Consider the following 136,709-nt stretch of genomic DNA (forward strand, 5'->3'; position numbering starts at 1 on the left):
TTGTGGCAAAAACAAAAACAAGAAAAATGTAGAAAGTAAGAAAGACAAACTATAAACTGGAAATGCATTCCTTATATCCCAAGGCCAGCCAAATGTTTGCCATCTCTGTGTCCCTGAAAACTCTCCAATATTTTATTTTATTTTTATTTATTTATTTTATTGGCTGTGTTGGGTCTTTTTTGCTGTGCGCGGGCTTTCTTTTTTTAGTTGTGGTGAGTGGGGGCTACTCTTGGTTGTGGTGCACGGGCTCCTCATTGCCGTGGCTTCTCTTGTTGTGGAGCATGGGCTCTAGGCGTGTGGGCTTCAGTATTTGCAGCACACGGGCTCAATAGTTGTGGCTCACGGGCTCTAAAGCGCAGGCTCAATAGTTGTGGCGCATGGGCTTAGTTGCCCCGCGGCATGTGGGATCTTCCTGGAGCAGGGGATTGAACCCCTGTCCCCTGCAATGGCAGGCGGACTCTCAACCACTGCGCCACCTAGGAAGCCCTCTCCAATATTTTAAAAGGAGACACAGAACAAATACATGCAGTTCCAACGAGAAGCAACACACATGGTCAGTACATGTCAGAGATGCTCGACCTCCCTAATGAGCACCGTTATGTGAGCTGATAAAGACTCTGAGCCCCACAGCAAAGAAATGGCTTTCTTTAAACCTACATTTCCCATACCAATTTGGCTACATACAGAACTTATTAATATTCAGCAGACGCAGCTTTAGGGCACGCCAATGTAAACACTGTGGAGATGGCATTGTCACCACCACGCTGGCAGGTTTCTAGTCAGGTGACGACCAGCCCTGGCGGCAGTGTGAGGAAGCAGAGGCCCAGCAGACCCCCTGGAGGGAAGCGTGGAAGGACACTCCTCTCTGGGAGAACAGGGTGCAGGACCCTGAAGCTCCACAGGTGCATCCCTTTACCTGCAGAGCTAATCCTAGGAGATTACCCACAGGAATTCCTGCACAATTTTTCAAAGATGCATTCTCAAGCATATCCATCACCACACTGGCCGAAATAGCAGGATTTGGAAACACTCATGTCCATGGAGAGGGGATGGGATCCACTAGTCCTGGTCCACGTGGACGCATGAATGCCGTGTCACTACTAAAATGGGTGCAGAGGTCGGTCTTCACATGCCAGAAGGGAGACCCCAGGGGTGGTCTTACATGAGACATGTGCGAGCAATCCTCTGCATCCAGGACCCTTGCTGTGAGACCACATACATGCGGTGTCAACAGGGAGACACACATAGATGTAAATGAGACTGCGTGTGAGAGAGACATGCAGAGATAGAAAGAGACACATGAGAGAGACAGAGCCTGAGAGATACATACCAAACCCTCATCACGGTCACCTCTGAGGGTGGTCAATCTCTTACCTTCTGCTTTAGGCGATGTTTCGATTTTCTATGATTTGTACATTATATTTATATTTCTAAAAAGATTAAAATCATTTTAAAGTTATTCATCTATCACTCATCTATGGGGTAATTATATTATTTAGTATTTTTTCTTTTTGTATTTGTTTTTGGAGAGAACAGCCAGAATCACGGTGGGACTGAGATTTACAGCTAAGGAATTCCAGTGTCATGGTCTTATTCTGTGGTATCGGTTGTCATTTCTCCTCTTTCATTTCTGATTTTATTATTTGCGTCTTCTCTCTTTTTTCCTTGGTGAGAGTAGTTAAATGTTTGTCAATTTTGTTTAACTTTTCCGAGAACCAGCTCTTAGTTTAGTTGATCTTTTCTATTCATTCTCTATTTTGTTTATTTCCGCTCTTTTTATTTCCTTCCTTTTACAAATTTTAGGGTTCCTTTATTCTTCTCTTTCTCGGTCCTTTAAGTGCAGTGTTTATTTGAGATTTTTCTTGTTTACCTATGCAGGCATTTATCACTATGAACTTCCTTCTTAGAACGGCTTTGGCTGCTTCCCTAGTTTTTCTTTTTAAAGGTTTTTACTACAAGGACAATAAATGTTTATCACAGTAAAATGATAAAGTATAAAAGGATTAAGAATCAAGTAAACAACAAAGTCCTTCCACCTGGAAGAGCCCTAACAAGCAGTGTCCAGTTCCAGCTCTTTCCTTTTGTGTGTGCGTCGGGGGTGGGGTGGGGGGTGGGGTACCCCTGTGGGTGTCACCGTCGCGGGAATTCTAGGGCATGTGCTCTTTCGGAACCTGATTTCCCCAGGGCTGGACCCTGGTCGATCAATCCTCTCTCCTTTGCATTTTCTGTGGCCCAGATCAGAATTTCCGAGGAGCCCCTGCTGTGAGACATGTGGCCATTTTCAATTTTTCACTCCCACCATCGTGCTGAAGGGAACACCCACGTCTGTAAATCTTTATTTAGGACAGATCCACGGAAGTGGAGTTTCTGTGTCATAATGGAAACGCGTTTAAGGTATCGGCCGCAGTTTCCAAATTAGAGATCTCTTCTCAGCTCTGAGCCTTGTGTGGGAAACCCGGGGGTGCAGGGACCCGGCGCTGAGACCTCCAGGAGGGAGGAGGAGCTGGGAGCCGAGGCGATGAAGGCGCTTCTGCTGGTCCGCCAGCTGGACCGCCCCTTCACCCACCAGACCCTCTCCAGCCTGCCTTAGGCTCCGCCCGGCGCTCCGCCCTGCCCTCCCCCCAACCCCACCCCCTGTCTCCGCCCCTGTCCTCGCCCGCAGCCCGCCCGCCCCGCGCTCCCAGGCTCCGCCCGCGATTCTCCTGTAAAGACTGGATCACCGCCCCGAAAATGATTCTGGGCCACCTAGTGCCCCTGGAAACCGAAATGCTGTCTACCTGCTGAACAAAGAGACAGGATGGGCAGGGCTGCGCGTCCCAGGGAGCACGGGGCAGGTCAGTTTGGCTTCTTTGGGAGGGAGGGAGGGAGCTCCACCATCCCTCCCTCCCTCCCACCTCACTCCCCCATCACAGGGAGAGGTAGAACTGTCTTGCCCATTTCACTGATGAGGAAACGAGGCTTAGAGAGACTTGCCCCCTCTGTGCCCTACAGAGTGGCAGAGCCAGGTTTGGAACCCAGTGCCTGTTGGACCCCACAGGGCCCGCATGACAAGGAGGCTGAGTCCAGAGGCCGCAGGAGGGACCTCTGGGCTCTGAGGTTCCCTGAACCTTTGGTCCTGGTGCCCAGAGAGAAACCTCGTCCTGCAGGGAAAGAAAACGGTCCAGGTACTGAGAGAGCCCACAGTGCCCAAGACAGGCCCTTCCCCAGCCACCAAGCCCAGCCCCGGACAAAGGGATTAGCTTTGCTCCACCCCCACTCAAGTTCAGAGAGGGCTGAGGCTGGGAGGCTGTGGTCCCCAGGGAAGCCAGGACCCCTGAGCTCCAAGAGGCTACAGCGTGGGACAGTGGTCAAGAAAGAGCACAGGGTCCAAAGCCAGGGAGGCAGAGATCCTAAACCCAGCTCAGCCTCTTTCTAGCTGGTGACCCCAGGTGAGGCTCTGAGCCTTGGTTTCCCCATCTGTGAAATGGGGAAATCACCGGGGCTGCCTGATGGGTTGTTGGGAGAATTACCTGAGAGATGACGTGTGGATCTATCGCCCGGTGCCTGGAATGTATTAAGAGCCACCTGCCAGGCTGTCCTCCAGGGCTCAGGGTCCAGGGAGTCCCTGCTCGGGTGCCCCTCCTGCTGCCCCGCCCCCAGGAATAGTCAGCATTATTTGAGGAAGATCCAGGAGGACAGCACAGCGCAGGGGAAGGAGGCTCAGCCCTGGGAGGACAGCTGGACAGACTCCGTGTCACCACCCAGGGCCTATGCTCTGACCCCTGTGACCTCTGCAGCACTTTGCCACACCACTTTCTTTTCTCAAAGAGACAAGTCCCATTGTCCTTCCCGCTGTTGCCTGCAGCCTGCTTTGCTCACTGATCTCATTCTGTCCCACCTGGGCCTGGGCGCAGGTACCACCACTGTGTGTAAACAAGGCTGTAAACAAGGAATCAGAAGCTCAGAGAGGGGAAGAGACAGCTCCAAAGTCGCTCTGGAAAGAGTGATGAGTGATGCTGCCCTGGTCCCTCCCCGCTTCTGCTGCCCCTGCAATGCAGATGCACCAGGAGCTTTGTAAGTAGGAAACCCCAGCACAACGAGTGTGTCCGCCAGCCCTCTGTCACACTGGATCCTCCAGACACCTCTCCCACTCCTGCCAGGCCCTGGGCATTGTGTACAGGAGACCAGGGATGAAGATCTGGTCAGCCTAGTAGACCCCAGCCTCCACAGTGGATGAGGGCTTGCCCAAGAGCCACGAGGAAGCTGCTGGAGCCAGGCTGCTAGGTGACCCTAGAGCCTGCCTGGCTCAGAGCAGCTGGCTGGTGAGGTCACTGCCTGATAAGGCCCCAGGACGAAGGCTCAGTCATCCTCCAGCTGCACTAATGTGGGCCCAGAGCTTGAGAGCAGACCTTGATCATCTGTACAAGAACCTCTGAGCTGGGGTCTATGGTTCCCCCATGTTCTAAGTGGGAAACTGAGATGCCAAGATCCGTCCTGGCCTGTAAGTAGCATCCCTGGGGTTAAAGCCAGATCCCTCCAGTGCAAAGGCACAAGGCTTCCCCTCTCCGGCGTCCCCTTTCCTTTGACTGGCTCCGCCTCCTCTTGGGAAACGGAGCCATAAGCAGGGATATCAGAGGCCCTCCTTCACATAGACAGACTGTGGCCTGTTCCCTGGCCTACCCCATCTGGAACACACTTCACCGCTTCACATCTGAAACAGTGTACACACACACATACACACACAGAGTCCATGAAACACTGGCTCTTCCTGGGAGGGCTACCCTCCAGTGTTTTCTATGTTACTTAAAATTCCCAGCTGGGACTTCCCTGGTGGCGCAGTGGCTAAGAAGCCATCTGCCAATGCAGGGGACACGGGTTCGATCCCTGGGCCGAGAAGATCCCACATGCCTCGGATCAAGTAAGCCCATGCGCCACAACTACTGAAGCCCAAGCACTCTAGGGCCCGCATACTGCAACTACTGAGGCTGCATGCCACAACTACTGAAGCCCGTGCACCTGGAGCCCGTGCTCCACTATAGGAGAAGCGACCACAATGAGAAGCCTGTGCTCTGCAACGAAGAGCAGCCCCCTCTCTCCGCAATTAGAGAAAGCCCACACACAGCAACAAAGACCCAATGCAGCCAAAAAATAATTTTAAAATAAAAATAAATATTTCAATTTATTTTTTTGATTAAATTTATTTCTTTTTATTGGCTGCATTGGGTCTTCATTGCTGCACACAGGCCTTCCGTAGTTGTGGAGAGCAGGGAAGCCCAATATTTCAATTTTAATAAAAAGGAAAGTAAAAATCTTCCTTTAAAAAAAAAAAAAGTCCCAGGTATCCTACTCAGTCATGGCCCACTAAGTGGTGGTGAGGGTAGTGGGGACCTGCGTCTGAGTGCTCCCACTGCCAGGACACCAGCTCCCCCTGACGGCCCCTGGGGGTGTCCTCTGCAGGACTCTCAGAGACAGGCAGAGGTGCCCATCGATGCATATGAGATGCCCATCTATACGTGTCTCTAGCCATTTCCTCTGGTTTCTAGAAGTAGATAAACTCAGTCGAAGGGGAGGGTATCAGGGTCCTATTGCTGAGTCACCCTCTAGGAGGAGAGTCCAGGGACCTTTTAACTTCCTTCACCCTTTCATCCAGCTCCTCCCAGACCAGCCTTGAGGCTGTCCTTAGGCTGAATTTGTCCTCCTCTGGGGGGGGGGGGGGGGGGTGCAGGGAAAACAGAGAATGCGGTTTGGCCAGGGGACAGCTGTTGCCTGTTGACCGAATGCCAGTGTGTCTGCCAGGGCCCCAGGGCTGGGTCTGCTCCATCTGCGTCACCTCTTTTTTGTTTTCTGGCGAGCACGTGAAGCATGTGGGATCTTAGTTCCCAGAACAGAGATCGAACCTGTGCCCTCTGCAGTGGAAGCACTGAGTCTTAGCCACTGGACCACCAGGGAAGTCCCTGGCTCACCTCTTTATTACCAGGGAGGGAACTTGGCAAAAACACAGACTGAGTGAGAAAAACCAATCAGTTGGTCTGAGACCAGGTCCCGGGGAACTGGGTGTTTGCAGCTAAAAATGGAAGCACGACCTTTCAGCCAGCAGTCACCAGCTCCCCAGGCCTGTGCCAGGCCCCTGCAGACTCTGGGGAAACAAACCCTGCCCTACAAGAACCCGAGGTCCTCAAGGGAAATCCCAAGGACTCAGGCAATGACATCCAAAGGATGCCCAGGCACCAGGCAGATCTACATTTGCAGCTTTAAGCTGCATCATTGTGACCTGGGACAAACCTATAACCTCTCTGAGCCTCGACTGTTGTTTTGTCTTCACGCTGTTTCTCTTCGCAGGTATCCCTCAACTTACAATGGGGTTACACCCTGATAAACCCTTCCATCCTAAGGTGAGAATATTATATGCCGAAAATGCATTTAATACACCTAACACACTGAAGATCATAGCTTAGCCTAACCTTCCTTAAACGTGCTCAGAATACGTACATTAGCCTGCACTTTATTTTACAATAAAGAGTTGAACTTCTCATGCCATTTATTGAATACTCTACTGAAAGTGAAAACCAGAATGGTTGTCAGGGTACAGAATGGTCTTACGCGTATCCTTGTTTACCCTGGTGACGGAGCGGCTGGTGGAGGTGCCAGCACGCTGCCCAGCACCACGAGAGAGAATCCCAACCGCATAACCAGCAGATGGAAATTCACAATTCGAACTGCGGTTTCTCCCGAAGGCCTAGAGGGTCTGTCTCCGGTTTCTGCACCCCCCACCCCTTGCCACTGCTCCCGTGTTTACCATCAGGGTGCCTTCCTTTGTGTCCCCCTGAGTGCCCCCTCCTCACCGCGCCTCTGCGCTTGGCCTACCCTTGGAGACGCTCCGGGAGTGCCCGGAATGAACTAGGGTCAAACCCGGACAGGCCTCGGGAGGAAAGTGTGGCCAACGCCTTTCCCAGAGGAGGAAACGGGGACTCCGAGAGATGCCGGGAGCCGCTCGCGGTCTCCCGGCCGGCGTGCCGGGCTCAGGGGCCCTGAGGGAGGACCCTCACCCGGAGAGGGAGTACGGCGTCCCGCGGACCTCCCTCCCGGTGATTGCTTCCACGCTCTTCTACGGAGAGTAACGTTTCTCCCCTTCCTCGTTTCCCTGGTTTCTCAAGCCCGCCCCCAGCCCGGAGGGGCCTGGAAGGAGGGGGCGGGGCTGCGGCCGGGGGGCGGGGCGCGCGGTAGGAGGAGCCGTGGCCGGGGGTGGGGCGCGCGGGCCCTGCCCCTCCCCCGAGCCCCGCGCGGCCTCGCCCCCGGCGAGCGCGGCGTCCGGCCCCGCCCAGCGCGCTGCGGGAGGCGTCGGGCCTCCGCGGGCCTCCGGGCGGCCGCCGGCGAGCCGAGTCGCCGGTGTCCGGGCCGGGCCGCGCGCCTCCGTCCGTGCCCTCTCCGGTCCGGCCGCGAGGGGTGAGTGTGCAGCCGGCGGGGACCGCCGCGCTCCCCGCTCCGCTGTCTGTCCGCGCCCCGCGCCCGGCCGGCGGAGCGGCGCCGCGAGCGCGTGCGGAGCCCGCAGGGACCCGCGGCAGTCAGCTGTCGGCCCCCCGCGCCGGGGTGCGGGTCCCCGGCGGGGCGGCCCGGGCGGAGGCAGAGGCTAGCGCAGCCGACGGTGCGAGCGGAGCTTTGGAGGACGCCAAGCCCCCAGCCGGGGTGGGGAAGCGGAGGACCGCAGGGGGAGGGAGGGAGCGCGAGCGGGCTTGCCGGAGGCCGCCGAGTGAGCGGGGCCAAAGCCCCCAGACGCCTGCCCGGGCACCTTTATCTGATCTCGGGCGGCCCCCCGCGGGGCTGCCGGGGGCCCCGGGCTCCCGGCGACGCGCGCCGGACCGAGCGCTGTAGAGCCCTTCCCGCACATCCGGAGCGGCGCGCGCTGCGTCCGCGCCTGCACCGAGCCCCTGTAGCTGAGGGGGATCCCGGGGCCGTGGCGGAACCGGGGGGAGAGTGCCTCGCCCGAGGTCACCGCCGAGCGGGCGGGAGCGGCAGCGCGTGCCCGCGGCCCCGGCGGAGCCCAGGCCCCGGCCCCTGGAGAGACCCCCTGCTGCCCCCCACCCCCGTCCCAGGGGATCGCCGCCGCCCCTCCCAGCGCAGCAACCCCCTCCCCAGGCTGCGTGTGTCCCCGCGGAGCGGGCTCTGGGCTTGATTTCCGGCGGCCTCGCCGTTTTCCCTGGAGCCCTCCAAGCCCGCCCCAAGCGCTCTCGCCCTAGTCCCTAGGACGGCCGCGCCTAGCTCATCACGGAAGGAGGTCGGCAGGGAGCCAGTCGCCTCGTCCGAGAACTGCCAAATCTGGGCCTGGGGTCCGGCAGGACGAGGAGACAGCTGGAATCCACATTCCCCTGCTGGGGCCGCCCAGGGGAGGGCAGGGCAGCACAGTGGGGGCCACTGTCCTGTGGATAAGGAGCATTCCTTTGCAGGTGTTTCTCGGACCCGGGAGACGCAGCCTCCGAGCCTGACACCCCTGAGAAGGGTGGGCTGATTCACCAAGGCGCACCCAGACTCTGCAGGTGCCCAGGCTCAGATGCTGCACCCAGCGATGCGCTGCCGCGGACTAGCCCTGGGCCTGGGGGTCTGCCTGCTGGTGGGCGTGGCCCTCGCCTCTCTGTGGTGAGCTTGCCCCGTGGAGCCCTCCCTCCCTGCCCTAAGCTCCTCCCTCCCTGCCCTAAGCTCCTCCCTCCCTGCCCTAAGCTCCTCCCTCTCTCCGCATCTCAGCCCCCAAACCTGGACCCCTTCACAGGATTCCCAGGTCGCACCCACCTCTCTTCCCAGGTCCCTCCGCCCCAGCCCCAGTGAGACTGAACTAGCCTGGCTTATGGATTTTGCTTTGCACTGGCCTCCTGGCCTTTGCACTTCCTCTTTCCTCTGCCCGGACTATTCTAGCCGTGTTAATGAGGAATGCCTGTTTATGCTCCAGAATTCACCCTATGTGTTCTTTCTGCAAAGCTCTGGGGGCTGCCCCCCCCCCAGCCCCCGCCCCTCGTGTGCAGGACCTGGCATCAAGAACATTCCTGCCCCAGGAATGAATGCAGAAGACTAGGAGGCTTTGTCCTCTGAGGTCAGCCAGACCCAAGGAGTGATGGGGGGATGGGTATCCCAGGTGCACCCCTGGGGGCCTGCATTCCCACTAACATGCAGCAAAGTGAGTTTTCAGCCTCAGGGTCGAAGTCAAGTCAACAGGTGTATTTCCTTCCCAGGGTGTATGTCGAGAAGTGGCTGCCGGTCTCCTATGTCCCCTATTATCTCCCCTGCCCAGAGATCTTGTAAGTATGGGGCAGGGAGAATTGGGGGCCCCTGGAGTGGAGGAGATGAGAGGGTTTTTCAGGTCACTTTGTAGGTTCTTAGGTCCTAAGCTCATGATTCTGAGTGGTGTGATAAACATGTAGGTAATTTATGAGCTGCCACAAATGTGGAGTAAAAGTCCCCTGTTTCAGTCCTTGGATGTCCTCGCAATGTCCCCTCCACAGTGTGACCTTGAGCATGTTGCATAGCTCTGAGCCTCACTTGCTGTATCTGTCAAATGGGATGATGGAGGTGCCCCTCCCGAGCCACCCAGAGGTGGGGTACTGAGATGATGCCGTAAACATCCTGGTGTCGCACCTGCCGCATAGGAGGTGCTCGGGAAAGAGTGCTTTTAGGACTTGACCTTTTTGCTCAATTTTGTGTTCTCTGTGGATTCAGAGAACAAATGGACATGTGACCAGTCTCCCCCACAGAACAAATCTGACATTTTGACAGTTAAGAGTGAAAAGGATGATTTAAGACAGTCTGGAGGGGGCATTTGGCCCCATGGTCTTTTGTTTTTCATGACAGCAGAAGGAAAGTTTAAAATCCAGATCCTAGACTGCTAATTAACAAGAAAGCCTGTTTCGCTATTATAAACATAGAATATAGTACATCAGGAGGCTGGACAACAGAAGAGACAAAAGAAAACGGGCCCGAGTCATACGCTGACTCCAAAGTTTATTGTCAGCTTGTTGGTTGCTACGCTTTCTATTTGAACAGATTGTTCTAAAAGCAGAAAGGCTGCTTGCTAAGAACTGTTGTGACCACAGTGTTTCTACGATTTTTATGCCGTCTCCCCAGAACTGGCTTTATTTTTCGGTGTCTGGTCACCATCATTTTATTCCACCCAGGGATTGGGCCCTAATTCTTGAACCCCTCTCCATTTCCCACCAACAGCTTTGGGGCAGTTAGGTCGTTTCCATTTTCCCGGCGCTCTAAATTAGTTTGTAATGAGCAACTCTGGACATACAGCTTTTTCCTTCTTAAAGAGCCTTTCGTTTGGTAAGTTTCTGCACCAAAGGGCACAGCTAGGGTGTTCGTCCATCTCGTCGGGTTGCTCGCTGGGGGGACCACAGTGTGTCACACACTCAGACTCACATGGATACACCACCCCAGCCCCACCCCCCACCTCTGCATTGGGCTGGTGCTGAAAGTATTAGGTGTCATGAAAAACAAAAACCAAACCACCTTGCTGATTTCAGACCAGGGAAATGCCATGTGGTTTAAATTTCATTTCTTTGATGCCTCCCAGGCCCTCACCTCCCCCACACCTTCCCATGCACTGAATTTCCTCTTTCGAGATGACTTGAGATCGCCTCCTCTAGCACCGTCTCTCCTTGGCCTGGTGGCGGGTCCTCTATCACCACCCTTGGCCAAAAGTACTCGCTACATTTTTTTTTCTTGGCAATTTGTCTATCTTTTGGTTCTACTGAGTTATTTTTTTTTAATAGATTGAAGTTGGAGATTTTCATTTGTTTTGAATGGTCACAGCTTCCCCTCTGTTCACTGGGCCTTCTTCTTTACTTTTAGTTTTCTGACCTTCAGAGGTTGGAAATGTGAAGTTCCTTTTTTTGGCTCCAACTCATCTGTGGCTTTGGTCTTCCTACGTCTGAGTCTTTAACGTGGCGGAGCGGAGTGTGTCGGGGCTGGTGGGGAGAGGGGAGATGCTGATGGCCAGGGACGTGTGGAACGAGGGTCCCGTTCCCCTTCTCCCTTCTGAACACCTTCTCAGGCCTATCACTTTCTGAGCAGGGACCTGAAATGTGCTTGTCTGTGTGAGACTAGGGCAGAGGGCCAATGGGATGGATCGACTTTAAAAAATCGTTGCTTCCAGAGTACCGACTGATCACAGAGGGAAAAATTGTAGGGTTTCACTTATAAGAGACCTCTAGAATCGTCAAATATATAGAGACAGAAGTAGGAATGATAGTTAGCAGAGGCTGGGAGAGGGGATGGGGAGTTAGTGTTTCAGGGGGCAGAGTCTCCGTCTGGGAAGACAAAAAAGTTCTGGAGACGGACAGTGGGGATGGTTGCCCAACAATGTGAACGTCCTTAATGCCGCTGAGTGTACACTTTGAAATGGTTAGAATGGTAAGTCTTTGTTATGTAGATCTTACCACACACACAAAGCACAGGCTGAAAAAACTAGGAGAGCCGCAGGAGGCTTAAGCCATCCCATCACAGGTGACTCCTGAAGAGACCCAAGTGAAGGGCAGGCACCTGCATCCTAAGGTGGCCTGAGCCTTCCAGGTGACCTCAGGCCTCTGCTGGAACCAGCTCTGACCTGCTCGCGGGCTGGCCTTGGGCGAGCCTTTCCCTTCTCCAGGCCTCACCTCCACCCTGGGGAGTGGCACTGTTGTCCCCATGTTAAGGGTGAGGGAACTAAACCCTGAGGGGTGAGATGTCCGGCCACTGGTTTCTCCAGCCAGCTGGCAGTGGAGCCAGCGGCGCGTCACCTGCAGCCTCCTGGGTCTGACCCTGTCACTGGCCACTTCCTTCCTTGGTCGCCCCTCCTTCCTAATCCCCCCCAGGTTGGCCGAAGCTAGTGGAGGCTGGCCACACAGCCTGCCGAGAAGGGGCCAGGGTGCTGCCCTTAGGATTCACTCCGTGCTGGGCACCAGCTGACCGCCCCTGACTCACACACATCCTTTCATTCTCACGGCAGCTCTCGGGGTTAAGGATGCGGCCTCATTTTACAGATGAGGGAAAAGGGGTGTATCGGTCCGGGTTCCACTAAAGAAACAGAACCAGGAGGAGGGAGGGAGACTGATTGATTCATTGATTGACTGATTGGAATTGGCTTCCATGACTGTGAGGGTGGCTAAGCCAGTCTGAAATCTACAGAGCGGGCCATCGGGAAGAGCGGGCTGGAACTCTTGGGCAGGAGCTGACACTGCTGTCTGCCCACAGAATTTCTTCTTCAGGGAAACCTCAGTTCTGTTCTTAAGGCTTTTCAGCTGACTGTATGAGGCCCGCCAGACTATAGAGGATCATCTTTACCCAGGGTCAGCTGGTGCAGATGTTAGTCACATCTACAAAATCAGTACCTTTGCAGCGAACCCAGGGTCAGCTGGTGCAGATGTTAGTCACATCTACAAAATCCGTACCTTTGCAGCGATGCCTTGATTGGTGGTTGTGTAACTGAGTCCTGTAGCTGACCATCACCACGGGCTCAGGTTAAGTAACTCACCCAAGGCTCCCAGGCTAGAAGGGGGCAGAACTGGGCTCACCGGTCCTTTGCAGCTTCTCAAACCTTCTACCCAGGGCCTGGGCTCTTCCAGGGCAACATGTTAGAAAGAGAGACAGAAAAAGACTTTGGAGACAAATGGCATCAGGCTGGAATCACTGCCCTGCCACGTGGTGACCCTGGACAGACCGCCTCTGTAGGAGCCCAGCCCCCGCAGAGTGGGCAGAGCAGTGGGGGAGGCTCAAGGGAGACGGGGGGATGGGGGGTGCCTGTCCCATGGGGGTGCTTCATCTCAGCTTCATCTTTCCCTGCTGAGTATCTCTGCCCGCCACCGGCACTAATGGCTCTGTCTCCCCTCTCCCGCCAGCAACATGAAGCTGCAGTACAGGGCAGAGAAGCCAGTCCAGCCCGTGGCACCGTAAGCAGACTGTCCCTTCCCCCTTTGTGGCCCCGGGGGTGGGGGCTGCCTCGCCTTAACCACTCGCCCTTCTTGGTTGCAGGTCACAGTACCCTCAGCCCAAGCTGCTGGAGCAAAAGTAGGTGTTGATTAGGGCCTGGGCGCAGAATGGAGAGACCTGGGGTGGAGGCGGGGGGACAGAGCTCTGATCTGGAAGTTGGGGTGCTGGAGGTGTCCGCTGGCCTCAGGGTCCGGGTAGTCCGAGACCTGGGCTCCAGTCCAGCTCTGTCACGAGCTGTGTGACCTCGGACAGGTTACCCAACCACTCTGAGCCTTTTCTGCACAGGTGGATGATATTAATGGCCACCTGATAGGAGGTTACAGGACCCGATGAGATGGCGTTTGCAAAACGAAAATCAGGGAATTCCCTGGCAGTCCAAGTGGTCGGGACTCGGCGCTTTCGCTGCCGAGGGCCTGGGTTCAATCTGTGGTTGGGGAGCTAAGATCCCGCAAGCTGCATGGTGTGGCAAAGAAAAAAAAAAAAGCAGAGCACTGCGCCTTCTGCATAGTTGTGCTCCGTCCATCATTCATGATGACATTGATGCCCCCAGAGCACTTCCTGCCTGAGGCACTTAGCGGGCACCGGAAATGCCAGGCTCCTCTAGACACTGGACGCGCATTAACTCCTGGTCCTCTCAACCACGCTGGGAAGTAGCTGTTCCTGTCCCCACTTTCCACATGAGGATGCTGTGGAGACAGGGATGAAGCTGCCCAGGGTCACACAGTGCGAGAGGCAGGGCCGAGATGAGACGGAGGCGTTCCCCAGGGGAGGGTGTCAGCCCCCACGGCCTCCTCTGCCTCCAGGCCCACAGAGCTCCTGTCGCTCACACCATGGTTGGCGCCCATCGTCTCCGAGGGAACCTTCAACCCTGAGCTTCTGCATCACATCTACCAGCCGCTGAACCTGACCATCGGGCTCACGGTGTTTGCCGTGGGAAAGTGAGTATGGGCTGGGCTGGGGGTGTGGAGGGGTACACATTCTGAGCCCCAAGGAATTTACAGTCTGAGGAGAGACAAGACCCCACCCGGGCACCAGGGAGGCCCTGAAGCAGGTGCTGTGCGGGTGGGAAGGTACAGAGTGGAGAATGATGGCGGGAGGGGGCCTTCCTGGAAGAAGGGGATCTAGCCCTAGCGTGGAAGGGGGAGGCAGCCCAGGTGAGGGAGCAGTGGGAGCCTTTGTCAGGAGACACCCGTCCCCCCTCCCCTCGTCTGCCTCCCCGAACTGTCCAGGCACGTGTGAAGGAATGGAAAGCCCCCAGACCACCTCACAGAAATGGGGGTCCATGGTCAGGCCTGTCACAGGCAGGTCAGGAGACCCAGGTAGGGACTTCCCTGGTGGTGTGCAGCGGTTGGGAACTGCCTGCCAATGCAGGGGACACAGGTTCGATCCCTGGTCCAGGAAGATCCCACATGCCGTGGAGCAACTAAGCCCGGGCACCACAACTGCTGAGCCCAAGCTCTAGAGCCCGAGAGCCGCAACTACTGAGCCCGACGACTGTGCTGCAACTACTGAAGCCTGCGTGCCTAGAGCCTGTGCTCTGCAACAAGAGAAGCTACTGCAGTGAGCAGCCCATGCACCGCAACGAGGAGTAGCCCTCACTCACCACATCTAGAGAAAGCCCGCGCACAGCAGCAAAGACCCAACGCAGCCAAAAAATAAATTTACAAAGAGAGAGAGAGAGACCCAGGCAGAGCTGGCCCCACCCTCGTCCCCTCCCTCCTCCAGCCTCCGGCCTGCTGGCTCTCTGGACACCCCTGTTCTCCCCTCTCCTCCCCCACCCTGCCCAGCCTTTCCTTTAGGAGCCATCACCTGGCAGCTTCCTTTGGGTCCCTCTCTGGGGCTCCTGAGAGAGGGGCCCTGATGGGGCTGCAACGACTAGAGCACTGGCCAGATGAAGAATGGCCCAGCAGGGATCGGGGCCCCCCACCCTGGGCCAGCACCCAGCACCCAGCACCTTCCCTTGATGCAGCCGCTTCCTGCCTCCTGGTTGCTTTCCTCTCTCTGAGCCTCAGTGTCTGTGCCGTGAAGTGGGGACCGTGGTCCCTGCCTTCCAGGGAGTTTGAGGCTAGAAGGAGACTAGAATCCCTTAGAACACTGCCTGGCACTTAGAAGTGTTCAATAAAAGTTAGCTCAGTCTGTGAATGTCAGAGTCATCAAGTATCATTATTAGGACAAGTCTTAAAGAGGTTGGGACTATGGTGGTGGGAATTTGACAGACGAGGACCCCAAGGGGCGGGCCTGAGTGACTTCTTGAGATGGGAAGCTGGGAGGTGGACCCCCGCCTGACCAAGCCCAGCCCTGTGCCCCACGTGGTGCCGGCACGTGGTGGGGACCCAGGCTGTGGCCCTGCCGAGGCCGTGGTGCATGCTGGGCTTCTCTCCACCAGGTACACACAGTTCGTCCAGCACTTCTTGGCGTCGGCCGAGCGGTTCTTCATGCCGGGGTTCCGGGTGCACTACTATATCTTCACGAACGACCCCGCGGCCATTCCTCAGGTCCCGCTGGGCCCCGGCCGCCGCCTCAGCACCATCCCCATCCAGAGGCACTCCCGCTGGGAGGAGATCTCCACGCGCCGGATGGAGACCGTCAGCAAGCACATTGCCGAGAGGGCACACCGGGAGGTCGACTACCTCTTCTGCCTCGACGTGGACATGGTGTTCCGGAACCCGTGGGGCCCCGAGACCTTGGGGGACCTGGTGGCTGCCATCCACCCGGGCTACTTCGCCGTCCCCCGCCAGCAGTTCCCCTACGAGCGTCGGCCTGTTTCCGCTGCCTTTGTGGCAGACGGCGAGGGGGACTTCTATTATGGTGGGGCGGTCTTTGGGGGGCGGGTGGCCAGGGTGTACGAGTTTACCAGGGGCTGCCACATGGGCATCCTGGCGGACAAGGCCAACGGCATCATGGCGGCCTGGCAGGAGGAGAGCCACCTGAACCGCCACTTCATCTCACACAAGCCCTCCAAAGTGCTGTCCCCCGAGTACCTCTGGGATGACAGGAAGCCCCAGCACCCCCGCCTGAAGCTGATCCGCTTTTCTACCCTGGACAAGGACACTGACTGGCTGAGGAGCTGATGGCAGAGCCGGGGTTCCCATGGATGGGGGGACCCCAGGGATGGCCCAGCTCACCAGAGCCTCTTTGGACCAGAGCCTCCCTTCTCAAGCCTTAAGTGAGACCAGCCCTGTGCTGTCTACCTCTCCATTTGCCAGCAGAATGCAACAAGAAAACGGGCGTGTAAAGGCCTTTGTAAACTGCAAAGGGCGGTGCCCACATGAGGAGAACGCCAAGATCACACCGCCTGTGGCCCAGTCAGACTGGAGGAGGGGAGACCGGAGGTGGAAGAAGACAGAGCCGGCAGGCCTCACCCCGCGTACGTGCCTTCTGGGCAGGCTCTTTAGTCTCAGCCCCTCCCAGTGCCTCACATCCCGCCTCTGCCCCCCTTCCATTGCCTGTTGCCCTTAAAGTTGCACTTCTAACACGCGTGTGAAGGGCATCTTGGACCCCTTTTCTCTGGCGGCAGGGGTCCCAGGTGTTGTGATGTCCCCCCAGCCACACAGAGCCAATTCCTCACTCAGGACCCCGAGTGAGCCTTTGAAATCGACCAGGTCTAAGCTCTCTCTGGTTTCAAGTCCCGCCTCCCTCGAGGGGGCGACCACACTCGCTGGCACCAGCCACCTCCTCTGTAAGAGGGTGTGGGCAAGATTTTAATGAAGGTGGCGTGTGCTTGGCCCTAACTGGGGTTTCTTCACCTGGCCATCCGAGTATCTCAGCCGCCAGCCCCCAGGGATGCAGGCAGCCTGCACTGCAAACACACTTAGCTCGGGTGGGTGCGGTGGGGTGGGGGCACAGTCTTCCAGAAAACCGGGGCTGATGCTGGCCGCCGCAGCACGCAGGGTTTCACCCCTGTTCTCCTGGGAGACGGGTGAAGTGGAAACGTCGCCAGATATGCTGCTCTCCTGAGTCGGGTAGGGCGTGGGGGAGCAGCGCCCACCAGCTGGATACCCTGTGGGTTCTGGTCCCTGAGCACATGTGTCTGCCTGGCTCCCGCACGTGCCGTCAGCCTCAGCCCCGGGAGGTCCCGGACGGGTGTGGGGCCCCAAAGCCATGGTGCAGGTCGAGGATTAAGAGGGCCTTAGAGCCCTGCGGTGGTTCCACCTGCCTGGCCGGACAGAGATGCGGTGGCGGGTGGCCCAGTGTCCACTCCCCTGGGGGCAGCAGCATGTTTGCCACGTAAGGCAGGGGTGGAGGGCAGGGGGGGTGCAGTCTGTGGCCCTATCGGGAGGGGCAGGGATGCACCCACCTGGCCACCCCTGGCAAAGCTGGGGCCAGCCCCCAGCCCACTCACCCTGCAGCCTGTGTTTTGGGCAGCAGGCGAGGACAGACTGCAAGAGTGTGGGCAGACTGAGTGACCCGTGTGAGGAGACAGCCTGGGCTGGAGAGGGTGAGTCAGGGAGAGGCCCTGGGGGGCTCCCTGGGCAGAGGGACAGGGGTGGACCCATGGCCCACGTGTCCCCGGTGGGGTGGCAGGACCTGCCCCGGAGTGTGTGTGAAGCTGGCCGTGTTGAAGGAACAGACCCTGCCTTCAAGGAGCTTCCATGTTGGAGCAGGGAGAGGGCCCTTGATGTGGAGGCCAGAGAAGACCTTAAGAGGAAGTGGCCCTGACGCCCTGAGGCCAGGGCAGCATCAGCCTTACAGGGGAGAAGTGAGCCCCCTCTCCCTCCCAGCCCAGCTCTGCACCCTTCTCAGCCATGGCCCAAGCCCCCTGGCACTATGGCTACCCTACCCTGGTCCCCATCCCAGGGCACGGGCTTCAGACACACTGCAGTGAGCGACAGTGCCCCACTCCTGGACCAAACCAGGGTCCAGGCTACTTTCCAAAAAGGAGCTGAGGGCTTGGGGCCAGAGCTGCTCCTGGGGTCAGAGCTGCTCCTGGGGTGGGAAGAAGTAAGGGGCCTGGTAGGAGTGGGAGGGGTGGCCGGGGGCAGGCCTGATCCAGCAGAGGGTGGGGGAGTGCTGGAAATAGAAATAGACAAAATTACAAATGCAAAATGTCTGCAGTACCCCCTGCAATGGACACCCCTGAAACTTAAGCTTCCTGTCCCCTCATGGCCAACCTCCTCCCCACTCCTTACAGTCTAGCATCACTGCTCTGCCACAGGGCCCAGCCCAGCACACCTTTGTTCACACTGCCTACTGGTCAGGCCCCCCTGTCCAATCACCTGGCTAATTCCTGGGGACATATGCCTGATATCACCTCCTCCAGGAAGCCTGCCTTGATTTGTTCCCCCCTCCAGAGTGGGTGCCTTTCCGTGTTCCCATAAATCCTCATCCCTATGTCATCATTTACAGTGTTCTGCCCATCTCCACCCCTTTCCCCAGTTGGTAAACCCCAAGAGGCCACAGATGGCGATCAGCCAGGTTTACTCTGGTACCTGAAACCCAGGAAGCATTCCATGAATGTTTGCTGAATGACTGCATGAATGTGAGGCAGCTGAGAGAACACAGGTTTTGGTCTGTCCTAGCACGTGAGGGATGCTGGGCAGGTCACTCCACGGCTCTGAGGTCCTGGGGTGACGATCAAATGGGATTATGGCTGGGAGACCTCTGGGCACTGACTTTTGGGCAGGTACTTGGAGAAGTAGCTAGGTCTGGGCTACCAGGCAACATGCCCAACCCTGGGAGGAGGCAAACGACCACCATAGTCCCCACTGTACGCAGGAGGAAACTGAGGCAGACCCCCCATCCCTGGCTGCATCTCAGGGATGCGTGCTTGGGTGGGGTGAATACCGCACCCACTAAGCTCCTTCCAGTTGAGATGCTGTGCTCTGATAAAACCACACGGGTCGTGTCCCCTGCTGCCCCCAACCTGCAGTGACCCGACTCCTTGCCCCACACTCAGAGCCCCATGTGGTCTGGTCGGGACACCCTCCCCAGTATGCACCCTTCACCCCCACTCCAGCCTCCCTACAGCCTTCCTCCCCCAGGGATCCCACCAAGCCCTCCCCCCTCAGAGCCCCCTGTCTGCAGTGCCCCTCCCCCCACAGCCCCCCATCCACCAGGGACTCACCTCCACCGCTGGGCTCAGAGGCCACCTCCTTGGGCTCCTGTGCAGACACAGCCTTGGAGTCAGAACGATCTGGGCTGAAATCCACAGCGGGGCCACGTCACAGCCCTGTGAAAGGCAGACTCGTGTGGTGACTCTCAGAGCTTCAGTTTCCTCCCCTGAAGATGGGGTCCGTGACTCCGAGCCTGGGAGGGTGTGTTGGGGATTAAAGCACAAAGTGCCCAAAGTGCCCGGACACAGGAGGTTGCCTGGCTGGGGGCGCCCAACACAGGACAAGGCCTCTGATGGTCAGTGCGGGGCTCCGTGAAGGTGAAGAGCAACGATTCTGAGTCCCCGTTCACGGCTGGACCTTGAGAGCTGAGGCCACGGTCCATGAATAAATAAGGGCAAAATCCCTGAACGCCCAGGGGGTGTTCTTAGTAACGCTAACTTCCCTGACACTCGTGTACCCAGTGATGGGGCCCCTCCTCCCTCGGCTCCTCCAGGCCCCCTTTCACCAGCCAGGGTTGCAGCTGCCGACAGGATGGGCCTTGTGTCCGGAAGTCCTGCCAGGAATACAAGGGGGGGAGGGGCGGCCTGACCTTCTCCTTTTCTGCGCTCCGTGTCCACTACTGCCTCCAGGACTGCCTGTCCCAACCGTGCACTGAGCTGGCCCCAGCAGGTGGTATATGGGGACCAGGGCAGAAGGACGGGGGTGTATCTCCAGGTCTACACGACCAGCTGGCCCAGCCCCTGCCCGGTTGGGTCTGGGGTGGCCTGAGGTCCTGAGGGCGCAGGAGGAACGGAGCAGGTGGCGAGGGCGCGAGACGCGAGGTGAGCCCTCGGTGCACGGCGCGCGAGCGCGCGACAAGGCGGGGCTCACGTGCACGCGCCGTCCGCGGGAGGGAGGCGGCTGCGCGTCCCCGAGCTCGCGCGGCGGGGCCCGCCCCTCACACCTGCGGCCGGCGGGGGCGGGGCGGGGCGGGGCGGGGCCGCGGCTGTCCCCGCCCACCCGGCCAGAGCCCGGGAGCCCGGGCGGAACCGAGAAGCGGGGCCCGAGCGGCCAGCGGCGCCGCGCGGCTCAGACAATGGGAGCGGCGCTGGCGGCGGCGGCGGCGCCGGCGGAGCCCCGGGCCCGGTGGGGACGGGAGGGCGCGCCATGAGCCCCGCAGCCGGGCGCCCCCCTGCGCCGCGCGCGGGCCGAGGCGAGCGGCCTCTGCGAGCCCCGGGCCCCGCCCTGGGGCCGGCGATGTGCTGCCAGGGCTGAGGATGATGGTAGATTGCCAGGTGAGTGCCCCGCCCGGCCGCGACCGCCCTCCCCGTCGTCGGGGGTGGAGGGAGGACCGCGTGCCTTCCCCCCCTCCACCCCCCGCCCTCACCCCATCCAGCCAGGAGGGAGCATCGCGCCGAGGCCACGCTGAGCGCGCGCTTACGCAGCTCCACGTCCAACCTCCTGGTACAATTGGGAAACCGAGAAAAGGAGAGAGACGGGGACTGGTCCGGAGCCCACGAGGTGGGCAGAGTCCAGAAGAGAAGGAAGGGTTCCAGCCTTCTAAGCCAGGGTTCAGCCACTCCCATGGGGTTTCCTTCGGGAATGAGAGCCCCTAAGATTCTGGGGGACCCCTGTTCACCCTCTCCCGTGAGGGGCCCTTTCCTCTCGGCATCCCGACTCGCCTATAGGTACATACACACACATTGACTTCACAGGTGGGGACCATGGTGTAGATTCAGAGGAGCAGTGGACACGGAGATGACAAGGGGGAAAGAAGAAAGCGGTTGGAGGCAGCTCTACCACAGGGCAGGACCATCTAGCCTCCGGGCAACATGCTCAGGGCCCAAAGCGTGAGGGACTGAGGTGCCAGGCAGATGGGCTGGGCGTCTCCAAGGTTCCCAGGGGTCCGCCTAGGCAGGGACCATCCCCAGGGCAGCCTGGAGAGGACAGTTTCTGGGGTCCTGCATCCACCACCCTGGGCACCTGAAGTAGGATGTCCCCCCTAGGGTTGAGGGAAGTACAGCAGAGCAGTCCTTGGTTTCCTTCGCTGTAATTTGGGGAGCATAGATGGGGTGATCCCAAGGCCCACCTTCTACAGCTTGTAGAAAAGTCTGTTGGCCTTGGTTCTCCATCCATGACCCACTGGGCTCCCAGTCCTTGGAAAACGCCTTCTACTCCTTCGAGGTCCTTCTGAGCAGGGGACAGCCTGGGGGATTGGGGGGCTGGGGACCTGGGTGGTGCAGAATGAGGCAGAGCACTAGACCACTCATCCAGAGGCAAAGTGCCATCTTTGTTGGCACCTGGGGGTCCTCCTTTGGAAGTGGGTGGAGTCACTGCCCTGCTAGGGGTGAGGAGGCCTTGTGAATGAACTGGACGCCAGGACAGTGGAGAGAAACGGGGACAACAAAGGCTTCCGAGGTCCCCCACATCACCCCTGGAGCCAGCAGGTCCTGCTCCTTTGCCCCGCAGCGGGAGGGAAAGCCGCTGCCTTGACTACACCCAAACAAAGGTGTGTGTTTTGTTTTCCGCTTTTCCTGCCTGGGGCTGCAGTGTTGGAGCTGACCACCAGGGGGCGGGCTGTACCCACAGTGCTCAATGGAGCAACTGGAGCAGGGCAGGGACACCCGGGAGTCATTTTGGGCGTCCCCCAGCCTGCGACCCAGCAGGCACCTTTTATTACTAGCCTCCAGGTCCACAGTGTGAGCAGCTCAGAGGCAGGAGGCGGCTCCGAGATCCTCTGTTGATTCACCTACTGTGCCCTGGGCACTCACCCCGCAGCTCACAGCTTAGAAGGGCAGATGGTCAACAGCAGGAAAGAAGAAGCAGGTGCTCTGGGGAAATGCGTCAGGGTCCTGGAGGGAGGGCTGGGAGCCCCTGGGGGTCTACAAGGCTCCACAGTGACATGGATGCTGTGACCAGACAGACAGGAGGCTCTGGCCCTGCACACTCTGTGAGCAGTGTGCCTGGCGGGAGCTCAAAGGTGCAGAGACTTGGAGACAGAATAGAATTTGGCCAGAAAGCAGGTGAGGCAGGAGCCAGTGTGGCTGGAGAGAGCTGGGGAGGAGAGGTGGGGGTGTGGGAGGGCAGGGCCACACCAGGGTCTGGAAGGACGTCCTGGTGTCTGTGCCCTGTGACAGCGTTCCCCTGACGTAGCGCTTACAACACACATTAACCATCTCAGTGTCTGTGACCAGGATGCAGGCTCGGCTCAGCTGGGAGCCTCTGCCCCGAGGTCGCCCAGGAGGCTGGGCTGTGGTCTCAGCTGAGGCTCAGTCAGGGTGGGGTCTGCCTCTGAGGTCTTTCTCGGGTTATTGGCGGGATTCATCTAGGCAGTGGGTGGGTGCAGAGAGATATTCGGAAAGGAAATGTCCTGTGGTGAGGGTTGATCTGAGGAGGGGAAGGAAGATGCTGAAGATGCGGGTGATGACTGGGTCTGGCCTCTATTGAGCGTGCCTGCCCTCCAGCCTCACTGCCCCAGGTCACCTGCACGGTCATCAGGTTCCTGGGCTCTGCCTGGAACACTGGCTTGGCTGTATTTGGCCAGGGTAGCAGAGGTGGGGCTTAGTCCACTGGCAGGGGGGTAGGTGTGGGGGGGGGGGGCGGTATTAGTTTCCTGTAGCTGCTGTAACAAAATACTATAAACTGTGTGACTCAAACCAACAGAAATTTATTCTCTCTCAGTTCTGGAGGCCAGAAGCCCAAAATCAGGTGTTGGCAGCACCATGGTCTCTGAAGGCTCTAGGAGGGCATCCTTCCTGCCTCTGCCAGCTTCTGGTGGTGGCCAGCAGTCCTTAATGCTGCTCATCTTGTAGATGCTCCAAACCCTGCTTCCGCCCTCACGCCGCCACCTCTGTGTGTCTTTGTTCAGTTTTCCCTCTTCTTATAAGGACACTGGTCATTTGATTAGGGCCCGCCCTACTCCAGTATGACCCCATCTTGATCACATCTGCAAAGAGCCTATTTCCAGAGAAAGACAAATATCATATGATATCACTCATATGTGGAATCTGAAAAAAATGGTACAAATGAACTTATTTACAAAACGGAAATAGAGTCACAGATGTAGAAAACAAACTTATGGTTACCAAGGCAGGGGCGGAGAGGATAAATTGGGAGATTGGGATTGATATATACACACTGCTATATATAAAACAGGTAACTAATAAGAACGTACTTAGAGCACAGGGAACTCTACTCAATACTCTGTAATGACCTGTATGGGAAAAGAATCTAAAGTAGAGTTGATGGGACTTCCCTGGCAGTCCAGCAGTTAAGACTCCACGCTTCCAATGCAGGGGATGCAGTTTCCATCCCTGGTGGAGGAGCTAAGATCCCACATGCCATGGGGCGTGGCCAAAAATAAATAAATAGATACAAATAAAAAAGAGTGGATGTATGTATAACTGATGCACTTTGCTGTACAGCAGAAACTAACATAACATTGTAAATCAACGGTACTCCAATAAAAATTAGTTTAAAAAAAGAGCACACCTGAAGAAAAGACCCTATTTCCAAATATGGTCTTATTCACAGATGCACAAGATTAGGATTTCAACATATCTTTCGTGGGGACACAGTTCAGTCCATGACAAGGGCATTGGAGTGATTCTACCCCCAAGGCCAGGTACCCAGGTGTCCACAGGGATGGGGGAGCAGTTGGGGTCTGATCGGGTCTCCGGGGCTTGGGCCCCAGCTCAGGGCTGTGGGGTGTGAATGGAGCCCGGGAGTGGGGGGCCCTGACCTGAGGCAGCCGGCTTCCCAGCCTGGCGCGTCCTAGCGCAGTGACAGCAGGTGGCGCTGTGCCCTCCTTGTGGCTGCCCCGAGCGGCTCTGAGCGACCGCACCGCGTAGACAAAGGTCTCACCTTCCAGTTGCGCAGAGACGACAGACACAAAATTGTAAACAGCCCAGGAGCACAGTCATCTCAGGGGTGGCACGCGGGGGAGGAAATCAAACAAGGCGGGGCCACGGGGTAGTGACTGGGTGGTGACCTGGGCAGACGGCCAGGGAGCCCGGCAGGGTCAGACTCACATGGGTTAGTTTTGCGTTTCCTGCTTCACCTGCAAGCTGAGCCAGCCCTTCTCAGCCACTTGCAGGGGCCCTGCAGCTATGATTACACAGGCGGGTTTCCAGACAGCTCTCCCCTTACTCCGGGCGATGACCGCGTGTCCCAGATGCTGGAGGCAGCACGGAGGGCAGCCATGGGGATGGGTGGGCTGGCCGTGCATGTCGAGGCTTGAGGGGACCAGAGACCCTGCCCAAAGAGGGGGCGATGCTGCCTGAGCTCCCCCACTGCCCGCCTCGGGGGGTTCTGCCCTGTTGTACAAAGCAGGGAGCACCATCTGGGGCTGAGAAGCAGGGGCCCTGGGCCCCCCGAGGCATCTGTGAGATGGAGCAAAGTGCCCGGTGTGGCCCTGGCCCGGGAAGTGGACGCCACTTCTTACTGTGGCCCTTGCGCACCTCTGAACCTCACAAGGCCAGCGCCAGTAGCCCTTGGTGGGGGTCACAGAGTGATTCACGCTACAGGTGTTCACCGAGGGCCTCAGGCTGAGCCCCTTGGCTTGCACCTTGGTTCCCACCTGAGGGCATAAGACCGTAGAAGAAGCGTGCAGGGATGGGGTGTAGGACAAGCAATGGATCCAATGGGGAAGGCACTGGGCTGGGAGCCTGGGCACCTGGATTTGGTGGCCACTCTGCCATTGGTGACACAGTAGCCACGGAGCCACACTCTGTAGAGTAACCTCCCAGGCCACCCCTGCACCTCCATCCATGCTGGGGTGGTGACTGGTCATGGCAGCCAGCCCATGGCACTTTCCCCGCGCCCAGCCTTGGGCTGCAGTGTCTTCTTGTATCTGCAAGGTCAGCACCGCTGCCATCCTCACTTGTGGGTGGGGAGACCGAGGACCTGGAAGGCAAGGGGACTCCCACAGCTAGATAGTGGCAGGGCTGGTGGGGGCACATCCCTGCATGCAGACAAGCCCGGGAGGAGCCCGGCATGGGCGCTGGTGCCAAATTCCTTCCAATTACAATGAGCTCTCAATGGTCCAGGCAGGGCCGGCCCCAAGGTGGTGGTTAACAGCAGGAGTGGAGACGTAGACAGAACTAATGAACCCCTTTCGTCCTCTCCCCGCTCTAATGAAGGCCTTGGACTCTGTTCTGTGCATTTTCTCAGGGTTCTGGGTTTTGGAGCCTCAGAGAGTCTTCTCTTAGGGTCACCGCTGGGTGGTTTCCCGGGGCGTGGGGGAATGAGCTCCTGGGACCTCAATGCCTCCTCCCAGGGCAGCGAAGCCAGGGTGAGGAGGTGGAGAGGATAGGGCATCCCCCTAAAAATGATAAGCCCCAGGAGAAAGGAGAGTTCCCATGGCAACCTGGAGCCGTTGCTTGGCAACTACAGGTCTCCAAAATACTTGCCTGCAGGAAGACTCAGGGCTGGGGCTTTCCCGTGGCCTGTGTGTCTGCCTTAGCCACTGTTTGTGGCTAACCCACCCCACTCTCCACTTCCACCCAGCAGCCTCACCCTCTGAGTCTTCCTGAGGGAAACCCTAGCCTGCTCCCCCCTCCCCATCGCCCCACCCTGCCAGCCAGCCACCTGACATCAGGCCAGTCCCCTAGCAACGGCTACTTCCTGGATACCTGAGTGACAGTTGATGGTAACAGAATGTCATAAACTGCAGGGTCAGAGGGCACAGCAGATGGACGCCGGTACCAGCCAGAGCGGGGGGGAGCATGGCATCTTGGGCTTTGCACCCCCTCCATCCTGAAGCCATGAGCAGCCTGGGCCTAGAGGAGGACGGCAAGGCAGAGCATGGCCAGAGGGGGCGCCGGGTAGAGCCCCTGGAATAGGGGATTTTGGTCTTGGGCCAGCTTTGAGACTGGCTGTGAGACCCTGGCACGCCCCTTCTTACCAGTCTCAGTTTCCCCATCTGTAACCCCATCTACCCTTGTACCTGGGTGTTCATCATTCAGTGCATAAAGTATGCCAGCTATGCGGCCTTGGGGTGGGAGGGAGAGGGGTCAGGGCCAGGCCAGCCACCACTTCTTCCTCTGCCCACCCGCGTCCATCTCCGTGGTCAAGGGGAGGCAGGCGGCCTCATGGTTAAGGCCACCGGCTTTGGAGATGGGCCCCTGTGTCTGTATCCCAGCTCAGTGCTTAGCCCTGAGTGTCCTGGAACAGGCACTAAACCCCTGGAGCCTCACCGATCCCCGGCGTCAGGAAATGGGGATGCTGTGGGGATGAAAGGCCGTGGGCACCTCGTCGGGGCTGCTTTAGGGTGTGGGCGCGGACCCTGTGCCCATCAGCACCGAGGACACGGTTGAGGGCTGTGGGTAGCCAAGAAGGAGCCCTGACCACAGGACGGGGAGGCGTGTGGGAATGGAGGAGAGGCTGGTGGGGGCCCGGCCGCCCAGGGGTTGGATTTTGGAGCCGGGCAGGGCGTGAGCCCCTCAGGTGTTCTCTCTGAGGACGGCAGTGAGGGACGGCGCTGCTGGTGACCCCCTCCCATCCACACGGGGGTTTCCGGGTGCCTTCAGGGAGCCAGGATTCTAGTCTGACCGTGCCCGTTAACTCTCTGAGTGACCTCAGGCCATCCCCTCACCCCTCTGTGCCTTCCTGGCCGCATCTGTCAAATCGGGCAGGGGCGTGCCCACCGCCGGAGTTGGGGGAGGCCCCGGCGGCACCCCGCAACCCGGCGGCGCCGGACCCCTGTGTTGGATGAGTGGAGGGCGCGGTGGGGGGGTGGGGGTTCCGGCTGATGCGGCCTTGCCCGGCCGCACCCCACCCATTCCGAGCGCAGCGGGAGGAGGGGGCGGGGCGAGGGCGGCGCAGACAATGGCCCGGGCCCGGGGCGCCGGCGGCAGTGCCCGGAGCGGGGCGCGGGGGCGCGGCCGGGCTGGGCGGGGAGCTGCGGGGCGGCGCGCCCCTGCGCGCGTTCATGCTGGTGGTCCCGCCGCCGAGCGCGCGGGCGGACGAGGTGAGCCCCAGCCCCGCGGGCGGCCGGGGAGGAGGGGCACGAGGCCGCCGGCGCGGGAGGGACCCAAGATGCGGGGGCGCTGCCCGCACCCACCCTGGGCTTTCCGCGGAATGGGGGGGGGGGGGGCGCCATGAACCGACTTGAGGCAGCTGGGCCCTTCCCCGCCCTCCCCCGCCCCGCTACCTCGCAGGGTGAGGGGGGCGGGTCCACCCAGGGCCCGGGGCGCCCCAGAGCCTCCCCGCTTTGCTTTCCCGGTCTGGACCCAGAACCGGTTCACTTGGGGAAGACACAGGGCCTCTTCTCTGCACGACCTGGGAGTCCAGGTGGGCCCACCTGACTGTTGGGAGCTGGGGTGGGGAGGGGGTGACCTTGGACAGAGGAGAGGAACGTCCCCTTGGCCAGTGAGTGGCCCTGAGCCCGAGAACGTCCCTGCCTCCCACCCAGTCCCCTCTTGGAACTCCACCCTGACCTCAGGCCTTTGTCGCAGGAGGCTCTTTCCCAGTAACTGTCCAGCTCAGAACTGGGTAGGTGAGAATGCGGGGGGAGGGGTGCAGGACAGAGTTTAAGCCCTCGGGGCTGCCACCACCTGAAACGAATCTGTTCCAACGAGATTCTTGCTCCCACCCACCCCCATCTGTCTGGGCTGTGGCCCAGGGAGGGGGAGCCCAGCCCCGACCATCTCCATCACCATCTATAAGGGAGGCCCTGGCCCCTGGGCATGTGGGAGATGAGCCTGTCTAGAGGTCAAAGGAGAGAGAGAAGTCTGGGGCCGGATGGGAGCCTGGCTAGGGCTTGTGGCATCCAGACAGGCAGGTTACTTCACTCCTCTCTGCCTTGGTTGCCTCACCTGTGGACTCCCTGAATGTCAAGGTGTGTGAAATGTTCCCGAAGCACCTGGCACGGGTACAGGCAAGCCCTCTGCAGGTGGCAGGAAATGCCTTGTCCCCTTCAAGGAAGGCAGGTGGCCACGTGGCCCACCAGCTGTGTAGACAAGCAGTGTTGACTGCCCTTGGGGAGCTGGGGGCAGGGCCCAAGTTGAATCCGCACATATTTCCAGGTGGGGAAACGGGGGCCCAGAGAAGTTGAGAAAATTGCCCATAGGGTGAACCTACCTGGACAGCCTTCCTCCCCAAGGCCAGCGTTCCAGGCCCCTGACCACCACCCTCCACCCCCATAGTGTGTGCTGACCAGGAGGTTACCCTTTGACCTTCTAGTTGCTCGGGGTTGAAGTTCAAGGGTGAGGCAGTCCACCTGGCCTGAGCCCCTGGGTGGCCAGGGAGGTGGCAGCTGTGGACTTTGGAAAGAGGGAGCTGGCAGGTGGGCAGCGCCGGCTGTGGAAGGGATGAGCTGGCGGCACCGTCCACCCACCCGGTCACGGCAGGCGATTGCAGTTCTTCAGGATTTCAATAGCAGTTTCTTTCACAGCCACTTGGGAGCGGGAAATCCCTGCACAAAGTATAGGCCTCCTTCCTCTCTTACCAGCCCTGCCAGGAGCAGGTGTGGGGCGTCCGTGAGGAAGCTGGGTCTGGGGACACGGGGTGGCCATCGTCTGGCAGTCGGGGGTACCTGCGAGGGTCCTGGGGATGGGTGCACAGTCCTGCACGTGGACAAGTGTGTGTCTTGGGAACAGCCCCCTGCCTTTGGGTGAATGTATGCGTGTTTGAGTGAATACGTGACCACGTGTGACATCATGTGGCACCGGTGTGCATGGCAGTCTGGCAGTGGCTGAGTGAGCACACGTGTGAAAGGACGTGTGCCCACATATAACTGGTGCCTGGGGAAGGGAGAGCGTGCTCATGAGAGCACACGTGTGTGTGTGCCTGTGTGTGTGCGCGCGTGCGTGCAGACACCTTGCCTTTTCAAAGCACCAAGCCTTGACCATGAGGAGGCCTGAGTGTTTGTGGCCCGACCCCTCAACCTCTCATCTTGACATCAGTTGCTAAGTGTGCCCAACTCACAAGACTCTAAAGTGCTTAGCACACGCCTGGCACACGTGGGCGCGCTTTTGCCGGGCCATCGCATGGAGATCTGTCCAGCTCTTGGAGGGTCCCTGGGCGGGGTGGCCCCCTGGTGCCTTATCACCCTTGTCCTGAGTCCCAGGTATGAGCAGGTGGAGGCAAAGAGGGGAGGCCTTGGAGTCTTACCTTCTGTGGGAGAAAGCAAGGAAGGAGCAAAGTCCAGGAGTTGGCAGAAGGACAGTGGGTGGCAGGAGGATGGGACAAAGGCCGTGAAACCGTTGCTCAGCCCCAGGGCCTGGACACCCAGGGCCTCGTCCCGCCCTCCCACCCCCCACCGGCCTGCAGGAACTTTGTTGCTGGGGAAGATCTGTGGGAAAGGGCAGTGGGCACCAGGGCCACCACCTCCCACAGCCAGCTGGAGCCCCAGGTCCTTTCCAGAGGCCCGGGCAGCTCAGGAAGTCCCCCTCTGAAAGGGCAGCCCCACTTCCCAGGCCCCGGGCCCCCGCAGGCGGGCGGCGGGTGGGTGGTGGCACCGGGCACGCAGTGTCCCTGGCACGGCAGGCAGCCTCCTCACCACAAGAGCCCGTTTGTCCTGACTCCCCTGGCCCCGAAGCCCCGAGGGACCAGGCCCCGCTGGGCACAGGGGCCTGACTGTGGGCTCCGCTCCCTCCCCCTAGCCTTCGTGGGCCTGGCTGCGCTTTGGGAAGGAGCTTCTTAGCCCAGGCCAAACCGCTCCAGAGCAAGCTCTGCTTACCCCATGAGCAGGGAGCCGTTCCCCAAGAATTGTTACCGAGCTAGGAATTCAGGAAGGAGAAAAAACCCCAGGATGAACCAGAGCTGAACTGACTGCCCGTCTCCCCTGACCGACACCCTCAGGCAAGCTGGTTTCTGGGAACCTCCAGGCTCCTGTTTTCCAGAAAACCTAGCTGCCCCGCTGCTCCAGCTGGGCTTGCCTCCCACCTCCGCTCCCAGCCTCACTCTCTGGAAAGCATCTTAATGGCAGGCTGGCAGACAGGGCCTTGCCCTTCCTCTTTGCCATCCCTCAGGCTCCTCTCCAGTCTTGCTGCCTCTTCCAGGAAGCTTTCCCGGTCATCTTCCCAGAAGGAAGTCATTGGCTCCAAACTCTGAGTATTTTTGAGTCCAGGAACCCTGAAGCTGGAGGAACCACGTGGACCATGGAGTGTTTGTGGAGAGTCCACAGCGTGCCAGGGACCGTTCTAGGCGCTGATGCGTCGGGGAGCAGCGTCCCTGCTCTCAGGAGCTTACACCCATTCCAATTTTAAAAAGAGGGAAGAACTGAAAAAATGCTTAGCGCACCGGTATCTCTGTGCTCCTGTGACGGTGTGTGTGCAAATGTGAGTGACGCAGTCACCCGCCTGCCCACCAACCGGGCCCAGCATCCTTCTAGGCACGTGGGTATGAGGGGCAGACAGGACAGATGGAGCCTAGAGCCCAATGGAGTGGGGAGACACAAACCAATTCCACAGTGGATGATTGTTTATTAACATTTTATTAATGGTACTTTCTCAGCGCATCCACCTTATTTAAGATTGCAGCTCTCCAATCCTATTACTCTATTCTACTGGTTTTTTTCTATAGCATGCTTGTCTTCAAACAAGAACTTTACTTATGATGCTGCAGGACCAGAAGCTGATTTTTATGTTTTATTCCCTGGCATGTTCCCGGCACTTGAGCGGGGCCTGGCATCTAGTACGTGCTCAGTTAAATCCGCTGTGGGCTGAGTGTGGTGCTGTAGTTGGGCCCCGGGGCCACTCTGGTCTGTGGATGGTGCAGGCTGCAAACCCTGTTACCGGTCCTCAGGGATAGAAGATAAATTGAAATTGTTCAGAGTTGTTTATGGCAATCGGATGTTGCCGTGACATTTCAGTTGCATTTTACGAAAGTGTCGGTGGGTCCCGATTTGGGGATTAAGAAGGAAAACCACTGATTCTTCCCCACAGTGTCCTAGGCTACTTGAGGATATAGTTTTTTGAACACGTGGCCTATGCCAGGTCCCGTCCTAAGTGCTTCCATCCGAAATTGCGTTTAACCCGTGCAAGCTTTTGGAAGTAGAGGTCATCTGCACGGCTGGCTCAGGACCAGGCACAGCAGGGGGTGAGGGGAAGGTCACTTGCCATCTTCCTCCAGCCAGCGAGTGGCAGGCTTGGGGTCTGAGCCCAGACCCCGTCTGCCCGGAGCCCTAGCCCATGGCCACCACTCTAATCCATACAGCTGGACATTGGGCTCCTTGCCGAGCTGGACGTGGGGGCAGGCCCCAGGGGACAGGGAGCTGTCCTCCACTGCCACGCGAGTGGGGCCACCAGCGCCCTTGGACCAGCTAGATCCTGTTGGGCATGATGCCAGGGAGAGCGGCTGGGACAGGGCCCTGGTTCTCAGATCCTCGGCTTCTTGGCAACCTGTGTGACTCAGTGGGGTGTAAAATGGGCCGGCTGGCGGGCAGCCCGAGCAGGGGAGCTCTGCAGCGGGTGAATCAGCAGTCAGAGCAGCTGACTGCAGGGTTAGCGTCCTGCCTGGGGCGGGGCCAAGCCTCAGCTGCCAAAATAACCCCCGCCCCCTCTGCCTTTCTCTCTCCTGGCTCCCACCAGCAGATGCTTCCTGTGCCTCTGCTGTTCCCAGAGGTCCCCACGTCTCCCCAGCCTGAAAGAGGGGCATGTGGCGTTCCACAAGTCACTCTGAGGCCCTGGCCCCTGACGGCCCTCCGATAAAGAGGGACCCCCTGCCCACGGACGGGCGCTTCTAGGATAGACTCTCCCTCGGCTCTTATAAAAAAGCTGGGAGAGGCTTGGGAACACCAGCCTCAAAGCCAGACTGCGGTGTGGTTTTGGGTGACTTTAGTGCCATCTCTGAGTTTCTGTCCCCAAGCTCACCTGCAAAACTGCCTGCCACATTGTGACGATTAAATGACACCCACACTGGCACAACAGTGAATCGTAGAACTACTTGAGGGGGTGGATCGTTGACTCCGGCTTGGGCACAGAGTTGGGGGTGGGGGAAGTGAACCGGGAAATGGATGTCAGAACCTCAAGCTGGGCCTCGTGTAGGGCACAGACCACCCCCTCTGCCAACAGGGACCCAGCAGCCCCAAACCTGCCTGTGCTGCTGGGAACGCGTCCACTTTAACCCAGTGCAGAGTGGAGGAAAGCGAGCTGCCCCAGGGACCAGACAGGCCCAGGCTTATACCTGGGCTTGGCACTGACCAGCTGTGCAGCCGCGGGCACGTCGTTTGCCCTCTCTGGGCCTCGATTTTCTGTTTTACAGCAGAGGTAATTACCGTGGCTTCATCTCTTTCACAAATGCTGGGTGGAAAGGTGCTTTGTCCCATCAAGGAGCACCAAAGGCAGGGCCGGGCTGGGTTCTAGGGGACTGGGGTGGGGGTGGGGGGACCTCAGTAGCTGCGTCTGCCCACAAGCCTTCTAAATGTGGGCAGATGAACCCCGCCCCCGGGGACCTAAGCCCCTTTCCTGGCTTGGGGGGCTGGGTCACTGGCGTGCAGGGCTGCGGCGTCACCTCTACCTAGCAGAGCCAGGCTGGTGGTGACTGTGTGTTGAGCGACTTGATGATGGGCCTCAGGTTCCCAGAAGTGAGAGGGAGGAGAAGTGGGCTGCCCCCCACCCCCCAGCAGGACCCCGAGGCAGGTCAGGAGGCTGCAGGAAAGAGGAGCAAAAGCCTGGCCCCAGGCCTCTCCTGTCTGCTTCCTGGACAGGATGTTGTGCTGAGTAAACAGCTTGAAGAGGAGTCACCGCTCTGGCTCTGAGTCACAGCTCCTAGCGACAGCCATGCGGTGTTTATAAACAGTGTGCTTCGCACCCATCAGGGCCTGCCACTCCCCCACCCCACCCCCAGAGCCTGGAGTGGGTTAGAGGACCCCAGATATGGGAGGCAGTAGGCTCCCAGGGCATCCCCCACCCGAAGGGCTTCATTCGGGGAGCACATCTGTGCGTACATGTGTGTCCATGCGTGGGGTTTTGCTGTGTCTGAGCTTGTGTGTGGCTGGCCAGGTGCCTCATCCCGGGGCCACCTGCATCGTGGGCAGAGGCTGCTTGCAGGTCACGTGACCTTGGTGTCCTGGGACGAGGTGGGGACCAGGGTAGCATCTCAGGGCTGGTGAGAATGTTCCCTGAGGCCGCGCGCACCCACAGCGCTGTGCACAGTAGGGGCACAGGAATGGAGGTGGAGAAGTGACGACGGGGGGCGGGGTGGACGTCGGTGGGGGTGGGGGGGTTTGAAGGTGTTGCAGGTGCAGCACCCCTAACCGGTCCCAGCCCCAGAGCTCTGGCTCTCCGTGGCCCGTCTCCGTTCCAGGCCGTGACAGTGATGGGGTGGGCCATGTGGTGACACAAGGCCGGCAGGGAACAAAGGCGCCTCTGGTCTCCTCTACACGGGTGGGAGGAGGGGTGGATGTGCCCCGCCCCTCCCCCCTCACCCCGCCTCCTCAGGGCTCCTGCCTTTCTTGCCTGCAGCTGGTCCTGCCCTGCCTCCTGGCTGTGACTCAGGCCCTCGGCCTTCCCAGCAGCTCAGGGCCCACTGCTCTGGGCCAGCCCTGCCTGGGCCTGGCCTGGCTCACCAAGGAAAGGCCCAAATGGCTCTGAGCCCAGGCTGACCTGTGCAGAAGGCTGGGGTTGTTGGAGAGGAGCCCAGGGAGCCTTGTCTGGTGCTCAGGAGCTGTGGGAGGGAGACATGTCACCCTGCACCCATCCTGGTACCTGGGAAGCGCTCAGTAAATGCCTCTCAAAGGCACTGACACACAGACACACCTAACTGGGCAGCCTGGTTCCCTACGGGTTCCTGTAACCCCACCCCTGCTTCCTCTAAGGGCCTCCTGAAGCTCTCCGCCACCCCCAAATATGTTCACACAGATGAAAGGCTTTCCCATCCCCTCGCCTGCCCGCCGGCCCGCTGATCCCTGCCGCAGTGCTGGGCTCAGGAACCTGGAGGCCATGGCTCAGAGAAGGCCCGCCCCCATTTCATGCAATGCCCCAAGGGCTGGGGAAGAGCAGGGCAGCCGAACAGCATCCAGGGATGCCTGAGGTCACACAGCCAGTCAGCTGGCAACACCGGGGAGAGAGGCCAAGGGTGAGGTCAGCCCTGGGCCCCCAGGGCTGTCTCCCTCCTTGGAGCTCTGCTGTCCCCTGCCTCACCCAGGTCCTGCTGGTGCCTGCACGGGGCTCCTCCCCAACAAGCCTGAGCACCTGGGGGAGCCCTGCCATGCCCGCCTGTCCTCAGGAAAGTGGACCAGAGCATGTCTGCCAGCCCTCTTGGCCTCCGCTCTGCCGGGACCAGGGTGACAACAAACATTTCCAGGTTATCCTCTGGGATCCGGTTGCAGGGCTGCATGCCGAGCACCCGACAGACCTCAAAGTGCCATCTGGAGCTTGCTCTTGGAGGTGGAGCCAGGCCACAGTACCCCGGGTGCGGGGGCAGTCTCCACCAACATTCACTGAGTGTGTATTACACGCCAGGCACGTGTCCATGGGAGACGATCAGAGTGCAGGTCCCCCCGGTGCTGACCATGAACCAGGCCTGTGTTGAGTTCTTGTCGAATCCTACAGTGTCCTTGTGCCCATTTTTCAGGTGAAGAAACGGAGGCCACTAAGTCACTGGCCCAGGGTCCCAGAGCTGCTAATAGAGAGCCCAGTCACATCTGCTGTTTCTCAAAGGTCCATATTAAGAGTCACCATGCGCAGAAGGGCTAAGATGGCTGGGGAGAAGGAACGGGGCAGGAGGTGGGGAGGGGTGTCTGAGTGGAGGTGGGCATGGGGCGGATGAGGGCCAAGTGAGTCAGAGGAGCCTGGGGGCTGGGGGCAGGGAGGACTTTGGATTCTTTTGTGTGTTGGACAGAAGCCTTTGGAGGGATTTTAGTGCAGGGGAGATGTGCCGCGGTGTTCTGGGTGTGGGCACAAGGTGGGCACCTGGAGGCAGGAAGGCGGCTGCCTCAGGGTGCACCAGAAACCCCCTCCCACCCAGCCCCCCACCTCCAGGTGCCCACCCACATCCCCTAGAGAACCTCCACCCCAGGGGCTCCTGTGCCCAGGGAATCCTTTCTTCCATGAAAGAAATTCTCCTGCCTGTGGGGTATTTTAATTTAAAAACCTCTGTACCCCACAGCCCCCTCCTGTAACGGATCAGGAAACTGAGGCTCAGAGAGAAGAGGAACCTGCAAGTCCCAAAAGGAGGCAGCACCAGGCGGGGGCAGGAACCAGGTCTCGGTCCTCCGGCTCTGAGCTGCCGGCTCTGTCAGGTCCCCTGCGCCCCACAAAGCCACCGGAAGAGGATGTGAAACGCTCAGAGAGGCAGAACGAGTGCTGGCGGGGCTTGGCGTCAGGGCGGCATGCTGGGCCCCGGCCACCCCGCCAGGGCCCTGGGGCCTGATGTGCCTGCGGGCTGGCTCCGGAACCCCTGTCCGCCCCCCTCTCCTCTCAGCCTCCGGGATCCTGCGCGCCCAGCCAGCTGCCCACCAGGGTCCGAGGAGGGTAAGGAAGCAGCCCAGCCTCTTGGCCTGTGGGTCACCCTGGCATCTCCCGGTTTGGGGATCTGGGCTCTTAACGCTGATGGAGGGAGGGTATGTGGGCCTTGCAGAGCTGCGCACAAACACAGGACCCGGATTCTCCCTGTGACATTTTGGGCAAGTCCCTGCTCCCCGGGGCCTCAGTTTTTCCATTCATCAAATGGGTGGGTTGGACTCATCCCATGGCTCTCAGTGTCTGGTTTGCCGCGAAATGAGAAAAATGGAGACAAGGTCATGAGTTTTCCTTAAAGCCAAATGTATTCGTTTAATGACTCCATTTTTCTGATCGTATGCCCTCCTCGTTACTTTTGGTGGGGTCTTTTCTGAAATGATGGTAGTGATGATGGTGACAGTGTTTTTTTTTTTTTTACTGCCCTACTTGGCAAAATAAAGTTCCCAACCCTAAGTTGGTCCCCGCAATTCAAAATTAAATCCCACGTCTGGGTGCCAGGGGTGGAGGAGCTCTGAGGGCTGAGTGGCGGGGAAGGCTTCTGGAATGAGACGGTGGCTTAGAATAAGTAGGGTCTCCCTGTGCCCCCCACAGTGCCTGGCGGGGCTCACACCTGCCTGGTGGCCCTCACACCTGCCTGGTGGCCCCACTGGCCGCACTGTTTTGATCTCTGCGACTTGCACCTGCCACCTCTTCTGACTCTGGGTGGTGATTTTCCCCCAGGCAGGGGGATTGGGGACCGAGCCTCAGGGTACTGGGGGACACAGCTGGGCCCACCCCAAGATAGTAGGTCTGAGCTGGAGCTACTGGCCCGGCTGGGGACAGAGCCCCGTCCGCCTGCCCTTGGCTGGCCTTCAGCCTGGTAAGAGCGGGAATTCCTGGCCCTGCTCGTCACAGGAGCAGGTATGACAGCCACGCGGGTGACACCAGGCCTAGACACTCGGGTACCCAACTCCACTGGGGCTGGCAGACAGGCAGACAGACTGGCAGAGGGCCTCCCTGGGAGCCCACCCCCTGGCCTGGCTCCCTCCCAGTGATGGTCCCGGAAGCCAGGCCCACCAAGCCCAGGGGCAGGAAGGGCTGGGTGTTCCTTGCTTGTGTCTCTGTGGTGACCGCCAGGCGGTGGGCCATCGCCCGCCGTGCTGCTCTCCAAAGCCCCACACCTTGGCCGAAGACACCTCTGCCGACACCGGCCACCGAGGTGAGTTTCCAGGGAACCTGGTGCCTCTGCTGAGAGGCTGGCTAGGTCGTGGCCGGGGCCCTTGACTTGCTCCCCTCCCATCAGAACTGGTTGAAGGAGTTTGGCTGGAAGCTGCCCAGGGAGGCTCCGTCTCCCATTCTGGGTGTAAGGGAGGAGGCGGGGGGGGGGCGGGGGGACATGCGCTGCCACTGGTACCCTGGTACCCATGTCTGCCCACTTGCCGGCCTGTCTACCTGCCCCCTGCCAGGCGGGATGGGCTGGCTGGGGCTTGTCCTAGTGGCTCCAGTTCATGGGATGCGTCTCAGATTACAAAGAGCTTTTGTGCAGTGTTTTATCATCTGCTCTCCTGAGAGCGAAGCGGTGGTGGCATTTCTATTGTGTTTTTTATGGTCCCCGGCTTACTGCTGGAGAAACTGAGGCTCAGGGTGATGGAACTGAGGCTGGGAAGGTGCACAGCAGGGACTTGAACACACACCTAGGCTCTACATTTTAAGTTTCCCAGACCTACAGGCCCCATCCTCAGCTGTATGTGCCCAGCGCCCCGCCAGCGTGGGCTCCGTGAGCGACGGGACCCTCCCTCTATGACCGTCCCCTCTGTTGTTCTCGTATTTCAGGCTCACGTTCCACCTGTCTGTGTGCCCTTCTGTTTCTCTTCCTCTCGCCTCTCCTGCCCCCCCACCTCGGGCTCGTCACATGTTGGATTGGTGGCCTTGGGGGGTGTCAGGGACCCCTCAGGGTGCTGGGCACTGAGTGCTCTGGGAGTGGAGGACGGTTGTCAGTGTGGCCCCCGGTCTCGCTCTGTGACCCTGGACTGCGAGTGTGCCGGGTGCCCCCCTCAGCATTCCAAGCGTTAGAGTCAGGGGCCATGTGCACCCCTCTCCAGGGGAGGACAGGGAGGCCCCACGGCAAGCTCACGGCTGGTCCGGAATGTCCGGCATCCTCGTCCTGAGCCACTTCCACGGCTCCAGGCATTGATTCATCCTGTTCTGGTCGCCCTGGGACAGCAACGCCCTGTGAGGTCAGAGATTTGGGGTGACGATGATGTCCAACCCCTCCACTCAGGATGGTATCCTGGCTGTTTGGAAGCTTCATTTCCCGCCTTCTGACAGTCTCGGAGCTTGGCCTCCAGCCCGTTGGGTCTCCCTGCTCCCCCGAGGAGGAGGCGGTGCCTGGAAGTTCCCAGGAACCAGCGGCAGAGGAGGCGGGGCTGAGCCGGCCCACTCGCTGTGCCAGCAGCTCCCACGCTCAGCCCAGGTGTGTCACCTCATGCCAAAGTGTGTGCTCACCCGCCCACAGAGGGCCACCCCAGGACCCAGGCAGCCAGGAATGGTGACATCAGGTCAGGGAAGTGAGTGAGGAGCCTGGCCAGGCCACAACCCCTCCGTGACCTCCCCAGGCTCTAAATATAGACCAGGAAAGACAGAGAGACCGGGTGACCTCCACCAACCCAGTGAGAGGTGAAAGGTTTTCCACCAAGGCCTGACCTGAGTCCCAGTACCTGTTCCCCACTGGGCCACCAGCTCCCTCCATCACCTTGGCCGAGCCCAGGTTGGAGGAGGTGATGGTCAAGGCCCTCTTCACCTGGACGTTGCCTTGAGTCAGTTCTCACTCTGAGCCACCGTGCGCCTGGCAGGCTTCCCAGAGTTGCACCCTGGGCCCAAACCCCATTCCCTGGGACTCTGTGCTGGTCAAAGGGGTGGCTGGAAAGTGGGAGGCATGGACCAGGCAGAGAGGGGCTGGCTCGAGGCTCTGGGGACAGAAGCCGTTCTGTGTGAGCCTCCCTGGGCATGGTGAGAGAGGACCCCAGCGATGCAAGGTGGGGTCGCCCCAAGCAGTTGGTCTTTGGTTTTAGGGCAGGGGGCTGGGGGGCTTTGAAGGGTCAAGACCCCCCTTGCTGCTATGCATCAGGGGGACCAACGATCGGATGACGGCGGGTAGGAAAAGGGGCTCAGGAGGTTTGACCTCAGCACACCTTTCCCTTAAACTGGAGGTGGCTGCCAGAGGCCTCTGACACAGGGAGTGATGCCAGGTCCAGCGGGGTCTGGGGCAGACCCATGAGCACAGGGTCCGGCCGAAGAGGACAGCTGCGCGTCAGCCTCCTTCCGGCCTCCTGTTGCGTGGGAATGCAGACCCAGTGTGGCTGGGTTGTCCGAAATTACAGGAGCAGCCGGAAATCATGGATTTTTATATGAAATCACCTGACCTTTTACTGTTGGCTCAAAAATTGGAAAACACTTTGCAAGCCAACCAAAACACACGTGGGCTCGATTTGGCCCCGTTCTCTTCCCGGCTGTCAGCTAGAAACCTGTCCTTTAAGCTTCCTGTGCAGGAGCATCCTGCCTGCAGGAGTGGTCTGTACAGCAGTGTTGTCTGGGGCTCCTTGTGACCCCCAGGGCAGGGGAGGTGCACTCTCCAGAGAGAGGTTGTAAGTGCTTTGCGCTCGCTCTTCCTCCCAGAACATCCTCCAAGGGCCCCGGGTGAGCAGAGCCCTGACGTCAGACTCCCCCGAGGTCCCCGGGGCTGCCCCTCGCCCCACCTGAGCTGCCCCCTGCCTGGGACCCTCGTGCTGTAAGAATGCTGCCGGTGCCCCCTGAGTGTGGAGCGAGGAACATGAGAAATGGGGAAGCTGGCCGCCGGTCACGGGATCGTTCCTTCCCTCCAGGGCTGCTGGGAGCCTCAGCAGCATTAAAGGGGGATTCTATACTGTGTCCTTTTTCTTTTCTAACTTCTATTCTGGAAAATTCCAAAAAGACACAACAGTAGAGAAAATGGCATCAAGGGAACGCAGCTTTCATGATCACCAGTGCGGGGCCACTCTTGCTTCTTCCCTTGATGGCCACACATCCTGCCCTCCTTCCCCACAGCAGACAACATTGCCGCAAATGCCAGGCACGTCGTTCTAGCCTTCAAGATTTCAATACGTTAGTCTAATAGTAACCGGAATCCCAAGATCACGCCCAAAAAATGATGTCGGCTACCAGCCGGTGCCCAGTAGTGTTCAAATAATCCCAGTTGTTCCTTAGGTTTTTGGTTTTTTTTTTAAACAGTTGTCCTGTTCAAATCACAATCTAGACTCCACACATTGCATTTCGTTGTAGGTCCTACCTTTTCTTTTTTTTTTTGCTGGGTATATTTTATTTTATTTTTTAAGAACTTTTATTGAGATACAGTTAACAGACAATAAACAGCATATATTTAGAGTGTACAATTTGGTGTCCCAATCTCCCAGTTCATTCCCCCCCAACCCTCCCCGCTTTCCCCACTTGGTGTCCATGTGTTTGTTCTCTACATCTGTGTCTCTATTTCTGCCTTGCATTTCCTCTTTCATAGTTGTTAGCATTTGCCTTATGTGTTGAGGTGCTCCTATATTGCGTGCATATATATTTATAATTGTTATCTCCTCTTCTTGGATGGATCCCTTGATCTTTATGTAATATCCTTTCTTGTCTCTTGTAACATTTTTTATTTTAAAGTCTATTTGATATGAGTATTGCTACTCCAGCTTTCTTTTGATTTTCACTTGCGTGGAATATCTTTTTCCATCCCCTCACTTTCAGTCTGTATGTGTGCCTAGGTCTGAAGTGGGTCTCTTTGAGACAACATATATATGGGTCTTGTTTTTGTATCCATTGAGCCAGTCTGTGTCTTCTGGTTGGTGCATTTAGTCCAATCTAGATTCCACACATTGCATTTCGTTGTATGTCCTACCTTTTCTATTCTATTCTATTCTATCCTATTCTTTTTGCTGCATTGGGTCTTTGTTGTGCTTTTTCTAGTTGTGGCGAGTGGGGCCTACTCTTTGTTTCAGTGCGCGGGCTTCTCATTGCCGTGGCTTCTCTTGTTATGGAGCACGGGCTCTAGGCGAGTGCGGGCTTCAGTAGTTGCGGCACACAGGGTCAGTATGTGGCGCACAGGCTTAGTTGCTCCACGGCATGTGGGCTCTTCCGAGACCAGGGGTCGAACCCGTGCCCACTAGGGAAGTCCCCCACCTTTATTTTAGTCTACAGTTTCCCCTTTGTGTTTTCCCCTGACATGTATTCATTGAAGAAACTGGGTGTTTTCTCCTGTGAAGATTCCCAGAGTCAGGAATTTGTGGGGTGAATCCTTGTGTGTGTTTGACATGTTCCTCTGTGCCCTGTCATCCCCCCCAGAGGTTGTTCCGTGCAGAGGCCTGGTTGGATTCAGGTTAGGTTTTTGGCAAGAGCACTTCGTGGGTAGCTCCGTGTTCTTCCATCAGGTGGCACCTGCTGTCCTGGTCCCCTCTCTTTGGGGCTGTCCCTGCCCTTGGGAAGAGATCTAGCCCCACAGCGTTGGGGGAGGATCATGAGGGGACGTATTTGAAGGCTGGGGAGAGGGCCTGGCCTGTGGGAGGTGCCCAGGGATTCGCAGCCCCTGTTGAGGTGCTTTACCTGTGCTGTCTTCCCTTTGCTAAAAAGGAGAAAACCGTGCCTTGGAGATAAGGTGACTTGCAGGGGGGCAGGGGCTGCGGGGCAGGTGGCATTGGCGGAGAGGGAGGGTCACACAGTAAGAAAGGGGCGGAGCTGGGCTTTAGAATCTGGCCTCTGTGCTACACTGCCCCCCTGCGAACTGGGGGGTGTGTGTGTGTGTGTGTGTGTATGCGCGCGTGTGCGCGCGCACGTGCACGCAGCTGGAGCAGCGAGCAAGCTTGCCAGGACCCAGAAGGGGAGCCCCAAAGCAGGGGTGAACAAGGCAGGGAGGCGGACAGACACCAACCAGACAGACATCAACCAGAGGCAGCCCCCCACCGCCCCCTCCATACAAATGAGGTCCAGGTAGTCGGATGGGAGGCAGCCCGGCCAACTGTATTGGTGTGTGGTGTCCTGATGGAACTCCCCAGGCCTCACCTCTCCAGCCGGCTTGGGTCCCCCTAACCTTCAGTGTCAGAGAGGTGGTGACCTTGATGCACTCAGGAGTCACTTGGCCTCCATGGACCCCTTTCCCGGCTATAAAATGGGCACGAGTTTGTTTGCCAAGCCCCTCCCTGAAAGAAAGCGATAAAGGGAGCAGAGGAAAGAGATAAAGGGAGTGCAGGCAGGTGCTGGGTCCCCAGGCACTGAGAGCTTGGCCCCAGGGGAAGGAGCGGGAGGAGAAGCTTCTAGCCCAAGGCAATGTCCAGTGTCCAGGTCACCCCTTGCTGGCTCTCTGAGGACCTCATTCCTCTAAATAGGCCCCACCCACCTCACCCTCCCCTGGGGCTTCCTAAACTGCCTCCTAAGGGTCTCCATCCCCAGCCAAATTTACCCATCTTGCTTTGAAAACAAAACCAACAAACAAGCAAAACCCAGTGTTTACTATTATGTGTGTGTGAGTACTAAAATATTTTAGAAAATTTAGCAAATTCTGAGAAGTAAAAAGAAAACAGTGGATACCACTGCCCAGAAGTAACCACCATTACTTTTGCAAAGTAGGTCCCTCTAGTCACATGCACACGTGCAATGTCAGGTTCTGAAAGCAGACTCTGCATTGTGGCTTTCTGACTTTGCCCTTATAGCCGACCATGTCCCTGTATCATGGTCCTCCTGTGGTGGGTAACTGCGCGGGGTCCTGTCAGTGAGTCTGCATAGGGTGTTTGAGTTGATTCCTTTGGCAGAGTTGTAACCGAGGTTGCCATAAACATCCTTGTATAGAAATGCACGTCCACACCTCTGAATGCTTCTTTAGGGTTAATTCCTGAAAGTGGGATTGTCGAATCAAAGGGCATGAGGGTTTTATTTTATCTTATTGAAGCAGAGTTGATTTACAGTGTTGTGTTAATTTCTGACGTACAGCAAAGTGACTCAGTTGTGTGTATATACATTCATTTTCATGGCGTGAGCGTTTTTAATGCCCTTAATAGAAATCACCAAGTTTTTCTCCATGCCTCTTTGTCAAGGCCTTGCCTTGTGCCCGACAGAGGACCACCCGGCAGGTGCTCAGGCTGCCCACATGGGCACACAAGTGGCTGGGAGCTGCCAGGGCCCCGCTGTCCATGGGTGTCTGAGGTCTGGCACACGGGGGGTGCCCAAGAAATGCTTATGGAATGAGTAGTCTGGACCTACCCTCTCATTCTGCAGATAGGAAACTGAGGCTGGTGGATTGGCGCCAGTGCTGGGAGGCTAGTGGCATTGCCGGGGCTGCTGACAGCGATGGCAGGCGTCTGTGAGGGCGGAGGGCTGAGGGCTGGACAGGCCTGGGCAGTGTGCTGGTGTGAGGGAGGGCCCTGTTCATTCATCGGTCTACTTGCCTCCTCACTGGCTTCTAGAAAGAGCAGTGCAGGCTCCCTAGCCCTGCTTCCTCCTCAGCACTCAGCATCTCACATCCACAGGAGGGCTGCCCTGAGACCTCGAGCACTCAAGCCACCAGTGAGTGGCCCCAGCTGACCAGGCCAATGGCAGGTGCTCGGCTGGCATCTGTCCCTCTTGAATGTAAGCCCCAACCTGGTGATGCCTGGTCTGGGTTCTCCCCCTTAGCCCCCGACTGCCCCTCCTCCGCTGCCTTCTGTCTGCCGGTACCTCCTCAGGGTGGCCTCAGAGCTGAGATAGTACAGGCGGAGGGCCCTCCCCCATCCCCTGCACCCCCGCACTAAACACACGCCCCAGCCCTCAGGCCTTGCAAGTGTACGCGTGCACGGAGGCCTCAGAAGCACACAGCCAGGCACAGGGTACCCACTGTGATCCTCCCGCAGGAAGAAAGTGAGGCTCAGAGAGGTCAGGCGACTTGACCGAGGCCACAGAGCTAGGGAGGGGCTTCACCGGAATCTGAGGGAGGTGGAGACCCACCGCTTGACCACACGTCCGCACGGCCACCAGTCACGCGCCTGCCCAGCCCGCGCGCGCGCGCCCGCACAGAGGGCCTGACCGCGGCGCCGCGGCCGCGCAGCACCCGCTACACGCGCTCTCGCGGGCGAGCGCGCGCGCAGGCGCACACACGCCCCGCCGGCGCCTCTGGCCCCGCCCCGCCGCGCCGCGCCCCGCCCCGCCCCCGGCGGCCGGCCCCGCCCCCGGCCTGACCTCCGCGGGGCCCGGCGGCGGGCGCACAGCGCTGGCAGCGCCGAGCCGCGCGGGGCCCCGCCGCCCGCGCCGCCCCGGGTCCCGCGGCCCGGCCGGCCGCCCGCGCCGCTGCGAGCCGCCCATGGTGCAGCGCATGCGGGCCGAGGCGGCCGGGCCTGCGGGCGGCGCCGAGCCGCTGTTCCCGGGCTCCCGGCGGAGCCGCAGCGTGTGGGACGCCGTGCGCCTGGAGGTGGGCGGCCCAGGCAGCTGCCCGGTGGTGCTGCACAGCTTCACGCAGCTCGACCCCGACCTGCCGCGCCTGGAGGTGGGTGAGCCAGGCCGGCGGGCGCTCGGCCGGGGGAGGGTGGGCACCGGCGTCCCGGCGGGTCGCCCGCCTCCCGCGGTGGCCGCCCCCACCCCCCCAAGGCCAGCCCGGGGGCTGCGGGGGAGGGGCCTTCCGCAGAAATCCCCCGCCCTGCGCCCACCCCGAGGCAGCCAGGTGGGCGCGGGGGCTGCCGCCCAGCCGGTCCAGCAGTTTCGGGCCCAGAACCGGGTCTTCGTGCCCCCCCGTCCGTCCCGGTGCCTGCCCTCGCCGAGCCCAGGTAGCCTGGTTCCCGCGGGCGGTGGCTGTCTCTTGCGTCTCTGCTTTCCCCGACAGCAGGGCTGGGCCTTATTTCATCCCCGTGGCCAGCCCGGCGCGGCTTAGGCAGTTTGGCTGCGACATGCAGGTGGGGAACTAGGGATCCAGGCGGCAACCCTAGAATCCTCAGAGGCTGTTGGGACCACAGGGGCCTTCCAGACAGCCCCCTTTCGGGGCAGAAGTGGACTCCGACGTTCAGAGAGGGGCGGAGGGGGGAGACAGGCCTCCAGCCTGTGGGGCCAGGTGTCCAGACGCGGAGGTTGGGACAAGGGCCTCTCAGGCGGAGGGGTGACTCACCTTTGCTTGATTAGAAAATGCACAGACACCCTGAATCTGTTAGGTTGGGAGCATTCAGGTGGGGGGGTTGGCTGTCACGGATGGGGTGGGGGGAACTAGGTGAGGGCTGGACTCCTGTTTCTAGTGTGCTCTGGGCAGCAGGGGGACCCCTGGGTCATGGAGTCACGCGGGGGTCCGTGCCCTCCTCCTCCCACCTGACTGTGCACCTGACTCTGAATTATGCGGCCAGGGTAGCCGATTCCAGGGTCGGGGACTGGACAGGGGCCATTCCTGGGCCTGAGGGCTCAGTGGGGTTGCAGAGCCCCCATGCTGGTTAGGGGCCCCTGGGTATCCCCCGCGTTGTCACTTCAGGCCCCGGGGAGCTGTAATTGCCAGCCTGGGTCTTGTGCCTCTGTGTGTCCCCCGTGCCTAGACAGGGCCCAGATGCCTATTTACCCGAGGATAAAGCGCATCTCCCTGAAGGCAAGGGGTGGAGGGAGCTCATGGTGGGAGAGCCGCTGGCCTGGGACACCCCTTCTTGCGGAGCTTGGCGGGTGGCCTGGCCGGGCATGCTCCCCGACCCTCATCCACCCGCAGCTCTGGTCTTCATCGGCGGCTGGAACGAGACCCCTGGGAGGGTGGGGGTGGGCTGCCTGACACCAGCCCGGCACGCATCTGACTTTCATTATGTCTGGCAGCTCCTCCGGCTTTGTGTGCTGCAGGGTCCGGCCTGCGTGCTCACAGGGGCGGCCGCTCTGCTGCTTCTCTCCCCCTCGCTCTCTCCGTCTGTCCATCTGTATCCCTGAGGAACCGAGAGAGAGGCAGATCTGAGCCCTGCCCTTGCCCAGAGGTCTGCCTTCTCTCCCTCTCTCTCCTTCTCCCCTTCTCTCCCTCTCCCTCTCTCTCGTTTCCCCCCTCTCCTTCCTCCTCTCGCTCCCTGGCCCCAGCACTGAGATCCAGGCCGTGACCGCTATTTAGAAATCAAAGGGGAAGCTTCTGGCTGGGGCAGGAAAACCAGGGTCCTGGCAGGAGAGGAGGCCACTGCCGGAAACCAAACACAATGACCATTTACCATGAGCTGGGGAGGGGGTGGGGAAGTCCCTGTCCCTCCTGCCAGCACCCGCCCCATCCTGGGGCTGATTTCCTGGTCGCTGTGGCCTGCCAGAGCTGAAGCAGCCGCTTGTGGTCCCTGTCCTGTCTGGAAACCACCAGGCAGTTTCTGTTTCCTTCCCCAGTCCCCCTTTCCTCACCAAACCTCCACCCCATCCTTCCCTCTCGGGGCTGCCAGATGTCCTCGCACATCTGGGTATCTGCTCGTCATCGTAATTCCAAGCCAAGCCACTGCTGACCTAGCACAGCCTGCGGGGCTCTGTGCTTTCTGGAGGTCACCCGGCCCATGCCCCCGCCTCCGTGCAGGCCACTGCCTCAGCCAGGCAGGAGGAGTCCCAGAGTCCGCAGCACCCACTGGCTGCAGACACCACCCCCTCATTCCAGCTGGTTTTGACCAACCTTCCCGAGGAGGTGCCGACCCCACTTTACAGGAGACTGGAGCTCAGAGACATGAAGTCCCTGATCTAAATGTACACACAGCGAGCGAGCATGCAGCCAGGATTTGAACCTGGGTTGTGTTCTCTGCTGGGCGCCTGCTGTGCGCGAGAGCCCACGGGGGTCGGAGAAGGATAGCCCACGGGGGCCGAGCTTCTCACAGTGAGGGTGTCTGGGAGGACAGTGGAGCTGTGGGGGGACGGAACCAGGCCCAGGCAGCCCAGAAGCCCCTATGGTGGGTGAAGGGTAGGGGTGCTTGTAGACCTGAGGAAGGTGAAAGTGCTTTGGGCCAAAAGACACTGGGGAGAGCTTCAAGGGAGAGACAAGCCCACAGCTGGACCCTAAAGGTTTGAAATAGTAGCTACTATGAGCTGGCACTCGGTGGGAGGCAGTGTGTCTTTTTGGGGTCAGAATTATCCGTCATCCATTTAACAGATGAGACAACCGAGGCGTGAGGTTGCACAAACTCAGTGAGCCAGTAAGTGGAAGGGGCGGGATTCCGACCCGGGGAGTGGGGGAGCCTGCGAGCCCTGAGCGCCGTGTCTGGGGGTGGAATGACGTGAGGAGGGCTTCTGGGATCCTCGGGCAGAGATGCGACGCCCTCCAGCCTCCCCGCCTCCTTCCCCGTTTTCTGGTCTCTTGATCGCATGGTGTGCAGGCCTCTAGTCTAACCCCCAGGGCTCCTTAGCCTTAGGCCAAGAGGCTTGGCCTGAGAGGCAGGGCTGCGTGTGTAAGTCTGAGTACTGCCATCTTCCAGGTGGGCTTCCTGGCAGACGCCAAGGGCGCAGCCTCCAGTAGCGGCAGAGCCTGTCCAGATCAAGAGGGGACGGACCAGCTGCCACCTGCTGGGCCCCCACGGACCCTTGGGTCCCCCTCCTGCGTTACTCCTCAGGGGCCCGGCGGGCTGGTACTGGGTCCTTGTTCCTTCTCTGCGGGGGAGGACTTCTCTGGGCTGGGCACGCCGGGCTGTTTCCCCGGAGGCTCAGAGATGGCCTTGGAGCAGGAGCGGGTGGTGGGGGGCGGTGCTGGAAGGTGTCGGACCGCTGGCGGGCAGGACTCGGGCCCCGTCCTCAGCCTGGAAGGAAGCCGTTCCCAGGCCCCACCTTCACTGCCGGCTCGGAGGGTTTGGAGGAGACTTGGCACTGGCCGCGCGCAGCCTCTGAGCACGCCAGTGGGGCGGTTTAGGGAGGCTGCAGCCAGGCAGTCGAGGACTGGCTGCCAGGACGCCCCCCACGGCGTGGCACCGCACTGGGTCCACCCGGCCTCAGGCTCGGCGTCCGGCCTCTCAGGCCCAGAAACACCGCCTTCCTGGACCCATGGCTCCGGCAAAGCCACTGTCCCCAAACCAGCTCTCGGGACGTGGGAGTTGAACCCTGCAGCCCAGCGCAGGAGAAGCAGAACTTTGGGCATCCCCGAGTCTGCACCCCCTGGCCAGCCTGTGGCCAGGGAGGGGTGGGGGGGAGCGGATGATCTCCAGAAGGGTGCTCGGGGAGCAGGGCGGGGGCACCCAGCACGGGGGCCTGCATTCGGGGAGCTCTTGGGAGCAGTATTGCCTGGCGTCTTCCTCTCCTCCCCAGGGAACCCTCCGGTGCTGGCACGGTCAGCTCTGCGGTGTGATGTCCTTTTGACCCGAAGGGCAGCGCCGCACGTGCTGGTCCAGAGCTTGGGCTCTGGAGGGAAGAGAGCTGGGCTGGAAGGGCAGCTTAGCCTCTTGCAGCCCTAGACCTGCTCTCGTTCCCTGAGCCTCAGTTTCCTTACCTGTAAAATGGGCTTGATGCCAATTCCTGTGCTTGGGGTTCTGGGGAGAACTGAACGAGACAGGCAGCCTGGCAAGCGGTCCCCACAGTGCTTGGTACCGTGTCAGGGCCGGACAGGTGGTGGCTGCCATGATTGTGTCTTCTGACAAGGGGAGTGCCCGTTCCCAGGGCTCCAGGAGGACGCTGGCCAGTCTGGTGCTTCCCAGGTCTCGTTCTTGTAGCTGACCTTGGGCCTGTGGGTGCCCTGGCCACCCCGTAGCAGGAGCCCTGACCAATCCCCTCTCGGTGGAGAGGTGCAGGTGCGCGGGAGCTGCCGCCGCCGGCCCGCCACCCACCCCCCCGCCAGCTGTGTGACCCGAGGAAGCCTGTCCCGTCTCTGGCCTCCCTCCAGCGTCTTTGTGACCAGGGTCTGGACTCCGCTTTGAGGCTGTCACCATGGCAGCCACCAGTGGAGCGAGGCTTGGTGTGTCACTACGGCACGTGAGTGTCACGGGCCAGGGTTCAAATCCCTGCCCAGCTGCCTCTTCCCGGCTCCTGACCGGGATGAACTCCCCGCCTGGCTCTCCTCGTCCATCACGGGAGGTGTCGGGAGGATTCAGTGTGGTGAGTGCGCCAAGGGCCCGACACCCAGGAAGTGCCCGCACGTGCTGGCTGCTGTGGCCGGCGATGCTGCTGTCAGCCAGCCCTGCCCTGCACCCCCTTGGGCCAGGCCACCCTCCTCCCCAGCTGTCACCAGCCACGCCCCCTCGCAGGCCCCTGGAGGCCGGACAGTCGGGAGCCGGTCCTGGATGGGCAGGAGGACGAGGCAGGCAAGGCCAGCCTGGGGTCTGGTCTCCGCCGTCCAGTGGAAGCACGTGTCTCTTCTAAATGCTGATGAGTCGCTGGGCTCGGGCTGGCTGGGAAGGTTCTTGGGGAGATGGGTCAGCCTCTGTGGCGGCTCAGCACAGGCTTGTCCCCAAACGGCAGTTTCTGGGGTCACTGACTCCCTGGGTGCCCTGCCACCCAGGCACCTCATGTGGTCCCCTGCCAAGGCCACCTCTGGGCCATGGTGCTTGGGCACCAGGAGTGTGGCCACCGCCATCCAGGGCTGACCTTGAGTCCTCACCGGGGTCGTATTCATGCCCTTGGGCTCAGGGTACAAGACACCCACCTGAGGTGGGGGCAGGCCCGAGGGCGGGCCATTTCGCCCACCAGGAGGGTCACACACATCTGATGTTTTCATTCTCCCTCCCTGGGCACACAGTCTGAGCAATGAAGCAGGGCTTGGACACTCTCTACTTGACCATCTCCCCTGGGCCTTGGTCTCCACCTCTGTAAAATGGGTGTGCAACTTTGTGTTCAACTGTCCTGGGAGCCTGGGACTCGGGGAGGCCGAGCAGCCCTCTCTGGTCCCTGATCCCTCTCAGTGTTTTGACTCCGACATTCAGACAAGAGGCTAAAAGGTCAGAAAGCTGCAGGCCTGGTTCCTGCAGTGTTAGGATGACCAGCCTCCCTTTCACCTGGCCCTCCTCCAGGTCCCCAGGGCATCTGGCAGGCCTCCCGGCAGCGTGTCCCACCTGGTGTCCATCGTCAGCTCTGCAGCGACAGCGTCCTGAGGGCCTGTTCCTGGGCGCTCTGTACACCTGGCATCAAGCTGGTTCTACTGCCCGTGTCCCCTCTTGCCGTGCCCTCTCCCCCCACCTCTCGTCCCATTGGAGAGCTGCTACCGTTTGCCTATCTCCCAGACAGGCTCACCGAGGCTGAGAGCTGCAGGGCTCAGCTGAGCTGGGAGCCAGAGCCCTGCAGGAGACATAGTACCCGGCGGTCCGATGGGCCCTGGAGAGGGGCTTTGTGTGCTCAGGGCTGCAGGTGCTGGCGGGTGGCCGGGTCAGGGCCTCAGGTGACCTCTGTGACTCACTGGATCAGAGCAGCAGCTCAGCGGGGTGCCATGAGGTCCCTAGGTGGTGGTCTCGTGCACGTGGAGGCCACCAACCCCCCACTCCCCTACCTGAGTGCGACCAGGTTTCTCCTTGTGCAGCCCCGGCGGGGAGACTGTGGGTGAGTTCAGGTCCTCCTCTTCCCGCTGCCTCAGCCCTGGGCCAGGTCTCCTGAAGAGGAGCTGGTCTGCAGCCGGAGGCGTCTGTGGGCCCGGAGGCCCCACGTGGCCTCTAGTTGTAGCTTCCACAGGAAATGTACGGCTGAGCGGGAGCAGGGGGGCCACCAGGATGGGAAAAGGTGCCTCCCCTGTGTGTGCGGGTGCGAGCCTTCTTCTGGGGGAGATGGCAGGGCTGGGAAAGGCCCAGTAGGTCCCTTCTGGTCTATCCAGAAGTAAGGGTGGGATCGGCCCCTGGTGACCTGTTATTCCATCTTTCGGGAACCAGGGCTTGGCCTGCCGTCAGTTAGGGATGCAGCCTCCTGCTGGCCCATCACCCTCTGAAGGCTGATCAGGTGACACGCTAACAGACGTCACCCAGGCCGTTTCCTTGTCCCTGGGGCTCCGAGCTGTGCTCCGAGGGACGGCGGGGTGTGGGGCACCCTGGTTACCGTTCTGCCAGCCTCTGCTCATCAGGGCCTGGGGGCATCCCACCACCCTCGCTCCAGACCCACGTGGCAGAGGGCTGGGCAGTGTGTACGAGGCCCAGCTGCAGACTGGGTCCCAGGGCTCAGGGACAGCTGCGGGACAGCTGCGGGCCTGCTTGCGGAGGGCCAGGAGGGTCTGTGCCCTGAGGACACAGCCGCCCACCTGGTGTTCTCTGCCCCTAGGAGCTCGGTGCTGACCTGTGGACGCCCCCCCGCCCCCCAGGGCATCGCTGTTTGCTCCGCCGCCCCCTCCCCAGGAGCTCCCTGCCCCTGCCAGGGCACCCCTGGGGGCTCGGCGCTGCCCACACGGGCCGCCTGTGTGCCCTCCGCTGGCAGGATGGGTCACCTGTGGGAGCCAGGGCCCTGCCCTTCCTGCCCCAGAGGGCCCGGGGCAGATGCCAGGGCCGTGGGCCGCTTTCCTCCTCTGTCCCTGGGAGAGTGGTGGGAGCGGGAAGCACGTCCCCACTGGGCCACTTGGTGCCCAGGACGCGGGCGACTCCGCCGTTGTCTCCTGGCAGATGGCTTAAATGGCGCCTGCTCTCTGCGCTGCTCGGACGATCTGGTTTTGTTCCGGCTGCTGTGCTGCTGTGAAGGGACCGGAGAGGACAGGGTTAGCTCCGCGGGGCTGGAGCGGCTCCCCATCTGTGCGACAGGGTGGTGACTCCCCCTGGCCCAGCGTGTGCGGCTCTCAGCGTCCCGCCCTGCCCCCCACCTGGCTGGCAGCAGGGGGCCCCTCGGGGTGGGGGGAAGGGCTCAGGATCACATGACTCCCGGGCAGGGCGGCCAGCTGCTCGGCTGCCAGCGAGGCCCATGGCTCACTGCAGAGCTGCTATGTAGACCCGCTCAGGGATGGCGCGGCCTCCCGTGGGTGGGCCGGCCAGGGGGCGCTTCTGTCCAGCAGGCCTCAGTGGAACCCCGCTGGGAGCCCGGTGCTCTGTGGGCTCCCACGGGGTCCACGTCCGGTGCCCACGGGCAGGCAGGTCCGGCATAGGACCTCCAAACTGCTGGCGGCAACGTGGGGGCTCAGGACACTGTCTGGCTCCTGGACCAGAAGTGGCTGGAATCCCCCGGAGAGGGACAGGCCTTCCCAAGGAGGGGCAGCAGGCTGTGCGGGAGGCAGTCTCCGACCCCTGAGGCCCCCTCAGGAGGTGCAGGGGTGGGTGGACAGAGCCCCGGTCTCACAGGTGGGCATCGCCCTGACGTCGCCCGTCCCTGTGGCCTCTTCCAGGCAGGGGAGGGAAGGGCGCATCTGTTTCAGTTTTTCTGCCACAGAAGGAGGAACGTCCCCGCCGTGACGGAGGGGCCGGACCTCCCTCCGCGTGGGCTGTTGGGGTGTGTCGTGTGGGAGGTGCCGCGTGGGCTGGGGGGGCCCTCTGCCTGTGGGTTCCCTGCTGACTTCCAAGAAATGCCTGGCTCTCTCTCCGGAGGAGGCAAAGGGTCAGGAGCCCCGGTGTGACTGCAGCGGCTTTCACGCCGGTACGATGCCCAGAGTGGGAGGGCGGCCTCGGGTCAGAGGGAGTGGAGGTCCAGAGGACGGCTCCCAGGCCTCCCGGAGCCCTGAGGCAGGCCGGAGGCCCAAGCCCCCCGCCCCCCAGCCCCGACCCCAAGGGTGCTGCTGTCCGGGGGGTAGCCCGCAGGACACTGGCACCTGGTTCCTACCCAGGGGCCCAGCTCAGGCCGAGGGCTTTAGGGAAGGGTTGTCGGTGGGGCCCAGGCTGAGTCAGCACTTTCCCTGGGCCTTGTCTGAGCTCCACGCCCACCCGGAGCTGGGGCAGTGACCCGTGGTCTAGCTACCGGCATTGACCATGTGATTGATGGCCCTGTGCCAGCGCGCGCCTGCCCCCTCCTCCCTGAGCTCTCAGAGGTCTGTCTCTCTACTCCTCGGCCCCTTCCCCACTGCAGACTCACCCCATCCCTGGACGGGGGTGGTGGGAGAGGGGGCAGGGAAGCCCAGGGCAGCAATGATGGTGGCCTTGGCCCAGCCTTGAAGCAGGCCCCAGGCTCGCCTGCCCAGCGGGAGGGGTCTCTGCCTGTTAAAACAAGGGCCTCTCTGCCCGGGACCAGGGAGCAGCCAGATGACCCCCGCTTCCCGGCCCAGCCAAAGTCCCGTGGTTCCGGAGTTCTGTGAAACCACAGGCGTCAGCCCGGACAGCAGCCCTGTCATCATTCTCACACTGTGCCCATGCACGCGATGACGTGGGAACTGGGAACTCCTCTGTTGCCCAAGAAGACACAGGAGCATGAATGAGCAGAAAGGGAAGGAAGTGGCCGTGGCTGTGGCCGTCGAGGATGCCCGCGCCTGCCCCAGACCCAGGAGGCTGGCTCCAGGGCTGGGGCAGCTGTCGGGGGAGGCAGGCTGGGCACGTGAGGGTAAGGGGCCAGGGGCCTCAGGCCCTGGGGGAGGCACCTTCCTGGGGGGCCAGAGCCCCCTAGGTGCAGTTGGCTGAGTCAGGGCCTTGGGGTCCCGCGTCTGCCGTTTGCCCGCGGCAGCGTGGCTTTGGATGGGTTGCTCTTCCCTCGGCTTCCGTGTGCTCACCTGCGAAATGACCACGTGACAGGACGCGTCTTGGGGCAGGGGCAGGCTGCCGTGGGGTTGGAACCCCGGTGGACACGTGTTGTTCACACCCGGCCGTGGCTGGCGGGGTGAGGAGGGGGGTGCTGGGGCAGGTGGTAATCCCTGGCCCCCCAGCTGTTGCCCGTGTCATTCCGGACTGGAGGTCTCTGTGGCCACCGACCTTTGCCTCATCTGGGGAACAGAAGGTGGCGTGGGGGCGTCCCGCTGCTGCACAGCCAGGCAGGCCCTGACACCCCCGCCCGGCGGCCGGGCGCTGTCTTTGCAGAGCTCCACGCAGGAGATCGGTGAGGAGCTGATCAACGGGGTCATCTATTCCATCTCCCTGCGCAAGGTACAGGTGCAGCACGGCGCCAGCAAGGGCCAGCGCTGGCTCGGGGTGAGTGTGGAGGGGGAGGCCCGGGATCCAGGGGCCACCCTGGCCACCCCGCCGGGCTCCCTCCCGGGGCTTTCCTGCCTGAGGGCCCCCAGTCCTGCCCCCAGAGGAATCCGGGCTCCCGCCCCTCCCCCACTGTCCAGCCCCGGGCTGGGCCAAGTGCACAGTTCACTGTTCACTTATTTGCATGAACATCGAAAAAGACACTTTCATACTGTTTTCACTTCATGTTAGGCTGGGATTATGTATGCATTTTGCCCCAGTATTTCTTGTTTTAACGACGGGCCCCCGCTGTCCCGGGTGGCCGTCACCCGGCTGTCCTTCCACACCTTCTCCAAGGTTTACATCACCTTACTTAGTAGGGCTTTTTTTACAAAAACAAAACAAAACAAAACAAAAAAGGGCTCAGGATACTATATACAGTTCTCTGCAACTTGCTCTCACCGAGCACAGCTCCATGACCCCCTCCAGGTCAGAGCAGAAGCGTGACAGATGCGTAACGTTTCAGAAGGGAGGCCGATTACCAGCCCTTCACTGCCGTGGACCTTGACGGGATTCCTTTCTGCAGCCAGTTCCACAGTGCTGCCCCGAACAGCCTCTGTGTCCTAACATACTGTGCCCTCCCATCCCGGGTTGAGCCTCTGTTTTCTCATCTCTAGAATGGGGCTGTTTGGCCAGGGCTCACGGGGATAATACTCTTGATACCGCGAGGTGCTGTCATTACTCAGCTAATAAAACGACCCCAAGGTGTTAGTAGTTTCCATCACCCACCACCTCCAGTTCAAAAGCGAAGACCCTGTTTCCGTTCGGGGCGCTCACATCCCATCTCCGTCCAGAGGTCCCCGAGCGCGTGGAACTTACTCAGCTCCAGGCTCCGCCCTCCCGGTGGGCCACGGTGCAGCTGCTGACCGTCCGTCCTTCTTTGTCGCACCCCAGTGTGAAAGTGAGTCGGCCCTGAACCTGTATGAGACCTGCAAGGTGCGGACCGTGAAGGCAGGCACCCTGGAGAAGCTGGTGGAGCACCTGGTGCCTGCCTTCCAGGGCAGCGACCTCTCCTATGTCACCATCTTCCTGTGCACCTACCGAACCTTCACCACCACCCAGCAGGTCCTGGACCTGCTGTTCAAAAGGTGAGCAGCCCACCCCTCCGCGGCACAGCAGCTCCCCACCCACCTCCCGGCTGGGTGTCTTGGCAATGTCGCTTCGCCTCTCTGAGCCTCCGCTTGGTCATGTGAAAGCCGGGCTGCCAAGAGGCCCGACCTCACAGGGTTGTGGATAAGCATGGACAGTGCGGCCCCGTGCCCAGCCCTGTGGAAAGGGCTGCCAAGGGATGGGGTGGTTTTAATTGAGGTTTTCCTCTCCCCAGTGGAGAAGCTTCCTGCCTCCAGCCCTTGGGCAGAGCTGTTTTCCCATTTGTAAAGGAGGTTCCAGATTCTATCTCGGGGTCCCCTCCTGGGAGTGGCCAGAGCCGGGCTGGCTGAGGGCCCAGGCCCACTCCGCCATCTGATTGGGGCGCATTCATTCAGGAAATACCTGTGAAGCACCTACTGGGTGCAGGCACTTTTCTAGGCATTTGGCTTAATTCAGTGAATGGGGCAGACAAAAATCCCTACCTTTCTGGGCTGCCATCCTAGTCGGGGGGTCAGCCAGTAACGCTAGACGTCATAGCAGGTACGGTAGATGTGACGCCCTCACGGCCTCCTCTAGATACGGATGCATCCTCCCTTATTCCAACGAGGACGGCGGACCCCAGGACCAACTGAAAAAGTGAGTAGACTTTGGGTCTGATAGGTGGGGCGGGGCAGAACTCTGCCTCCCACACATCCTTTGATCCCCGCTACAGGGCTGAGGTCTGGGGGCTTCTGCAAGAGGAAAGGAGTCACAGAGCTGTGGCTGGGGTCCCGGGTCCCCAGGGAGCAGAGGGGAGGCTGGGGGCTCAGAGCCGGCCCCTGAGAGCATCCATCCCCACCCAGGTCCAGGGCCCAGAACAGGAGGTGTGGGGGGCAAGCTGCTGACACTTGGGCCTCGCACCCCAGTGTGAGCGCTCAGCTGAGGTCACGAGAGCTCAGTCAGGGCTCGGGGCCAGCTGTGTCCCCACCCCCGAGAACAGTGTCACTGGGGGGACGAGACCCGCACTCGGGCACAGACTGAGGCAGCCGTCGTGCGTGAGCTGCAGGTTCAGGTGCACGAGGCCCGTGAAGGCCGGGCAGGGGGCACACTCTGCTTGTCCCCTCCTCCCGCCCGTGTTTAGGCAGCGCCTACTGTGTGCGGCCAGGCCAGTGCGATGAACAGAGCAGGCGCAGCCCTCCCTGCCCACCTGCAGTTTCCTTTCCAGTGGGGAGGACTTGGTGTGGGGGGGGGGCAGACAGGAGAGAGTCAGGCCCCCCCAAGGAAGGGAGAGGTGGTCACTGTGGATGGAGGGCTCCTTCCTACTGAGACTGCCCCCCTGTCTGGCAGCCCAGTGGAGGTGGGACAGAGGTGGGCCCAGAAGCCCAGCCCCCCCGGGGAGCCAGGGGAGGGCCACGAGGAAGGAAAGGCCAGGCCCCTGACTCTGCTGCCCACTGCCCGCCCCCAGTGCCATCTCCTCCATCCTGGGCACCTGGCTGGACCAGTACTCAGAGGACTTCTACCAGCCCCCGGACTTCCCCTGCCTCAAGCAGCTGGTGGCCTACGTGCAGCTCAACGTGCCCGGCTCCGACCTGGAGCGCCGGGCCCACCTTCTCCTGGCCCAGCTGGAGCACGCAGAGCTCACCACGGCAGAGCCGGAGGGTGAGGAGATGGGGGCGGGTGCTGGACACAGCGGGGAGCCCCCGAGGCAGCTCTTGGGCCCGGAGCAGAGACCGGCCTCAGACCGCCGTGGGGACCGCCGTCGGGGAAGACATCCTGGGGTGGTTCTTGAGCCGAGGCGTCTCTGGAAAGCGGTGGCGTGTTTTCTGGCTTAGAAAGGCAGGCCTGTTGCTGAACTTTTCTCCTCTTGCAGCTCTGTCTCCGGCTCCAGCTCCAACTTTGAAACCAACGCCAGAGCTAGAGCCAGTGCCAGTACCAGCTCTGGCACCCAGGCCGGTGCCAGGTCCAGACCTAGAGCCGGTGCCAGGTCCAGACCTAGAGTCAGCTGTGGCACCAGCCCCAGAGCCAGCACCAGCACCACCTCCAGCGCTGGAGCCGGCTCTCCCGCACACTCTCGAGCTCGAGCCACCTCCAGCCCCGGAGCCTTCCTGGCCTTCGCCTGTGGCTGCAGAGAACGGGCTGGGTGAGGAGAAGCCTCACCTCCTGGCATTCCCCGCCGACCTGGTGGCGGAGCAGTTCACGCTGATGGACGCGGTAGGCAGCTCGTCTCAGCGGGGCGGGCAGGGGGGCACCTTCCTCCTGGCGTTTGCGGCCCAGACCCGCCACGCCCTGTCCGGAGCTGATGTCCTGCCCCAAAGCCCATTACACCCTGTGTCGCCTGGGCGAGTTTCCTAACCCCGAGGCCTCGTTCCCCTCCAGGCCGTGGCCCTGGGACCCCGTCCCTCTGCACACAGTGACTGTGGATGAAGTGAGGTGGAACAGTAGAAAGCTGGGTGGGGGAGGGGAGCTCACTGAGGTGCCGCCAGCTCCACGTGCCGCCCCCACCCCCACCCCCCGCGTCTGCCGAGGAGGCCTCCCTGGCTTCAGCACTTAGGAGGCACCTGCTGCGTGCTGGAGGCCGTGGCGGGCAGCAGACACAGCCTCCAGTTGTAGTGCCCACTTGAATGGACGGGGGACAGGCCTGAGGTGTGATCAGGGGCGAAAAGTACCACCTGGTGTGGGCAGGCGTGCGCCTCCTCGGGTGCTGGGAGTTAGGGTGGGCCAGTGCAGAGGCCCGCCTCTCTCTCCTGCCCGTTTCACCCCGGCCACCCGTGTGCTGGGCACCCACTGTGGGCAGGGAACAGAACCCAGAGACACCGCCTCCCCCTCCCGCCCCCGCCAGGCTCCGGCTGCCTCCCCAGCTGCCAGAGCGCCAGCTCGGACCAGCGACCCCGCCTGGGCCGGCGTGGGGGACCGTGGGCGCTGAGCTGGGCTGCGGCAGAGCCAGGTGACCCTCCCCTGCCCCTCAGGAGCTGTTCAAGAAGGTGGTGCCCTACCACTGCCTGGGCTCCATCTGGTCCCAGCGGGACAAGAAGGGCAAGGAGCACCTGGCCCCCACCGTCCGCGCCACCGTCACCCAGTTCAACAGCGTGGCCAACTGCGTCATCACCACCTGCCTCGGCGACCGGAGCGCGACGGCCCGCGACAGGGCCAGGGTGGTGGAGCACTGGATCGAGGTGGCCAGGGTACGCCCCCGCTGAGGGCCCAGGGACCCCTTTTCACCCCTGGCTTGAGCTTAGACCCCCTCCTGGGAGCGTGACTCATCGGGCGCCGGGAGCACCTCCCGGGGTGTCTGTCTCATCCGGGAGGGGGTCCCCCCGGGAGGGGCTGAAGCCGGAGCAGGCGGGAGCTTGGCCCCCCCTCACGGCCTGCCCCCTCCCTCCCAGGAGTGCCGGGTCCTCAAGAACTTCTCATCCCTCCACGCCATCCTCTCTGCCCTGCAGAGCAACTCCATCCACCGGCTGAAGAAGACGTGGGAAGAGGTTTCCAGGTGGGCAGGCTTCCTCCTGGAGGAGCTCCAGAGCGGCGCCGGGGCCCCCTGCCGGGCTGGGTGCTGCCTCCCCGCCCTCCCGGGGAGCCTGGGACCTGCCGGGAGGCAGCGCCGTCCTGGGGGAGGGACCCGCTGGGGGGCGTGGTCTCTCAGGACCAGCGGTTCTGCCTCAGGACCCGGTTTCCTCCTCTGTCGGGACTGGGCCACGTTGGAGGGGTTCACGTGTTTACTTCACAGCCACACAACTCTGTCCACTTAAAATCAAAACTAGCCTGAACAGAGCCGCTCCGTCAAATGGGCACGGGGGCCCCAGGTGACCCCCCAGGAGACCCACCCCTCCAGGCCCACCGAGCCCTTCGGTCCAGCGGAACCCGGTTTGAAAACCACCCGCCCAGGCAGTTGGGGTCTCTGGGTCCTCAGGTGTTTTTGCCCCGCACCCCTCCCCACCGTTCCTCACCTTCCCCTTCCCTCCCCCAGGGACAGCCTGCGCGTCTTCCAGAAGCTGTCGGAGATCTTCTCAGACGAGAACAACTACTCCCTGAGCAGAGAGCTGCTCATCAAGGTGGGGTCGGGGGGCTCGGGGCGGGGTGGGGGCGGCGTGTGTTCCCATTGAAAGGTTCTTTGAAAAGTTCTCGCGGGACCTCTTTGGTCTGTGGGCGGGCGGGGGGCCGTTGGGGGGACCGGGGGCCCTGGTCCAGGGGCGGCGTGGGCAGCTGGGCTGTCACAGAGCTTCGGGCCGGTGACGGGCAGGATTAGAGTCACCTGGGTCCTCGCGGGTCCCTCACCTGGGCGCTCGGGGTGGATGAGGTCAAGGGTGAGGGTCTCTCCCTTCCCCAGACCAGACCGGCCTGTCCCCACAAAGCTGCTTCTCTGTCAGCACTCACCTCCGAGGGCCAGGCACCTGCCTGCTCAGGCACCGGGCTGTGGGGGCTGCCCAGCCGTGAGTCCGAATGCGCAGACCCAGGCGGTGGACCTGGGGGCCGGGGGCTCCTCGTTCTGCCCCCGGGCAGACACTGCAGGTGAACCCCAGGGACTCCTCTCGGGCTCTCACTGCAGGGCCTCTGTTGGCCGTGACAGGCGTCCTGCCAGGTGGCTTGTGGCAGGCGTGGGGGCTGATGCACTCACGGGGGTCCTTCCCCAGAAGCTTCCGTATAAAAGAGGAAGCAGAGTGTCCCCACCCGGTGCTCCCAGCAGCCCCAGCTCACCCTGTCAGAGGCGGCACCAAGGAGACCCCTCCCGAGAGGATGAAAGCAGAGTTCTGTGCGAGGGACGTCGAGGGCGCTCTGTGGGGACGTGCAGCCTTTGGCACAGTGGACCCTGTGCTCAGCCAGGCCCCCCGGAGTCCCTGTCCCTCTCGCCCGCTGGGGGCCGGCACACACCAGAGGCTCTGAGCCCGGGACCTGGTCCGTGGAGGGCGGGGGTCGGGGGGGGACCACAGAGCCTCCCGCTCTCCTCTTAGTCTTTCCGAGGCTCCGTCAGAGGCAAAGCACTGCCTGTCTCTGGGCCTTAATTTCCTCATCTGGAGAGTGGAGGAAGGATGACCAAGGGATGCCACCCTCACGGGAAGGCAGTGCGGTTCACGGAGGAGGGGAACACTGCATGGGTTTAGTGTAGGACCCTCCTGTGGAAACAGGTTGGGGGGGGGGGGCGGGCAGCACAGCCGCAGTGATGGAGGTGTGGCACTGAGTCCTCGGAGACCCCAAGGGGCGGTGGAGTCCTCGTCTGCACTGTCCAGGGAGGCCAGGCTGCTGGCGCAAGTCCCACAGCCATGAGCGCCGGACCAGGGGTGCAGATCTAGGAGCAGAGTGCGCGGGGGTGGCTGGAGCGTTCGCATTGGTGACCAAGGCCGAGGTGAGGTCTGCTGGTGAGTCACGGGGGGGAGAGGCAGAAGGCCTCACCAGCCCTGTCCTTGGCTCTGCAGGAGGGGACCTCCAAGTTTGCCACGCTGGAGATGAACCCCAAGAGAGCCCAGAGGCGGCCGAAGGAGGCGGTGAGTATGCCCAAGGCCGGGAGAAGAGGGGCCCCCCGAACCCGTGCTCCTGCAGCTGCGCGGCCTGACGTGTCTGTTAGACGGACCTCCTCCTCCCACCCTGACCAGCTGGTGTCCCAGGGAACTAGTAGCCACCAGAGTAGGGGCCTGGAAGAGCCAGGCTCGGGGATTTGGGAGGGGGAGGGGCCAGGGACCATATACTCTTGGGGACTTGCGCAGTACCACCCTGGACGGTGACCAGAGGGAGCGTGGGGTCCGTGGACGCTGGGAGGGGAGGCGGGGGAGATGGCTAGAGGTCCCCAGGCGGCGCCAAGGGGGAGGCCTGGGCGGGGCTGTGGGGGTTTCAGGCGAGGGGCCTTGGGCCTTGCTCATCCGCCTCCCCCCCCACCGCCACGTCGCAGGGTGTCATCCAGGGCACCGTTCCCTACCTGGGCACGTTCCTCACAGACCTGGTGATGTTGGACACCGCGATGAAGGACTATCTGTATGTGAGTGCGCCCGGGGCGGCGGGGCGGCGGGGCGGCGGGGGGCGTCCCGAGCCGTGCGCTCGCAGCAGAGGGTGCACTGCGTCTCTCGTGAGAGCGCCCCGGGGACACCTGCCCATCTTAGCAGCGCGCCAGCAGAGCCTGGTGCCCGGCGGGTGGGGCTCAGAGCTGCAGGGGTGCTGGCCCAGCAGGAAACAGCACTCCCCCCCCCCCCCCCCGGTGGTACCCGAGAGGGGCTGGGGCTTCCTGCCCAAGGCCGCGGTCTCCCCAGCTGTCCTCGGACCCCTGCGCCTCTGCCCCCTCCCACCCTGTCGTGGCGCCTGGTCCCACCCAGGTGCGGGTGTGAGCTGCGCTGCCCCCTGGGGTGTGCTCCGGGTAGTGCAGCCTGAGGGGGGGCGGGGGGTGGTCACGGGCAAGGAGCTGGGTTCTGATGGACGCTGGCATCTGCTCTGCAGGGGAGACTGATCAACTTCGAGAAGAGGAGGAAGGTGAGCAGCGGAAGGGGGCGGGGGTTGGGGTAGAGCCCCACCGGGCCAGAACACTTCCCCTCCCTGTTACACTTTTGGCGAGAGTTGGATACAGAGAGAGGGGGAGTCTCTCCCTCGGGAGGATGAGGCAGGAGGTCGAATCAGGGACAACTTCCTGGAGGGGCTGTTTGAACCCGGCTCTGAGGACAGGGTGGGAAGAGGGGACCCAGAGGCTGGCCCAGGCGCGGCCCGCCCAGGCCCGGCCCGCCCAGGCCGTCAGCATCCCGTCCTTCGCTCTGGTCCCAGGAATTCGAAGTGATTGCCCAGATCAAGCTGCTGCAGTCGGCCTGCAACAACTACAGCATCGCGCCCGAAGAGCACTTCGCGGCCTGGTTCCGGGCCATAGAGCGGCTCAGCGAGGCTGAGAGGTGAGTCCAGGCAGGAGCTGGGCGGCACGGGCGGGCTGTCCCTGGGCAGCTCCAGAGGGCCCGTGGCGGGGGTCCTGGTCCGCCTTGGACTCTGTCGCTGGTGACAGCTGGGCCCCTGGACGCTAGCTGCTGGGCAGGCTCGGGGAGGGAGACCCGCGTGTGGGTCCTGGTAGCCTCACGGCTGCTGCTCTGTCCTGTAGCTACACCTTGTCCTGTGAGCTGGAGCCCCCCTCCGAGTCGGCCAGCAACACCCTCAAGGTCAAGAAGGACACGGCCATCGTCAAGCGCTGGAGCGAGTGAGTGCCCGGGTGGGCGGGGGACGGCGCCCTCTGGCTCAGGGACGCTGCGGGCTGAGGAGTCAGACAGCGGGCACTGGGATCCCAGCCCCTCCTCTGACAGCCCTGTGACGGGGCCACTGGCTCCACCCCTCTGGGCCTCCGTTCTCCCCCTGTGAAATGGGGTGATGCTAAAGGCTCTGTCGGACGCTGCAGCCAATGGGGTGATTGCCTGAGCACTCGACCCAGCGTGCGGGGGACAGGGCTGGGGAGGGTCCCAGGAGAGGCCTCCCCCAAGTCAGCCAGCCCTTTCCTGCAGCCGCCAGGCCCCCAGCACGGAACTCAGTACCAGCAGCAGCTGTCACTCCAAGTCCTGTGACCAGCTCAGGTGCGGCCCCTACCTCAGCAGCGGGGACATTGCTGACGCACTCAGTGTCCACTCGGCCGGCTCCTCCAGCTCCGACGTGGAGGAGATCAACATGAGCTTTGTCCCAGAGTCCCCAGACGGCCAGGAGAAGAAGGTGACTGCCCCACCCCCTCCCCGACAGTCCTTCCCAGCCCCTCCAGTCCTGGGGCCCCTCCGTTCCTGGGGCCAGAGTTCCCGGCTTCCCTCCAGAAGCCCCCAGGGCTGGACAGTGGCCTGGGGCGCCCTGCAGGGCCTGGGGCTTCTGCTGATCGTGCTGTCCCCTGCAGTTCTGGGAGTCCGCCTCCCAGTCGTCCCCAGAGACCTCCGGCATCAGCTCGGCCTCCAGCAGCACCTCCTCCTCCTCAGCCTCCACCACGCCCGTGGCCACCACACGCACCCACAAGCGCTCCGTGTCAGGGGTCTGCAGCTACAGCTCCTCGCTGCCCCTCTACAACCAGCAGGTGGGCGACTGCTGCATTATCCGGGTGAGCCTGGACGTGGACAACGGCAACATGTACAAGAGCATCCTGGTGAGCCGGGCGGGCGTCCCCGCGGGCCCCTCCCTCTGCCGGGCGGCAGACCCACGCTGAACACCACGCATCCTCCCTGCCCTCCCTCCCGGAACTGGCCTCCTGGGGGGTCGGGAAGGGCAGAGGGTCCACCAGATGCAGGGAGGAAGCAGCTGGTGCATCGATGGTGATCCGTGCTGGGGTCGCTGGACTAGGGGTTTACACCAGCAGCGGGGCAGGGCCTCCCCGATAAAGGGCCTGAGTGCGGGGGGAGCTGGGAGCAGCGTGCAGTGTCCCAAGACAGTGTGCCTGGGGCTTGGAGGAGCAGCAGGAGGCCCGAGCTGAAGGAACAGGCGTCAGGGAAGAGCAGGGGTCAGGGCGTGTCGGGGGCTAGGATCTCAAGGAGACAGGAGCCGCTGTGAGTTGGAGTGGAGGTGGGGCAGCAGTGACCTTCAGCTGCTCCGCGGGGGATGGGCTGGTGCCGGGAGATGCAGGAGGCGGCTGCTGCAGTGCAGGGGGGACGTGTGCCCGCACCAGGCGGGTGGCCGTGGAGGTGGCCGGCAGTGTAGACACTGGGGATAATTTGAAGATTGAGATCTAGCCAACGGGAGTTGCCCAACATACACTGTGTAGGTTGGGGGTGCGGGGGTGGGGGCTGGGGGACTCTTCTCGTCCTCCAGCACTCAGGCTGCCCATGAGCCAGTTGCACCCCTCCCCACAAGCCCCCCATCCACCCGCACTGGGTCAGGTGCCCCTTTAACGCCGTCACCTGTGTGACCCTGTGTCTAAGGCCTGCCTGTGCTCTGGCCCTCGGGGTCGAGGCAGCGGGGGTCGGCCTGCACTGGCCACCACTGCAGCCTCCAGCCCGTGCAGGCCTGGCCCGGAGGCAGCCACGGGCGTCCAGCCAGCTCCTCCTCGCTCACCTCCAGGGCTGGGGCCAGATGCTGTCTGTACCCAGGCGCGTGGATACCATTGTCCCCGATGGGCAGAGTCAAGGGGTCAGTCAAGGGGAGCAGCCCTGGGCTCAGGCAGTTGCCCTAGGCGGTGCTGGGAGGAGGCGGCGGGCTTATAGGAGATGGGGGGTAAAAACGATTGGGGACGAGCCCTCATCGTTGCATAGAGGCCTCCCCAGAGGGGCAGGAGACGGTGGCGTGACCCCCCTAGACCCAGCCCTCGGCCAGAGGCTGTGAGCCCCTGTGCGCAGTGCCGGGGCAGCTCTAGGGCCCTTGGCTGCTACACCCTGGACCCTCAAGCTACTCCAGACCCTTGCCCTGACGGCCTGTCCCCGCCCCGCCCCGCCCCGTGCAGGTGACCAGCCAAGACAAGGCTCCGGCCGTGATCCGCAAGGCCATGGACAAACACAACCTGGACGAGGACGAGCCGGAGGACTACGAGCTGGTGCAGGTCATCGCGGATGACCGCAGTACGTCCGGGCCGCTCGCGTGGGCGAGGGTGTGGGGGAGCGGGAGCGCCGTGCCCCGGGCCCGCCACCCCAGCAAACCTGCCGTCGGGGTGGGGGTGGGCTTTGTCCACACACAGACCTGCCCGGGGCAGCTCTGGACGCCCCTAGCATCTCCTCACCGGCCCCAGGTGGCTGCTGGGCCCTGTCCCATGCCCTTCCCTGGCTGTGAACGGTCAGCTGGAGTCCTAGTTCGGTGCTAGCATCGCTGAGGAGGGGAGAGAGAAGGCTTTTCTCCTGGGGCCAGGCAGCCAGATGGCTGAGCCCACAGGCCATTCGTAGGGGCACTTCCTGGCTAAGATGGGAAATGTGTGCTTCAGAAAGAAATCGTGCCTGCCGTGGACTAAAGCATCGGACCTGTGAACATCCATGAGCATATTGTCTTAGTCTGTTCTGGCTGCTGTAACAAAATACCGCCACTGGTATTTTTTTTTTAATCACAGTTCTGGAGCTGGAAGTCCAAGATCAGGGTGCCAGCATGGTTAGGTTCTGGCGAAGGCCCTCTTCTGGGTTGCAGGCGGCTGTGTCCCCACACAGTGGAAGGGGGTGGGGAGCTCTCTGGGGTCCCTTCTGTAAGGGCACGAATCCCACTCATGGGGCTCCCCCCTGATGACCGAGTGGCCTCCCAAAGGCCTCACCTCCTAATCCCGTCATGACCTTGGGGGTTAGGATTTCAGTGAACTTAGAGAGGACACAGACGTTCAGCCCACAGCAGATGCTAAACGCAGAGGCTGCTAGGAAGCAGCTGGGTGTCCTGAAAACTGGGAGAGGGTCAAGAACAGACACAGACTTGCAGGCAGTGAGCTGCGGCTCGGAGACCTCGGGCGAATTCCTGCCGTCCTGTGTGCCTGCTTTCCGCACCGTGGTCCCCGCCATGGCCCCTGCCATAGAGATATAATAGGCAGTGAGTTAACCCGCATACACGTGGATTGTGTGCTCGGGCGTGTACCTGTGCCGGAGACGCGCCGTAACTGCAGAGATCCCTGTTGCTCTTTCCATGAGCTGATCGCCCACTCGCAGCCATTACCCAGGCAGTTAGCAGGGACCCCCCGCCACGATCCCTAGAAGTCGTTTCCTAAATCCTCTCTCACCTCGTTGCACCATTTCGGTGAGGGAAGCAGGGCAGGTGGGACCCCCATCTTACAGAAAAGGAAGACGGAGGCCTAGACAGGTTAAGGACCAGAGTAGGAGCCACGCGACGGAGGCCAGAGCGCACGTTTCAGCTCAGCAGTGGGGATTAGCAGGCTCAAGGCCAGAGGAGAGCGTGGGAAGTAGAGCAAGAACATGTACCTGCTGGGAGCCTGGCACCCTGGGGGTGTGCACGCCTCCCTGAAACCCTGCGCAGGGCCTGGGGCAAAGCCTGCTCTTCACTGGGCCCCAGAACCCTTGTCCTGAATTGGACAGGACTCAGGGGAGGTGGTCTGGGTTCTAGAAAGCTTACTCCAGCTGGCGATCCTTCAGTGGGCAGTAAAGGCAGCAGAGAGCAGGACCGGTTGACCCTTTGCTGGCTGCAGACAGAGGCGGGGCTCTCAGGAGTCAGAGTCCTTTTTCGACAAGAGTCGTTTGGCTTCATCAGTGTCTGAGCAGAGTCTGTCCCAGACAGGTGTTGTTAAGAGGGGCCCTTGGTGGTCCAGGAGTTGCCCTGGGGGGCCGGGGTGGGGTCTGAGGTCTCTGGATCAGGCCGGCCCTCATGGGGGCTCTCAAGTGGTGGGGTGTCCTATGGGGCCCCCCATAAGCACAGCTGATCCTCTGCCCCTCCCCGACCAGAGCTGAAGATCCCTGACAACGCCAATGTGTTCTACGCCATGAACTCTACCGCCAACTATGACTTTGTCCTAAAGAAACGGACCTTCACCAAGGGGGCAAAGGTCAGGCATGGAGCCAGCTCTACCCTCCCCCGCATGAAGCAGAAGGGACTCAAGATTGCCAAGGGCATCTTCTGACTGGTCCCTAGCTGGCCAGCTACAGAGCCACCCATTCCAGGGTCTGGCTGGCCGGGCAACTAAGCACTTATAGACTCCAGTGGCCCAGGCCAGGTGGGCACCTCTGCCCAACCTGCCAGCCCAGGCCACCTCCAGACTCCAGCTTCACCCTGAACCTCTCCTGCTGCCGGGATTGACGCCTGCCAGTCGATGGGCTGACCTGGCCTCCCGTGGACCACTCGCCGCCTTAGGTGCCTTCTGCTCTCTGGAACCAGAGGACTAGCTGACTTTTGCCAAGGAGCGCTGCCAATGGGCATGGAGCCCTGCACACCGCCGGGCACTGCCCTCCGTACGCTTCCCTCACACCTTCCCAGGTGTGGGCCACTGCCACCTGTGCCCATGGGCACCCCAGGGCCCCCACTCATCCACCGGGTCTGACCACTGCAGTTCTCTCCTCCCACCACTCTGGCCTTTCTCAGGCTGCACCAAAGAGTCCATCATCAGGGCCAACTGAAAGTGAGGGGGTCTCGCCCACTGCCCACTCCAGCCCGCCCCCGGGAGAGGAGAAAGAGACCCCCCTCATGGACCACACTCTCAACCAGTGAGTGAGGACCGTCTCAGCCGAGTCCCACTGATGTCGGATCTCATGACACTGCAAGTGCCGTTCACCACTGCATCCTGGGCTTTACGAGACCACTCGAGACGGGGGTTGGTGGGAAAGGAGGGTTTGGGGGGAGGGGAGGGGGGTGAATATTTGTATAAAAGGTGGAAAAAAATGTTTACCAGTTGGGGAGGGGCAATATTTATTTGTTGTAAATACCAAATGCTAGACTTGAATATTATATTAAAATCCTGTTTCTACTATAGCCCGGGAGTTGTGGTATTGTTCTTTCTTTTTCTTTCCTTTTTTTTAAAGCTCTTTATTTGAATATGATTGCTCTGCACTGTTGTGCCCATTTTTGAGGTACACCAATGAATCAGCTGTATTTATATGTATGTCCCCATATCCCCACCCTCCCGCAACTCCCTCCCACCCTCCCTACCCTAGCCCTCTAAGTCATCACCCATCATCGAGTTTATCTCCTTATAATAAGCAGGAACTTCCCACGAGCTATCTCTTTTACAGTTGGTAGTGTATGTAAGTTAGTGCTACTGTCTCACTTCGTCCCAGCTTCCCCTTTGCCCCCGCCCCCCACCCTGTGTCCTCAAGTCTGTTCTCTACATCTGCATCTTTTTTTGTTTGTTTGTTTTAAATTTATTTTTTATTTTTTTGACTGCATTGGGTTTTTGTTGCTTTGTGCAGGCTTTCTCTAGTTGCGGTGAGCTGGGGCTACTGTTCATTGCAGTGTATGGGCTTCTTGGTGTGGTGGCTTCTCTTGTTGTAGAACACAGGCTCTAGGCTTGCGGGCTTCAGTAGTTGCAGCACATGGGCTCAGTAGTTGTGGCACACGGGCTCTAGGGTGCACAGGCTTCAGTAGTTGTGATATGTGGGCTCAGTAGTTGTGGTGCACAGGCTTAGTTGCTCCACAGCATCTACCTCTGCATCTTTATTCTTGCTCTGTCACTGGGTTCATCCGTACCATTTTTTTTTTTAGATTCCATATATACAAGTTAGCATATGGTATTTGTGTTTCTCTTTCTGGCTTACTTCACTCTGTATGACAGACTCTAGGTCTGTCCACCTCATTACAAATTGCCTGTGCTCATTGAACGGAGATGCACACTCTCACATTCCGTGTTCAAACAGGAAATCTCGCAGGGTTATTGGTTTATTTACTGCAGGAAAAGCAAGAAGGGCTGGCCAGCCTTCTCTGACTCACTTAAGGAAACACGGAAGTCCACCTTTCACAGAGCGGATGTTCACTTCAGTGTCATGAAACTGGGCCACAAGCTGAGACAGCCCCTCAAACCCCTGGTATTTGAATTTGGAAGTGCTTTCATACGGCACAGCAGCAACCTAGGAAATGCCAGTGCTTTTAAAAATAATGTTTTTAACAGCAAATGGTGGAGTAAGGGTCTGTCTCTCCATGGAAACCATTAAGCTGGGGAAAAAACTATCAGAATCGACGGTTTGGGAACTCTGGAACCTCATCAGAGATAGCAACCAGGAGAGTGCTTGATGAAGGGTGACACTGCTGAACTTCAGCCGTGAAGGACGTCTCTGCCAGGTCGCACACTGACCCCTGAGACAACGGGACAGAAGGTGCAGTGACTGCACAACAAGGAATACTGGCCTGGCGAAAACAGCTGGGAAAAGTGACTACCGAAACGGAAGACGGCAGCCCTGAAAGCAAAAAAAGCAATCCCCGAGGAGGGAGGATCTGATCTCCAGGGTTACCGTATTACAGTCCTCAGCATCCAGTCCTCAGCAAATCGCAGAGCATATCAAAAACAGAAAGATAGGGCTCATTCACAGGAAAGAAAAATAGAGTTTGAAAGAAACTGTCCCTGAGGAGGCTCAGACATGAAAATAACTCGTCAGAGACATTAAGTCAGCTGTCTTAAATATGCTCAGTGACCTAAAAGGAACCATGGACAAAAAACTAAAGGAAATCAAGAAAGCAATGTAAGAACATACAGGGGATTTAGTAAAGAGATAGAAATTATAAAAAGAAACCAAATGGAAATTCTGGAGCTGAAAAGTACAATAGCTGAAGTGAAAAACTCACTAGACAGGTTCAGTGGCAGATTTGAGCAGGCAGAAGAAGGAATCTGTGAACTTGAAGTTAAGGCAGTTGAAATTATTCTGCCTGAGGAGCAGAAAGGAAAAAAGAGTGAAGAAGATTGAACAGACCCAGAGGGACTCTGAGGACACCATCAAATGTGACAACATGCATAATGAAAGTCCCAGAAGAAGAGCGATTATTGGAAGAAATAATGGCTGAAGGGACTTCCCTGGTGGTCCAGGTAGTCCAGGGAAGTCCCTGGCTAAGACTCCACGCTCCCAATGCAGGGAGCCAGGGTTCGACCCCTGGTCAGGGAACTAGATCCCATATGCAGCAATGAAGATCCTGTGTGCTACAGCTAAGACCTAGCACAGCCAAATAAATCAGTTGATAAATATTTTTTAAAAAGAAAGAAAGAATGGCTAAAAACATCTCAAATTTGATGAAAGACATAAATCTACACATTAAGAAGCTCAATGAACTCCAAGCAAGATAAACTCAAAGAGAGCCACACAAGACACATTATACCACAGTTGGAAGACAAAGAGGAAGTCTTGAAAGCATCAGATACATGGGTGGGGTGGAGGTCATGGGAGCTGCACGTTTGTATGCTACTGAAACTAATTTGGTATTATTCAAACTAGATTGTTATGAGTTTAAGATGTTAATTGTAACCCCAAAAATAATAATAAAAAATTTTAGACCTATACAGGAAAGAAAGGTATCAAAATGGTGCACTATTAAAAAAAAAAAAATCAGGGACTTCCCTGTGGCCTGGTGGTTAGGATTCCGGGCTTTCACTGCTGTGGTCCAGGTTCAGTCCCTGGTCAGAGAACTGAGATCCCAAAAGCCGCAAGGTGCAGCCAAACATAAAATTAAATTTTTTTAAAATCAACCAAATTCTCAAAAAGCAATAGTGGTAGAATTAAGGAACAAAAAGCATAGAAGACTTATGGCTGTAAGAACAAATAGCTAAACGGAAGAAGGAAACTCTTATCAATAAGTGCTATAAATATAAATGGGTTAAACGCTCCAATTAAAAGTCAGGGCTTGATAAAGTGGATATTTAAAAGACGTGATCTACCTATCTACAAAGATATGAAAAAGTTGAAATAAAGGATAGAAAAGGATATTCTATGAAAATAGTAAACAAAAGGTAGCTGAGTGGCTGTATTATTATCAGACAAAATAGACTAAATCAAAAAGGTAACAAGAGAAAAAAGTATATACTGATTAAAGGTTAAATCCATCAAGAATATAGAATAATTGTAAATATATACACATCTCCAAAACACATGAAGCAGAAATGGACCTAACCGAAGAGGGAAGTAGACAGTCAGAGACGTCAGACCCCACTTCCAATAATGACTAGAGCCAACAGACAGAAGACCAGTGGGGAAATGGGCTTGAACAGTGCCATAAATCTGATCCGACCTAGCTGACGTGTGCAGGACACACCAGAGAACACCCCTTCTCAAGAGCACATGGAGTGTTCTCCAGCAGAGACCATCTATTAAACCACAAAACAAGTCTTAATACATTTTGAAAGATTGAAATCATACAAAGCATCCTTTCTAATCACAATGGAACAAAACCAGAAATCAACAGGAGGAGGAAAGCTGGGATACGCATAAATGTGTGGAAATTAACCAGCACACTCTTTACCAACCAGCGGGTCAAAGAGGAAATCACAGAGATGTTAGAACAGGCCTTGAGAGGAATGGAAACAAAAACAATGCACCGAAACTTACAGGATGCAGCAGAAGTAGTGCAAGAGGAAATTTGACTTCTGCCAATGCCTACCTTAAAAAATAAGATTTCAGGGAAGTCCCTGGTGGTCCAGTGCTTGGGATGTCACGCTCTCACTGCCAAGGGCCTGGGTTCAATCCCTGGTCGGGGAACTAGGTTCCCACAAACTGGGAGGTGGGGCCAAAAAAAAAAAAGAGATTAAAAAAAAAAAGATTTCAAAGCAGTAACCTAACTATACACCATAAAAAACTAGAAAAACAGCAAACTAAATCCAAAGCTACCTGAAGGAAGGAAATAATAAAGATTATAGTGGAGAGAAACAAAACAGAGAGTAGAAAAATAGAGAAAATCGACAAAACCAAACGTTGGTTCTTTGAAAAAAAAAATCAACGAAATTGACAAATCTTTAGCTACACTTACTAAGGGGAAAAAAAGAGGGAAAAGATATTCAAATTACCAAAATCTGAAAGGAAAGTGGGACCATCATTACCAACTTTACAGAAATAAGGATTATAAGAGCATACCATGCTCGATTGTACGCCAGCAAAACGTACGGGAATGTTATTCAGCCGTAAAAAGGAATGTAGTTCTGATTCATGCTGCAACGTGGATGGACCTTGAAAACACCGATTCCACTTGTAAGAAATATCTGGAATAGGCAAATTGGTTGGAACAGAAAGTAGAATAGATTACCAGGCGGTTGGGTGGGAGGAATGCGGAGTTATTGCTTAATGGGTACAGAGTTTCTATTTGGGGTGATAGAGAGTTTTGGAAATAGTGGTGATGGCTGCACAACAGTGTGAATGGAATTAATGTCACTGAATCATTCTTTTAAAAATAAAATATTTGATATTTAATAATTTAATACTTAAATATTTGTTTATAAAATTAACATTTTTATGTTGTATATTTTTTATACCAATTTTTAAAAAAATAACTTCCTTGCAAGCTGCTTTTCTACAGCTTTTGAGGAAGAGACACCATTTTCTGCTTCTCCTGTTGGAGTGTCTTTTGACCACCAGTCTACCACTTGTAGATTTCAAGGTCAAACTCTGGAATTCCGTCCACACTAAGTGGGGAGAAATTGTAAACAGATCAAAAGGGGCAGCATAGGGACTTCCTTGGTGGTGCAGTGGTTAAGAATCCACCTACTAATGCGGGGGACACGGGTTCGATCCCTGGTGCAGGAAGATCCCACATGCCATGGAGCAACTAAGCCCATGCGCCACAACTACTGAAGCCCGTGCGCCTAGAGCCCGTGATCCTCAACAAGAGAAGCCACCGAAATGAGAAGCCCACGCACCGCAACGAAGAGTAGTCCCCATTCGCTACAACTAGAGAGAAAGCCGCCACTCTGCAACGAAGACCCAGCACAGCCAAAATAAATAAATAAAATACCTTTTAAGAAAAAAGAAAGAAACCTTGCACCCATAACAAAGCTATTCTGTCCCTTCTCCCAACAATTTCATACTTTCTATATAAGCAGCATGAAAAAAACAAAAAAGTGCAACGTGGGCAGGAACAGGCCAGGGGGCAGTTATTAGCCAGTGGGCTGTGGACAGCGGGGGCTCTGCATCCTCAGCCCCTCCAGGGTCCCGAGGTCAACGCTTGACCTCCTGGAATCCTTGTCTCTGACCTCAGAATTCCTTTTCCTGCTGGTTTCACGTCTGGGGGAAATATTTGTGACACAGCTTTTAAAGCTACAGATGGGCCTCGTTCCTTAAGCATTTCTGCTCCTTGTGAACGAAGAGTTCCAGCAACTCTAGGATTTTCTGCAGCTCTTCATAGGATTGATTTCACCCTGAAACTCGCTAGAAGGCCTCCTGCCTCTCTGTCAGGCACGTGGTGGCCACTCACCCGGATGAGTGCTGGCTTGCCAGGGTAAGGAGGCTGACTTTTGCCAGTGAAGGACCCTACACTGTCCCTCTCTGGCCAAGATAAAGTCAGAGGCCGTGTGGTTCTGCGGTCCACCGTCTTACGCAATCACCACTTTACAAATGCAGTTGCGTTGGTACTGACTTTGTCCTAGAGGGTGTCTGGGCTGGAGCCCTCAGAGCTTGCAGCCCCCTAGGTTGGCTGTGTTCTTTGTCCAAGTCTGTGCTTTGGTTATGTCACAGGGAAAGGGGGGGGTTTGAACTTTGCCCCTGGGGAAGGTTGCAAGATGAAGCATGGGGCCGGGGAGGGGAAGACGCCCCCAAGACTGCCAACCCAAGGCACGCTCAGGCAGCCTTGCCAATGAAATACGGAAGCACCACGTCTCATCAGGCTGGTAAACAGATTCTGTCTTGAGCTCACCCGTGTGTCCCACCCCCGGGCTTCACCATGATAGGAGCTAAAGGGTTACCACCTGGCCCAGCAGAGAGCCTCCAGAACCCTGGACAGGCCTCTAGCCTGCACCTTGGTAAGTATTTTCAGCTTCATCCCCTGGATAAAGCCTGGAAAGGCAAGAGCCAGATGAATTATGAGGCATCCCCAAGTTGTCCCGACGGCTGCAGGTGTCACCCAGACACACGGCAGGGCTCGCCTCTGCCAGGGAGGCCTCCGTGCAGCGCGGGGCCTGAGCACACACCTGGATGCCAGCCTCTGTGATGTGCACAGCCACCCAGGCACATGGTCTCCTGAATGATGGGCCATGACAGCTGTGCTCTCCCCCAGCACGGGAGAGAAGTACCGCGTCGTAGGATTGTCCACGCCCAGAGGAGGCTCCTGAGAGCAGACCCAGCATGTGGAGACACTCAGGAAAGCCACGTGCTTGCTAGTGTGGCGGAGGAGGGACACGTTGCACCCTTGGGCTCCATCGGCCGAGAGCAGGGCCGGTCACCGGGAGAGCCCGCGCTGCAGCCGTCTCCCCCAGCCTTCTACGCCTGAGGGCCCTTGACCGAGCCAGGAAGCCCAGAGCAGCCCAGATGGTCACAGGCCAGCCTGGGGTGCCCCCTGCTCCTCGGGGGGCCAGGCTTGCCCCCTGTTCAGCTCTGCTGCGTGGGGCCACAGGACTCGCTGCTCAGGCTCAGCCTTCCATCTGTAGCTGGAGAGGGAGGGTGGCCGGCTGGCGCCCTGGTGCTCTGCCCCCCTCCATACCCCCCAGGCTGAGCTTCTCAGGACCCTGGAATCTCTGATCCCTCAGCCCCACCCCACAGTGACTAAAGAATGGAGGGGAGGGGGGGTTAGAAGCCCCCGACATTGTCACAAGCACTGGCTTTAGACTCTGCGTTTGAATCTTGGTCTGATGACCTTGGGCACGTGTCCGGGCCAGACTCCCAGAGGTGGAGATGACCCTGACTCTGACGGCTGCCTCCCACCCCCCGACTCTACCAGAGCCACCGGGCACCACTCAATGCCCTGTCCTCTTGCACCCTTCCAGTGCGATCCTTTATCCTCTCATCTGTGTCTCTCCCCAGACTGTAGTTAGAACACAGAGGTCCCTCCCCGCACCCCAGAGGACCTGGGCGTGGCTGGGCTCTACTGGTCCAGAGGCGGCCACCACCTGCAGAGCCCAGCTTTGCTCTTGGCTGCAGCCACCAGCCCTGCCCACCCTTTGGAGCAGAGCCCAGCCCCTCAGAGCCAGCAGCCTTGAATGCAGGGGTCCACACCGGAATCCCAGTCTCGGCCCTGACACTTCACTTCTTCGAACTGTTTTCTCCTCTCTAAAATGAGATGGTCCTGTTGGCTTCCTGGAGCTCAAGGGCTGATAGATCCAGGGAAAACACCTTGGGCCAGGCACCTGGCGCTGTCACGATAGCTGAGGGCCCCCCTTGCTCCAGCTGGGTCTTGGGAACAAAAAGAGACACTCGACAGAGAGGGATGAGGCTTTATTCAGGAAGAGCTCGGGAGGGAAGGTGGGCCCTGGGGTCCCACCCTGTGACCTCTGGATGCCAAGGACATTAGAAGCCAATGACTATGGGCATCTGAGCCACTTCAGAGTCCCCTTGGGAGGGTGCAGGGGTGGCCTCTGGGTCCCCCTCTGGGGGTGCGGGGGTGGCCTCAGAGTCCCCCTCAGGGGGTGCGGGGGTGGCCCCCTCGCCGGTCACCGTGGGCAGTGCCTGGTAGGTCAGGGTCCAGTACTGCAGGTAGTTGGTCCTCAGGTGCTGCTTCATGGAGCTGTCATCCATTTTCTTGTTGATTTCCAGGTAGTTGCCGCCTTCCAGGGTGTAGGGATCCCAGTTCGTGGGCACAGCCGACTCGCCTGTGTTAGGGTCCCTGCAGAGTGAGAAAAAAGGCTGGGTGGCTGAGTGGGGCCCAGGGGCTCCCGGCAGGCTGGAGACCCAGGTCCCTGGCCCGGCTGTGCCCCGGCTCGCCTGGGCAGCCTTCCACCCTCTGTCCTGTCGGCACTTCCCTGTCTCCTGGGCACTGGCTGGGCACGCACGCATCCCAAGGCCCAGCTGGGAGCTCTTAGCCTTACACAGACGGGGGTACCGAGGCTCGGGGAAATTACATGTGAGTAAGGCAACAGGGACTGGACCCCACACCTGTCGGGCAAGGTGGCAGGAGGCCACCCTCGCCCCTGCCTTACCCAGTTCTGGCAAAGTTGGTCCAGTAGGCGATCATGGCCTTGGAGACAGTCCTGTCTTGCGACCGGTAGCCCAGGGGGGTGGCGAAGGGCTTCCCGAAGACGTACTGGAGGTCGTCTGCATGGTCAGCCCCCACCCAGCTGGGGTAGATGGGCATCCGAGACGGATGGGAGAACAGGTAGGTGTAGGTCTTGGCACTCCTGAGGAGGGCAGGGGAGACCGCCCAGGTAGGCAGGGTGCGCACCTGGAGCCACCCTCCCCAGAGATGGGCCCCAGGGCAAGGCCATGGGGAAAGCAGGGAAGGTTCTGGACAATTCCCACAAGACTCAGGAAGGGGGCTTCCCTGGGGGTCCAGTGGTTAGGGCTCGGCGCTTTCACTGCCCAGGGCTCAGGTTCAATCCCTGGTCGGGGAACTAAGATCCCACAGGAAGGCTCTGAATCCCTACACCTGGGGAAGGAAAGCTGTGGCCAAATTTATGACTTCGTGGGTTCTACAACCTCAGTTGCATTTATACTTCGCCTCCACCAAACGTACGGAGGCATCTTCCTTTCATAATTCAGCGTCAATCAAGATTATTTGGGGGGCTTCCCTGGTGGTTCAGTGGTTAAGACTCCACACTTCCACTGAGGAGGACACAGGTTCAATCCCTGGTCAGGGAACTAAGATCGCACCTTCCGCATGGTGCAGCCAAAAAAAAAAAAGAAAGAAAGGAAGATTGTTTTTCTCTGCAAGTGAATTTCTATTCGCGATTTGATTGGATAAGGCAGTATATGCCCTCAGATATTTCCCTTTTTGCCTTGACTTACAGGAAGCGCAGAGCTAAATTTATTGCAAAGCTTTCATCCTAGACTTCTAGATATAATTTTATCTTTCTACTTTTTTAAGCATTTCTAACTTATTTTTTATTTTCACTGGCTATTATATGGAGGTTTTTAACATGGCCACTGGCTTATTTTGAAAGTTGGCAAATTCAAAACCCATAGCAGAGAACGTCGCCCGGTGTTTCCCTCCGTTACACAGCATGAGAGATGGACGGCAGACTTGAGGATTTTCTGATGGGAAGGGCCGTGGGGTGTGGGAGAGGGTGCAGGGCTGGGCTGGGCAGGGGGTCACAGGAGGGTTTTGTAAAGGGTTTTGCAAAGCCCCCGAGGCTGGGAGGGAAAGAGGGGCCCTCTCCAACCCCGTCAGGCCCGGCAGACGATTAAGGCACAGGTGAGGACCGAGCATGACTTTCCCAGGCCTCCTGGACACCTGGGAGCTGCCCAGCTGTGAGGCCTCGCTGGGAAGGTGCGTGATCCCAGGTGAGCCGCCCCCTCCCCCCCCTCCTCACTTGGCATTGGCCTTGTGCTGGGCCACAGCGATCTCCGTGGGCATCAGGAAGAGGATGTCGGTCTCAAAGTCCACCACGGTCTTCTTCTTGGTCTCCTGGGACGAGTCCTGGGCCCAGGGCTCAGTGTAGAAGTCAAAGGTGGCGTTGGCACCTCTCAGTCCCTTGATGAGGGTGAGCCCGCTGACCAGCTTGTAAAAGTCCTCCCTGAGGAGACCAGGCCGGCACTGGACCCTCCACCCCAGGCCCACGGGAGGGTATGTGCACCCGTATGCAGCACAGGGCCATGGACAGCCCCCGTCACCACCACGGCGCTGACTTCCTCCTTCTGCTGATGCCCTGGGGGCACCGTCCCTGTGGTCCTCCCCCCCCCACTTACTCTGTGATAGCCTTTTTGCCCTTGTTGATGGCTGGCAAGTCGATGGCAGCAAAGAGGTGGCCGTCCATGTCGTTGGTGCCTGCTATGTAGTCAATGTCTGCGGCGTTGGCGTACAGGTTGAGAGGGTCATCGGGGATGAAGTCTCCGTCAACGACCGGGAGGAAGCCCAGATAGTGTAGCGCGGGGTCTGCAGGGAGAGCGGCAGCTTCTCATACCCTCCCATACCCGCCTGCCCCTCCCCTCGACCTCCAGGGCCGAGGCGGACTCTGACCCGAGGCCGCGGGGCACATCTGCCTCCTCTGATGGAGACTAGGGTTCCCTGGCTTCAGCCTTGCTGCAATTCGGGCGATCGTTCTGTCATGGCGGCGTCCTGCACAGTGCAGGGCGGTTAGCGGCCTCCCTGGCCTTGACCCACTAGACACTAGTAGCACCCCCTCCCCAGCTCTGACCACCAGAACTGTCTCCAGACTCTGCCGCGTGTTCCCGGGGCAGAGAATCGCCGAGGTTGAGAACCACTGGTCCAGGGGCCAAGACTGTCCCCTCACTGCAGCTAATGTCCTTTTCTTGTCCCCTTTTTCTTGCTGGGCCTAAATCAGGGAGGAGGAAGGCCTCAAAATCATTGAGGGGAACCGATGGAGAACGAGGTGCCTCCTCTCAGCTCCAGGTTCCTGTGTATTAGCCAGAAATGGTGCGAGACCCCGGAACTGACCCAGAAAGGACTGTATGGCTGGCTCAGGGCAGGGGGAGCCCTGCCTTCATTAGGCCAGGCCCGTTTTCCCTGCAGTTCAGCTCAAAAGAAAATACAGTCCCATTTCTGCAAATCCACGGGTATTGCTACCAGGATACCAAAATCCAGGTGCTCAACTCTCTTATATAAAATGGTGCAGGGACTTCCCTGGCAGTCCAGTGGTTGGGACTCTGCTTCCACTGCAGGGAGCACGGGTTCCATCCCTGGTTGGGGAACTAGGATCCCGCAGGCTGCGTAGCACGGCCAAAAAAATTAATTAATTAATTAAAAAATAAATTGGTGCGGTATTTGCATTATAACCTACACACATCCGTGTACTTTAAATCATTCCTAGATTACTTATAATACCTACTACAGAATAAATGCTATGTAAATAGTTGTAAGTGCCATGCAAATGCTACGTAAAGAGTTGCCATGGAGAGGCAAATTCATTTTGCTTTTTGGAACTTTCTGGATTTTGTTTTTGAAATGTTTTCGCTCTGAAATGTTTTGACCCCGCGGATGTGGCACCCTCCGATATGAAGTTGGTTTGCATCTGGGGCCATGTTGTTTGCTTTGGTTTTGGTTTGCCTAGCACTTGTGGTTTAATTCACATTAGGTAAAGTTGCGGATGACGGGGTCCCACTCTGCTTTGCCTTAGAAGAAGGAGCAAGAGGGAATTCTCACCTACTGGGCTGATGAGACTGACAGTCCTAGGATTTTGCTGCTGGGGTCCTGCTGGCCTTCCTGGGGTGCAGAGTAGCAGAGCTGTAAGCGCCACATGCTACAGCAGGTGGCCACATGCTACAGCGGGTGTTCAGGAAATGTTTGTTGAATGAATGAGTGGAGGAAAGCATGAATCCTCATCTAGTACAGAGGCTCTTGGTCTGGGCTCCATGAATGTCCCAAAAGGTGTGTGCAAATGACAACATTGTTGGGGGTGGGGCCCAAACATTCATCAGCTTCTCAAAGGGGTCGTGACCCACGGAAGACAAGAGGAAGGAGCGGCCCCTCCTTCCCTGACGGCCAAGGCCACTGAGGCCTGCAAGGGCAGGGGCAGTAGCGAGCTACCTGGGGACACCAGCAAGCTGGTGACAGAGCCAGGATCAGACCTGGCGCCCCATGAGAAGCCCTCCCGTCCCCCACCCAGCAGCCGCTACTCACACGTCATGCTTGTCAGCGGTAACTTATAGGCCAACGTCAGGGCACGGGGGTCGGTGACCTTCAGGCACCCGGCCATCCTGCCAGTATCGTCCATGGGGCAGCCCACTTTCTCTGCAATCTGGGGGTTGGGGCGAGGCAATGCTCAGGGCAGAGAACGTGGGGCCAGGACAGAGAGTGGAGGGGAGCCAGGGCCCTTCCCCCACACAGCTCCCCCTTACCTTTTTGGCCCAGAAGAGGGGGTCCTTCTGGATGCCCCAGGGGCACAGGGCCACGCCACTCTGGCTGATGGCGCGCTTGATGAGCCCCTTGTTGTAGGGAGAGAGGGTCTGCAATACACAGAGGTCCCGTCCCCAACCTCGCCCCACCCGTCTGCAGGGCTCGGCCAAGGAGACCCCCCACGTCCGCCCCAGCCCCGCTCCGCCCTCGCCCCATCAGCTCCCTCCCACACCCTTGGGGCAGGCCCCCCCTTAGGGGTCCCCAGACCTGCAGAGAGACGCTGGCGCCTCCGGCTGATTCCCCAAAGATGGTGATGTTGTCGGGGTCTCCCCCGAAGACCGCGATGTTCCTCTTCACCCAGGCGATGGCCATGTGCTGGTCCCGAAGGCCGTAGTTACCTGGGGGCAGGGCGGGGGGCTTCAGCGGGGACCCTCAGCCTGGACCGGGGGGCTCGGGGCCTGGCCCCCACAAGGTGCACGGTCCGCATGGGTGGGATGAGAATGCCCCCGGCTGCACGGAGACCCCGTGGAGCCCCAGGAGGGTGCACGCTGCACCCCCAGGAGGCTGGCTGGGTGGGTGCTGGGGGAGACGGTCTCAGGCGGGGGCAGGGGAGCAGGGAGCAGGGCCGCTCAGCTCTCTCCGGCTGGGCCATTGTGCCTCCTGTATATCCTGGGGCGTCTGTGTCCCCCTGAGTCACGACCTCGATGTCCCAGCTCCTGTCTCTTGGCTCCCCGTCCCTGCCCCCCGCGTCTCTCTGGGTCTGGCCACAGCCTCTTCTCTTTGGCTGCAGCTGCCAAGGGGCTCCTGTGTCTCACGGCCCAGCTCCAGCTCCCTCACTCTGCAGACAGAATTCTGGGCCTTTCCGGGGGGCTGTTGGGAGTTGTTTCAGGACAAGGGGTGCTGAGGGACGTCCCCACTGGGCTCAGAGCCCACGGGCCGGGCACAGTCGCTCCCCCACCCGGTGCCCCAGGTGCCCAGCGGACCTGGCAGGTTGGCGTCCCCGGTGCTGAGGAAGCCCAGGGGGCCGACGCGGTAGTTGAAAGTGACCACGATGACGTTGCCCCGGGTGGCGATCTCCTCCCCATCGTACAGGTAGTTGCTGAGGAAGTTGGCCCCTTGGCCGGACCCCATGAGGAAGGCACCTCCGTAGATCCAGATCATGACAGGCAGGTTGTGGGAGACTGAGGCAGGGGGGAGCAGGCCCGGTGACCCCAGGTGCACCCCCTCCCGCGGCCCCTCCCTGTTCTGTGCTGATGTCAGGGAAGCTCTGAAGCCCTCAGACACAACCCAGGGGCGAGGCAGGCCTCTGCTGCTTGGGGGCTTCCTGCAGGGCGAGGGGAGCCGGAGGGTGTGGGGGAGGGAGCAGACCTTCCTTCCTGCCCTGGGGGACCCAGATGTTGAGGTAGAGACAGTCCTCCACTCCGAAGGTGCTGTCCTGGGTGAGGGTGGCCTGCAGGCACCGCTTCTTGAAGCTCGTGGCCTTCAGGGTCCCTGTGGGCAGCCGGAGGGGCTGGTGTGAGGGTGGGTGCCCCAGCCGCAGGGCCTGGGCCGCTCTCAGCCACTCCTACTCCCACCTTGCCAGCCGGGGTGTTGCTGGGGGTTCTCCAGGGCCTTGGGGGTGGCAGCGAAGGGGATGCCCTTGAAGATGTCGACAGAGTCGCCAAGGAGGCTCAGCTTCTTGTTGACGCCTTCCACGAAGCCACCCTCTGTGTACACGGCGCCCAGCTGGGACGGGAGACGGGAGATCAGTGGAGCTCAGGCTGGTTGGCCCCTGGGGGCAGGGAGCGCCCTGCCCCGGCAGGCCCCGGGCGCCCAGAGGCTCCCCAGAGACAGCTTCAAGGAGGGGCCCATCTGCCCCTGAGACCGAGACCCCTGCCACCTGCTCCCATTGCTCACTCCCCCCCGCCCCCTGGGGTGTCCTGCTTCCTGAATCTCAGAGGAAGCTAGTTCAAGATGTGTGTCCCCACTCAGAGAAGCTTTCCAAGAAGGCCGGAACAAGTAGGGTGGAGGTTTGGATTCTCGCTATGGCCGCCTATGACCTTGAGCCTCAGTTTCCCTGCCTGTAAGATGGGTGACAACAGTATCTCCCTTGTGGCCTGTTTGCTGGTCCAGCTGCCAGCAGTGATAGGTGCCCCGTGGACACGAAATGTTTCATGCCCAACTGTGAGCTCCCTGAGCGATGGGCCCATCTTTCTCCTTCCCTCATCTCTCCCGACTAAGTCTAACTGGCTAGGTCCTCACAGCCCCTGTGCTCCAAGCCAGGAAAGAGCCCTGCACTGTGAGGCCGCCAGAACCAGTGCTGCGTATCCAGCCCTGGCACTGGTGACTGCATGTGGCCCAATGCATCCAATCCTCCCCAGTGTCCTGGGGGCTGGCGCTCATCTACCCATTGTTCCTGGAGGGAACACTGAGGCTTCCCTGTTTGAAGTCACTGCTGGGAAACTGCTGTCTGACCTAAGAGCCAGGCCCTCCCCCCACCCCGCCCCCACAGTGCTCCACCCCGTGGTCCAGGGCGAGCGCAGGTCCAGGCTTCCTGGCTCTCACCTGCGCTAGGTTCCAGGTGGACAAGGGCAGGGGAGCCCTACATCCCAGATCTGGCCGGATCCCTGCTGCCCTCTGAGGTCTAAGCTGAGAGGGGCCCCCTGCCTCGCTGGAATGGGGAGCCGCCCAGCTGGAGCTGCAGATGGGGAGCCAGAAGTGACACCTGCCAGGTGCCTGGGGGTTGGGCCCAGGAGGCAGGCCCAGGCCGGCCCCTGTCTCTCTCTCTCCCATCCCCGGAGGAGCCTCCACACTCCAAGCCTCCAGGCATTTTTCCTGACCAGCCTCCCTGGCTTCTGGGAGAGGGCACGGGGCCAGGTCAGCGCCTGGGGGGCTGGTGGTCGCAGCTCAGAGGTGTCTCTGTGTGACTGAGATTGGCCTGAGGTCCCCGGGGACCCTGACCATCGAGGCAGGTGGGGAGGGGGTGTTTCTGGCTCTGGAGCAGCACGGAGGAAACCAGGGCCCCTCAGCACCCAGAAAAGAGCTCCCCCGAAGAAGGAGCGTGACCTTCTCTGGGTGGCAGAAGAGGCCCAGCACCAGGCAGCAGGGGTGGGAAGAGCAGGGCCCGAGAGAGCAGAAGGAGGGGTGGAGGGACCAGCGTGGTGAGGGGCTGGAGCTCCCTGCGGGAGTCCTGCCGGGAGCACACACGCCGTGTGCGTGTGGCTGCTGTTTCCTCCCGGAAGTGTCTCCTGCCTCGTTCCTCACACCCGCGGGAGGGCAGTGAGGGAGGACAGGCGTCGTGGCTGCCCCCGGAGGGTTAGCTGGGCCTCCTGACTCTCACGGGGGCAGGAGCTGTAGCCAGCAGGTGCCTGGACGGACGGGAGATGGAGGTTACACTGCAAGCCAGACTCCAGGGTTGGACCAGCCCGGGTTCCAGATTCCTGCTCAGCCACTGGGCTGTGTGATGTTGGGTAAACCGCCTGCCTGCTCTGGGCCCCTGTCTCCCCTTCCAGGAAAGGGGGGCAATGTCAGCGCCTCTAGAGAGATGAAGGAGCCGGAGGGGTGTGGTGGGGTGGCTGGCTGACTCAGCACATAAAAATTCAGGATGTCCAGTTACACCTGAATTTCAGATAAATAACGGTTTTTTAAAATGTATGTCCTAAACATTGGACGGAACATATACCAAAAATTACTTGTGGTTTTATGTGAAATTCAAGTTGAATTGGGCCCTCTGGATTTTATCTGGCAGCCTGAGTCAGCCGACAGAGGGCAAAACACGAAATGCAGAGTGAGAGCCCAGGAAATGCTGGGATGTCCGTTCTCGGGGTCTCCTTCTCAGGCTGGCTTTTTCCTCCAGCAGCTCTGTCTGCCCGGCTTCCCTCTGCTGGGCTGTCCCCGGTGTCCAGGTCTGGCTCAGCGGAGGAGAGAGGGGCCCGACCCCTCTGCTGGGCTCTGCTTACCTTCGCCGCACTCGCTGCTGCCAAGCAGCAGGCGAGGCCCAAGACCACCGGCTCCCAGCGCCCCATGGTGTGTGGCTGCCTCTGTGTCATCCTCCCGCGGGGCCGGCAGGTATTTATGGGGCTGGAGCCAGCCCGCAGCTGCCTGCGAGGGACCCTTTCCCCGCCTCCTACTGTCACCCCTTCCTACAGACGGTCCAACTCCAGGTGGTGTACCTGGGGCCATGAGACAGCTGCTGTTTCCAGCCGGGCTTGCGCTGGGCCAAGGTCGCACGCAAACACACACACGCACAGGTGCGGGGACGGTCCATCTTTCCCAGGGTTGGCTGCTCCCCGGGTGACCTGGTCCCCACAGTGCACCTGCACAGGTTACTGCCTACCTGGGAGCAGAGGCAGACGGCACGGGCATGGGGGCGTGGGGGGTGGGTGCTGCAAGGGCTGGGGCTTGGCTGGGTGTTCTGCATTCTGGCGCCTTGACAAGGGCTTGGTTTCACCCTCGGGGAAATGGGCACGCTTCCTCCGCGTGCCCTGCCGGCAGTTCAGCAGAGCGTGCTTATAGGGGGCTTGGCACGTGACTTCTGGGACAGAGGTGGCCGTGGGCTACTGGGCAGCCGGTGTGGCTGCCCCTCGTTACCCAGGGAGCCCTGGAGGTGCGGTTTGAGGTGGGGGTGGGGGCCGGAGCAGCACGAGGTGGTCCCGCCCGTGGAGTGGGGGGGCCCCTCGCTTTCAGCAGCACAGTCCTGGGAGGGGAGCACAAGAGACTCCAGCCCAGCCTTGAGGGCTTCCCGGAGAAGAGGAAGGGCTGGGCTTTCCGGCCACAGAAATGGCCCAAACGAAGACCCTGGGGCCATAGGCCTGTGGCCAAAATCCACAGGGACCTACAGGTACACAGCTGTCCATCTGTCTGTCTGCCTGTTCACCTCCCATTTCCTGTGCCCAGCTCTTTTGTGATGCAGAGCAGATGGAGAGAGGCTGGAGAAAGGTGGGGAGGGGTGGCTGGAGGTGGGAGGGAGGAGTTAGGACACTGGGAAGAAGGGGCTGTGCAGGCTGGCCTGGGGAGTGTGGGGACTGGGCAGCAAAAGTTTTGAGGGGCGCTGCCAGTGACGAGGAAATGCACTTGTTGACTCACACCTCTGCCCAGCTCCTCCAGTTCTAAGAATCTGTTCTAAAGGAAGTAATTCTGAATATGGGGGAGGGGAACCCTGTGTACTCAAGGACGCCTAGTGCGGTGTTATTTATAGCAGCCAAGGAGGAAAGGAAGGGTAGGGGGGTGGCGGGGGGGCAGGGAGAGGGAAGAAAGGCCTGTATCTCACTAATAGGGGGTGGCTGCTTCTTTACTTAATACAGGGCCCCACGTGGTCCTGCACAGAGTAGGTGATCAGTAGACACCGGACGAGCGCGCCCAGAAGTGCCTGGAAGAGAATAACACTGTCCGTCAGGGAAAAGAATCTGCCCCTCCCTTCCTGGCTGCATCTGTCCAACGTGTCCAATAGTTGCCACTGAGTTAGAGACTGACTTTAGGGGCATTAACTTCAGCCGAGAAAGCTCTGGCCAGTGTCTGAGGTCTGACAAAGATCCTCTCCTTGACCAAACGCTACTCAGGCTCCCCGACCTCTTCTTCAAGTCTGCACTGTCCAATTTTAGCAAGCATCTGGCTGAGCTGCTTTAACCACAATCTCCCACCCTCCATATCTGCCCAGCCTTGGTCTCTGATTGGGTTCCCCTCCCCCACCCCCAGGATCGCGGACCACCCTGGCCCATCTTCAGCAAGAATCCTCTTAGGTCAGTCTCGCCAGAAGCCCCCTTCCCCCTGACGTTTCCCCTCAGTGAGTTTCCATCCACAGACCCTCACCCTGCAGTTTGGCTAGGAACCCCCACCTGCCCAGGCTGTATTTGGACTTGAGCTCAGCTCTATCTGGAAGTTTCTCATCCCCCTATTGCAATAATCCTGAATAAAATCTGTTTTGGGGACTGCCCTGGTGGTCCAGTAGTTAAGACTCCGAGCTTCCACTGCAGGGGGCCTGGAATCAAACCCTGATTGGGGAACTAAGATCCCGCAAACTGCATGGAGTGGCCAAAAAAAGAAAAAAATCTTTTACTGCTTTAACTACTGTCCAGCTCTGTTTTGTGTGTGTGTGTGTGTGTGTGTGTGTGTGTGTGTTTTAATAATTTTTTTAAAGTTTATAAAGCTTTATTAAACATTTCAAACAGCTGTGCAATGAACACACCAGAAACAAAAGCTCCAGAATAGCAGTCCAAGTGTTCCACAAGTGTGGCCTCGGGGTCCCATCCCCTAGATGGATTGCCTCCAGTCCTGCCCTCTGCCTGACCCACCTCCCTCTCCCTTCAGGCAAGAGAAAGATGGATGGTTGAGGCCGGAAGGACAACCACGCTGATCCCCAGTGGGCAGGGGCCAGGAGACCGTCTCATTTGCCAACACTTTTACTGAAGCGCAGAAAAAGAAAACAGCAAGTGACAGTCACAGTCTCCCCGTGTATTCTTCATAACATACAGTGTATACACACAGCACCAGAGACGCTCCTGGCACGAGGACGACACCACTGCTCCCCTCTGTCTTGTCTGAACCACCTCGGGGTACAGCGTGCTGGTCACTCTGCAATCCCCATGCTAAGTACAAACTGTAGCGGCACATTCTAGCTAGCTATTGCTACACCTCAAACTTGGAACACTTTCGATAAAGCTTCTTTAAAAGGGATGTACACATGTACTTGTACACGTACATATACACACGCACGCACAAGTGGTACACCACACCAACAAATCTCCAAACACTTGTCAAGGGGATCGTGGCTGTTATGAAACACACAAGTAACTCTCCCATTCACTCGGCCGGGGACTGCTAGATCTCCGTAAACACACCACACACCAATCCTGCAGAGCGTGCATGGGAGACAGTATGAGGTCCCCTCCTCGTGACAGCTGAGAAAGGCAGGAGGAAGGGCAAGGGAAGCAAAGCTGGGCCACTGAGCCGGAGCCCCGACCCCCTGCTGAAAGAGCATCGTGTATCTGTTACTTCTTCCTTCCAAATGAAGTGGGGAAAACACTGAAGACTTGCGGACAGCAGTCAAGACACATTTCTGTCTAGCCTGCCGGCCAGGGAAGAAGAATGAAAAAGCAAGGCTCTCGGGCATCAGCAATCTCTTTATATCTGAGATTAAGTGCAAAACTGAGTCCTGTCTTGGACCGGTGCTCCCCAGAAAAGGAAAGGGGTAAAGAGAGGGACAGAGGAGTCAGTAACTCTCTGAGAAGGGAGGATCCCCCTGACAAGGGACGGTCACAGAGGTGCCAATGAGACTGGCATTGTATCTGCCCGGGTCATGCTGGGGCAGTTGGCCAGGATGGGTGCAGGCTCCTTGCGGGAATGAGGCGTGGGGGGTGGCCATCCTGCCAGCCGGGGGCCAAGATGGGGACAGAACGCACACAACCCCAAGACCACCCACGACTGCAGGACTACGATAAAAGCACCTGTCAGTGCCATTATGCACATTATAGGGCTAAAACATCACAGGCCAAAAAGGTGCCGTCAGGAATGTGGCACCCGCGGGGCTGCGGGATTTGAAACTCCAATGCTTTATGACCTATGTCAATGCCTCTCCTCCCGTCTTCTGCTTCCTCGGAAAGCTAACTGGGCTGGCTGTTAGGTGGCCACAACGCCGGAGTCGTGCGCCGATTCTGGAAGCGAGGACTCGGAACAGTGGTACAGGAAACAAGTTTCCCCAGCAGCTACAGCAGATGAGGAACAGGGCTGCCAGGAAAACCAAGGCACAAATTGTGCGAGGTTTCCGTTCCAGGAGGAAGCTGAGCAGGTAGAAGCCCCTGAACGTGGAGTGGCTGAACCACAGGGCGGGGTTGAGGGGCTTGGGGAGGAGGAGGACGGGCACCAGCCACTGCAGGCGATACGTGACCTCTGCCGGTCAGGGCCTTCGCCGAGGCCACCGGGCGCCGCTGCAGGAACCGGCTGCCCTCGGCTTTCTTCAGCCCTCGCTCTCCAGGAGCTGAGCCGCTGTGCTCTCTGGCTGTCAGCCCGGAATCACCAAGGCAGCAGGGATCCTCTCTTGGTTCACTTGTGCTCTCCGTCTGCTGCCAGCACTGTACAGAACTTGACCTCTATGAGCTTTTCATCAAAATTAATTTTCTATCCGCATAGAGGCAAATGGCAGTTGGCCTCTGTGCCAGACAGTTTTCTGGACAGAAGAGAAGTGCCCTCAAGTAGCAGGCCATCGGGGGCACCAGGGCCACGCTCACAGACCGCGTTCCGGTCTTCCTGCCGCGCTTGGAATCCGAGCGGTGGCAGCTGTGACCCTCTGGTGGCAGTAGCAAAAGCCCACTCCAAGCTCCAGAGGCTCAGCTCAAAGGGTACAAAGAACCTCGCTGGCTGAGGAACACCTGCCAGCCCCTGGGGGTAAGGGAGCAGAGGTTGAAATGTCCTGCCTAGCAGAACGCTATCCCAGAGTGCCTTCAGACCACTTCTCTGGAGGGCTCATCTCATCCCTTCCGCGCATACAAAGGCGCCTTCCCTCCGGCATCCCCCCCACAGGGTCGACACCCAGTGACTGCTGCTTTTGCGCCCAGGGTTCAGTGCCCTGGCTCGGCTCCCTACAACCGCCACCGCTGTAGATCTACCAACTGTAAGAAGCGGGATGCCGAGTCAGGGAAAGGTTCCGCGATCAGGGACTCTCGCAAAGCAGGGGCCGTGGGCTTCTAATACAGCGAATATCAGAAAAAGAGTGATGAGCCGGGGGTCTGTGAAGTCAAGGCTTCTGGAAACGGCAGATGATCCCTCTCTAAATTAGGTCCCCCTGGTATTCCATCCATGCCCAAGGTGCGATCTGGCGTGGCACCGGACACTGGGCTCGAATTTGCAGGCCCGGCCTCGGAGAGAGGGATTCTGCTACCAAGAGGCACGCACCCCTTCTCTTACCCTATGCTCTAACTCAGAGTTGTATTTCGCCTCCATTTTACATTAAAATTCACAAGAGGGCACAGTGGAATCTTCTGGAAAGGGGCTAAGATGACTCAGGAGGCGGGGGTTGGTGTGGAAAGAGCAGATGGATTATTTTTTTTCTCTCCTGACGAATGAGGAGTGCCCCTGGCCACCCCGCCTCATGGAACCCTCCCCCCCCCCACAAGCAAGCCTAATAATTTTTATTGGAGTATAGCCTGGTTTTTCTCTGACAGATCTCCTAAAAGCTCTGGACTCTAGCCCAGCAGAGAGGCTGGCCTGTGTGCCTGGGCTACCGTAGTCCCCTTCGTGTGTATGGTGTGGGATTTGCTGTGCAAGGCCGCGGCCGCTGCTTTTCCTCTCTCAGGCGATCTTCTGACTCCTGGTTCTCACAAAAGAAAAATGGGAAATTCAGACAAAACTAGGAGCAGTGGGGTTATTACATATCAGCTGCATTATGGTAATTCGGTGGAGAAAATTTAATCCAAAAGTCTGAACTGGGAGTTTTGAATCCTGGTCCATGGACCTGTTTTGAACTTTAGGGACAGACTGTGGGAGCCTGGAAGCCCCTGAAATTAGATGCACATATTTGCAGGTATGCGTATTTTCCTTCAGAAAGACTCCATGGTTATCAGTGTATGTTTGGAACATCTATGACCTTCCAAAGAGTCTAGGTTGGAAGTATCAAAGTTCTGAATTGGTATAACTGACAAAGTAGAAAACTAACCAAATTGATTCAGTGGCACAAATACTTTTTTAAAATGTTTTTCTGGGCTGGAGTACAGTCTGTAAGGGCAAATGCACCTGTGTCAATGTTTATAGACATTGCAAATCAGACAGACACATATCGGACCCTGACACTGCCGCTCGATAGCTGTGTGGTCTGGACACGTGTCTTTACCTCTCTTAACTTCCCCACTGATGCCTCTGCTCGAGGGACTCTGCTTGAGAGGTTCTTAGCACAATAATTTTCAGGGTCTCCAGTTCTGTTTACAAGGTGCTCAAAAGGAACATTTTTTTTTCTCTCGCCTTTATTTATTTATTTAATGTTTCTGCAAGGTTTACTGTATCTTTTTTTTAAAAAGAACTTTTATTGAGATATAACTGACATACAATAAACTGCATATATATTTTTTTTAAGAACTTTTATTGAGATACAGTTAACAGACAATAAAAAGCATATATTTAGAGTGTACAAATCTCCCAATTCATTCCCCCCCCCCAACCCTCCCCGCTTTCCCCACTTGGTGTCCATGTGTTTGTTCTCTACATCTGTGTCTCTATTTCTGCCTTGCATTTCCTCTTTCATAGCTGTGAGCATTTGCCTTATGTATTGAGGTGCTCCTATATTGGATGCATAGATATTTATAATTGTTATCTCCTCTTCTTGGATGGATCCCTTGATCTTTATGTAGTGTCCTTTCTTGTCTGTTGTAACATTTTTTATTTTAAAGTCTATTTTATCTGATATGAGTATCGCTACTCCAGCTTTCTTTTGATTTCCATTTGCATGGAATATCTTTTTCCATCCCCTCACTTTATGTCTGTATGTGTCCCTAGGTCTGAAGTGGGTCTCTTGGAGACAGCATATATATGGGTCTTGTTTCTGTATCCATTCAGCCAGTCTGTGTCTTTTGGTTGGTGCATTTAGTCCATTTACATTCAAGGTAATTATCCATATGTATGCTCCTATTACCATTTTCTTAATTGTTTTTTTTGTTTTTGTTTCTGTAGGTCCTTCTCTTATGTTTCCTGCTTAGAGAGAAGTTCCTTTAGCATTTGTTGTAGGGCTGGTTTGGTGGTGCTGAATTCTCTTAGCTGTTGCTTGTCTGGAAAGCTTTTGATTTCTCCGTCAAATCTGAATGAGATCCTTGCTGGGTAGAGTATTCTTGGTTGTAGGTTCTTCCCTTTCATCACTTTAAATATATAGTGCCACTCCCTTCTGGCTTGCAGTTTCTGCTGAGAAATCAGTTGTTAACCCTATGGGCGTTCCCTTGTATGTTATTTGTCCTTTTTCCCTTGTGGCTTTTAATAATTTTTCTTTGTCTTTAATTTTTGTCAATTTGACTACGTCTTGGCATGTTTCTCCTTGGGTTTATCCTGCCTGGGACTCTCTGCGCTTCCTGGACTTGGGTGGCTATTTCCTTTCCCATGTTAGGGAAGTTTTTGACTATAATCTCTTCCAATATTTCCTCAGGTCCTTTCTCTCTTCTCGTTCTGGGACCCCTATAACGCGAATATTGGTGCGTTTAATGTCCCAGAGGTCACTTAGGCTGTCTTCATTTCTTCTCATTTTTTTTTCTTTATTCTTTTCCACATCAGTGATTTTCACCATTCTGTCTTCCAGGTCACTTATTCGCCCTTCTGCCTTCCAGGTCACTTATTCGCCCTTCTGCCTCAGTTAATGTGCTATTGGTTCCTTCTAGTGTATTTTTCATTTCAGTTATTGTGTTGCTTATCTCTGCTTGTTTGTTCTTTAATTCTTCTAGGTCTTTGTTAAAATTTTCTTGCATCTTTTTGATCTTTGCATTCAGTCTTTTTTCAAAGTCCTGGATCATCTTCACTATCATTATTCTGAATTACTTTTCTGGAAGGGTGACTATCTCCATTTCATTTATTTTTCTGGAGTTTTATCTCGTTCCTTCATCTGATACAAAGTGCTCTGTCTTTTCATTTTCTCTGTTTTTCTGTGGCTGTGGTTTTCATTCTACAGCCTGCAGGATTATGGTTCGTCTTGATACTGCTCTCTGCCCTCTGGTGGATGAGGCTATCTAAGAGGCTTGTGTACACTTCCTGATCAGGAACATTTAAAATTTGTTTTCAAGGACTTTCCTGGTGCCACAGTGGTTAAGAATCCAGCTGCCAATGCAGGGACATGGGTTCGAGCCCTGGTCCAGGAAGATCCCACATGTTGCAGAGCAACTAAGCCCACGCACCATAACTACTGAGCCTGCTCTCTAGAGCCCACAAGCCGCAACTATTGAGCCTGTATGCCACAACTACTGAAGCCCACGTGCCTAGGGCCTGTGCTCTGCAACAGAAGCCACTGCAATGAGAAGCTCATGCATCGAAATGAAGAGTAGCCCCCACTTGCCACAGCTAGAGAAAGCCCACATGCAGCAACGAAGACCCAACACAGCCAAAAATAAAAAATAAATTTATAAAATGAAATTTCTTGTCAGGCAGAGAAATGTCCATTTTAAATTGTAGGGAACCTAACTATATCAGTAGATGTTCTAGCTGCAGAGAAAACAGTTATGTCAAGTGACTTGGAGGCATTGTTATATGTTCATAGCAGGATTTATCCTAAGGAGAAAGAGCAAAGCAATCTTAAACAATTTTCAGTGGTCATATTATTTTATCATATATTACTTTATGTAATTTATCATTGTTATTTAAATGTGTATTCTTGATAATTTATGTGATCTTATTTTCTATTTTGAATATATATGTTATGGGAGAAAAAGTAATTCTGTAGTGGTATAAGATTTTCAGCATAGGTGGAAAAAGAAACAGGAGTAAAATCAGAGAGGAACTTCCCTGGTGGCCCAGTGGTTAAGACTCTGCACTTCCAGTGCAGAGGGTGTGGGTTTGATCCCTGTTCGGGGAACTAAGATCCCACGTGCTGTGCAGAGAAGTAAAACCTTATAATCTTACATTTTAATTGGGAAGTATCTGTATGAACTCAACTTATTTTTTTCTTCGTAAAAAAATGTCTATTTCCTAGCTCTGTAATCCAAAGCCCTAGAGGTAAAGAAAACCCAGGAGCAACAGGCACCCCCTGGTGCCCAGACTGGGGTATCTAAACACCATTTTCCACACCAAGGAAGGAGGCACCCTGGAGCGATGGTTAGGCTGAGTCTAAGAGAGGAAATGCAGTGGAGGAGCCTGGGCCACCATGGCAGCTGGAAGCCAAGAAGGCATTGAAGACCAGAGGGTGTGTCAAAGGACACAGGACCCAACCTGGGGCTGCTCTCAGGCCAAAGATGAGACAAGTAGGGCAACAAAAAGCATGTCTGCGATTGACTGAAACAAATCATTACAAAGCTAAAAGCGTCCCCCTGGTCATCATGGGTCATTGCTATGGAGCCATAAGTGAGGCCAGTGGATGAGGGTGGCAACACTGGGCCTGTTGGTCAATCAGTGCTCAGGTCACTAAAGGGACCCAGCAGACAACGGTGCCTTCCAACCTCATGGGCACATTCGAAGCTGAGTTGCTGTTAATTTGTTAGGTGTAATGACAGCATTACTGTTTATATTTTTTTACTTTTTAGATATATTTAGTTATTTATTTGGTTGCACTGGGTCTTAGTTGTGGAAGGCGGGCTCCCTAGTTGCGGCATGCAGGCTCCTTAGTTACAGCATGGCAACTCTGTTGGGCATGCACGTGGGATCTAGTTCGAACCCAGGACCCATGCATTGGGAGCGCGGAATCTTAACCACTGCACCAGCGAGGAAGTCCCAGACAGCGTTACTGTGTTTTTAAAACAAAAAGTCCTGATGTGTTAGAGACACACACTGAAGTATGGGATTTCCTTACAATTACAGCAAAACACAAATACGAAACAAAACAAAAATCTGGGGAATAGGTGCAACAAGTTTGGTAGACGGTAGCTTGGTAAAGCCATATGATGGATAAATAGGGGCTTATTCTACAGTACTCAGTACTTGGGGGCATATTTGCTATTTTCCATAATAAAATGCTTTTTTAAAAGGGGTTTTGGTTTTTGTTTTGTTTTGTTTTGAGGGGGTGTTTCTAAGTAGGGAATCACCAAATACTTTTCAAGAACCTGTTCAGTTTGGCACACAGAAAGCAGGCTCTGGGTAAGGTGGGGCTTAGCCACAGAGGGAGCGTCCCTGCCCCAGACAGGCCTTTCTCAGCTCTGCTCAGGGACCAAGGCGGCTTCCAGAAGGGGCCCAGAACCCATACCCTCTCCCCTGAGCTTTGAGGTTAGCAGTGTGGCTCAGAACGTGTTCAGCGTGGCTCAGAAGTGGACCAGCCCCAGCTGAGATCCACCAGCAGAGACTGCAGCCTCCGAAGGCAAGTGTTCGAAGGGAGGGAAGGGGGAAGGCCCAGCTCATCTCCAGGGAAGAGTGGCTTCTGGCGGTGGCAGCCGCGCCTCGCCCCCAGCAGCAGGGAGAGGCACGTCAGAGCGGTCAGCTCTACAAGGCAGGTTCCCAGGACTGACCACTTCGGGCCAACGGTGAGTCACTGGGGTCTGTGGTCTGTCGTGGGAGGGGGGCTTCTGTTTGACTTTGGAACTTGTGGTCACACGCTGTGGCCCAGGCTGCTGGCTGAGAAAGGGGCTGACGGGGCTCATCTCTGGCTCAGGGAGCATGTGGGGAGGGTAGGTTCAGCCCCACCCAGGGACCCTGCATGGTCTCCGCTTCCACACCAGGCAGCCCTGAGACAGCGCCTGTCTCCCGTGACCCTCTCAAGAACACATCCATTTGGAACAGGAAGGGATGAACACGAGGCTGTAGGGCCGAGGCTGGAATTACCTGGCCCAGCTGGCGAGGGCCACCAGGCCTGTCCTCCACCATCCCTGCATCACCCCCCCGAGGTCAATGAATGAACGACTGAAGGAGCAAACGATGTCCAGCCAGAGCCCAAGCCCCGAGGCAAGAGGAAACCGCTCTCTGGCTCCAACACTCCCACTGAAACACCAAGACTCCTTGGGAACGTGTATAATAGGCCAGTTCCAGCTGGGTCTGCCCTTTGCCAGGTTACGCCAAATGGATGGGGTCCAAACACAAAGACGGTCTTGGCCACCTGTGACCAGGGACCAGGCCTCTCACCCCGTCCTTGCCTCCAGCCTGAGCCGCAGCCAGGGCTGGCCCCTCCCCCGCCGCAGCATCTCCACCTCCCACCTTGTGGGTCTCAGCCAAAGGGAGGTGCTGGGCGCCGGCCCAGCCCGCTGGACACTGGGCTGGCTCGTGGCTGTGTGAAGCCAGGGCACAGTCTTCGGGATGTCCACAAGTGCCCAGGCCCGGAGGGCAGCCCCGGGCAGGGCCAGGGCCAGCCGCACTTGCCTGCTCTCCTCAGAGGGGCCGTCGAGCCCGTCCTGGCTCGTCCCGGCTCCCTCATCAGGCCTGGTCGGGCACCGGCCTTGGGCCCACGGCTGGTATCACACGTAGTCCAGAATCTCCGTCTCCATCTCGTTCTCACTCCCATCCGATGGCTTGAAGTCCTCCTCCTCCTCTTCATCCTCCTCCTCCTCCTCATCCTCCCCGGATTCACAGGTCAGCTGCTCTTTCCCACTGTCAGCTTTGGTCGGGCTGGAGAAGAGAGCTGGGCCAAAAGACAAGGCCGCGTGTGTCCCAGGGCTGGCTCCTGGGCGGCCCCACACCAGCTGTCATTGGTCTCAGCCAGAGGGAGCCCCGCCCCCAGATCCGGCCCTCGGCTCCTGGGGGCCTGTCTACAGATACAGTGTCTGGGCTCAAGTCTAGAGAAGCTGCTTGGGAAGTACGGGTGGCCGGGGTACCTGGGACTCCAGTTTAACAAGCACTTTAGGGAACACTGAAGCCAAGGGCCTTGAAGACCTCTTCCCCGGAGGAGCCCCGGGCAGCTCACGGGTCCCTGCTCACAGGAGTGTGCAGGGCTCTGTGCCGAGTCTGGACTGGACTCTCAGAGGGGGCCTGCGTCCTAAAGGAGGCTGAGAACTCCTACTCCAGTCAGCTCCGTGGGGGTTGCCGGGTCTGGGACGCCCCCTCCCTGAGCCTGGGAGGAACCCCCGAGAAGGGCCCTTTCTCTTACTCTCCCCCAGCGCTGTCAGACCCGCAAGGGCTCTCTCCCCTTCCTCACTCCCTGTGGCAGGACTGCTTGTCCAGGGGAGGGGTAGGCAGTGCCAGGCGACAGGAGCCCGGTCCCCACAGTCCCTGCCCTCCCAGGGGAGACAGCAGCCATGTGCCCACACGTGGCGCAGGATGTAGGATGACGTCAGGGCATAAAGCGCCGGCCGCGTTCCAGCCCCACCCCTAACCCTCTGGTCTCCTGCCTTCAACTCCCAGGGCTGAGCGCCTCAGGGTGCAGCCTGGGGGATGCTGGCTCCTGGCTCCGGGGCTGAGCCCTGGCTCGGAAGGCCTCCCTCCCACCATTGTCAGGGCAAGAGGCTCCCACCTGGGTGCGCTCTCTTGGGGAGCAGGTCCATGAGGGACACCTGCTCAGGCCCCAGAAGGGGGCCCACGGCACCCAGGGCTTCCCTTCCACCCGAGCAGCCCTCACCAGGCCTCTTGGAGCGGATCGTCTGCCGGATCATGAGGGACATCGCATCCCTCAGGTCGTCGCTGGTCTTGGGGAGGCACCAGCCGTCGCGCTCTGTGCAGAAACTCTCAGCCCCGTCATTGCGGTGGATGAGCTTCTGCAGCCTGCGCGGTGGGAGACAGAGTTCCAGGGTGGGGTCTCTGCCCACAGGTGCCAGTGAGCGGTCTGGGCAGAGCCGGGGTCGTGCTCAGAAACACAGCACTCAGAGCGCCATCCCCAGGGGTGAGCGTGGTCACCAAGGGCGTCCACGAGAGCCACACGTCCCACCCAGGGCCCCGACCCCCACACTGCACCCAAGGCGAGCATGTGCCGGCGCCCACTTCCCTGGGGAGCGCCCGGGCATTCACCAGGTCCCAGGCTGGGTTTAACACGCTCCCGTCTCCGCCCCGGCACCTTCCCCTAGCGGTTTAAACATCACCAGGAGCAACTGATTCAAGGTGTCTGGGCTTCTGGTCAGCTCTGGGGACCGGGAACCGTGTCGGGAACCCCCGTGCAGACAACAGAGGAGGAGGACAAAGACCCAGCCCGGCGCCGTGCTCTGCGCCCAGCACGGTGGGCTGCTCAGCGGTGAGGTCTGGGGTGCACCTGGGAAGCTGCTCCCGAGGGCTGCACGAGCCCGGGCAGAGGCCTCTCCCGGCAGCACTAACTCCCAGGCGGCCGGCCTTCTCGCTGAGACTAAGGCTGCCGTGGAATGGAAGAGTCGCAGGAAACACTCCGGTCCCCTGGTGGTCTCTCTGCACTGACCCCGTGTCCCAGGGGCCCCACCTCAGCATCTTGGGGCCCCTCGCGTACGTACTCTTCCACATTCAAGTCGCAAAACTGGTAGAACATCTGTCGGTACGGCGGCAGGGCCCCCTCCCGGAAGATGTAGACCGAGTCCTGGGAAAGGAGGGCAAAGACTGGAAGGTCAGAGGGAGCGTCCCCGGGGGCGGGCGGCGCTGGAGACCCCCACACTGCAGCCCCCACAGGGCCTCTCCCAGGGTCGCTGCCCATCCTGCAACCAGCACCTGGCAGGCCTGCCTCCTCTCCCTGGGTTCAGGTGGGGCGGACGGGCCAGGGGGCAGGTGTGTAGAAAACGAGCTGCGACCTCCCAGGCGTCAAGGGGTGGTCAAAGCAGCCAGGCCCTCCCATGGCCCCCGGGGACCCTCGAGCCGCCTGGGGGGCTGGCCAGGCAATTCCGGCAGGGGGGCCCCCGGCTGTGGCTGGGCTCTGCCTCGACACCTCCTGCGGGGCCCTCCTCCCTCCTCACTTCCACTACTTGGTCACCTTAGGTGGCCTGCAGGCCAGGTCCAGAGGTGGGGATAACAGCCTAAAACAAGAGTCCTGGAAGAGGACAGTCGCTTGGGCGAGGATCTGGCCCCACTCCCTGAGGACAGGGGAGACTGAGGCTGCTGGAAGACAGCCGCCCCCCACTCCCTCTAAGAGGCAGGTGACTGCAGGGATGGGGTGCACCCTGCCCGGCCTCCCCCCAGCCCGGAGCGGCTCACATCAGCCCAGGCACAGGAAAGGCCTTTGGACGTCGCCACCTCTGTTGGGTGACTGTGCTACTGAGAGCCTGAGCCCGTGAGGGTGGCCCTGGGTGCTCGTCCATGCGGCGCCCGGCATCCGGCCCCCGGCTGCGGTGCAGACGGTCTGCTCCGGCTTCGGGCTCGCAGAGCCTGGTGCTCACCCTTCCCACAGCGGCCACGTGGGGCCTCACCGCCCAGCTCCCAGACCCGTGTCTGAGACCCGTCCCTGCGACGTGCCCGGGGGTCTGGTGTTCACACCCTGAGTTGTCTCCAGAGGCTGTCCCGGGAGGTGGGAGTCCTGTGACCCGAGAGGTGGGAGTCCTGCGAAGGCTCAGGGAGGGCAGGGCTGCCTCAAGCAGAGCCCCTCCCAGCATCACAGGTGGGGCCGGGGCGGGCCTGCCCGAGGGAGGGCCCCTGCTCCACCCTCCCTTCATCCTCACCCAGGCAGAAAGCTCAGGGGGCACCCACCTTGAGCTTGTACTTGTTGGAGGCCAACTTGCGTGCACTGGCTGACCCAGAGGAACCCAGGCCCTGCTGCAGGTCACGCATGGCGACGAGCTGGCTGCCTGCGAGGGGACCACGGCACGGCTTCGCAATCAAGGGTGTGTTCCTCCCACCCCCCGGCCTGCCCTCCTGGCAGCCCCCTCCCTCCCCAGGGTGTGCTGGCCAGCAGTGCCCCGGAGTGACCCCCTCGGGAAGCCCCTCCCCATCCCGCGCTCCGGATGCCCCTCTTCCCCAGCGCCCGATCCGCAGAGGGAGCCTGAGGCCCTCACCTGTCTTTTTGACGGTGATGGGGAGGCTGTAGTTGTAGGTGCTGCGCTTGGCCTTGACGGGCATGTCACTGGGAGCGTAACCTGCCGGAGAGGGAGGGCACGTCAGGTGGAGTGGGCGCAAACAGGGCTGCCTGCACCGCAGGCCACCGGGGCTCCCTGGGGCCGACTCAGGCCCCGCCCTGGAGCAGCAGGAGCCGCGGCGTCCTGGTGCTTTGTGTGTGTGCCGGGGGGCTCACCACGGGCTGGGGACAGGACACTGACTAGACGCCTGGCCTGCACCGCAGGAGCCGTAAGTAACCGAATGACCACTAGAGGGTCACCACAGGAGCCAGGACGAGAGCTTGGGGCCTCAAGTCTGTGCTATTCTGCCTCCAACAGTCCGACCAAGGCGGGAAAGGCTGTTATCCTCTCCGTGTGGATATACTGTTATTACAGAAGAGAATGCTGGAAACAGGAAGCTATAAGGGGAAAGGAGTAGTAACTGTTTACCATATTTCATTCCACAGCGGATTCGGAAGTCAAGGACCTGATAAACCTTGGCGTCTGGGTGTTTTCGGGGGTCGTACCCGAATCGGATCCACAGGCTTCTCCAGGGGCCTGTTATCTGGAGACAGAAAGGGTGGGCGTGTGAAGCGGGGTCAAGGCCGCTCTGCGCTCCCCTGAGATGCAGGCCCAGGTGGCTGTCCAGGTGGGGCAGCACTGCACCCCAAGAGCTGGGGACAGGCTCTGGGACCCTGCCCCCAGCTCGCACGTGTGGCTCGGTCACCTTGGATAGGTCACTTGGCCTTTCCAAGCCTCGGTCTTCCTGGCTGGTGGCGCTTTTGTGAGGATTAATGAGACGGTGCCCCGGAGCCCTGCCCACAGCGCCTGGCCCAGGGCAAGAGCTCAAGAGCGGTCACAACTGTGCCAGCAGATGGGAGGTGCCGTCTCCAGACAGTGCTCCCGGGGCCCCTGTGTCTAGAAAGCCAGTGCTGAAAGGCAGGCAGCAGCCTTGTGAAGTCGGGTCTAGTGAGGAAGGATGAGTCTGTCCCACTGCCCCCGCACTCCCACCCCCGTCACGGTCACGGTCACGGTCATGTCGTCTGCTTGCCTCCCCAGGGCCCCACGTGGACCCTTGGCCAGTACGAGCTTTTCCTCGCAGCACCTTGGGGAATCTCAGTGAAGACCCCCTTTCTCCATACCTTCCTGGACTCAGTCCAAGGTGCACCTAACCCTCACTGAACCCCCCTCAACCCAGGGGGAGTGAAGGCGGATGGCATGCAGTTAGGGACCCAGACGCTGCAGCCAGACAGGCCGGGGCCCCCAGGGCTCTGCCACTCGCTGGCTGTAAGATCGTGGCCCATCGAGTCACCAATCCGAGCCTAGCCTCTTCATCAGAGGCACAAACCCTGCCGCCATCCGCCACGGAACAAGAAAGGATGCAACACACATAGCACTTAACCCAGCGCCTGGCCCTTAGAAAGCTCTCAATACACAGCCATTAAAGAATGTATAATCCCTTTAACAAGCCGCCTTGCAGGTGCCGGGACAGGGCTGCCTGCTCTTGCTGTGGCTCTGAGAGGTCACATCGGGGATAAGGACCACCCCGGTGGGAAGCGAGGTGGGCGGACACTCACCATGTAATAGGCCATGAAGGGCAGCAAGACCTTGAGCTTGTCTGGGTGGACGCTGATGTTGGCCTTGACGGCGTTACGTGACCAGATGGGACGGATTTCAAACAGCTGGAGGTCAAGGCAGAGGCTGAGATAAGCACGAGCGGCTTCCCTGCCTGCCGCAGGGTCCTCACATGGTCTGGCCCCGAAGGCCCTTCCGGAGACGAGTCGGGGCGGGGGTGGGTGTTGGGGTGGAGGAGCAGGGGCCGGGCAGGGGAGCAGCCCCAGGAGCCGCTGCGCGCACCCACTCGTCCCTCCCTCAGAAGGGCATGTGTAAGCGCTGTTGCAGGGCCTGGGGGTCCTGAAATGACCGTGAGGGACACCGTCCCTGTCCTTATGCAGCTCCAAGGACAGCAGGGGAGGCAGAGGACCAAAGCAGCCACAGCAGGGCCAGGAGGGGGACAGCCTAGAGCTCCGGGACCCTGAGCCGCCCCAGAGGGCAGAGGCCTGAGCCAGGATGTGATGAAGGCCGCAGGGGACGGCCCAGCCCCCTCCCCAGGGGGAGGACTGTGAAAGGCCAGGGGGGCTGGAGTGGGAGGGCCAGGGCGGGAGCGGCCCTGAGCCAGGTGGGGGATTGGGGTGTGTTCAGAGGACAATGAGGGGCCTCAGAGAGTGGCCCCCACGTCCCCCCGACCTCGTGAACGCTAGACACACAAGGTGTCCCCCACTTAAGAAATAACATTCCACCCCACCCCCATCCCACACCAAGGGGACAGTCACGTTCAACAGGGGCAGAGGCAAGTGTCAGTCAGCAGTGAGGTGCTGAGAACCCACTGTCCACACCTGTGGTGACGTGAGGACAAGCGGCCCCCGGCCTGGGTCTTCCCACCACCTGCAAGCCAGCAGGCAAGGCGGAAGCCGCCTCCTCCCAGGGCCCCTGTCTACCCCAACTCCAACGGGGAGGAAGCGCCGGCCTGGCACCCGGCAGGTGTCCCACCTGGTGTGCTGCAACCAAGGACTGGATGAACGAAAGCTTCCGGGATCCCGGAGCTCCACGCTGAGGTCACATCCGGACAATGTTTCCCATCCCAAAGGGACCTCTTAGGAGTTTTAAGCAGCACTCTCAAGCCTGGGAAAGCAGGGCTTATACTGGCATAGCTTTAGATGTGACATCTGGAGGTGAGCAGGTCCCACGTGTTTACAAACGAGTTTAAGACAAGGATGGGGCCCACATGGGTAAATGGGGGCTGGCCGGGGCAGAGAGGGCCCGAGGGGGCGGGGCTCACCTTTCTCAGGTCCTCCTCCACCTTGTGGTCTATGGGGTTGGTGCAGACCTTCCTCCACGTCTGGACTGCGGCGTCTAGCGGCTGCTCGGGCACCTCGTCCCCCTCGAAGTTGACAAAGATGGCGTTGTGGGGGCGCCGGGCCCTGCTCAGGCCAATCAGGTTCTCGCCTGAGATGGGGGGGTTGTTGTAGCCTTCCCTGGGGGCAGAGAGAGCTGGTGAGGGCAGGAGCTCCAGGCGTGGGCCCAGCGGTCCCGTCTGTGTGCCCGTCCCTGGCATCTGGGTGAGGAGTGGCTCTCCGTGTGGGCCATTGAAGGCAGGCGCCTGTGTTCTCAGGCCGATGACCGGAGGAGAAGGGGTAGCGAGTCTGAGTCAGCTCAGAGAGGCTCTGAAGCTGGGCCTGGCCAAAAGCCCCAGAGGCTGGTGTGCAGGGAAGGGCCCCTGCTGTGAGGCTGGTGGCCTCACACCCGCATCGCAGCGTGCACAGCACCATCCAGCCAGTGAAAAGCTGGAACCAGCCCAGAGGCCCAACAGGCAGGGACGGTGGCATCCGCTGAGGGGTGGGCGGCCACACAGGAACCATCAATCAGCTGTCAGGCCGCAGCTGCGCTTACTCACGTCCACGATTCACTCATCCAACACGCAAAGCAATCCCACGAGGAAGGACCCATTTCCCATGAAGTCCCTGAGGCCACAGGGGTTGGAAACCTGCCTCGCGTCAGAGCTGGAGGCGACAGAGCTGGGACTCGGGCCCAGGGAGGCTGGTTGGGTGCTAACCACTGTCCAGCCGACCTGGATGGAGCGTGAGTCTCTGGCCCGGAAGCATCTCGAGGACACCGCGGTGAACGGAGGACGGATGCCACCAAACTCTGTGTGCTCACGGAGGCTAAAAGAAGGGCTCTGGGGACTTCCCTGGCAGGGCAGCGGTTAGGACTCCACACTCCCACTGCAGGGGGCGCGGGTCCCACCCCCGGTCCGGATCCTTAATGCCACGTGGTGTGACCAAAAAAATCAGGAGGGCTTTGCCACCAAGTGCGCTGGGTCCCTCTCTGTCAGCACAGAACACATGGGTGGACGATTCCCAGAAGGCTCAGAGCACTTCCCTCTGAGCTGGGACGTCAGGGATGTCACAGCTGCGCTAAAGCAGGGGGAACAGCACAGGGAACCCCCACAAGCCCACCATCCGCTTCCACAACTGCTGTCACGTGGCCAGTTTCACGCCATCCAGGCCCCACCCCAAATCCACTCAATTATTTTGCAGGGCATTTCGAAGTACGTCCTGGATGTCATACAGGTGATTATCACCTGTGAAATGTGCTTCCATTTTACCTTAATTTTCCACATGAGTACACATCGCACGCATATGTATAAAGAACCACAAAGTGATTCTTCACACTGGGAAACAAAATCACAAAGACGGGATCAAATCTGTGCCTTTTTTAAAAAACACGACTCCGTTTGAAACCATCCCGAACACCTGCCCAAAGCCCCAACACCCCAGAAAGAAAGCCCCTGGCAGCCCCTTCAGGGCCGGGCAGCAGCAGCAGGGAGCAGGCCACTCGCTCTCCCCCCTCAACGGCCCCGGGGTCAGGGGGCCCTGTCAGGCCAGCTTCCCAGCCTCTCCCCGGCCCCCTGGGCACGTAGGAAGCTCAGCCTCCCTGGACCAGGGAAGGCCTCCTCTGCCAGGCCTCGGGACCCAGGAAGGCCAGCAGAGCAGAAAAATCAATAAAAGCCCTGGGAGAAAAGGCAGGTTCCTTCCATGTTCTGGAAAATCGATAAACCACATGGCAGAAAAACAGAGCCTGTGGGTCCAAGGGCAGCCGGCCCTCCCCCATCGTCCCCCTCCCAGGGGCTGGGGGACAGCTGTCTGCTGGCCCCACAGGACAGAGAAGTGACTCCGACGCTGCCATCCAGGGTCAGGGCCGGCAGTGCAGGGGGGTGGGGGTGGGGGCCCTCTAGTTCCTTCTTCTACTTATTTGTGTTGGTTTCTGACTGTGAGTAAAGTGCTTGTGGGGGGAAAATAATTTTAAAATTTCAGAAATATACATTTAAAAAATTTAAAACTCTCATACTGAGTATAATATATGCACAGAAAAAACTGTCACTGCACACGCCAGGGTTTTCAGCGGGGAGGGGGTGGACCCGCTTCTTTCCAGTTAGACATGTCTATAATGTCTGGTCTTTTCTAACAGGCACACTTTACTCCTGCGATCAGAAAAAGGGTGGGGGGTGGGCGGATGGACTCAACAGGCCTGAGAGACGTCACCCCTTGTCTGGCTCTCGAGTCCCTTTTGAGACGACTGGGGAACGGAGCGAGGACCGGGCCCTGGACGACATGCAGGACAGTGCTGTGTTTGCTGGTTCTGGTGGCAGGACTGCGGCGAAGTTCAAATAAACCAAGTCCTTCCCTGTGAGAGGCACACGCTGACTGGTTTCTGGAGGACATGCTGTGATGCTGGACGGGGGGAGGCGGCGGGGAGGCATGAAACCAGCAGAAGGTTGAAGCTGGTGACGTAGGTGGGGGTCCGTCAGACACTTCTCTCTCCTTTTGGAACTCTCCAGAATATATAATAAACTCTCCAGAATATATAATAAAGGAAGAGAACAATACACCTCTCTCCTTAGCATAAAACCTAAGCTCCTTTCCGTGGTCTGCGGGACCCTCACCTACCACTCTCTCAGCTCACTGTGCTTTGGGGGCAACACCCACCCCCCCACGCTGACCACTGACCACCCCTTTGCACGTGCCACCCCCTGGCCTGGAACATTCTCCCCGGATCTTCACCTGCCCGCCTCTGTTTCAAAGGTCAGCTCCCCCTAGGGCCTCCCGCACCCCACTCCCTGTCCACGACAGCCCACTCCCCACTTATCTCCTTTAAGACGCATACCTGCCCACAGGCCCCCACCGTCCACTCATCCTTCACTGGTGCTCCGCCGGCTGCCCAGCCCCGGCCCAGCACCGAGCCGCCTCTGTCCTGTTCCCACTGACACTGGCTCCAAGGAGAGCCCTGGGCCCCGACAGGTGGTCAGCACTCGTTGATGGAAAAACTCGATGAGGGAAGAGAAGGTTCTCATCCTCCCGCCCCTCCGGAGATAACTGTTCTGGGCCCAATCTTCCCGATCTTTCCAGGCTTCTACTTTCACCCAGTTTATTTTTATAGCACACAATCTGCTCTAACACCTGCCTTTCCTAGAGTGAGGTTCTCTGGACTCGAGCCACGCCGGCCCACAGCACCTGTCTCTTAAAGGCTGTGTGGTCCTCCCTGGCACAGACAGGCCTTTGTTTAATTAACTGCGTGGTCCCTATCAATGGACTGATGGTCCACTCACTCTATCACACGCTGCCCGGCACTCACTGCTCGGAGTATTTCCAAGAGCGTCACTCAGCCTCTAACACCGCAGAGAAGAGGGTGCTGTCACTCCCACCACCACCCCGGTGAGAGGTGGGGAGGCTGGCGGGGGAGGTCAGGGCTCACGCGGGATCGCAGGCCCCGCCCGCCCGGCCCTCCCACCACATCAGGCTCTCCCCGCGACCTGCTGCCGCCCACAAGCGACCAGGGAAGGCTCTCGCCAGTGCATCTTTGAGCGCTGAGGCGAGAGTCACTGCGGGATAAATTCCTGCAGGCCATCTGGTCAGCAGTGACAGATTCTGCCAGGCTGCTCTCCAGAAAGTCGACCTCGCTCCCAGGGCTCCTTCAGCAGGCAGTGTCTGCCTCTCTACACCTCAAGGTACATGGTTTTGGGGATGGGTCTCAGTCCAAAGGTGACATCCTGATTCTCTGTGGTGTGAGGACAGCCCTGAGCAAGGCCTCTGGGTGGGGCGCAGGGACCAGGGCTGGTTCCTGACACCCCGGTCAGGGCCTCCGGTCACCAGCTGCTCTGCTGCTGGAAGCGCTGCGGCCACGGGCCTGAGCAAAGCCGGCCGCCCTGGCCGCCTGACCCATGAGTGGCAGAGTCCAGCCCTCTGAGCGCAAGGCCCTCGCCCCGACACTGCTGGGCGGCGGCCACAGGGAGGCACTTACCGGTGCTGAGTCTCCGGGCGGTAGGAGTAGTCCACAGGGGTGTCCAGCCTGGAGAAGATGGGCGGGGGGATGTAGAGCGGCAGGTCCTGGTGGAAGAAGCTCTCCTTCTCAGGCTTCAGCATGAGCACCTTGCTATACATGGACATCTGCCTGCCGCCCGCCTCCGTGTGCACGGCCAGGTACTGGAAGTCAGACATCCCTGGGGAGAGCGGTGGACAGACAGCGGACACCCTGTCACACCGGCCCAGGCACTGGCAGCTGCCGCGACCCATGTCCACATCTTCCTGGGCTCCAAGTCTCTTGGATAAGTATTATTTTGGGGGGTAGGGGAGTTACATGGTATGTGAGGATAAAGTCTAGACCAGTGCTTCTTACACTGTACCATGCACAGGATCCACCCGGGATCTTGCTAAACGCAGATGCTGAGATGCTGCGTTGCTAACAAGCTCCCAGGTGAGGCTGAGGCTACTGGTGGGACACACATTGAGTGCAAGATGCCAGCTCCGTCAGAGAGAAAAACGGGCCCTGGGAGAGCTCGTCCCGGAAGCACAGCCCTCTGGTGACAGACGTTCAAGATCCCCATCGCGTGGGATCCTAGGCTCTGCTTTCGTCTCTCTACACTTTCTACTCCCCTCTTCCTTTTCAGTCTCTTCAGTTTCTATCTTAGGACTGCAGCGGCAACTACAGATCCTCCTAAGGCTTGTTAGTGATTCGCCAAGTGCCTACCGTGTGCGTGAACCGGCCCTTTCCCGGGCCTCGTCCCCCTGCATCTCCACGAGGCCGAGGGAACTCAGGGCTCCCACCGTACAGACAGGGAGCAGGCACGACTCCCCCTCCCCACCCCTCGCCTGAGCGCCGCCTCCCAGGGGTTCCCTGGGGGGAGCAACCTCGACTGAGGACTCCACGGGAGACGCCCAGGCGGCCGAGCGTTCAAAGCACAGGAGGTCCCGGGGAGGCGTCAGAGGGGAGGCCAGGCCCGTATCCGCGAAGGCCGTGATGGTTCCCAAACACGCGAGTGGGGTGGGGGTGGGTCTGAAAACTGGAGGCCTGCAGACCAGTTCACCTGGCCCCGCCAAATGGCTTTCGGGATGAGATTTCTCAGAGGACTCCAGCTGCTCTTGAGAATGCTGGAAACCGGGCAGCTGCGAGGCCCCTGTCCCCGGGGAGCCGCTGGCTGTGGGGGGAGGGCGGGCCTGCTGGACAGGGCCTGCGCTCTGCCCAGCCCCCTCCACTGGGTGGAGGGCCCACATGGCCCCCACAGGCAAGAGGGACACAGGCCCTGAAGTAACCCAGGGTGGGAAGAACGCATTTTGCAGTTACCTTGAAATTTGTAAACGGTGGAGACGATGCCAAGGCTCTCTATGTCAAACATGACCTTGGGGCGAGCCTCAGGCCCCGGCGCCCCGCTCTGCCGCCTCGTCTTCCTCTTGATCCGCAGCAGCAGGCTGCTGGTACTGAAGCGGTTGGCACACACGGGGTGGCAGTAGGGGTCCTTGGGCCGGAAGTACAGCTCCAGCCTCCTGGTGGGGTCCGCGTAGATCTGTGGCGAGGGCAAAGGAGATAGAGTGAAGGGCAGGCCACAGCCAAGGTGCTGGTGGCTCCTCCCTCAATGAAGGCCCGAGGGTGACCCACCTGGCCGGGGAGGGGCCAGGAGGCTCTTTCTGTTTCGTTCTGAGCTATTAGTTCCCACGAGGCTCATTTTTCAAACCCAAGTATCTTAGCTTTTATCTAAGATAGAGAAAATGACAGAGAAAATGAGGATGGTCTCTTCCTTCTCAGAGGCTGGAAAGCTGGAGACCATGACTGTCAGTTACACAAAGCCATCGTCTCTCAAGTGCCTGGTCAACGCCTCTAGCAACACTTCACGGAGGTGTCACCCCCCACGTCTGCCGCGGAGAGCCTGGATGGGAACTCAATGACTTGTCTGGGGCCTCCTAGTCTAGCAACAACCTACCCCAAAGGGTCCTGGAATTCAGCCTCATATACAAACGTTTCTAGGTCCAAAGGAGAGGAAGTCAATCACTGACAAGCACTTTGGCCCTGACTCGTGTCTTCTCCTTTCCACGCCTTGGTTCCTTGTCCTTAAAATGGACATAATAACAGTACCTACTCATCGGATTGTTACCATGATTAAATGAAAATGTATGTAAAGCACTTAGCCTGGCACCTAAGTCATGGTAAACACTCCACATGTGTCATCCATACAGGAATGCTTGTCCCACATGGGGTAAGAGGGACACAAGAAGTATAGGTTGTGTTGTGTGAAAGCACCAGCTATGTTCACTGGGCCAAGGTCACCTACTTGCTGGTCGGCTGGCTCCCAACACCCAGGACACAGCCTGGCCCTCAGCAGGTGCTCAGAAAGCCTCTAGGGAAAGGAGGTTAAAAAGAGCCCCTATCATAAGGAGGCAGGTCTGTGAGACTGCTGCGCTGGGAGCGGGCCTGCCACAGAGGAGGGGCACGAGACACAGGAACAGAACAAATGAATGACCAGTCTCTTCCCAAAGGGCTCACCACGTAACTGCTATAAACATCTCTGGGGTTAGCAGGAGTGAGGGGCGTGGTGATGCCACTGTAACGTAAATCAGTATAGAAGGACAAAACATGATTGACTGGGCCTCTACTGGCCTCCCGTGCTAATGACAGGTTCAAGGTTTTTCAATATTCATCAAGGATGAGGAAGCAGAATTAAGAGCTCAGACTTCAGGGACTTGCCTGGTGGCACAGTGGTTAAGAATCCGCTTGCCAATGCAAGGGACACGGGTTCCATCCCTGGTCCAGGAAGATCCCACATGCCGCGGAGCAACTAAGCCTGTGCACCACAACTACTTGGCCTGCGCTCTAGAGCCCGAGAGCCACAGCTACTGAGCCTGTGCGCCACAACTATTGAAGCCCATGTGCCTAGAGCCCATGCTCCACAAGAGAAGCCACCGCCCTGAGAAGCCCATGCACCACAAGGAAGAGTAGCCCCCACAACTAGAGAAAGCCTGCACGCAGCAACGAAGACCCAACACAGCCAATAAATAAGTAAAAAATAAATATTTTTAAAAATTTAAAAAGTAAATAAAAAATAAAGGAAGTGAGGAAAATAACAAAGCATTCAGACTTTAGAGGGAGGCATGCATGCCTGTACCAGGCAGGAGCTTGTTTGACCCAACCTTTCTTCCTGTGTCTTTATCTGAAAAACGGGAATAATAATGGTAGCTAACTCACTAGACTGTCATGAAGGTTCAGTCACACGTTCGGCCGAGTTATTCTGGAAGCAGGCACAGCTATGGATGTTAGGACTACGGGCGGTCCCGCTCTCATGACGTTTACAGCCTCAGAGCCAAGGGTCCAAGACAGACAATAAACTTGTTACAACATAATTTTAGATTGGAATTAGTAGGTTAACTGCTAGCAGCCGCTTTAGTGGGCAGTCAAGGGAGGACTCTTTAAAGAAGAGACACTTCAAGATCTGGTGCATGGGGACTTCCCTGGTGGTGCAGTGGGTGAGAGTCCATCTGCCAATGCAGGGGACACGAGTTCAATCCCTGGTGCGGGAAGGTCCCACATGCCATGGAGCAACCAAGCCTGTGCGCCACAATTAATGAGCCCGGGCTCTCTAGAGCCCGTGAGCCACAACTATTGAGCCCGTGTGCTGCAACTACTGAAGCCGGGGTACCTAGAGCCTGTGCTCGACAAGAGAAGCCACTGCAATGAGAAGCCGGCACACGGAAACGGAGTGGCCCCTGCTCTCCGCAACTAGAGAAAGCTAGCGGGCAGCAACGAAGACCCGAGGCAGCCAATTAATTAATTAATTTAAAAAAAAAAACATCTAGTGCATGTAAAGCACCTATACAGAGCTTTGCACAAGGTAAGAATCCATCCAAGCTCCACTGTCTGCTGGGTGACCTTGGACAAGCTGCCTCGGTTTCCTTGTAAAGTTCGGACAACGGCAGTTCCCACCTGGCAAGGTTCTAATCCGAACTGAACGTAAGTAAAGCACCTAGAAGTGTGGCTGGTGCAGGATACATTGTTAGCTATTACTACCTTTAACCCTAATATCATAATCCTTCGTCCCCCCTCTCATGTAGGTCTCCCGGTGCCTCAGTTTTCTGCTCTGTAAAATGAGGATGGGGCAGCCCGGCACATCTTGGGGGGTCGGGGGTCTGGGGGGTTAGGGGCTGCGGCCGAGCTGCGTTCACGGCACGAATGATGGGACGGAGCGGCCACCCTCTCCCCTCCCTGGGTCTGCCCCACAGCCCCTTTCCCTCTGACCCCGGGGAAAGGGTCCGGGCCCGGAGGTCTCAAAACAAATCCCCGCCCGCGGGCCGCTCCAGCGCCGACGCTGCTCACCCGGGAGACGCCTTCCTCGCCGCCCAGGGTCTGCAGCATCCTGGACACGTCGCGCACCACGCCCGGGTACTCCACGCACACCATGGGCCGCTCGCGCCGCAGCGGCACGGGGACGGCAACCCCGGGGCCCGCGCCCGCCGCCGCCGCCGCCATCCCGGCCAGTCGTCGGGCCCGCCGCGCGCTCCTGGAGGCCTCGCCTCGACGGCTCCGCGGGATAGTCGCTCGGGGCTGCCCGCACGCCCGCGCGGCTCTCAGTCCCTGAGCTGTGCGAGGCCTGCAGGCTCCGGGAGCGCACCCCCGGGGCACACACACGCGACCAGCCCAGAGGCCCGCGAGACACGCCCGGCCCGTTCAGCCAATGACAAGCGGGGGGCCGCGCCGCACGTTTCAGCCAATGAAGCGTCAGAAGGAAGCCCGGTTTCGGCCCCCTCCTTCCGGCTCCGTAGGCTTTTAGCCAATAACGAGCCAGGACTGGGCCAGGTCTCCGGCCCTTCCTCGGACTCCACCCAATGGCAGCTCGAGGGCGGGCTCGAGGCAGACTTCCGGCGTGTCCTCTCGCGCCGGAAGGCCCCAGGGATGAGTAGGTTTCCCGGCGGCGGGTCGGCCCGAGTCCCCACCTGCTGCTGGCCGCCCCAGAACGGAGGGCGGGAGGAGTTCCGTCTGGAAGCAGCGAGCGCGAGGGGACTGCACTCTGCTCTTTCCTTCTTGGCCACCCCGCGGGCCGCGCGGGCCCCCAGCTCCCCGACCGGGGCTTGAAGCCGGGCCTCGGGGCCGGGGAAGCCCGAAATCCCGGCTGCTGTCCCGCCAGGGAGCCCCCGGGGGCTGTGCCCGCCTCCGCACACGGGGAGCCCGGGAGCGCCCCCCGCGCCCCTCACCCCCGGCCGCGGGAGCTCGGCGCGGGATGCGGGGTCTGCCCTCCGTCGCTTAGGCGGTTCTTTAGCGCCTGCCGTGTGCCGGGCACCGCTCAGAAGCTAACAGAGGGGAGAAGCATCAGGGAGCGGCTGCGGGAGACCCTGGAAGGAGGCACCGGGGGCCCGTCCAGGAAGCGCCGGAGGCCAGACTGTTACAGCGGGCGGGCAGCTAGGTACCAGCAGAGCGGGGGCAGCAGCGGGCGGCGGGAAATCGCGCGCCTGGTGAACTGCGGGGGCCCGTGGGCAGGAGAAAAGCAGGGGCCTCCAGACTGGCAGGAAACCACACTTTCGGGGTGACACGTGCCCCGGAAACACACAGAGAAAGAGGAGGGTAGGCGGGAATCTCCTGCCCCCGAAGGTAACCTGTTGCTCCTTACGCTCTCGTAAAATGAGCCTTGCCCCGACGCTGTGACACTTACGATCTAAGCTAAATAAGGCCAAAAACCCCTCCCCCCCCCCCCCCCCGGAAGAAGGAACTGGGGTGAAAATCAGGGACTACGACCCCCAAGCTCCTCCTTCCTCGGTGAATATTCCGCCCCTTCAGTTGTTTGCGCCCCATAACCGGCAGCTGTCCGCCCGCGCTCCCTCTGAGGGCATATTCTTGCTGAAATAAGTCCTCACTTCACTTTCTTAACCTCCCTGCTTCGTCTCAGAATTCTTTCGCGACAAAGAAAGAACCTTAAATTCACCAGGAACAGACCTATAGGGAGCCAAGTAGGGGGAGGTGAAGGATCAGAGGTTGACGTAGGCCAGACAGAGCCTCAAAAAGGATGTACCTCGGATTGCCTTTTTCTGAGTGCGATGGAGAGCCCTTGAAGGGTTTTATGCAGGGAGTGCCAATCTGATTTATGCATGTAAAAGACTCTATGATGGTTGTGTAGATAATAGACCAGAAAAGGCAGAAGTGGATTCAGATAAACCAACAGAGAGGCTGCATTAATTCAGACAGGAGATGCTGCCTGGGGTCAGGGAGGTTGCAGTGAGGATGGAAAGAAGGGGCTGGGGACTTTGCTGGCAGTCCAGTGGTTAAAACTCCACGCTCCCAATGCAGGGGTCCGGGGTTTGATCCCTGGTTGGGGAACTAGATCCCGCGTGCCACAACTGAGACCCGGCACAGCCAAATAAATAAATAATTTTAAAAAAAGAAGGGACTGGATTTGAGGATGTTGGGAGATAAAAATCAGTAAGAGCAAGGGACCCCTTGGATACAGGTACCCGGAGTGAAGTGATTGGTGAATCAAGAGATTACCTCATTATGCTAGATGGATTTAAGAAGACCAAATAAATGGCTGCAAAGACCACGAAGTGCATTTTTAAAAGAAAAATGTGTAATCCGGGTGTGAGATATATGCCATCGGCCAGGAGTCTGCTAGACTTTGAAAGGAAGGCCCCTCTGAGACCACAGTGAAGAATTGACCAAGAGTACACAGCGGACGGGCCAGAGGAGGCCGGACGTGAGGACTTAGCAGTCCCTGACCTGCCTTATTCTCCTGTGGGAACCTGCATATTCTACCACCGAGGAAAGTTCTATGCTGTGAGGCCAGGCTAATACCCCAGAATGTCCTGTATCTTGAGATGAAATGTCCTTTTAAACTTCTCATGTCCATGTCCACCAAGCAGTATTCTGGGTTTAATCTTCCAGAAAGGAGAATCTGAATAACAGGTGTATATTTTTACCCTTGCCCACAGTTGTAAATGAATAAATTGGTGTATTTACATCAGCCCCCTGTGAGTTTGGTACATAGGAGTCAGTCCTGAAGGCTGTCACTGTTGGTAGAGTTGACTGATAAAATATTGGATTCACAGTTAAATTAGATTGGCTACACACATAATATTGGGGGCATACTTATTATTTTTCATGATTTATCTGAAATTCCAGTTTAGCTAGGTATGTTCATTTGTTAAACATGGCACCCCACCTCTGGGTATCGAAGGAACTGCGTTTCTGAAACTGGAAAGCTGATTCTAAACTACCCACAATCCTAGGGAGTCCACTGAGGTCCTGATCAGCCCAGCCCAATGACCCCAATCCAATGACCCTCTAGCTTTGTCGGCTCTAGTCTGTTCTCTCTCTCTTTTCTTTTTGTCCTTTTTTGGCTGCATTGGGTCTTCATTGCTGTGCATGGGCTTTTTCTCTAGAAAGCGAGCAGGGGCTACTCTATATTGCGGTGCGCAGGCTTCTCAGTGCAGTGGCTTCTCTTGTTGCAGAGCACAGGCTGTAGGTGTGGGGGCTTCAGTAGTTGTAGCATGTGGGCTCAGTAGTTGTGGCTCACAGGCTTAGTTACTCTGCAGCATGTGGGATCTTCCTGGCCCAGGGATAGAACCTGTGTCCCCTGCATTGGCGGGTGGCTTCTTAACCACTGCGTCACCAGGGAAGTCCCTAGTCCGTTCTCTTTATGGAAGCAAGAGTGATCTCTCTAGAATGAAATCTCACTCTGGCCCAGTCTCCAGTGACTCCCCAACCTGTTTCCCATCCCGCCACCCGGCTGACCCCTCAGCATCCTTTCGGGTTCTGCGTAGAGATCGCCTTGGCTGGAGAGTTTGGTGTAACCCTCTGTGCCTGTGACGCCCAAACGCACCCTGTCACACAGCCTGCAGTGCTCTTTTATTTCTTTTTTATTTCTCTTCCACCAGAGCAGCCGCTTCCTGAGAGCAAGGCCTTTGTCCTACCTGGGATCCAGGGTGGAAAGGTCAGAGGCAGGAGTAGGGCACTGAGGCTGGGCTGGGGGGGGAGGGAGGCCAGGAAGGTTCAGGAGCCCAGTTAAAGAAGCAGCTGGGACTTTCCCCAACCATCATAGCATTGGGAGCAGGTTACAATGACACCTAATATTTGCACCTTGAGGGGCGCTTTCCCTGCCTGGTTTCAGGGCATCCTTCCCCCACCCCTGTCTTCCTGTGGTGGGAGTTTTCATCCCTTTGGACAGAAGGGCTTGGGGTCTCTGCAGCTCTCGCCACCTCCCGTGGTCTGGATTGGGCTGGGGGCCAAGGGTGGCCAGTGCATACCACTCCCATACAGGAGAGATGCAGCCACCCAAAGACACTTGGGTGTTGGTGACCAGTGTTTGCTGCTCAGGGAAAAGGTGGGGACCCCGGCACAAGACACTGAAGGGTGAGCGTTCCACTGCCCACCTGGGGGCTGAGCTGCCCTTCCCCAGCTCAGACACCCTCTCCCTGGACAGACAGAGAAGCCAGCTCTCTCCTCCTGGGTCTCAGGCTGAATCTCGGCCTCAGCCCAAGCCTTGCAGGAGCTTTACCATCTCGAAGCTTCAAGTACTGTCTGTCCAGCCCATGTGGAGTTTCCACCTTGGCCTTGGCGGCGTGACCTGCTTCACCCACTGGTGCTCATGACAGGGCCTGGAGACTGACCCACACAGTGTGAAATGTTATGCCTGCTTCAATGTTTTCTTCCACCTGGCACGTGTGAGTGCTGGGGAGGAATGCCAGGAGGTGGGGGGGGGGGGTGGATTAGATACATAAAGTTCTCATCATCAAGGAGAAACAGGTTATTTTTATCTTGGGAGTGTAGAGCAGGACTCTCAGGCATGGCCCCGGTGGCTGGATGGCAGCAAGAGGCGTTTCACAAAGGCTCGCTGGGCATCCTCCATGTGTGGGGCCCTGTGCCAGGCGCCAGTGACCAGCGGGCAGACCGTGAAACTGGTAGAGATCACATCTGATCCGCTGAGACAGACGGCAAGCAGAGGAAGCACATCAACACCTAATACAATACCAGGCAATGAGGCTGCGGGGAAAAGCAAGCCCAGTTTATGTTGCCTTTTCCTGCAATGGGCCCTGCGGTGAGTGTCCCCTGCATGCCCCACCCACTTCTCCAGACCCCAGAGTGAGGTCTGCACAGGCTCAGATCCTCCCTGGGCAGCCGGGCACCCGGGTTTGGGAGTGGGTGGGTGGCCGGCACTCTCAAAGTCTTGCCATTCTCTGCCCCAGCCCCTAGGCTGTCCCAGTGTCCCAGCCCCCGCTCCCTGATTGAGGACACAGAGCTGTCCTATCCGCAGAGCTACCCCAGGATGTTGGAAAGGGGCTGCTGGCTAACTGGCAGGGCCGCATCCCATGCGGCGGGGTGGGGAAGCGGCCTGACACCCCTCCACCCCGCAACCCCCGCATCTGACTCGGGTCTAGGGTCTGAATACCGAATCCTGGCCGGGGAGCCCATTCTTTGTGACCGGGCGGTACCTGGGATGGGGGGTAATTGATCCTCTATCAACCGAGGGCAAGGAGGACTTTGGGAAATGTTTCCTTTGGGCCCCAGAATCTGACTCTTTCTTTCTGGGCCGCTGGATGCGTCCACGGAGCGCACGTGAGCGTGCGACACTCCCCAGACGGAACTGGATTCTCACCCCACCCTCAGAACCAGAGAGAAGGCGTGCCGTTCCCTTCCGGCCACGAGGTGGCGACAGAGCACCCGCTTGGGCAAACACCGCCACCTGGTGGTCACCCACGCCCATGACAGCCGGGAGTAAGGGCAAAGCGGCCACGGACGAGGGGCGCGGGGAGCAGAGCCTCCGGAGAGGCCGGCGCCGGGCCGGGGTCAGCAGCCGGCTCCCGCGCAGGTCCGAGCGCGGGGAGGCGTGGCGCCCCCTCCCCCGCTGCACAGGTACAAGCCCGCCCAGGCCCTCCCACACCGCCCCAACGATGCGAGGCAAATGATGGGGACGTGGGGAACGGGGTTTCCGGAGAGGCTGCCGATTTCTTCCTGCTTCCAAGTGGGACAGACTGTTCCAGACGTTCGTCCTCCTAGCCAGCTGGTTCCAAAGCAAAATTAAGCTAGATGCCTACAGGGGCTGAATGTCAAAGATCGTTCGTAAATAGAGTTTACGTGGCCGAGCTCAAAATTTTCAAAATTGTGCCAGGCAGAGGCCAATTGCAACGCAGCTAATAAAATGTAAGCATCAGGCCCCCTGCATGGCAGGTACCCTTCTTCAAGGCCCTGGGAGGTGCCTCGCCCTTGTGTTCACGCCGGCAAATGTCTTTATAAAAATGGAAGAGGTAAGATATTTTAACTGCAGTTGGTTAAGACTGATGTCTCTTTCCATCCACCCTGCCCTCCTGTCACACCGCCCCTTGTGTGGGGAGGCACTGAAGTGGTCACTGGTATTTGGGAGGCTTGACTGAGGGGAAGTCACATTCGGAGGACATTCTCTTTGGACCGAGTGGAGTATATGTACCTGGTCTGTGGTCACTATTTTATTTTGTATTATATTATTTCTTTATTTTAATCTTATTTTATTTCGGCTTAAAACAATAGAAATTTATTCTCTGACGGTTCTGGGGTTAAAAGTTTGAGATCAAGGTATGGGCAGGGCCTTGCTCTCTCTGAAGGGAGAACATGTTCCATGCCTTTCTCTTGGCTTCCGGTGTGGCCAGAAGTCCTGAGTTCCTTGGTTGTATATAGATACATCATTCCCGTCTCTGCCTCCATGGTCACGGGCCATCTTCCCTCTGTGTGTCTGTATCTTCATAGAGTTCTCCTCTCTCTGTCTCTGTCTCTCTCTCCTTTTTTTTTTTAATGATATATATATATTTTACTGAAGTATCGTTGATGTAAAATATATGCTACAGGTGTACAATATAGTGATTCACAGTTTTCAAAGGTGATACTTCATTTATTGTTATAAAATATTGGCTATATCCTCCGTGTTGTGCAGTACATCCTTGTGACTTATTTATTTTATATAGAGTAGTCTACCTCTTAATCCCCTCCCCCTATCTTACCCCTCCCACTCTTCCTTCTCCCCACTGGTAACCACTAGTTTGTTTTCTAGATCTGTGAGTCTGCTTCTTTTTTGTTATATTCACTAGTTTGTTGGGGCTTTTTAGTTCCACATATAAGTGATATCATACAGTATTTGTTTTTCTCTGACTTATTTCACTTAGCATAGTGCCTTGCAAATCTATCCATGGTGCTGCAAATGGCAAAATTTCATTCTTTTTTATGGCTGAATAGTATTCTATTACATATATATATGTATGGAATATATATATTTCATACATATATACAAAATATGTATGTGTGGGATATATATATATTCCATATCTTTATCCATTTTCTCGTTGATGGACACTTAGGTTGCTTGCATACCTTGGCAATTGTAAATAAAGATTCTATGTATATTGGGGTGCATGTATCTTTTTAAATTAGTGTTTTGGGGAGGAGGTTTGGATATATATACCCAGGAGTGGAATTGCTGGGTCACAGTTCTATTTTTAGTTTGAGAATGTAGTCACTTCTGTGATAGGTAAGTTATTGCTGGCCAGCCTATGTAGGGATGGCTCCCAGAAATACACTCTTACCACCCTCTGTGACAGTTTGCTGGTGGTGTGATTTGAACGTCCAGGGCCAAAGGTAGTATAGCAGTCAGAGCCAGAAGTCAGCCTGTGCAAAATTCCTCGAACCAGCAGATGTGTAAAATTGTAAGTAGAGCAATGTAAAATGGTGCACCTGCTGTGGGAAACAGTATGGTGATTCCTCAAAAATTAAAAATAGGACACCCATGTGGTCCAGCCATCCCACTCCTGGGTGTACATCCAAAAGAATTAAAAGCAGAGTGTCAAAGGCATACTTGTACGCCCGTGTTCATAGCAGCATCACTCACAATAATCAAATGGCAGGAGCAACCCAAGTGTCCTTTGACACTTGGATAAACAAATACAGTCCGTGCATACTGTGGAATGTGATTAAGCCTTAAAAAAGAAGAAAATTCTGACACCAACTACAATGTGGATGAACCTTGTGGATTTGACGCTCAGTGAAACAAACCAGTCACAAATACTGTATAATTCCACTTATATGAGGGACCCAGAGAAATCAAACCCAGAGAGACAGAAAGTAGAAGGTTGGTTGTCAGGGGCTGGGGGAGGGGGAATAGGGGGTTAGTGTTTAACGGATGTAGAGCTTCAGTTTGGAAAAGTTCTGGAGACGGACGGTGGGGATGGCTGCAAAAGAATATGAATGTACTTAAGACTATCAAACTGTGCACTAAAAAACGGTGAAGAAGGTAAATTTTATGTGTTTTTCACCACAATTATTTTATTTCATTTACTTTCCTGGCTGCATCAGGTCTTAGCTGTGGCACGCGGCATCTTTTGTGGCAGCGCCCAGGCTTCTCTCTAGTTGTGGCGTGGGGCTGCCCTGCTGCATGTGGGATCTTAGTTCCCCAACCAGTGATGGAACCCGTGTCCCCTGCATCGGAAGGCGGATTCTTAACCACTGGACCAGCAGGGAAGTCCCAGGCCACAGTTTTGTTTTGTTTTTTAAATTGTAAGCAGATTTGGTTCTCATCGATGGTCCAAATGGAAGTTCTCTTCCATCAGGAATAGAGGTGATAATGCAAAACATACGAGTATAAATGCACCATACGTTTTTGTTTGTTTTTGATGAAATTCACACAAAGTAGGATTTATCAAAGTTCTGTGCGGGGCCCAACTCGGTAGCAGCACCTCAGAGCGCCAGCACATCTGGGGGCACAGTGGTATATTTTATGTTCCCTGAAAATATTTGACCAAATTTTGCCACAGGATCCTCAATAAGTTATGAAGCTGAAAAAAAAGTTCTTCACCAGCAATAACAAAAACCACACTGTGATCAGCCATGCTAAGGAATTTCCATTCTCTCTGTAGAAAATATTACAAAATCATCGTTGTAAGAGGAGATGAGAAAAGAGTACAGAGCCAAAAAAAGGTAGAGTAAAGCTACTGTAAAGAGATGTCTGGCAATTAATTAACATACATATTTTTCTGGATTTTTAAATTTTTTCTTTTTAAAATTTTTTTAATTTATTTTTCTTTTTTCTTTTTTACCTTTGTTTTGGATTTTTTTATTTTTTAAAATATTTTTCATATAGAATTTATCGTTTGTTAGGATTTCTTTTCTCATCCCACATACCTATTTGCTTGGATACCTCATTTTTTATTCTTAATGTTGTTTTCTTTGGCCTAAAGAAGTACTCTAAAATTGTGTAAGCGTCAAGTCTCCCAAATCTTGGAACTACCTACAATTTTTTCATTGTTCTGGTGCAGGCAATTGTCCTTCACGACTTTCTACATCCTAACTGAAACTGACGCTTTTCTTAGGGTCTTTTAAATGCCTGTAGTACCTGATGTCCCGCTTTCCTTCTCTTCCCTCCCTCTTCCCTCCTCCTCCCCTCCTGCTCCCCCCACTTCTCTGCTCCCCTCTTCTTTCCTCCCCTCTCTCCTTCTCCCCTTCCCTCTCCCCTCAGTTGAAAATGTTTTCCAACAGCGTTTGTGATGGTTTTCTTTGATCTGAGGGTTATTTAGAAGTCTATTGCTTAATATCCCCAAACTGGGGAATTAAAAAATTGTCTTTTCTGTTATTGACTTCTAGCTTAATTCCATAGTCAGAGAGCATATTTTGCATGAGTTCAACCCTTTGAAATTTGGGGGAACTTGCTTTATGGTCCGGCATGTAGTCAGTCTTGTTAAATGTTCCAGGTACATCAGAAAACAATGTGTGTTCTTCAAGTGTCAGATGCAATGGCCTGTATCTTTCCCAGTGTGCTGTGCTGTGTGTGTGTGTGTGTTTCTGCTCCTTCCATAAGAGACGTGTTAAAAATTTCCCACTATGGTTCGATCCCTGGTCTGGAAGATCCCACATGCCGTGGAGCAACTAAGCTCATGTGTCACAACTGCTGAGCCTGCGCTCTAGAGCCCATGAGCCACAACTGCTGAGCCTGTGTGCCACAACTACTGAAGCCCACACCTAGAGCCCATGCTCCGCAACAAGAGAAGCCACTGCAATGAGAAGCCCACACACCACAATGAAGAGCAGCCCCCGCTCACCACAATTAGAGAAAGCCTGTGAGCAGCAATGAAGACCCAATGCACCCAAAATACATACATACATAAATTTATATAAGAATATATCCATTCAAAGCTATTAATGTGCATAATAGCAAAATAGTCACACATTTTTTATTGATTGCACATTACCTCCCAATATCTTAGAAGAAACCAAGTAAACTCTACAAAGAGCAAAGACTTAGAAAAAAATTTTCCCACTATGATTGTGAATTTGCCTATTTCTCCTCTTAGGTTTTTCAATTTTGCTTTGTTTGTAATTGAAGTCCCCATTATTGTGTACATGTAAATTTGGAAATGTTGCATATTCCTGTTAAGTGGCCCATTAATCATCATTAAACGCTCTTTATTTCTAGGAAAGTCCAAGTTGTGTGATGTTAATATAGCTGGAAGAGACTTGTTTTGGTGAATGTTTTCATGGTATATAACTTTTTCCATCTTTTCACTTTCACTCTTTCTCTATCCTTATCTTTGAAATATATTTCTCATAAGCAGGATGTAGTTGTGGATTTTTTTTTCTGCTAATGTCCTTCGTCTTTTAACTGGAGTATTTAACCTTCTTATATTTAATGTAATGCTGATATATTTGGGTTTAAATCTTTCATATTCCCATTTGTTTTCTGTTTGTCCAACTGTTCAGTCCTTTTCCTCCCTTTCTGTTTTTCTGTTTTGCTAATCATATTGATTATTCCATTTTCCCCACTAATAAATAGTTGTTCATACTTTTACTGGTTACCCTAGAGATTATAATATGAACCCTTGGCCTTTTAAAGTCAAACATAAACTAGTACTTTTACCACTTCCATGACAATGCAAAGACACATTGAGACCCCTCTTGCCTTTTGTGTGATCACATCATATGTATATATGTGTGCATATGTGTTAAATCAATTTCATCGAAGTATAATTTACCTGCAGTAAAATACATCCAGCTGAAGTGTATACTTCCGTAAGTTTACAAATATATGAATGTAGTCACCACCTCAAGCATGATACAGAATATTTTACCCAAAGGATTTGCTAGTTCCCTTTGCTGTGGGTCACTTCACCAATCGGGGTGGGCCAAGAAAACAGACAGGGGCCCAGGGGCTGGGGGTGGGGGGGTGACCGGGGAGGCATTTGAGCCCAGGGCTTACTCAGACCTGCGAGGATGGCCTGGGAACTGTCCTCCCCTTGAGATCATCCACAGGAGGAAATTTCTCCACAAGGAAAGTAGAGGGCGTCCTGGACAGTCAAAGGGGAAAAAGACAAATGAGCCCAAACTGGACTCATTTGTCTCCCTCCAAGCCCCCCCACCCGCCCCCGGCCAGGATTCACTTTCCCAGGAATGACAGCCCCAGAAGTGTGGGTCTCACCCTGGATTCCCCACTCTCCCTGGCCCCCTACAACCTGCTTCCCACGGCCACATGGTCTGCTCCACCTCCTAACTGCATTGGGAATCCACACCTTCCCACCCCTTCCATCATCCCAGCTCACGTCACCTCTCAACTTTACCACTGTGACAGCCTCCTAACGGGGGTCCCACATCCACCTGTATTTTTCTTTCAGGTAAAAAAGGTTTCCCTCCCACTCCTTTCCCCAGACACAGGAATCATATGTTCTCTGGAGGTGTTATCAGTTTCTTTTTCTCTCTCTGGAGATCATCTACATGGTTATAAGGAAAATTGTAGAGATAGTCTTCATTCCCCTTAAAAAAGTGAACTAACCCACAAAGGAGTTTCATCATTCTATTTTCCCTCTAATAAATAGTGGCACATTCTTTTGGTGGCTTCCAAGAGATTATGATATGAATCCTTGATCTTTTAAAGTAAACTCTAGGGACTTCCCTGGCGACCCAGTGGTTAGGACTCTGCGCTTCCACTACAGGGGTCACGGGCTCAATCCCTGGTAGGGGAACTGAGATCAGACAAGTCGTACAGTGCAGCCAAAGGAAGAAAAAAAAGTCAACTCTAAATGAGTTGACGACAAATGGTAGTTTACTATACACTCCCTTCCATACCTGCCTTTTTCACATGGCAATATATCATGGAAATTAGTCTATCAATTCACAGGGCACTTCCTCATTTCTTTGAACAGATGCAGTGTTCCACTGTATGGTTGGACCATGATTTATTTAACCAGCCCTCTCTGAAGGATACTTAGGTTGTTTCCAGCCTTTTGCAAATACAAGGTAGCAATGAATCACTGTTGTGTGTCACTTAACACATGGGCAGATATCTATAAGATATTGTTGGGTCAAAGGGCATGCATATCTGTGATTTTGTTAGACGTCACTAAAGGTTCCCCACTGGGGCCACAACCCTGTAAGATCTCTCCCGCTCGCCAGAAATTGTGTTAGGGTCACAAGGGCCTCTGGGGCCTCAGGCCATCCTCCAGCCCTGACCCCCGCTGGGCAACCCCCCCCCCCCCACCCCCGGTTTCCCGGCCTTCCCCACGCAGAAGCCAGGGGGCGCTTCTCGCTCACTGAGCCACGGCTGCTCATCGCGGGGGTTGCAGGAGGCGGGGACCCCAAACCCTTTAACAGAGATTCTGGGGGTCCTGCTCCCTACCCCCCAATTCCTAACCCTGCGGCTCCGGGGCCCCCAGAACCTCGTGCCTTTGCCCCCGGCCTCCCTCTCTTCTCAGGGTGACCTCTGAGAACAGGTGTCCGCCCCCCACTTTGGAGAGGCCCCTGCACGTGGCGCGCCTGCTGCTCCCCACCCCGAACCCCCACCCCCGCCTGACGGCTCGCTGGTGGCGGGGTCTCTTTGGCCCGTTTCCCGGCGCCGTTCACAGACAGCCAGACAGACGCCTGATGGGCGGCTCCGGAGCGAGACCGTCGGGGAGCGAAAGCAGACCCGCGAGTCCCGGGCGCCCCCGCCCCGCGCGGCCCCTGCGGGCGCGGCCACCGGGGGCGCCGTCCCCTCCCGCCTCCGCATGCACCCCGCCCGGGCCGCGCGGGAGAGGGACGCGGGACCCGGACAGTCGCGTAACCCAGCAGCTTCGGCCTGGAGACTAGCCTGGGCCGCGGCGCAGCCTGAGGCCGGGAAGCGGGGAGGGAGCTGGGGAGGGGGAAGAGGAGGGCGAGAAGGAAGGGGGGGGGAGGGGAGGAGGGGAGGGGGGAGGGGGAGGGGAGGAGGGGAGGGGAGGAGGGGAGGGGAGGGGGGGAGGAGGGGGGAGGGGGCACAAGGGGGAGGGGAGGAGGGAGCAAGGGGGGCTGCACTCCGGACTCCGTCCTTCCTGACCCCTCGCGGTCTGCCCAGCGCAGGGATGCCACCCCGGTGCCCAGAACTGGGGGTATGCGGGTCTGGGGAGGAGCGCGGACCCCCGATTCTTGGGGCAGGGCTTATCTTCGGATTAAAAAGCCTTTGGGAAGAGGTCCCTTAAAATGCAGCCACGCTTTGGACAAGCCTATAAACAGGGATGCAGGGCGGCCGCTGTTTACACGGGAAGTGCTCCGCGTGGATGCGGCATCCTGTTTGGGATGGGTCTTCCAAGGGGATCTGATCAGATTGAGGGCTGGCCCTCCGGGTGGGTAGTGGCGCTCTCTTCCTGAGGCAGGGTCTCATCCCTTTGCTATCGGCCTGGAAGCTGGTCTCAAACATGCACACAATCCACGCAGCTCAGGTAGGACTGACCGGGCTTTCCAGACTCCAAGTCACAGACCCCCCACCCAGCCCTGGGCCCTCACCATGCCCCAGCCGCTTGGGGTGGGGAGGGACAGGCCCATTAGTTTGTTTGCCTACCCACCCACCCATCTGTCCATCATAAGTATTTATTTGCTGGGTGCAGGGAAGCGGGGGAACCTACAGGGGTGGTGTTCAGGCAATGGCACAAATGGCTATTTGATGATAATTACAGTCAGTGTCAGAGGGGAGAATCACTGGGGGCTGTGAGAGTCTGGCCCCGGCCAGGCCAGGCCTCCCTGGAGGGTGCCTGCCGGTTGAAACTAGAATGAAGAAGGAGCCACCTTCCTGGCAGAGGGAACAGCCTTCCGGGAGACCCCAAGGCCGGCAAAGCCCCTCTGGGAGGTAGGGGAGCAGGACACTGGGATTCACGTGCAGCTGCCTTGTGGGTGCTCAGTCACTGAGTGCTGGAGGGAGTGGCCTCTCCCTGTGCTCTCCTGCAGCCCCGAGGTCCCTTCCTGCTCCATCCAGCGCGGGCCTGGCCTGGTTGGCCTCGGTAGTGGTGGACATTGCCGGCCTGTCTCTCCACCCAGTTGGCGAGCTGTTTTGCAGCTGGGCTCCGGTTCCAAAGCCTTTGTTCAGCAAACACGAAGGCCACACTCTACCCATTGGCTTTCTTTTTTATTTTATGGTGCTAAAATATACATGACATAACATTTGCCATTTTCACCATGTTTATGTGTACAGTTCAGTGCTGTTAATTCCACTCAAGTTGTGCAGCCATCACCACCATCCATCCACATAGCTCTTTCCATCTTGTGAAACTGAAACTCTGTCCCCATTAAACCCTACCTCCCCTCCCCTGCCCCCGAGCCCCTGGCACCCAGCATTCTACTTTCTATGAGTTTGACCATTCTAGGTCCCTCATATAAGTGAGATCATACAGTATCTGTCCTTTCGTGTCTGGCCTGTTTCATGTAGCATAAGGTCCTCAAGGTTCATCCATGTTCCAGCGTGTATCAGAATCTCCTTCCTTTTTAAGGTTGAAAAATATGCCGCTGTATGGACAGATCACACTGTTTATCCACCACCTCTCGGTGGACACTTGGGCTGCTTCCCCTTTTGGCTGCTGTGACCCCACTGGCTTTTCTTGCTTCTGGGTCAGCACCTTGGGCCAAGCACACACCCCTTGAGCCGTTGATATTTTGCAAACTTGTGGCATACAGGGACGGTCGACCCCTCTCGACCATCTCTCTCACTTTTGCATCTTGGGAAACTGAGGCCTAGAGGAAGGAAAGGACTTCCCCAAAGTCACAGTAGAGGCTTGAGGAGCTCCAAGTCGGCTCCGAGGACTTACATAGGCTTAAGGCCCTTGGACCCAAGCCTGTGCCTGGAGGTTCCCTCTGGGACCTGTTTCCCTCTAGCCATCCTCACCCGTTCCCAAGAAATGGCTTCGGGAAGCTGCCCGAGATGGAGAAGGAGACACAGCCGGGTAGTCGGACCCTTGGCCCCATGTGCCGAGCGTTTGTGTGGGTGTTTGTCCCCAAGCCACCCCATTCCAACCAGATGCTGACCCCCCAGCCTCAGGGACGGGGAGGCCAGAGCCTGGGGTAGCTCCTGCCTGGCACGTGTGCCTTCGCTCCCCGGCACAGCCCCGCCACGGGTTTTGTGATGCTCTCATTTTGCAGGCGGCCAAATGGGCCCAAAGTAGAGAAACGCCTCGCCTAGGACGGCAGAGCCCCGCACAAGCCTAACTTCAAAACCAGCATCAGTCCATCCGACCCCACTGGTGGAGGAAGCCAGTGGCCTCAGTCCCCCTGCCTCCTCCCATGTCCAGAGGCCGCCTGAAATGGAGTCAGGACCCCAGGGTGGGGCTCCAGGTCTGGCCCAACTCTGACCTGGACGTCTGGACTCCCCCGAAGAGGTTTGCAGGGCCAGTGTGGCTGAGCTGACCTTGGCCTCCCCCCACCCTCCCCAGAGGAGGCTCCCAGCCCTGCAGTGGCCCTGCTGCCCCCTCCCCCCGGGCCGCCAGAGGACAGGCACCCTCACTTCCTCACACAGGCGGGCCTGCACGGAGCAGGGCTTGCAGGCCGAGCTGCAGCGGGACACCCGGGGTGGAGGGCATCTGTGGAAACACTCCCACTGAACGTTCTGCGAAGGCCCCCGCCCTTCTCGTTCTGCCTCCCAGGCGGGGCTGGGACGGCAACACCAGCTCCTGCTGCCACTGTGGCCTGTGGCCGGTGCTTCCTCTTTGCCTGGCCCGCTCGGTGGTGGCCCCGAGCCCTCTGGCCACCCAGTGGCACGCCTCGGGGCCAGGCCTCCACACCCCACACCTGCGGCAGCCTCTGCTGCTTTAGAAGGTTTATCTGCCCGAGGGGCTTTCAGGGCGGGGTGGGACCCTTATCTCCCTGCCAGGGGCCTGCCCTACAGTTGGGGCTTTGTAATCTGACATTGTGATTTTTTTTTTTTACCCTTGTTTTTCCCCCCAGGGAGGGAAGATTTGCTGAATCATCCAGGGGAGGTGGTTGGAGGGGGCCGGGGGCGAGGCAGCTGGAGGGCAGTGATAAGTCTGAGGCTGGGCTGAGGGGCGCGGGGAGCCGGGCAGGGAGGAAACCCCGAACTGCCACGGTTTCCAGCTAAGATTGTTGCTGCTGCAGAGCTGCCCTGGCCACGCTCGCTCAGGTCCGGCCTGAACCTTCCTCCCAGGGGAGTCCAGAGGAGGGCCGGCCACAGGTGGGCATCCTTGAGCCAGCAGGGACTGGCCAGCTGAGACCGTGAGAGCCAATAGCAAGCTGGGCGCCGAGCGCCCCAGGACGGCTCCTGTGACCCCTCTAGGTCACCCTTGCTCTATCTACACTTTGGCCTCTGTGGCCCCAACAGGGCCCTGGCTGGCTCCTAGGCCCCAGCTGGTAGAGAATGGAGCTGGGGGCAAATGGAAGCCTTATGTCTCCCCAGGGCCTTTGCACCTGCTGTTTCTTGGCTTGAGGCCACCCTCTCCACTTTTGACACATCAAATTCTTCTTGTCATGGGACTTCCCTGGCGGGCCAGTGGTTAAGACTCCGGGCTCCCGATGCAGAGGGCATGGGTTCCATCCCTAGTCGGGAAACGAAGATCCCACATGCCATGTGACCTAAAAATTTTTTTTAAAAAGAAAAAATTCTTTTCATCTTTCAGATGTCTGCTTCCTCCAGGAAGACTTCCCTGACCTAAGATTGGGCTTGGTGGCCTCTCAGCCTCCTGGAGTCCCCTGGGGGTCCTCTTTCATGGGTCTTTCCCCATCAGGGCCCAGTCCTGAGTGGACGCCCAGGTTGTTGAACAGAATCTTGGTGTTCTTTCCTTGGAAAGCCTGAAAGGAGTTGCCTTCTAGTGGGACGAAAATTCTGGGGCCTGCAAGATGGGAACGAATCCCCAGAGGGGGTGGGCTGGCCCCTGGGCCCCTCTCTGCTGCAAAGTGGACCCCCTGGCAGGGGAAGGAGGGCCCCACCTGAGCCCTGTCTGCCTTTCCAGAGCTTCCACCTCCTCGGCCCTCACTCTCCCTGCAGGGTGGCCTGACCTCCAGGAGAGGGTCCCCCAGCCTCTGCAGGGGTTGGTGGCCTAGTGGAGACCGATGTCCCACCAGCTTTGCAGGGCACGGTGTGGGGCACATACAGAGACAGAGTTGTACTGGGCTCAGTGGGAGGCCAGGGCAGATGCTGGGCTGGACGTGCCGAAGGCTTCCCCTGAATGCTCTCTGCCCCCCTGATTTCTGATCCCCCCAGAGTCCGGTGGGTAACCGCAGCCCCGGGGAAGAGGGGTGATTGACGCCCCTGAGTCAGTGGCCACATCCCCTGCTGCTCCCAAAAGGGGCTTCTGGGGCAGGAAGAGCTGGCCGCGGTGGTCGCTTCTCTCCCTTCCTGCTGCCCGACTGAGCCCAGAGATAAGTCCTCGCTGGGCTGAGGGGGGCTCAGGGGTGCAGTCCCTCCCCAGAAATCATGTCAGGGTTCCTCACGCGGAGGAAGAAGCCTGAGGACCACGATAACTCCTTTCTTTTTAAGAGATCCGGGAGGAAGTCCCAAGTCACCCTTTGCAGAAATAGCTCCGAGCTTCAGCCTGGCGTCTGTAGCTCCAGCTGTCAGCAGGGCCAGCCCACGCGTGGGGGTCAGTTCATCACACAGTGGCTGGGGGGGGGGGGGCGCGGGGCCTGGGGATCCAGTCCAGGGCCTGTGCTCCGAGGTCAGAGCCACTGGCGAAGATGGTGACGACAGCTACGTTTGTTCATGTGTAACGTGAGCAGCGGGCAGAGGCTCAGAGTCAAGGTGTTGCCAGGCGCGGGCAGCAGAGATCTAAGCTGCAAGAACATGCCAGGCGCCCCTTTTCTCTCTTCTCTGATTTCAAACAGTGCTGCCCATCTGGACACGGGCCTGCACCCACGTACGCTGCAGGCCCCTGACGTGCAAGCGCCACAGTCTCTCCCCGACAGCTGTCACCTGCACCCTCTATTCCCTGTTCTAGGGTCCACGAGGGGAAGGTGGGAGGGATACATTAGGAGTATGCGATTCACAGATCCACGCTGCTATGTAGAAAACAGATAAACAACGGGGACTTACTGCGTAGCCCAGGGAACTATAGTCAATATCTTGTAATAATCTGTAAAGGAAAAGAATCTACAAAATTCTGTGTATATACAGCTGAATCACTTTGCTGTACAGCTTTGCAGCTCGTAGATATGGATACTGGGTTTTAACTACTTTTCTTTCATAAAATACTTAGTTTTTCTTAAAAAAATATTGTGTATACCTGAAACTGACACAATATTACAAATCAACGATACTTCAATAAAAGAGAGAGAGAGAGGAAGAGAGAAAAAGAGAGAGTAGATCTTAAAAGTTCTCATCGCAAGAAAAAAGAATTTAACTATGCATGGTGACGGTTGTTAACTAGACATATTGTGGTGATCGTTTCACCATATATACAAACACTGAATTATCAGGGGCTACATGTACAACTAATAGAATGTCACATGTCAATTCTATCTCGATATTAACTAATTAATTAAAATGCAAAAGACTGCCAAAAAAAAAAAAAAGAGTCGGCAAAAGGAAATCTTAAAAACCTGGAGGGTGCAGCTGAATCCAGAGATTTCTGAAACCCCCAGGTGTCATCGTACAGATGAGAGAAACTGAGGTCCAGAGGGAAGTGCCTGAAAGTCACCTGGCCAGGCGGGGGCCAGAGCGACATCCCAGCCTCCCGACACCCTGGCACCGTGACATCCTGACACCTGGTCTGGGCTCTCTCCTTCTCCACCTCTCACAAGGCCGGCTCCTGGGTGAGGCCACCCAGGGATCACGTGCTCTGCTCCCCGCGCCGACACCCCCGCCGCCCTCCCTGCATCTGTGCCTCCTGGCTTTGTCTTTTTTTCCTCTGCGTGCCCGCTCGGTCCCATCCGCACGGGCACTGTGTCACTTCTCCCACTGCCCTATCTTCGCCACCTAGGACAGAGCCTGGCTCGTGGCGGGTGCTCGGTAAATAGGAGCTGATGTATGAATGGTTTCCGACCCATCAGGGCATCCTCTGTGCCTCCAGAAGGTCGTGGACCTGGGAGTCATGTGGACTCTGGGGGATTTGGCTGTCGGCTGTGCAGACACGGGCAGGCCTGGCCCTCTGCTTGAGCCCCAGGCTGGGCAGAGGCACGGTGCTCCTAGGCTAGAAGGCCCGGCCGAGCATTCCCGGCCCTCCAGGGACCCTTGTCCTCGCTCCTTCTCTCCCCCTTAAAGTCAACAAATCACCTTTCCTCCCCCAGGCCCCCAACACCCCACACTGTTATCATAGAAATCATGGGAAAGTCAGGAAAAGTCTATAAAAGGGAATTATAAAAGTCCACCATGATAACACCCCCCAAGAAAACCCTGCAGACCCTGGGGTCTGCCCCTCCCTCTGACTGCCATCGCCAAGGTCAGGGGCCTGCGCTGCCTGGCTCTGGGTCGGGGACCAGCACCACATCTGGAGAGACCAGCACAAGCTCATCGCCAGGGACCTCCAGAGCCGGGGGCAGGGCGGGGGTCCCAGGCCTCAGCCTCTCATCCCTCCTCCCTCTGCCTTCCCGCTCCCGGCCTCCTGGGTCCTCATCTTCCTGATCCTCGTCTGCACTCGCTCTGACACTCAATTTCTCATTTGTATGGCGGGGTGACCATGACCTGACTCCCTGAGGGGTGACTCCTGGGAGGTGTGACATTTGGGGGGTCGGTCCCTAATGTGAACCGAACCTGACTTTCGCCCCGAGACCACAGGGTCAGGGAGAGGAAAGGCTGGCATGGGGAAGAATGGTGGAGAGGTGCCCTCCTGCTCCCTTGTGCCTTCTGGGGCACGGAAGCTTCCAGAAAAGGGGCCTTTTTCTTTAAGCCTTGCAGAAGAGTAGGGCAGCATCAGGCCGGTTCTGTGGCCTGGAAGGCTGTGCCCAGGGACAAATGGAGGTTCCCCCCGCCTCCATGGGGTCGATTCCCAGCTGCATCTGCTCGTGTGGCTGGGATGTCAGGGGCACCCCAGGAACCTCGGAGGCCTCTTCTCCCCGGCTCCTGTCATTTGGTTGGAAGGCTCCCTCCCTCCCTCTCTCTCTCCCCCCTCCTCTCTCTCATTCTCTCTCTCTCTCTCTGCTTCTCCCTTTCTCCCGCTCTCTGGGCCACCAGGCCCCCGATAACACTTGGAAGGCGCTATCGGCCCGGGAGCATCCTCCCGCCAAAGCCCGCTAGCCTGCTCCACGCTGACGGTTGGCAGCCGGCACTGTTTGATAAACTTATCAGGCCAAACCTGAGCCCGGCAACTCAGCACAAGCTCCTGTCTCAGATTTCCCTCCTCCTGCCTTCCTGCAGCCCCCCTGCCCCCACCGTTGGAACCCCAGGCCCTGCCTGTCTCCTGGCTGGGGCCCAATCCCAGCTGGACCCCAGGGAGGTGGGAGGGTGCAGCCCTCCTCCAAGGCCAGGAGGAAGAGCTGGGTATCCAGTGTCCAGCCCACTGCCCCTTAGCCAGGGACTCCACCTCAAGGGTCCCACCCCACCTGCCACGAAGGAGCCAGGGGCCCTGATGGGCTTGCACATCCTTTCCAGACCTATTGGGGACCTCCGAGGTACTGGGTCCTCAGCTGAGTGTTAGGACTGGATGCAGCGTCTGCTGGGAGGTGGCTCTCAGGGTTGAGGGTTGGGGGTTGGGGTCAAGGCAGCCAGCCCTGAAGAAGGAGAAAGGCCCCTGCCCCGAGGAGCCATGGAGGGCCAGCAGTGTGGAGGGAGAAGCGGAGAGCAAACCTCAAAGCAGGGAAATGGTATTTGAGCAGAAGGAGTCTTGTTGTAACACCAGCGATAATGTTATCGTGTGCGCCCATGACAGAAAAATACAACATACAAACCGAAAAAGAAGGAGAAGAAAATACAAAATGGAATCATATGGCATATACTGATTTCAAACCACTTTTTCACTTGAGATATCATGAACAGCTTCCTATGGGGTTGCACTTATTCTGCAAAATCTATTTTCTCTTCAATTTTTTTTTAGTAAAACACACACACACACACACACACACGCACACACACAAATCCAAGTCTCTTTTACAGATAGCTTTGAGGGTGGAATCAACCCTCCTTCCCAGCCTCCAGAAGCAACTGCTATCCATGGTTTACTGGACCTTCTTCCAATTTGGTTCTCTAAGCAACTACAAATGTGCGCTGTGCTGTTTTTACAGAACCAGCAGGCAATCGTGAAGCCAACGTTTCTCACTCCACATTGGCACCCGGGCCCCTTCGGGGTCCGTCCTTGTAAAGCACACAGGCTCCTTTCAGTGGCTGCTTGGACGACCCCTGTCTGGGCGCACCGTTGGTCGCCTAGCCTGTCTCCTCTCCTGGGAGGTTAGGACGGTTCCAATCTGTTTTTCCCATTTCCAGCAGGCTTCAGAAGATATCTTGTAGCTAATCTGTGGCCCATTCATGACTATTTTTTAAAAATATTTATTTATTTATTTGGCTGCATTGGGTCTTAGTTGTGGCGTGTGGGCTCTTTGTTGCAGCATGCGTGCTTCTCTCTAGTTGCGGCGCTCGGGCTCAGTAGTTGCGGTGCGTGGGCTAAGTTGCCCCAAGGCATTTGGGAGCTTAGTTCCCCAACCAGATATTGAACCCACGTACCCTGCATTGGAAGGCTGCTTGTTAACACTGGACCACCAGGGAAGTCCCCATGACTACTTTTCTCTCACACAAATTCCTAGGAATGGAATGGAGGGTCAGGGGGTGAGCACATGTTGAAAAATCTATGCAGCTGTGGGACTGCCCTGGCGGTCCAGTGGTTAAGACTCCAAGCTTCCAATGCAGGGGGCGTGGGCTCGATCCCTGGTCAGGGAACTAAGATCCTCCATGCTGCGTAGCCAAAAGAAAGAAAGAAAGAAAGAAAGAAAGGGAGGAAGGAAGGAAGATCTATGCACTTGAGCTGGGTTTCAAGGGTTTAGGGGAGGAAAGAGGGCCTTTTAGGGGAGGGAACCCCGTGGGCAAAGTGTGGGAAGTGGCATCAGGAATTCCCTAAAGGCCTTTCAGGGAATAACAGGAAAGAATTGGCTTTCTGTCCAAATCCCAGGGAAGTGGGATGGTGCGGCCGTGATGGTCTCCCATGCGTCCTCACTCCATCCTGGGGGTAGGGATGGGGGTGCGGGTGGGGGCTTCCCTCCCTGACCAGCCTCAGCAGGGATCCAGGGGGAGCTCGGCGGGTGCTGCCATCACTGTGATACTGACTCAGAACCTGACTCAGAATGGCCTCCAACCCCCAGTATTCCTGCTGGGCTCCCCAGACCACATCATGTATTTTTTCAATTTTATTTATTTATTTATTTATTTATTTATTTATTTTTGGCTGCATTGGGTCTCCGTTGCTGCGCATGGGCTTTCTCTAGTTGCAGCAAGCAGGGGCCGCTCTTTGTTGTGGTGCTCAGTCTTCTCAATCCACTGGCTTCTCTTGTTGTGGAGCACGGGCTCTAGGCATGTGGGCTTCAGTAGTTGTAGCATGTGGGCTCAGTAGTTGTGGTGCATGGGCTTAGTTGCTCCGCGGCATGTGGGATCTTCCCAGACCAGGGATGGAACCCGTGTCCCCTGCACTGGCAGGTAGATTCTTAACCACTGCGCCACCAGGGAAGCCCCTGCTAAGGATCATCTTTCTGAAGCTCAGCTGCCATGTCTTGGGTTCCTCCCCTGGTCCAAAGCAATCAATGGCTCAGCTGCCTTGGGAAGACTGTTCTGGGTCTCGGGTCTCTCCTGCTGCCCCTGCCAGAGCCAGGCTCTGCGCCCCGGCATGCAGCCCATCCCGCTTCGGACGCTCCTGGCCGGCCCAGATTCTTCATCATTCTCTGGTCGTGTCTCTTCTGTCCTCTGTCCTATCCTCCACCCTCTGTCCTACCCCCTCGTTCTGCTCCTTCTCCCTGGAGTAGCCTGTGCCGGCTGGAGGGGGAGCCCGTCCAGGGCTGGGAAGGTACAGTCATGGCCAGTGGCTGGACTTGATTCTGTGGTGACGGGGGAGGCACACTGGGTGAACTTTCAGAACAGGTCCTATTCTCCTGGATAACCCAGAACCCTGCATCCTTCCCACCCCGCACGCCCACCCCTCCAGGGCCCAGGCTGTGCCTCCTCGCATCCCCCACCCACGCCTGCAGGCCAGTGCAGTCGGCTCTGGACGGTGGCACGTGAGGCCAGGCTGAGGCCAGCTCAGCCACATGCATGAAAGCCCACGGTGATGCTGGGAGGTGCATTCCCACCTTTACCGCTGATTTCCACGGAGGGCCACCAGGCATCTCCCCGAATGTCCCTCAGGGGCTGGCCGGGGCCTAGGGATGTCGCCTGAAGCCGCCACCACTGACGGAACATTTCTTCAGAAAATTAATTCAGACGTTGCATTCTGCTCCTTGACCTGACTGGTTTGGATTAATATTAAAATACTGGTTGTGTTATTTACCGTGGAGTAAATTGATCCCCTGGGTTGAGTTACTGGCACACCCTGGGGTCTCACTTGCTCCACTCACACCCTCCCAGCCCTCAGCTGCGGGGTCGGGGCTGCCGTCCGGCAGCCCCTCCTCTCCTGGTACACCCTCAGAGGCCGCCACGGGCTCCGCATTCTGTGTAAGCAGAGTCCCCTGGGGTCGTGCCATCAGTCCCACCGTCCCGTTAGAAAGGCGTCTACACTGGGAGGGTCGGAAAACCTGGATTCTGTGTGATGGTCCTGCCCGCAGGCCGTGTGACGGGGGCACCGCTCCCCCCTCTCTGGGCCCATCCCCTCGTGCAGCAAAGGGCAGTCTTCACTGGGCTGGACGGGGCCTCCAGTTCGCACACGGTGACTCTGGTGCTGGGAATTTCAGATGGGGGGCGGGCAGTGGAAGTGGAGCGGACGGTAACTGGACTCCCTCCAATCACAGACAGCAGCTGGGGGCCCCACTGCGCCCGCTGAGTTGGGCCCCCGGCCCCCGCGTGCCGAGTGCAGACCCCGCACCGCAAGGAGACTGGACTTTGACGGGACCTCTGTTCCCTCTGGCAGGAGGGTTGCCGCTGGCCTGTGGGCTGGTGCCAACCTGCAGGCCTTCCCCAGGGCCACAGCTCTGCGTGGGCAGAGTGGCCCGTCCTTCCTGGGACCGCCCGGAGGTTCCCACAGCTGGGTGAGCGGTGGCTGCGGGGAAGGGGTAGCAGCCTTGCTCTGCTGCTGCAAGCAGTGCCGACGCTTCCCGCGGGAGGTTTCAAGCCCCCGATACCTGCCCACCCACGGGCCCCCTTTCTCTGCAATGTGTGTACAAATGGGCTTCCGGCCCCCCTGCTCTGAGGCTGCAGGCCCCCCCCACACACACCGTTGTGGGCACTGAGTGGTGGGGCCGACAGGCTAAATCCCGGTCTCCCAACCCCAGCAGGTGAAGAAAGACGCTTTGTCTAGCTGCTCTTCTTTGCCCTGCCCTGCTGCAGACGTGGCTGAAATCCTGATATTTGTGTGGTTTTGTTTAGCAAACAAGGAGCATGCAAAGTAGCTCCTCTGGGCGTGTGTGTGTGTGTGTGTGTGTGTGTGTGTGTGTGTGCGTGTGTGTGTGTGTGTGTGTCCGTCCTCTGGGAGGTGCAGACTCATTCTGGGTTCAGGAGCCCAGGTGAGCCCGGCCCTGCTGTGTGACTTTGGGCAAGTCTCTTTCCCTCTCTGGGCTACACGGTCCCCATGGACAGGAGGAGGGGTGGGAGCAGGTGGTCTCCAAGGCTCTGGTGACTCTGGTGGGTTGGCTGCCAGAGGCCATCTTCCTTTGACTTCAAGAGTGAGGCCTGCAGGACAGGATCTGAAAGCCTGCTGAGGAGACCAGACCACCCTTGTATGCAAATCCCAAACCTCCACCCCACCCTCTGCACACCTGACAGGTTTGTGTAGGGGAATTCTTGCTAAAGTAAACAGGAAGAGCCTTTGCAATGAAATACACAGTGGGGTCCTGCCCAGCCAAACCCAGAGCCTGGGAGTCAAGGGATTTACCATTCCCTAAGGGGCCTTGGAACCCTCTAGATTCACAGTGGAGGAGGGGAAACATCTGCAGGTGTCATTGGGAGGAAGGGTAAACAGAGACTCAAGGAAGAAGAAGACCTGGATCAGATATCCTGATTCCAGCTCTACACCTGCCTGCTGGGTGACCTTGGGCAAGATGGCCAACCTCTCTGAGCCTCATTTGCCCGCTCCATAAAATGGAATAATGGCACTTCCTTTGAAGAGAGCTGCGTGGGTTAGAGACCATGTATGAAAACCCTGGTCCCAGCTCGGTACCCAGAAGTGACTCGTTCGGAAGTGTTCACTGCGGTGGGCCAGGCACAGGCTTAGTGCTGAAGGCTAGAGCCCAGAGGGTATTCCTTCTAGTAGAGAGGAAACTAACCCATGGATAACTGCCAGTCCAGGCTCAGTGGTCCTGAGCTGTTAGCGAGAGCCTGAGGAGCTCCGTGTGTAGAAGCAGGAGAAGACCACTGGCTGGAGTAACCAAAGGAGGCTTCGTGGAGGAGGTGGCAATTGAGCAGGCCTTGTAGGATGGGCAGGACTGCAAGAAGGCATGTTCACCGCCTACCAGCACTTACCCTGTGCTGGGCCCTGCTCATTGCTGCACACATGGCCTCAGGGGACCCTCCCACCCACCCACAGGAAGGGACTGCTAAGTTTACCATTTTGCAGACTAGGAGGCTCAGCCTGGAGTCAGCCAGCTAGTGAGGGGCGGCACCCAGGCTTAACTTCATCACACCTGCAAAGCCCCTTTTGCTGTAAAACATTCACGGGTTCTAGGGATTAGGACGTGGATATTATCTTTGGGGGCCGTTATTCTGCCTGCCAGTTGATTCTGTGAAGGACCTTGAGGTGGGAAGGTTACCCTCCATGACCCGGGTGGCCCGATGGGGTCACAAGGGTCCTTATAAGAAGGAGGCGGGAAGGTCAAAAGCAGAGGAAGGAGGTGGGCTGATGGGAGGTCAGAGTCATGCAATTTGTGTGTGTGTGTGTGTTTTAATTTATTTATTTACTCATTTATTTTATTATTATTATTATTATTATTATTATTATTATTATTTGGCTGCATTGGGTCTTTGTTGCTGTGGGAGGGATTTCTCTAGTTGTGGCAAGCGGGGGCCACTCTTCGTTGCTGTGTGCAGGCTTCTCATTGCAGTGGCTTCTCTTGTTGTGGAGCACGGGCTCTAGGCACACGGGCTTCGGTAGTTGTGGCCTGTGGGCTCAGTCGTTGTGGCTCACAGGCTCTAGAGCGCAGGCTCAGTAGTTGCGGCGCACAGGCTTAGCTGCTCTGCGGCATGTGGGATCTTCCCGGATCAGTGCTCGAACCCGTATCCCCTGCATTGGCAGGCGGATTCTTAACCACTGCGCCACCAGGGAAGCCCCTGTCTGTGTGGTTTTTAATATTTATTTATTTATTTGGCTGCACCGGGTCTTAGTTGCAGCATGCGGGGTATTAGTGTTGGCATGCAGAATCTAGTTTCCTGACCCGGATCAAACCCCAGCTCCCTGAACTGGGAACGCAGAGTCTTAACCACTGGACCACCAGGGAAGTCCCAGAGTCACGCACTTTGAAGATGGAGGAAAGGGCCACAAGCTGAGGGATGCAGGCAGCCCCTAGAAGCTGGAAAAGATGAGGGAACAGACCCTCCCCTGGAGCCTCCATGAGGAACCAGCTCCGCTGACACCTTGACTCCTAGCCCTGTGAGACTTCTTTTGGATTTCTGACCACCACAACTGTAAGAGAATACCTTTGCGTTTGTTTGTTTTTTAATTTTTTTGGCTGCACCATGTGGGATCCTAGTTCCCTGACCAGGGATCTCCCTGCATTGGAAGCACTGGACCACCAGGGAAGTCCCCCTTTGTGTTGTTTGAAGCTACCAAGTTTGCAGGGATCTGTCACAGCAGCCACAGCAAACTGATGCAGCCCCCAGCTGCCTCCCCCTTGCCCTTGTCTGGGGTCTTGTCACACACGTCTGTCCGAGCACTTTATCACTTTGGTCCCCCAATGTGTCTGTGAGCAACTACAGAGCCTTCTATGCTCTACGGCTCCCCACCGTCCCTCCCAAAGCCTCGGGCACGAGCTTGCACCCAATAGGCGCTTAATAAATGTTGGTCAAATGCAAGTACATCTGTGTCTTTATTTTTATTTACAGCAGTTGAGAGGAACAGGCTTTTGACAGCAGTAACTGCTGGTTTCCCCACAGTCTGATCACAGAACTGGAGCCCCCATGGCCTGAGTGCCCGTCAGAAGTGGGGAGCAGCCAGCACTTTGGCTGAAGCAGAGGAGGGCTAGGCCACCCACTGGGGCGAGAGACAGTTCTGACCATCTGTGGCAGCCAGAAAGAGGCCTGCTGGAAACCAAGCGGACCAGATCCCAGCAGGCAGCAGGTGGGGCAGGGGGATGTTCCCATGGGCCCCAGCTCTGCTCTGTTCTTGGCATCCCTGTCCACCTGGGGCTACTCTGGCCTCCTGGGCTCTGCTCAGGGGAAGGCAGCGAGCTCTTAGACCTGTAGACAACATCAGGTCAGAGAAGACCCAGCTGTCACACTTTGCAGCAGGAGAAATGTTGGTCCAGAGAGGGAAGGTGACTTGCCTGAGGTCACACAGCAATTTGCTGAATCCCAAAACAAGCTTGATGAGTCCCATCCAGTGCTGCCTCCAGGAGACTGGGGATCTGGCTGTGTGAGACTGGCCTCCCTCCAGGTGACACAATCTTGGGACCGGCCACCCAGGAGCCGGGAGCGGGGGCAGCCTCACTTGAGGTTGTGCTGGCTCTCGCGGTGCCGCCGCAGGTCCACCTTGCGCTGGAAACCCTTGGTGCACAGCTCACAGCTGAAGGGCTTGAAGCCTGTGTGCTTCCGGCTGTGGGTGATGAGGTTGGAGCTCTGGCTGAAGGCCTTCCCGCACACCTGGCACTTGTGTGGCTTCTCACCTGTGGGGCAGCAGGGACAGAGTCAGGGCCACCTGGACCAGATCTGCTGTCCCAATGCCCTGCATTTGTTCTCTGGAACTTTATTATGTCTTATCTCACATTCACTTTAGAAAATAGTTTGAAAAGGGAGACAAGAAAAATACAACTCTGGCCACCCACCCCCCTCCAGTGAATTGTACCCCGGTCTTAGGGCAGGGACAGGGTCCACCTTATCAATGGAGCCCAGTACCTGGCACAGGGCCCTGCACAAAAGAGGCACTGGCTAACAGCTGAGGAGTGAATGAATGGGGAAATGAATGAATGAATGAATGGATGGGGAAAGGAATGAATGGAGAAAGGAATGAATGAATGGGGGAATGAATGAATGGGGGAATGAATGAATGAATGGATGCAGGGATGAATGAATGGATGGATGAAGGGATGATGGATGAAGGGATGATGGATGGATGACTGAATGTGGGATGATGAATGAGTAGGAGAATGAAAGAATGGGTAGAGAGATGAATGAATGAATGAATGAATGAGCGAATGGGGAATGAATGAATGCGGGAATGGCTCAATGGGGACTGAATCAGAATGGCTGGAGGGATGAATGAATAAGTGACGGAATGGGGGAAGGAAGGAAGGACTGGAGGAAGGAAGGAAGGAATGGAGGATGAATGACTGGAGGAATGATGGTCTCACTTCTACCCAAGGTCACCA

The 136,709-nt window shown here is 57.8% G+C and overlaps 5 protein-coding genes and 1 pseudogene across 21 annotated transcripts in view; 2 read left to right on the plus strand and 4 right to left on the minus strand.

Moving 5' to 3' along the window:
* The first annotated feature begins 8,539 nt into the window (after window positions 1–8,539).
* On the plus strand, window positions 8,540–16,724 carry GBGT1 (globoside alpha-1,3-N-acetylgalactosaminyltransferase 1 (FORS blood group)). 4 transcript variants are annotated; one of them, XM_057720548.1, is made up of 6 exons: window positions 8,540–8,610; window positions 9,198–9,263; window positions 12,840–12,890; window positions 12,973–13,008; window positions 13,734–13,868; window positions 15,317–16,721. In XM_057720548.1, the coding sequence occupies exons 1-6, from the start codon at window positions 8,540–8,542 to the stop codon at window positions 15,999–16,001; spliced, it is 1,044 nt and encodes a 347-aa protein (XP_057576531.1). In that variant the 3' UTR covers window positions 16,002–16,721. The 4 variants fall into 4 exon arrangements, with proteins under 4 accessions (XP_057576531.1, XP_057576534.1, XP_057576532.1 ...); XM_057720551.1 differs by having other exon boundaries at window positions 15,336–16,004; XM_057720549.1 differs by lacking the exon at window positions 12,973–13,008 and having other exon boundaries at window positions 15,317–16,724.
* Window positions 16,725–20,000: 3,276 nt separating this feature from the next.
* RALGDS (ral guanine nucleotide dissociation stimulator) lies at window positions 20,001–66,635 on the plus strand. Of its 7 annotated transcripts, none has more exons than XM_057720546.1 (18): window positions 20,001–20,257; window positions 53,173–53,283; window positions 54,217–54,410; window positions 54,949–55,047; window positions 55,856–56,049; window positions 56,261–56,601; window positions 57,357–57,572; window positions 57,774–57,877; window positions 58,355–58,439; window positions 59,799–59,867; window positions 60,269–60,355; window positions 60,808–60,840; window positions 61,126–61,247; window positions 61,448–61,543; window positions 61,842–62,043; window positions 62,216–62,458; window positions 63,746–63,860; window positions 65,664–66,635. In XM_057720546.1, exons 1-18 carry the CDS (start codon window positions 20,240–20,242, stop codon window positions 65,837–65,839), a joined length of 2,505 nt encoding a protein of 834 aa, XP_057576529.1. In that variant the 5' UTR covers window positions 20,001–20,239; the 3' UTR covers window positions 65,840–66,635. The 7 variants fall into 7 exon arrangements, with proteins under 7 accessions (XP_057576529.1, XP_057576528.1, XP_057576525.1 ...); XM_057720545.1 differs by lacking the exon at window positions 20,001–20,257 and adding an exon at window positions 35,147–35,380 and having other exon boundaries at window positions 65,664–66,633; XM_057720542.1 differs by lacking the exon at window positions 20,001–20,257 and adding an exon at window positions 36,324–36,566 and having other exon boundaries at window positions 65,664–66,634.
* A 7,394-nt stretch (window positions 66,636–74,029) lies between these two features.
* On the minus strand, window positions 74,030–82,571 carry CEL (carboxyl ester lipase). The gene is made up of 11 exons (XM_057720547.1): window positions 82,494–82,571; window positions 80,130–80,280; window positions 79,924–80,046; window positions 79,539–79,736; window positions 78,823–78,953; window positions 78,558–78,665; window positions 78,340–78,457; window positions 76,449–76,635; window positions 76,073–76,276; window positions 74,744–74,941; window positions 74,030–74,430 (listed from the first exon to the last, which is right to left on the minus strand). The coding sequence occupies exons 1-11, from the start codon at window positions 82,557–82,559 to the stop codon at window positions 74,115–74,117; spliced, it is 1,800 nt and encodes a 599-aa protein (XP_057576530.1). The 5' UTR covers window positions 82,560–82,571; the 3' UTR covers window positions 74,030–74,114.
* A 3,577-nt stretch (window positions 82,572–86,148) lies between these two features.
* Window positions 86,149–92,997, minus strand: LOC130844256 (bladder cancer-associated protein-like; annotated as a pseudogene).
* GTF3C5 (general transcription factor IIIC subunit 5) lies at window positions 89,465–108,559 on the minus strand. 6 transcript variants are annotated; one of them, XR_009051491.1, is made up of 12 exons: window positions 108,234–108,559; window positions 105,216–105,435; window positions 103,896–104,094; window positions 99,877–100,072; window positions 98,615–98,719; window positions 97,488–97,602; window positions 96,999–97,079; window positions 96,694–96,791; window positions 95,514–95,596; window positions 94,679–94,821; window positions 93,487–93,787; window positions 89,465–90,759 (listed from the first exon to the last, which is right to left on the minus strand). XR_009051491.1 is itself a non-coding variant. In XM_057723874.1 (11 exons), exons 1-11 carry the CDS (start codon window positions 108,384–108,386, stop codon window positions 93,698–93,700), a joined length of 1,428 nt encoding a protein of 475 aa, XP_057579857.1. In that variant the 5' UTR covers window positions 108,387–108,559; the 3' UTR covers window positions 89,465–93,697. The 6 variants fall into 6 exon arrangements, 5 of the variants coding, with proteins under 5 accessions (XP_057579857.1, XP_057579856.1, XP_057579855.1 ...); XM_057723874.1 differs by having other exon boundaries at window positions 89,465–93,732; XM_057723873.1 differs by having other exon boundaries at window positions 89,465–93,745.
* Window positions 108,560–135,828: 27,269 nt separating this feature from the next.
* GFI1B (growth factor independent 1B transcriptional repressor) overlaps window positions 135,829–136,709 on the minus strand; it is a 4,363-nt gene continuing 3,482 nt past the window's right edge. For all 3 annotated transcript variants that reach the window (XM_057724023.1, XM_057724022.1, XM_057724021.1), the window contains one exon: window positions 135,829–136,007. In XM_057724023.1, the coding sequence (XP_057580006.1) occupies window positions 135,829–136,007 (179 nt within the window). The remainder of the gene's footprint in view (window positions 136,008–136,709) is intronic.

This window comes from Hippopotamus amphibius, chromosome 2, assembly GCF_030028045.1.
Source record: "Hippopotamus amphibius kiboko isolate mHipAmp2 chromosome 2, mHipAmp2.hap2, whole genome shotgun sequence".
Lineage (NCBI taxonomy): Eukaryota > Metazoa > Chordata > Mammalia > Artiodactyla > Hippopotamidae > Hippopotamus > Hippopotamus amphibius.

Bases quoted from the DNA above. Each gene is read 5' to 3' on its own strand.
- GBGT1 (XM_057720548.1), top strand. From the start codon at position 8,540: ATGCGCTGCCGCGGACTAGCCCTGGGCCTGGGGGTCTGCCTGCTGGTG. The intron at 8,611-9,197 runs GTGAGCTTGCCC...TTTCCTTCCCAG, and splicing joins GTGGCCCTCGCCTCTCTGTG to GGTGTATGTCGAGAAGTGGC. The intron at 13,009-13,733 runs GTAGGTGTTGAT...CTCTGCCTCCAG, and splicing joins CCCAAGCTGCTGGAGCAAAA to GCCCACAGAGCTCCTGTCGC.
- RALGDS (XM_057720540.1), top strand. From the start codon at position 43,698: ATGGTGCAGCGCATGCGGGCCGAGGCGGCCGGGCCTGCGGGCGGCGCC. The intron at 58,440-59,798 runs GTGGGGTCGGGG...TTGGCTCTGCAG, and splicing joins GCAGAGAGCTGCTCATCAAG to GAGGGGACCTCCAAGTTTGC. The intron at 61,248-61,447 runs GTGAGTCCAGGC...TCTGTCCTGTAG, and splicing joins CGGCTCAGCGAGGCTGAGAG to CTACACCTTGTCCTGTGAGC.
- CEL (XM_057720547.1), bottom strand. From the start codon at position 82,559: ATGGGGCGCTGGGAGCCGGTGGTCTTGGGCCTCGCCTGCTGCTTGGCA. The intron at 80,281-82,493 runs GTAAGCAGAGCC...CTCCCGTCCCAG, and splicing joins CAGCAGCGAGTGCGGCGAAG to CTGGGCGCCGTGTACACAGA. The intron at 78,954-79,538 runs GTCCGCTGGGCA...CCCTGCCCCCAG, and splicing joins CGGGGACGCCAACCTGCCAG to GTAACTACGGCCTTCGGGAC.
- GTF3C5 (XM_057723872.1), bottom strand. From the start codon at position 108,386: ATGGCGGCGGCGGCGGCGGGCGCGGGCCCCGGGGTTGCCGTCCCCGTG. The intron at 95,597-96,693 runs GTGGGTGCCCCC...CTCCTTTCCCAG, and splicing joins CCAACAAGTACAAGCTCAAG to GACTCGGTCTACATCTTCCG. The intron at 93,788-94,678 runs GTGAGGGCTGCT...GGGGCCGCCCAG, and splicing joins GATCCGCTCCAAGAGGCCTG to GAGCCAGCCCTGGGACACAC.